Here is a 140,619-nt window from a genome sequence, read left to right on the forward strand (position 1 = left end):
GTGGGTAAATCGTTTAAAAGTATTAACAACCTGATGCCAGATCCTAGGAAAGATTGATTCTGGGAGCAAAACCTAGACAGCACTTCTTTGGTCTCAGCTTACATGTCCCTATTCATTGGTTCTTCAGCAATGGAGACTCATTTTCCAGAAAAAAATCAGCAAATCCATGGGTTTGCATCCAAAGCCTGCAAAATGAGAAGTGTGCCTCTGTAATCAATTAAGGAGAGCTTGTATTTTTCTTGACAACTTTCAAGCAAAAATTCTTTTTTGCTGTTTTCATTTGAAACAGAAACTGCAAGTGACAGGTAAGAAAGTCACTACTGATATGACCCACTTTCAAAGGGACATTTCCATGAGAAGCCCTGGAAATGAAGACAAGTAAGTCTTGCAGAGTGTTACAGATCTCTGAGCAAGGGTAAAATGATAACAAATTCAGTTAATACTGTTCTTCCTCTTTGAATCTACTATGACAGACAATACCTGCACAAGCTGAATGAAATGTCTCAAAATAAAAGTGAAATAAAAGTAAATTGAAATATCTCCTCTTCATTTCACAGAAATCATTACCTTAAAAAAAAAAGAAGAAAATGTCACTACCTATAACATTACTTCAGACATTTGTTACTTTTTTTCAAATAGGAAACACTACTAATCAAAGGACAACCAAAAAGCAGAATCAAACCAGTGCCTTTTTAAATGAATGATACTATTTTATTTTTAAGTGAGCCTTCATTTATTTTGCAGGTGGAACAAAGAAGCAACTCCCCAGTTACATTTCTAGGTGATTGGAAGGCCAGAATCAGCCATCAGCAGTAATGCCCAGGCTCAGGCACTTTACTTCATGCCTTATTTGCACGAGATGGCTGCAGCCACATTAATCCATGCTGTTCTAATAGCTGGGAAATCAGGAGGCATTATTTGCAGGTTTTCTCATGCTCCTGGCTGGAGGATGGTTTCACATGCCAATGGCAGGGTGCCAGCTTGTTGTCAGTGAGGCCTATTAGATCATTATCCAGCATTATAGCATATCACAGAGCCAAGCAGTGCTCCCAAAGTGATAAAATCCTGGTTCCCTGGTGAATTTTAGAGAAATGTTTATAGTGGCACTTGCTAAAATTAAATGTCTATTAATGACCTTACTAAGATCCCTCTATTTTGTGGAAAGCTTACTGTATTCTGTAATTTAAACTCTTTCTGGGAAGAAAGGTGGGGTGTGGGAAAAGCCTGAATATTTGTAATTATTGTTTTCTTTATTTCAAAATAAAATGCTTTGTATTTTTCTTCCCCCCCCCCCCCCCCCCCCCCCCCAAAAGAAATGGGCACAGGAAAAGCCACAAAGATTAGTTTTTAGTATGTGTTTTACATCCTTTTAAAAGTCCAGGTTTGGGAAAACATTTCCGTGCCCTGTAAACTAATGGATTTATTTATACAAAATCACAATAAATATACATGAATGACTGGGAAAGCAAGTCTTCCTTTGAGTGGAGGACGGATTCAAAAAGGTGTTGAAATACCCTGCCAGTGCCCATTGTATAGGAGGGGTTAGATGGAGGTAGAACATTGTTTCTGTTTTACCACTCACATATTTACTATTATTGGTACCTTTTAATGTGCAAGTTACGTGGAAACCAGCTACAGTTTGTCACTGAAACTGTTGGGCAAGAATTGCACTGTTCTTACTGGACTGGTTCAAGACTGAGGCTGAACTCTTCTTCGGAGAGCTGTAGGAAGCTGCTGCAAGGCTGATAGAAATTTCTGCCTCATATCCCATCTCAAACTGATGCAGAGGTTCCCTGGTGTGCATAGACCTGGAGATCTGCACTGAAGCCCCAGCATGGCAGAAGCTCATGGTCTGGCTGCAGCCGGGTATCCCTTGCCTGAGGTCCTGCTGATCCATCTCAATTTGCCAAGTGCCCTTGGACAGGGTGGTGGTGCCAGGCACAGGCAGGCTCCACACTCAGATCCCTTCCCCGTCATCCCCAAGGACTTTCTAACACCAGCATCAGGATCTTTTCCAGCTGTTGCCCCACCTCTATTTTTCTGTTACTAGATAAAAACGGGGGAGAGAGGAGGCTTACTCTGCAGAAACACCCAGTTGTCACAGGCTGCCTCTTAACCAAGATCACACACCTCAGTGGGGATTCCCTCCCGAGGAGCATATGCCTGCAGCAGCACAGGGTCTCTGCTGCCCTTTGTCTGCCATTGCTGCCCTTGCCTGCTAGAGGGCAGCTCACTGGAATTTCTGTACTCACAAAGTGCTGTGGGTGCAGATCCAATCTGTGGTCAGCTTCGCCCTTTTGGACTCTTTTCACCAGTCTGGAAGCACCAGCAGGACTGACTGGACACAGATGTAGCCTCTCTTCAGCGCCTGCTTGGTGGCTCAGTTTTACTGGGGTGGCCATTGGGCTTTTGCTCAAGCCTAAATCTTCCCTTTGTCCTCCCCAGGCAGGTGCTGAATCCTGCAAGAGAGCTGAGTTCCATTGGAGCCAGCCAGCACGGGACCTGGCCCTTAGGAGGGATCCTTGCTGCTCCAGCTCACCTTCAGGGCATGTATTTACTGCTGAGTCATGAATACTTGCAAAGCCAGGCTGCTGGCAGAGAGAAAAGCAGGACATTAGTCTGAGCAGTGTGAGCTGTGAGACAGCAGCCCCAGCTATACAAATAACCATTTGCAAAATGAGGCCCTGAAACCCAGAAGAAACAGAGACCAAACAGATTATTATTATTATCCTTATTACCTCACCCTCTGTCTGTGAGGACTGCCGTGTCTTATTCATTGGAAACATAGATGATTATGTTTCTGGTCTTGTCTCCATGTAAGCCTCCTCCCCAGCTTTTCTGAGCAGTGATCTCTTGCTAGGATCTGATACACTGGCTGGGTTTGCCAGCGTGGGAGCTGCTTCCCTTCTTCCCTTTGCAGGTTTTTTCAGCCAGCTCCTCTGCATTGCTGTGTCCCATTGTGAGGAAAGCAGCCAGGCAATTTGGGATTTGTCTTTTGTTGTTGCAGCCTGCTGAGAGGAAGTGTCAGGCCCCAGAGGTGAGGGTGGCAATGCTTTTTTACTGTTTTGAGGCATCAGATCTGAATTTTCCCTTCAAAAGCCCAAATCTGGAGAAACTCCACTGCTATCTGAAAGGCCCTGCAGGAATAATGCTCCTGGCAAGCTGGTAGCCTTTCAGGACTGTACTGTTCACTAAACAGGCCAAAGTATCTTGCACTAAATGCTGGACCAGACATTAAACCCAACAAAAGCATCATTTGCCCTTAGGACTGTGATATCCTAAAGCATTTGGTTTCAGTAAGGGATGATCAGTGTTGTTCCTCACAACAGGAAGAACCAGGGTGCACAATTTGTTGAGCTCCCTCCTACAGGCTGGCTCTATGACCTGCTGAAATCCATGTAATCTTCTCCTGTCTCTCAATCAGCTTTGCAGCTGATCCTCTGTGTTGCACTCTGCTAATCTGGCAGCAACTGAGTTTAATCCAGCTGAAGGTCTGTGGAAAGCAAATTTCAAAACCTGTGGTGGCATCCCTGTATGAAAGCAGTCTGAGTATCCCGGAAGAAGAAGAACCTGTGCCAGGTGTGACTGCTGCCACCTGGCCTGGGGACAGTGAATTATGAACAGCACTGCCCTTTGAGCTCTGGACAACTGCATCCAAGATACATAACACCAAAATTCAAGCCCTGTAAGCAGGGCAAGGGGAAGGCTTGCAGCAGTAATGGAAAGTAGGAGCAGTAAGAGCCCATAGCAGCAAGAGAGCATGGGATTTTGGAGCATCAGTCTCGGCCTCTCTGGAGCCATGGCAAGCAGAGTGAAGGGTCCATAATCACAACTTGTAGATACGACATACAGCAGATCCCTGCTCTTGCCCGAAGAAGGGGAGTCACCATGGCATGGCTTGTCCACTGTGATAGGCTCAGTGTGCTACTTGCCAGTTATTTCTTTCCTACTGTAAACAAGTTGGATATGCACCACTTTTGTCATCTTTGAAATGTTAAGTAGTTTATGTCCAGCAGAGCTGAGCTCTTAACTTTGGGGGATTCCACTTGGCTTGTGGCCAGTCTGGTAAATCCCTAGGGAAGACATTTAAAGGCTGTCTGAAAAAAAAACAGCTTTAATGACATAATAAATAAGTACACCCACCTCATGAGGAAACGGCACTGCTCTTGGAAAGGTGGCATCCATAAGGAGTTCACCAGCTGGATTAATTCCAAGGATGACCTCTTGTCAGGCTTCTACCAATTGCTGATGGTTTAAAACCACTTGAGGTATTAAATACTTTCTTTTAGTTTCTCTCCTCCCACTTCAAGGATGTGGTGACTATAATGTGGAAGAAAAAACCCCAAAGGCAAAAAGGAAAGGAAGAAAAGAAAGGCAACCAGCAAGAGAGTGCATAAAAGGCAATTTTTAAGATCTAAAAGCAAGACATTTTCATGTAGTCAAAATCAACTTCAAGAAAAGCCCAAGCACCTGGAAAGCAGCCCCCTAAAATGTGAATTCTGCAAGCAGCAGGGGGGTTCCTTACCATGAGTCTCCAGAACCATTTCTTCTGTAAGGCTGGTTGACCAAAGTGGGAGACGACCTTCACCTGAACCCAAGGCTTTCTAGCCCTGGTGTCAGGGAGGCTGTCAAAGAAAAGTGGACTTTGCATGTTACAGCTGATGTGATCTGCGTCTTTTCCCATCAATTCCCTCCCAAACATTTAAGGGAAGGAGTTATTCCTTTTCAGTGTTACCACCAGCCACAGAAAGGGATGTTCAGGGCCAACATCCTCAGCTGCAGAAACCAACAGTGAAACACTCAAACTGACAGTCTGTTTTTCACCATTGCTGGGTATTAAGCACATCACCTTTAACACATGCTACTACCCAGAGCCAAATTTTCCCCAAGTTTAGAAATAAAGTCAGATTTAACATTTTTACTTACATCACTTTAAGAGCTTCAGCTGAGAGGTGAAGTAGAAGAACCAGACCCACCACAATGACGTAGAACCCTAGTCCCCTAGATTTTGAATCCATGCCGTGGGGGCATGGATGCCTGAATCACTTCTGCAAATGGAGTAACAGGCCTCAGGCAGTGCACTTCTGCACCCTTTTACCTGGAAGAAGGAGAGCTGGAGCAATACAACCTTCCACACTGCACATGGAAGTCCAGTCATTCTCATGTTAAAGCACAGGTAAGGCCTCATTAGCCTCAGAGAGGCATTTTGTACACCCATTCCAGCTGTGTGCCAATTCCTGCAAGTGCATACAAATACCGTGGAGGACATTTTAGCTTCAGGCTCTGACTTTTTTAGATATCAGCTGCTCCTTTTTATTATTTATAGAGACAAGCTCTATTCTCAAGTGTTGTGGATTGGTTTCGCCTCTTACAAGCTTGCCAAATGCTTCCCATTCCAGGAACCTGATTTGAGGTATTTATCAGCATTCCCAACACTTCACCTTGCGGGTTGAAAGTTTACATTCCTGGGAATTGCCCCAGACTGAATTTTTGGTGAAACAGGTTAGCCATATCTGAGAAGGCTAGAGACTAATGGCTGTATTGACAAAATCTGATGGCATATACTTCTACAAGTCCAAGTGCTCTTCTGGTTTGAAGCAAGGACTTAAAAGCACTCAAAAAATGAGGAAGAAAAGCAGTGACTGCCTGCAAAACATTTGGACAGAGTAACGTGTTTAACATCTCCAAGGTGCTGAACAGGAAGGACTCCATTATCCAGGGCATCACTCAGTCACTCAGAACCATGACCTTGCTTCTCTTTGCTAGATCCCCTCCTGCCTCCATCCTTGCTTAACATGTTCAGTAACTTGGATTAAAAAACACTGGCTCAGGAGTTGTAAAGGGTAAAAGAGGTTCCAAGAGAATGTCACGCAAGCATTGCTGTTTGCCTAAGTTGGAAGAATGTTTTGTTTGGAGCAAAGCCAGCATAAGTCCTTCTTTCCTAGTCTTCACTCTCATCCTCACCCTTGTACCACCCCTCTAGGCTTCATGCAGAAGTGATCTGGGCTAGAAAAAGCCATTAGCTCCTGCTGAGGTACTTTTCATCCACCAGATCCTTCACCCCACTGGCCATCCAGCATCGTGCTCCCACAGCTGCAGAGTACACGGGGGGGACAAAGGCGGATACCTCCAACACATTCAGCCAGCCCTGTGTGACTACTTTGCCATGGGAGTGTGTGGTGCTGCCCTGTGTTTGACTCCTCATGGGAGCAGCAGGGAGTTACTGAGGACACCCAGAAAACGTGCCCCTGGGTTCTCCCACTCACAGCAAACAGGCTGCACAGAAACCACAGCAGCTGCTGAGGGAAGGATTTGCATTAAAGTACAGAGGCAATATAAATTCTATTGTTCCCTAACTTTCGAGTACTTGGCCCTTCAACTTTAATATCGTGTCTGGGTATAATTATAAGTTGGATGGTAATCCTGTGAGAGGCCCGCTCTGAGCACTGTTTAGACATTTAAAAAGGCAGTTCAAAGAGGTTAGAGGACAAACAGAGAACACAGACAGAAAACACAAGCCATGGGCTGTAGAAGGCAGACCACTGGTTACATCTCCTAGTGGCTGTGCACCCAGGACTAGGACTCATGGCCCTGCTGAGTTCAGGCTGTCTTGCTCAGAGCAGGGTCTGTGGGGACCCTGTTGGACTTTTGTGGCAGGAAGTTTTCCCCTGTGTGTTTGGGGATATCCCTGCACCCTGGAAGGCTCCATGCAACCCAAGAGACTCAAGGAAGGTTCTCAGGAACCCAGACATCCTTCCACCCTTAGCTTCATAAAGGAGCCACCTGTGCACAGTACTGACTTCTGCACTTTGTAGAGGAACTGTGTTAGGTTTAGTGAAGTGAGGCCATGAGAGAGTGGGGGAAAGCTCACAGATGGGTTGCTGCCTGGTTTCACTGTGACAAATGTCTACAGGACACAAGGACAGCATTTTTTCATAAAGCAAACCCCACCAGTGGCTCTTTCCATATTGGGTTTGCTGTTTTGCTCCCTGTTGTTTGTTGCAGAGCTGTGAGGAAATCTGAAAGTGGTGCCCCTGTTGTTGTTGGCTTCTCGCAGCTAAGGAAGCTCCTACTGGCTTGTTCACACAGGTTTCTTCTGCTCTGGTTTTCTTATGGAAAAGAAAATACAAAAGAGTGTATTTGAATGCTTGTTTTGAGAACAAACACAAAGAGTTACACAGGCTTTGCAAGTGGAGCTGACAGAACAGGTAGGTCCTGAGATCAAAGCCTGTAAGCCACAGTGGCATTCGCTGGAGCAGGCTTTTATTTGGCCCAGAAACAAACCCAGCACGTCTCCTCAGTGCCCAAGTGAGGACAAAGGTCTCAACATGAAGCAGACTGAGAGCCCAGGCTGCCACCCACTGCAGCAGCTGTATTATTAACGAAGGCAATGTAAGAGAAGGCTGCACCTCCAGCTCACGGACCTCAGTGCAGATCCCTTGGCATCAACAGAGTGAGGGTGGTGCTGGCTGCTGAGGGCCCATCTTGCTGTGGCCTGAGGGTCACTGTGGATGGCTCCATCCATGCAGTGCGTGTGGTGCTGATCCACTTGCACCAGCCATCCTTCCGCTCGGCTGCCTCCTTTCCCTGCCCACACGCTGCTATTGCCATTAAAGAGAGAGCCGCTGTCTCAGCTGGATGTAAGTCATGAGGCACCCCAGTGAACCCACCATCATTTCAGATTGATTGGAGATGGTCCTTTGGGGGCAGGGGGTTTGCAAGTAACGCTGTCTGCTAAGCACTCCGCTCTAGCTCAGCAATGCGTGGTATACAGGCATGCACATGTACAAGAGACAGCTTTATTGATGGATCAGGACATGTATCCCTTGCTTCCTTCTCATTCCCAGCTGCTTTCTGTTGATCTTTTTTTTTTCTGGGTAACAGCTAACAACTCATCTGAATAATACAGCTTATCCCAATGACTGCATGGCCGTGTCAAAAGGTTGCCCTACCTCTGATGTGAAGTTTGAATTTACAGCATCCTCCTTGGAAAGGAAAATGGGGTTTTACAGCAGAGGAATTATAAGAGTACAAAAACTGATGCAGTTTCAGGTTAGATTCACCCAGCTCAGTGTGCCATTTCTGCCAATGGGCAGCAGCAGGTACCTCGAAAAATAAAAGCAAAGATTAAGGAAGAAGAATCCTCCCCTCAGCCTGACTATTTGATTTCAGGCTTGAATCCATAGAATCTCAGTAAGTCTGGGCTGGGGCTCTGATCTTGGGGACCATCTGGTCTATGTAAAGCAGAGCCTAGGTCTGAGCTATCCAGGGCCCTGTCAAATTCAGTCATGAATATTTCCAGAAAAGGAGAGTCCAATTCTTCATGCTTCCCTAGCTGGCCCAACCTTCCAGCCTGCCCAGGGCTCTCTGTGTACTGATTCTTCCTTATGACCATCTGTCCTATCCTCTTTAACCACTGCTCATGAGCCAGTCTTTCTCAACTTCAGATGATATTTTTTGCTGAGCCTGCTTAAGCATTTCCCTTTGCAGCTTTGTCTGGCAGTGAGTTTCATGGTTTAAACGAAATGTTGGGCAAAAGAAGTACCTCATTTACTTCAAATCCTGGTACCCAATCTTTTCATCAGGGAACAATTTGAGAACTCCTTTGTGCTAGGTTTTAACAACGGTTCCATTGCCAGCATATAATCCAGTATAAAGATTTACCAATTTACTATAGCAGCCCAAAGACTGAATGTCTCCATAACTCAACCTGCTATCTCAGTAGACTTGAGGTCTGCAATACCTCTGCATTTTCATTCTTGAAGCTCATATTCAATACATTTGAGACTTCATATGCTTGCTGCCAGTATTCTTGTCTGCGAGCAGTTAGAGGAGTGCAAAGTAATGCAAGAAAAAGCAAGAAAGATTAGTAGGGATAAGGAAAAGGGGCTATGCAGTTCAAATGTGGAATGTCCTGTTAGGCATGAAAAACATCCTCAAATCCACAAGCTCTTCAGTGCAGGATGGAGAAAGAGCAGATCTGTTTGGTTTTATAAGGAAGTAGATGGCAGCTGGGATCCTATTTCTAGCAGTGCCTCCCTGTTATCTGGTGGGGTTTGTTTCTTATTTTAATCATGCTTTTCCAGACATTGCTTAATGATAGGAAAATAGTAATGGCACATAAGTAAAACCAAAGCAAAGGAATTCACAAAGAGTCTATTGAATTATGAATTCTTAGATGATTTTGCCAAGACAGCAGCACTTGCTTACTATTTCTTTCATCCTGTTTTTCCTGCTTAACCAGCTCATCCTCGACGAAATCATCAGATGGCTTACTGAAGACCTCAGCTCTAGCAGCTGAGGTGACCCCTTGTGTCCTTCTTCCTCCTCCCAGCACGTAAGAAAAGGCATTTCCACTGGAGCATGATGGATAAGATCCCACTCCCACCATTTGACATGAGTCACAGCACTGCTTTCTGCAGGCAAGAGCAAGCCTGTGAGATTAGTATCTTTGAAGGTGAGCACAGCTGAGTGCTGTACCTTTTCTTCAAACCACCTCCAGCTTAGCTAGCCATGTCTGTCTCACTGTGTGACGATGAACCTCCATCCTGGAGCATGGTGACCTTTATTCATTCAGCCCTGAGCTAAGGCTGCAGCCTGGGCTTTTTCCAGAGCTCTGTCAGAGGGCTAAACAAAGATGTAGAAGGCAAACATGAAGCTTGCCTTTGCTGGGTTGTAGGCTGGTTTTGATCCCCATTGGTGATGAATATGAAAAGGAGGTGGTGATTTTGCAAGGAAAAGGGGAACCTGGTCATAAAAGCATAGCTGAGTGCTTTGTGTCGGATGAAAGTCTTAAAATGAGAAAGAGATTGGGATGCATAAATCCTATTGATTTTGAGAAGAGGCATATGTCTAGCTCTTTTCATTTTTAAACCGAATTTCCTCCTTTGGAGGATATGAATTGTATTTGGCATTCTCCCCCGAGCAGCAGAAAATTCAGGCTACATATGGAGTACACAGAGGAAAAACTCCTCCTTAACTTTTCTTTTTTCTAGACAAGGGTTTTGTCTTACTATGGACAGCAGTATCTTTACCCCGTGTGGCCCTTTCTGCCCCACCCGTGGTCAGCAGCTCTGCTGTGAGAAGATTTGCAAGCATCACTGCACATTTCCCTCAGGCTCATAGTTGTCAGCCTCTCACTGGGCTTCGGACAGATGTTTCAGCAGAAAGTGTGACCACAAAATCCCAGCTCAAATCCCACGTATCTCCATGTGCTGCCTAACATTAGCTTTGAGCATCAAAGCCAGTCTCTGTTCATGCAGTCACTAAAAATGGTCGTTTCGCAGGTATCAGCTCCGTGGTGTGGTAGACAGCAGCAGACCCAGACACAGTATAAAAGCTCTGGAGAAAATCATTGGTCCTATTAGCTTAGATTCCTTCCCTGAGTTTCTAAGCACAGAAGACCAACATGGATCAACAGGGATGTTTGCTTCGGTCCTGTTTATTCTCAACACGGCACAGGCGCTCAGAATGCTAAGCTCCGAAGTCCCTTAGGTTTTACCCAGTCACCAGAGCAAACAGCAGCAAAGGTGACCAAAATATGCATGGCATTTCCACTGGACAAAAGTGTGAGTTCATCCTGGGAGATGTCGTTGTGCATATCACAGGGTATGGAGCTTCACACAGCTGCCTCAGCACTGAACCCAATAAACAGGGTGTGATCACCCAGCTCAGCCCAACAGTCAGGATTCCCATGCTCCTCATCCCTCCATCCTCCTACTCTCCAGCATAGTAGGACTCCATTACCACCCCCCCACAGATGGACCCCAGATGAGCAAGCACAACAGTGTGATTGTGAGGGGGAGTGATGACATTTCAGCGTGCATATTGCATCCATGCCGACGAGCATGGGTAGGAAGGGAAAAGTTAAATTAGCCATGTGGGGTGGGGGAGGAAAGCCACATCAGAGGAGCAGGGTCTTACCACAGAAAGAAATTATTTGCCCAAGAAAAGAGTGGAGGCTCCACTGCTTGAGCTTTCTGAGAGGAAATTAGATGGGACGTGTAGACACATACATCTAAAGGGCTCCTGCCTGATTGCAAAGCAGCAAGAGTTAGATGGGTCTTTTTGTTCAGAGGTTGTTTTTAAGAATTTTACTGCTACTGTAGTTAAGCAGGTGAACATCTGTCGTCCACCTGACCCACTATAAAACTGCAACTATCAGGAGCAGGAGGGACTGCGCTGTGATCAAGGGACAAAGTTTGCTTATTCTGAAGCCTGCAGACTTTCATTTGCATCTCTCTATCCCGTTAACAAGCAGCTGAGCATCTGTTAAGAACAGACTCACCCCAACCAAACAGCATGTGAGTGCCTGCCAGAACAACTGCCATTGATTCTTGGACATATATGGGATAAATTATACTTTTTGTTATTATTAAGTAGCCTCACTGAGTTCTCACTGAGGGGCGTGGATATGACACAGCTTTTGGTAGGTTTGTAAGTAGTCCCAATGACAAGGGAAATATGAAGAATTGGACTCTCCTTTGCCATCTAACTGTGGGCAAGGCATGTTTCTTCATTGCCCTTAAGCTTTTTCATCCCTTAAATGGCAATAACAATGCTCCTCTTTCTTTGTAAAGAGCTCTGAGCACCACAGGGAAAAAGCAATCCATTACTATAACTAAAGAACATTAATACAGAGTAGCACTGCATATTTTGGCTCTCCTGATCTTGAGTTAATTATCAGACATCAGTTGGGAGCTTCTCTACAGGATACAGGACTGCTCTTTAAGGTATAAACAATTAAGAAACCAGGACGTGATGTTGTTTACGACAGTGTGAGCCAGAGGAACCATTCAAGGCTGACTCCGCTTTAACAGGAAGAAGTAGCAGGTGATAATAAAAGGAGTACTGTGATCCCATCTAGTGATACTCATGATGAAGCATGGCTCCACCATGGTGCTATTAGCATTTAGTATTTGTTGCAATGCTGCCAAAAAAACTGTTGACCTAGGCAGGGCTTGCTGTGCCGGGCATTGCACAAATGTGTAGCAAATGGTTGCTGTTTCCCCAAAGAGCATCCCATAGCAAAGTGGTAATGCTCTGGTGAAAGGGGTAAAAAAAAAAGCAGAGTGGGGGAAGAGGATACAAGGAGCAGGGTGTTGCATTTCTTAGCATGCCCTGAAAGGAAACATGGCATGGAAGAGAGAGTGTCCTGGACTGTTCAAAGGGAGGCCAGGGATGTCATGTCACCGTTGGATAAAGATTGGTGGCAGCTTCCGAGCTGTAACTTACTGCTGAGTGCTGGATCACTGAGGACTGAGCACACAATGGAAAATAAAATTCCCCCACTGCTTCCAATTAACAAGCAGCTTCAGTCAATTTCCTGAAGACAGGCATCCCTAGTTAAAAGCATAAATCCATGCATGTGAAGCAATCTTGGCTCTGGTAGTATACAGCCTAGCAAGGACTCTTTCTCCCACTCACCAGGGCTTGCTAGGAGTGCTGGTGGGCAGCATCTGCCTCATGTCCATGAGACCTGGGTGAGGTTTGTTCACTGATGGCTCCTGAGATTATACTCCCTAGGGAGGGTTCCTGGCTGAGCCCCATGCAGAACCTTCCCTCTTTCCATGTGGTTTTCAGGCAGATGCCAAAATCTGAGGCAAAAGCTCATAACATGCCAATTACCCTGGCCTCAAAACCACAAATGATTGTATACAGCTGTTGGCAAATGAAACCTTGTTCCAAACATTTAGTACCTAATTGAATAAACTTGCAGAGCCCTGCTCTGGGTTCGCCTGTTCTCCTGCCCTTGTGTCATCATTCCAGCCCACTGCCAGACCCTGCATTACAGCGAGAGGGGTGAGAGGCTTACCTCATGGCCTCCCATCATTTATAAAAAAAAAAAAAGAGAAGATTCCACCACAGCATAAGTTTCAGATCTATCAGTTTTCTGTTGGAGCACTAAGAGGGTTAATTATAAAGCCCGTTTCCCCTGTCTTCCCTGAACCAGTTTTCAGTTAATGGAGAAATAAACCTATTCATAGTGGCTTTTGGTTCTCCAGTAAAGATGCAACAAGCACTTCATTTAGATGTGGTGAATGGTAATCATATTTGATGGGAAAAGTGGGCAATTTTTCCTTTCTTTGTCTAATGCCTTGGATAAATTGTTTTTGTGACGTTATCTAGAGCACAAAGGTCTAGTCACCACTTAAAATTATAAGGTAATTCATGAAATACACTCCTGGATCAGACAAAGTGTCCAAACATGACCTTGCCAACAATAACTTACACTGCAGAGAAAGGTCGAGAAAGGTTAACATTGTCTTTTTTAGAATAACAATATCTTAAATTAAAGGTACCATGTTTAATTTTAAAAAATCCAGAAATTATATGGTTTACTTCTAAAGAAACAGTATAGTTCTGAAACATGTGTAATGTTTCAAAGGTTATGAGAAACATATGCCACTACCCCATCCTTTTTGAATGACATCTGAAGTTATATGCAATTTTCTCCAAATTGCCTTTTAACATCTGATTGCCTCAAACCCAACTAACTGAGTTGCACTGTGCAATATACAAATGAGAAGCCTACAGCCTCAATCAACATCTCCCAGGGAGGGAAATATTCCTGATCCAGCAAATCATTTTGACCCATTGGTAACGAACTGTGCTGCAAGGAGATGTTGCTCTTTTCTTCAAAATCTGTGCGAAGTCTGCTCTAGGTTCCTAGTGTTACTAAAACAACTTTAAAGGATTCTTCTGGCTTTGGGGAGAAAAAGGGGCTGTGTTAAGTGTCCCAAAGGGAATTTATTTTTTCAGTGCTAGTCTGATCTTTCTAGTCCACAAAGTCAGTACTCTCACAGAAAGTAATTCAGATTATAATCCAAATAACAGATCCCAAGAGACACTTTCACTCTTTAGTGAAGATATGAAGAGAAAAAAGAAGTACTGCTTTTTATCACCATCCAGACTCACTTTCTCCTTCTCCAGTGGAATTGTTGCCTAACAGACAGCTCTGCTAACACTCTATATATAAACTCTATTGGAAAACATTAAAGATTTTCTGCTCAATGTAAAAATCTACAATTCAAATAGTGATGCTGATTCTTGGACTAATTGAAAAGAATTCATTATCCACACAAAAAAAAAAAAAAAAAGAAAAGAGCCATCCTATTCCTTCAATGCCTTCGCATACAGGGTGCTGCAACGTTCGGGGGGTTGCCTGGGTGTAGCAAGCAGCAGGATTTTGGTGGGCTTCTGCCCTGCAATGTGAGGAATTCATCCAAAGACCTGCTCAGCAAGGCTTGATGTGCAGCATATCAACCTCCCAAACCCACCAAATCCTCAGTAAACTGTAACTCATTTGTTCCCTTTCCCCCCTTGTGTGGCTGCCCCGGGACAGAGCAGAGTGGGTTCACTTGGCCACGCAGCCGGGTCGTGGCTCCTAACCTCGGGGTGTGTGGCACCTTGAAGGGGCCTATTGTCAGTGTACTCAGGCAACTGGGCTGCACAAAAGCCCTTTACACAATCAGCTCGGGGTGGAGACCAGCCAAGAGCCACAAATGCCCTCAGCCCAGCAGCCCCGGGGCAGCCAGCGCTGCCAGCCCCATGTGCCGGGCAGGGGCATGAAGCAAAGCCAGGCTCCCCCTCTCCAGCACAGGGAAGGGTGAAGGTGGCAGGTCAGACTGGCTACAGAGGGGTGTCTGCTAGGGCAGGTGCCCAGGTTTGTGTGCAGGTGAGGACATGGGCCTGAACACAACAGCAGAGGCTGGGACAAAGTTAGTTTGGGAATGAAAAGGAATTAATGCCTGAGGTTCTGTTCTGGGCAGGCAAAAAACCCCTCTGGTTCTTAACACTCCAGTAACTCCATTGATTTTAGCAGGACTGCTCACATGTTAAAGAAATGCACATCTTTAAGTACTTAGCCTGAATTAAAGGTTTAACTTAGTGCTGTCGAGAAGGAAAGGGACAGCATGGACCTCTACTGTTCAGGTAACTACATAGAGCAGGATGGAGAGGTTGTACCTTGGAAGGGAATCAAGAATGATCTGGGAAGGGCTCTTCATCCTGAGAAACCCTAAAGATCTCCTAGGGAGTAAAATGGGGGATATGGGCAAAATCAGAAGGTGGGATGCAGATGAAGGGGAGGAGAGGAAACAAAAAAGAGCACAACTGTGGAAGTGGGGAGTGAAAAGATGATGGAAAGTTTGAAAGGGAAAGCTGAAGAAACACTTTGCAATCCTCCCCTCTAGGGGTTATAGTCAGTGATGTGGGCTTTTTATAAGCCTATGTTAGGAAAACTCTCTTTTTTCTTGTTGTTTATTCCCCTTTTTAAGATCTATACCGTGTTTGCATTTCTCCCCCTCCTCTCCCTTGCCGTGGCTGTTCAAATCTAATTACCAGAGGCTCACTATATTCATCAGCTTCATTCCCTCAAAACCCTGGGCTGTATATCATCTGGATCTGATTATGTATGGTGCATTTCATTTTCCCAGCTATTCCCCTACCTGCTTTTAATCAGCATGAGACTTTTCATTTAAATGTCATTAGACTTTTGAATAAATACGTAAAGAACATGACAAATAAATATAAAAGCTTCATGCAAGTCAGGAACGAGGAAAGCCATGCCCAAGACCACCCACTGCAGTGTTTTTCTCTGAGAAGGGTATACCAGCTATGCCCAGAGGTGCTAACACAGCCTTCCCCGTTCTGTTAGAAGAGCACTTTGGTAAGGTGCAGACTTTTAGTAGCACCTTGAACACTCCTCTGAGGTTGGATATGAGATGTGTGAAGCTCAGCACGCGGCAATGCACTTGTGCCTTTCATTTCTGTGCAAGTTCAGCGACATGGTCACAAGTGATTTGCCCCGTGGCCTGCAAGGCAGCTACCGAGGCACACTCACCTGATGATGTCTGTCAGCTCCTGCCCTTCAGCGCCTTCCCATGCAAGCAGGGATTGATTATGCATGACGGGGGGATCTCATTAACAGAAATAATTGAGTTATACTCATTGTAGGGAAGTTAAGCATTGTTACATGCCTAATTCTCCATCCTTGACTTGTTCAGCTCTGCTTACCTTGCTCAATAAGGTTAAGTACTAGCCAAATCCTCCTCAGACTGAAGGTTTCACCATAGGAGTCTAATGGACCAGAAGTACAAGTAAAACACACATAGCCTTTGGGATGGGTTAAAAAGAGGATTCAACACCTCTGAAAGAGCATACTCAGACACAGGTTTGATGAAGTCTCCGTACTTGTACTTCCTGGCCCTTCAAACAAGCAGCTCGCTGCTTCAGTCACATTTTATTCTCCTGAAATTTCTTTCTTCAATATTTCTTCTAGTGCTTTGGTTTTCTCAGTATCTGTAAAGCCTGATCTTATTTTCCTTAAGTCTTTTTTTTTGTCTTCAACAGGGCGCCTGGTATTTCCAGTTGCTTCTCTGAACAATTACAGCACACCGTTACTTTGCCATTAGACCTCACTTTGAGGCTAGCATCTCTCAACTTAATTTGCCCTTCTCTGTTTCGCCCTGAAGTATCTCTTTTCCCCAACAAGGGTATCTAACCTTTCATGCCTGAAGTCCTCATGGAGTAACCCCTGCTTGGATTTGGCTACTCCTTCTCTTTGTACTGCAGTAGAGCTGAAGGAAGGCACACGTTTCAGTGAACAGTTAAGCAAGCTTGACTGCTTATTGTATTGACACACACTACACTGGTCTTGGCAATTCCCTAGAAAGATGCAGCGTACCAGACAGAGCTTGTAGCTTTCTCCTTTCCCATGTGGCACTGAGGCTATGCCTATATTTAGAGGTAGATCTAACTTTAGAGCTCATTTGTGGTACTCGACTGTAAATATGCTACAGTTAACCTAATTACTAGTGGAGTTAAAAATACATCTAAAAAGTGCATTTTAGGCAACTGTTTAAGAAGCATTTTTTTTACAAAAAGGTTGCATCTCTGCTAAAATGGGTTCAGACATCACTTCTGTGGTATTACACTCACTGGATTAAGGAACAGCAATGCACAATCGGAGTTACATATTGCTTTGTGTGTCATTTAATTTCAGTGACTTATTTTGAATATGGGTTTTGTTTGGCTACTCAAATTATTTAGCAAGCCATCTCAGGTAGCCAATTCATTTTTAAAAGATTGCAATCTGCTTGGGGAAAGTTTATGATGTAAAATGAATAGAGCATAAACAGGAAGAATGCTTGTCTTGCTTGGCCTGTTGACTCTCATCCACACGTACTTTCACTCTCCAACCCCTTTGTGGTATCATGCACTCCCAGAACTGTCTTATATGGACCCAGTTCAAGAAAGCTGTGGTCAACATTACAGACCCACCTATCTTCCCAAACTCTTTAGGTTTTTTCCTCCCTCTGTATCATCTGATCTGGAATAATTCAACTTTTTATCTTTTTTAATTACGCAATAAAATGGTCCTATCTGGAATAAAAGAATGATTTTGGTTTAGGATTGAGGAACATCATACCCAGCAGATGTATGGGTAATTAAAGTCTCCAGGAGCTCAGGAGCTCCTGTATAAATGGTTCAGTAATGTTTCCTTCTTCCTTTTTCTGAGATGGGTAACAGATGCCCTAGCAGTGATCCTTTCATCTTTCATGTCATGACTCCTTACCAAAGCATCTGTCTGCTGGCTTCCTGACAGTCAAACTCTGTTAGCAGCTGTTTTTCACAGGTAGGAAGCTTCACTCAGAAATGCAGAGCCATTATCCACTGACTTCTACATAGGGACTGATTCCCCAGGAAGAGGATGTGGGAAATCAGATCAATGGCACAACAGCATTAATTCTTGGCTTGTGAATAGGTTAGGTACCTCTCAGTCTCTCTCTTTTTTTTTTTCTTTTTTGGGGGGTGGGCATGAGGTGGGGATTAAGACGTGAGCAAAACTGGGTTTTACTTGTGAAAATTCAATCCAGTATATCCTTAAATGCTTGCTGAATCAGAAACACAGGCAAACAGTTTGAAAGAGCCATTATAAAGCTTATAAGCAAAGAGAATATATTCCTAGAGCATCTGTGTTTGCAGTTGCTTTGTAAAAGAGAAACAAATTTGGTAGGGAGTAATCAGTTGTGAGTCTTCAGTCAGTGAAGTATTTACCAGCCAGGTGTTCAGGAATCTTACATCATCCCAGAGTCTTTGTGTTTAAAAATAAAATCCCTTGAGATGAATGCCACCTTCTCTTCTACTTGATTTGTGTTCAGTTCCTCCACATTTCACAACTTCCTCCTTGAGATTGATCTGTCATGACAGAACCCCATCTAGGTCTAAATCCTGACTTTCTGACAGAAAATTCAAGACTCAGATCCAAACCCAGACCCAAACTGGTGTAACACATGTGTATCCTCAGTGCTTCACATCAAAGCAGAAAGATAAGGACTGCCCTGACCTTACCATGACACAATGCAGGACCATCAGTGTCAACGGTCACCGGCCATCCAGGCCTGCTTTTAATCTCTATTGCACTGACATATGTTGGGAACCAGCCCATGCAGTCGGTGAAAACCATGTCCACATGGTTTCGTGAAATATCTTTGATTTTACTACAAGTAGATGACTGACGAGAAAATCCAGCCTGCTATTTTCAGAAGGAAGGAAGCTGCAAAAATGAAAGCACTCATCTCCACAGAAAATCATGAAGTGATGGAGAAGCCAAATCATGTGGGTTTACTGTGCTACTGTTCTGAAAAGAAAAAAAATAGAGAGAGACTGAGAGATACCTAACCTACTTGCAAGCCAAGAATTAATGCTGTTGTGCCATTGATCTGATTTCCCACATCCTCTGTATAGCCCATGAAGTGGAAATGGAGAGGAAGGAGTTACTGATTTTGAGAATTATACCCTGGGATAGAGGAGTATAGTAGAGAATTTAACCCCTGGGAGGAACCAGGAGGGTCAGACCCAGAGGTGAGGGCTTCAGACCCAGGTTCCTTGTACTGTCTCCTCTGGTTGTAAAGATGCAGGATGAATTAGCAAGGGGCCTCCTTTGTGGAGGAAAGGCAGCAAAACACTTTGCAAGGAAAGCTGAAACTGAAGCTGACACCTTCTCCTTGTAATAAAAAGCTATAATTCAAAGCAAGGTTTCCAAGGCACAGATATGTGTGTGCGCTCATGAAGATTCACTGCAGTAAAGAGGAAAATTGGAGCACAAAAAAATTATTTTCCTTGCTTTAATGAGGTTAATGGCCCTTTACTCTCCATGGACTGCTGAAAGATGCCACCATTAACTTTTTATTTGCAATTTGTATGCACCTTGCTGCATTTGTTTTCTTTATAGCAGCAATCTCAGTGCAATATCTAGGATAGAAGGAAAAGCAGCATGGAGAGAGAATTTCTGTGGTGGGAAGTGATGAACTACCTGGCCTAGCTGCCAAGCTACCCCCTGACAAGCCGCAGAAGTCACGTGCCATTGTCAGGCAGCTTGGGCACTTGATGAGTGTCAGTAGTGCACACTTTGGATGGAAATACATGAGGTGAGCCCTCAGTTCCTGCTAGAAATGCCCTTGCAACCAAGGGCTAGGCAGCATATCTTGGCAGTAGTGCAAGGAGCACCCCTTTTGCCTGAGCTGCTTCTCTTAGAGAAGCTGTAGCAGATGATACTGAGAGGAAGGAAAAGAAAATGTAGGGAAAAAAGGAGGCAGCACATCCTGTTCCTGCAAGGAAGGAAAACTATAAAAGGAGCATAAATATACATTTCAGCATGTGCAGAAAACATATGGCTCTGTCTAATATAACCGAGGCTTTGCAGTGAGTGAGAAGACATTAATTACTATCAAGGTACCCTGTGTGTACACAAGTACAGATATATATATATATATATACACACATGTGTGGGATGGCAGGGAGTGTCAAACAAATGTTTGTCTCCTTGGGCACTGTTGGGTTTTCTTTTCTTTGGTGGTAGATCTCAACACAATGACCACTCTTCTGACAGATCCACTTCTGGAAGTCAGTAACAGCTGGGGGATAGTTTAATTGGGGACTGGGGGTCATGCAGCGTGCAGAGGTCCATGTTGCTTTTGAAAGAATGAAAAAGCTCTTCGGAGTGTGGTGTGAGAAGGATACACTCAGCCCAGACTCAGCTGGGGAACTCCAGCCTGCACTAAACTCAGCTGTAGGGGGAATTGTTGTTTGCCTAGATGTCTCTTGTTAATGGGGCTGTTGATGATGGTAATAGCTGGAAAATCAGTTACAGCCATTATAGAAGCAGGGAAACACAGAGACTCTGCTCCGGATGCAGTGCTGGAAGCGGCCCTCGGGTTCGAGACAGCTGGGAAGGAAGGATGAGACCACTAGTGATACTCAGGGGTGGGGTGTGGAAGACCTGAATCCTCATCCCAGATGCACCACAGTTTCCAGAGGGAGCTTGTCTGCCAGCAGCCACAGATTTCCTTTTCTGTGACCCTAGGCAGATCACACTTGCCACCTGCCAAGGATAATCCACTAGGCTCTGGAGGACACCCTGAGATGCTTAATTCAAATGCAGTAACGAAGTTTGGACCCAGCCAATGATTGAATTTTTCCAGGAGCTAAAGGGAAAACCAAAACACAGAGAAGATCCTACCGATCCCAGAATAACATTTTTTTGGGGGGGGATCAAAAAAAGTAAAAAAAATTGTGTTATGCTTGAACAAAATATTTCATGTTGGGTCTCTGGCCGCAAGGAAACAAGAAAACAAAGGGCACCCCATGCTCTCTCTTAAGCTGAGAGCCTGACCTTCTGATAGGCGGCATAGAGCACCGCAGCTCTGGTGGCACCACTGCGCGGATGACCTGGCACAACACACTGAGCACTCAAGAAGAATGTAAGCACGTAAGCTCTGGTCTCGTCCGATCCAGAGGGGTAGGTCTGCGTGCGGAGAGGTTGAGGACTTCTGATAGGTTGAGGACTCACTCTGCATGGCTTATACACAAACATCTGGAAGTATGATAGAGAGGGAAACAGAATGAAATTTTCCTGGGTCTTCAGTCTCTCTGCCAAAAGGCTTGCCAGACATCATCTCCTGATTTTCCTCTGGTGTTTTCTTGAAGTGTCTTGCATATCTCCCTGTTCAATCTTGAGCTACTTATAGCACAGCAACAAGCAGGGAGGAGAGTATAGCTAAGGCTACAGGCCCACTGGCATTTGTCACTAAACCAATGTCCCGTGGCTCTTGCAGGAACAGTGTGGTCATACACACACGCAAAAAAAGGATTTCATGCAATATATCTTGACTCCTTCCTCCCTAAAACAGCCTCATCAATTTTAATGCTAAATGAATAAATAATAACAAGACACTTAAGGTGTTAATGGAGCATTAATTATTCCTGAGGTTTCCGTGGAAGGGCATGTGACATCCACATTAATACTGAATGACTTTCTTTATGACTAACAGAATTACAGAGAATATTAAATGAAGCAAAAAGTGATGGGGCTCTTAGCAGTAATTGTCACAATTGTTCATACAGAACCCAATTTCCGATACTGTATTTACTTAAATTGGCTAGGAAAAGCACAGGAGGCATGTAAAGCACAATGAATCACTCCAGTTCACATCTCTAGCTTGAGAAACTACTTCCTCATTGCCCACAGGAGAATAACAAGCACAGCCATCAGGGTCTGGTTTAAACCTGAGACTATGGCAAAACACATCAGAAAAACAAAGTGCTGACTTCCATTTATGTTTGGAGAGTTGATTTTTCTTTTCTTATCAGAAGTAATATCAAACATGATTTTATGAATAAAAGTGAGGAGGGGAACTTAAGTTCACCTGGCCATTCACACATGGCTGTGAAGTCAGTTTTATAGCCAGGGAGGTCTCTGGGGAAGCTTTGGGTCTTTGCTTACATGTGTGTGGAAAGTGAGGGCTTGAGCATGTAAAAAGCCATGTCATGGCTCTTGAAGCACTTGGAATATATTGGGAATTAAGCGCTTTTGTCTGAGAAAAGTGTCTGGCCCTGAAGACAACTCCAGTGTCCACCAGAGCTGACAGAAAGGGTACACTTGTGTTTACCTTTGAGGCTTGAAAGAGTTTTAATTCCTAGGAAAACACACAGTGCTCAGCCCTGAGTGAGAGGGCTGCAGACGTGGGGCTCCCCTGCGCCATCTCCTTGACAAAGGAGGGCTGGCAGCCCTGGAAGCAGAGGGGTCCCAGGTCAGTAGAACCCAGATTGTAGAAATGCCCCAAGTAGGGTTGCAGCTCTGGGGCTTTGAATTGAATGCAGGTGGGAGGCTGGGGGAGACACAAGCTCTGGCAGCCATGCAGAGCTCCTGGGGTATTTTCCAGGGTGTGCCCTATTGTACAGTCCCTCAGCCCCACACTGGGTTTAATTATCCGAGGCAAAAAATTGACCTGGGAGCATGAAGGCAGAGTAAAGAGGCTTACTGCTACCTGTGAGAAAATATCCCCACTTGTGAACTTTGAATTTACTTGAAACTGAAACTTGAGCCTGGATTTCAGCATCAGGATTGACTTCTGAGTGTTCTGAGTATCCTTTGATGAGCTGCTGTGCAGAGCTCGCTGGCTTTTCTGCATGGCTGATCTCCTAACTCCCATGGCATTACTTCAAGTGCATGACTGACTGCCTCAGAAACTGGCCCCCCTCTGCCCAAAGTGACTTGAGCTAACTTGCCAACACGGTTTGACTTTTGGATTAAACAAGTTCTAGATGTGCCTGAAATGTTCCCACACATAGAAATCCCTTTGTGAAAGGGCATGTGAAAGGTGAGTGAGATGTGAGAGAAGCTTGTATGTCATTCATACTTTCTTCTCTAATTAGAAATGTGAGTCGGTTGTTGTGTGCCTTTATTCGACTTCTTTAGGCTCTTTGGAAGTCCTATTGTATCTGTGTGCCTGTTAATTTCCTCAGCAGACTAATTCAGCTTGCTCTGCTGACATGTAGTTAATTATGTTTCAGTTAACTCGTTTTCCTGGATGATGCTCAGCTGCTGTCTGTAAATTAAATGGCTGCCTGGATAATCAAAAGTTTCTGAAGTTTCTCTCTACCCTGAGCTGGGCTGGCACTCTGCTCGAGATCCTGGTTGCAGCTTGGGGAGAAGGACATGCCTGAGTGAAATGTAAGGAGGAAGAAAGTAAATGGATCCTGAACCTTCTGAAACTTCAAACTCTCTCTGCAAATAAACTAATTAAGTGCCTATGCCTGGGAAGATTTGATCAGAAATTATTACCCTATGGCAGCTGGATGAGCTCTTAGAGGAGCAGAGGCACTAGCAGGAGATGCTCTCTGTTCCTGGTCATGTCCTTTTTTCAGCTGCCCATTTGGGTCAAAGCCAGCCCAAATAAGTGCCTGCATCTCACGGAAATGTCCCCCTTTTCCTTGAGTGAATCTGGTCAAATATTTGAGCTTGTTCAGTGTGTTGGGCCTGCTTTCACATTGGCTATATACAGGGAAAGATTTTAGTGTCACAGCAGCCTCTTCTCCATGAGCCCACAGAGCTGAGCTCTTCCCAAAGGAGACTACAGCAGGAGACATTACCACCTGATTAATTGTGAATTCACATGGAAAGAAAGCTTAGAATTAATCAAACTGCAAGAAATTGTTTATAACTGACCATTTTCATGGAAATATGGGGCCAGACTTTGATTTAGATCCATTTGATTGATAGGTATGGAGTTGTATCCAAGATACAAATTTGCTTTGGATGTTACAACGGGCATGCAATTCCTTTTGGGATGACATGACTGGACTGCAGCCCACTGCTGGGCAGTGACATTTCAGGTGAAATTTCAGAGCCCTCTGACCCTTCTCCAAAAGTATGACAATTCCCCATGGAAAATAATTCTGCTATCATTAAGTGGATTTCATGAATAAATCAGAGGCAATACTGTGAGCCATGCCTGCCAGGAATGTCTGAGGTGAGGTGCCTGGGAGGCAACAGCTTACATGAAGAGCAGCTAATAAAAATAAATTCACTTTTATGCAGAACTTCAGAGTTATTTCACAATATCCCACGCTTCCCTTTATTTGCTTGTCTGGGACACATATAAAGGAAATTTGTTTCAGGAAGCTTGGGTCTTTATTTTTAGTGGGGGAACTCAAGTAGACACCTGGCTTCTCCTAGAACTCACTGGCACCTGGGCATTTAGCTCTGATTCCTTCATATTAATTTTTGGCAACTGATCTATACTTCGGCTTACAGAAAGGCATAGTTACAGACCCTTTTCTTTCTTCTTCCTGCTCTGAAATGCTTACTTTTCCTAGTCAAATCTAGCATGAAAATCAGTTCCATCTAAAGGCAATTGTAAGAGGCCAAGTATCTAGACTGAACTGGAAAAAGTACATTTTCTCTGCTTAAAAAAAATAATTTTTTTCTGTATCTTAAAGCAGGGAGGGAAGAACATCATCAGGACTGGATTTCTTCAGCACCACTTCACTGTTGACCATATCTGAGTGAATGGTGGTTTGGGTTGTCAGAGATGTCTGGCAATCTCCGAGATCTCACATCCTGTCTGATTTGCAGTACGCAATATCCAGTGAAGTCTTGCTGTACTGGTCATGCACAAAAAACAAAGTTATTGACAGAAATAGCTGGTAGAAAGTACATAAAGGCAGTGGATAAAAATTAATTTTTTTGGTTTCTACTCTCCAAAACTACCAAGAGTGCTTTACAGGTTGCTCAGATATTTTCTAGTGCTTCTTGGAATCTTATGTCTGAAGAACACTTTCCCCATGGACATTACTGGGAGCACAGATCTGGTCTCTATCTACGTCTGTCACATCATAATCTTGTCTTTATCAGAACTAGATCTTCTCCCAACATTATGTCAAGATCCAATCTATAAGCATTGATACTTCAGTAGTGCTGATTCTGGCATTCTAGTCAGTCTGCTGAGTTCACCACCACGCATGAGGTACTTTCTGGTTTTGCTATACTTTTGCCTGAAGACCTCATAGTGTTTTAAAGCTTCTTTGTTTTGTCTCTGGATTTTGTACACCACTTCTGTCTCCTTTAAGTGAGCTTTTGCCATTGCTTTCAGCATTCTAGCTCAGGGCTCCTCCACTGATCCCCAGAAAGCTCCTCAGAACAGGCAGCACTTATCCTTGGAGCATGGTTGCAAGGGAAGGTATTTTACTACTCTTACTACTAGCAGGAGTAATGAGCAGATCCGGATGAAATAACTGCCATCGTTGAAATCTCTGTCAAATATTCCACTGGTTTCAGTGGGGATGAGTCAATTTTACTTTCAAGACTTCAACATGTCATCAACATAACAGTTCCAAACACAGATTTTTGGGGAAAAAAAATAGTGTAGTGAGGACAAGAGATATAAATAAAAAGAAAGTACAAGATAAACTATGCATAAAGCACAATGTACTTAACAATGAAACATAGCAAGATGGATTTTTCAGTAAATGAATGCGTTAGCTCATGCTTGACAGCATCTGTGCAAGCAAAGTCCTGCTGTATGCAAATTGGATGCCTAACAACTTGTGTGGCTAGGCAAATAAGCCATATGTATGCTTACAATGTGAATTTGTAATTAATTCATGCTCCTGGGTAAAACTGAGTCCTTCATGAAATCCAGCACCTGTATAAGTCTCCTCTCCATTCTGAAAAATCTTAACAGTAGAATCAGAAGTCTGAAATTATAAATGTAATTAATATTAAATGAAATCTAGCATACAATTTTATTCAAGAAATTAGCTAACAATTAGCACTCATTGACTGGCATTTGAAGACTGGAGGGGGGCAAATGTAGCTGTAATCATATGTAAAAGGGATGAAGAGTGTGGAGAAATCTGGAGAATGGCAGCTCTTACATCTGTGCCAGGCAGATTAGCCCAGACTGTGGTATAAGATAATGTTAGTGCACATCTGGACGAAACCAGGCAAGTGATAAAGGCTTCTGAGTGGAAAGTTCTGCCCAACAAGCCGCTCGGGGCATTTTGGTGAGATCAGTTCATATGTGATGCCAGTGATATTGTGTCTTTGGTTTTCCTACGGTCTTCTCAGAAAGATTTTTTGGAAACTAGTAACCAGGGGACAAGAGCTAGGGTCTTCATAACCCAAATGGTTGGCTAATGATAGAAAATGACAAATGGAAGTAAATGGTCATTTTCTTCAGTGGACAAAAGTCATCAGTGGAGCTGTGCAGGTCTTTTACCTGTGCTAGTAATCTGTGCCAAGTCTGGGTTCTTTGATGTGTTCATAAATGATCTGGAGAGGGAAGGGAGCCTTGAGTTATCATTTGTTGGCAGTACCAAGTTGTTCAGGGTATTGAAATGAAGGCAGACAGTTAGGAATTGCAAGAGGATCTAATGAAAGTGACTGGGAATAAGAAAGCAAATAAATTCTTGCAGATAAATTATCTAGATTGTGAATCAAACTGCTTATGTCACTGTGTGAGGTGGTGCATATGGAGAGGAGGACAACCCCCTATTTGTGTGTATGATGGTAGGCTCTGAGCAGAGAGGTCCTTGGAAAGAGCACCTCCATCCACAGAGACAATCAAAGGCCAGTTAAATACTGAGACTTACTGGGAAATTAAGAGAGCATGAAACAGGAACCCAAATGCTGCTGCCAGAGATGGGGGTCCCAGCTCACCTCTGCGCAGCTCTGGGTTCCTCTCTGCAAACAGCACAACCGAAGGTATTCTTACAAGGAATTACTGGGTTGGTTACAACTGCTAAGCCTCAAAAAGGTAGCATTTAAGAGGGTGTAAGAAAGATTTAGAAAGCTGTGAGTGTCATGGGCGTGATGGCTAGGAATCAACAGCTCGCTGCAAGCCCTAGGGCCATTCAACCACTGTTGAGTGGAGCCAGCATGACAAAGGCAAGAGTGATCACTTCTCTTTGTCTTCTCCTAACTCACATGCAAATATATTGGCTGTCGAGACTCAGTTGCTCAAGAGGACTCTTGACAGTGTTGCCTATCTGGGTTAAAATACAGCTGTACCGTCTAGCTTTGGGCTTGCCTGTGGCAGCAGGGCAGAGTTCCAGGGCTGCCCCAGTTCCATGCTGCCTGCAGAGTGAAAACAGGAGTGCTTTTTATTAACAGCCTGCTGAAATGTCTGCCCAGTGGCAAATAAAGGACCAGACTCAAAAGTGAGCTGCTCAGACACCATTAGTTCCTGTCATAGTGGTGCCAAGAGAAAAAAACGGGAAGAGGGAATGTGTTTTTCCCCGCCAATTTAGCAATCTCCAACAACCATTAAAATGTTTTAATCATGTAATTATTGCAATCTTTTTACCACAGAGAAGGTTTAAGTATGGTTTGCAAGGCAAAGCTTTATTTTTTCCCTTAACAAGTATGAATCTCACAGTAACTCCAAGTCTTCTTAGTGTGGAGTGCTAAACAGGTGATGTTACTGTAGTGATTTTACTCTTAAGCAAGAGGTATGACGTATACTTTGAGTTTTCCCATTTTCGAGATAAGAGAGCCATATAGATTTTGGCACCTTCCTGTTTAAGATAGTTAAGCAAAAGTGAGGGAGGTACATCCCAGGTGTCTGATCTACAGGTTCATTTATTGTGGTGGCTGCTGAGCTTGCACATGGTCCTGGAATGACAACCTTCCTGTTTAGAGCAGGAACACTATCTGGAGGGCTACACCTTCAGGACCCTCATGCCCACGTGCATCATCCGTGATGAGCAGAAGCTGAATTCTGCAAGGGGCAGAGGATCAGCTGAGCTGTGCACAAGCCTGGCTCATGCGGCCGAGGGTGGATGGCAGCCTGGGCTCGCAATGTAGCAGCTGAACTGCCAGCAGCAACCTCCCACCAAGGCAGCCGGCAACATTTCAGTGCTCATCGCTGTGAGCATCCGCTCCCTGCTGACTTTGGAGGCGGGGGGACGCAGCTCTGTGCCTCTCTCCTGACTGCTATAGCCCTGCTGACTGCTCTCCTGCAGAGGATGCTCATGCCAGTGCTGCCACTCTCCTAGGGTGCTCGACAGATTCGCTTTTTGTTCTCTTTTTTTCCCCCCCACGCATAAATCTTGTCGGCTTCAACCTAATTGCATCTTTTTCCGACAGACTGTCTCAGGAGCAATGCAAATGAGCTTTGAAATGTGGAGATCTGGTTTATATTTGTCAGTTAATTGCCTGAGTGGCACAGACATCTAGAGCTGGCACCTGCCTCCTTGTGTTAAGATCCATCTTTGATTTCAGATGCGATGCTGCATGTAGAAGCTGAGCTTCTGATAGAGGAGGATGTGCTCTTTGGACAGTATCTTGCTCCAGGTGAGAGTGATCTGAACTGCTTGGACTGGGTCTGTTTTATGCTGCAAACACTGATCACAGAGGCTGTGCCCAGTGCAATGCAGCATGGATCTGTTCACCTCTAGATGAGCTGACCCCGTCTTTACCCAGTGAAGCCCCAGCCCCCCTGCCCATCTGTCTGTCCCTGCTGTGTGACCATATGCATCCGTAGTGCACGTCCATGGACTCGTTTCTCCCTGAGATTTGACTCTGGGGTGCTTATGGGCATGAACAGGGCAGGGAAAGACAGCACCTTCCTGAGTTTATTGTCTGACTGCACACAGATGCTGGAAAAAATAGGACATTTTGTTCTTTTTTGACATCTTTATTTTAAAAAAATCCCTCACACTTAAACATTAGGTCTTGAAATTCAGCCTATATTTCTTTTGCACTTCATTTCATCCCCTTGTCCAAATTTCTTCATTCAAATCCATGTCAGCTTTACCCAAACTCCCAGCAGCACACAGATGAAGTTAGTCAAGTACAGAGCTAGCTCTCATACCAAATGTCTGATATCAACCCTGTTTTCTTTCCCACACACTTCTGTCTTTTTTTTTTTTTTTTTTTTTTTTGCACCCTCTCTCTCCAAGATGGCAATCAGCTAAACAACAACACATTTTCTGAGAAACCCAGCCTATTGGGCTGTGTAAGAGCTGACTTCCCTTCAGATAAGCTTTACTGCTCCTGCTGCCTCTCTGCCAGGGACTCCTGCAGCAACGCGCCAAATTAACAGAGTACCCTGCAAAATGCCCCACTACAAGCAACACATACTTGAAACTACACCACGGCCCTAGTCCTAGCTCTGATGTTTGCTGGCTCATCCCAATGCAGAACACAACAGAGACACATTGGAAAGGTTTGATGTCTCCCACTGACACAAATGTCATGGTATCTCCATGCTGCATGGCAGATGCATTAGAAATTCATAGACCGATTTATCTGTGCTACAGAAGGAATTTGGGGTGGATGACTTCAAGGCTTGAAGCATCTGCCAGCACAGGTCTGCACAGCATAAGCTTCACTCGCACTCTGGGTAAATTATCCAAACATTGAAGAAACTGTGAAGATGTACTGGTTCAAAGCAGCTCTGAGGCTTTGTCCCAGGTGGTTCATCATCTTTTTCATGGAAGCAACAGACATGGGTTGTTAGGACCGAGCAGAAAGATCAGGCAGTCAAATGCATGTACATGTGTGGGATCAAGAACTTAAATCTCCATGAAACCTGGAGGAGGGATAAAACTGGCATCTTGCATCCGTTGCTAGGGAGCTTAAGGCAGGAACCATAGCAGTTTGTGTAAGGAGAAAGCACTAGAAGTGAAGTGCTTTCACAAAGGATTTGCTTTCCTTTAACCTCTATAAAAGACTGTGAAAAGCAAAGACAAGTCTTATTTGGAGAAATTAAACCACAAATGCACATAGAGGAGGGGAAAGTGTATTCAGGGGAATATCACCACACTTGCCCCCTTCTCATATTCCTAGTTGGCCACCTGAGTTCCTATTCTTGTTTTGCAGGTGGGGAAACGTAGCCAGACAGTGTTAAGGCTGGAAACCACCCTACAGCTGGATATGAAGCTGTGTGGGTCAGCCAGTTGTTGGGAATGGTTTGCACTCACATGGAAGAAACAGAGCATTACGAACTCCTGTGCTGCAGGCTGGTATCTGCTCTTCTCCCAGGAGCAGTACACTGATCTTTGCTCTTGACGGGCACCTCTGTCTACCCCTATTGAGACAAACTTATCCCAGCTGTATCTGCACCAGAAAGAGCTGAATAACACTAGGGACGAATGTAGGTCTTGCAGATTTTCACACTGTTGCCCTTGGCAGCACTGCAGTATGCAAACACGGCTGAGATTCAGTATTGGCAGTTCTTCACACTTTATTTCTTGCAGAGGATAAATGCATGTTGTGAGGGGTCTTTATTTTGCCTATATTCAAGCTCATCTTTTCGTGTAGCATGTAATTAACAAAATGCTCCAATTAATCAGAAAGAGGAATTTTTAAAATCAGCCTTCTGATTCTGCACTTCCACTGCTTTCTAACAAACCAACACATGCTGCCCCAGGGTATTTACCATAGAATAACAACCAGATGGGTTATTTTGCTTCAAGCTGTTAACCTGAGCTGATTACTAAAGCCCTGGAAAAGGCTTATATACTTTAGCCCTTTATTGATGTCAGAAAGTCCTACAGAATATATTTCTCATATTCCCCCGATCACTTTTCCAGAAGTACAAGGTTGATCAGCATCTCTTGATAAGGAAACAATTTATAAACATTTATTCATACATATTTAAAGTGTTTGCTAATCTGTGTTTTCTATTTTCAGTGCCTAAATAGAGACTTTTGGGGACTCATTTCCATTGAGGCTGATCATTTGCAGTGCTCAGTATTGAGTTGTGGCATCCCACTTTGCATCCTGTTTCTGTCCATGCTAAGAACCTAATTTGAGGCTGGAGATTATGCCCTGGGAATAGACATTGAAACTTCAGCATTGTAAAGCTGGAGATGGTGACATCTAAGGTTCTTTTTGGATCAGTTCCCAGGAAACTACCCACATAAATTTGTGTTGGTCAGCCTTGTAACATGGAACAACTACTTCCTTTGCATTTCCTGCTACATTGCTGTCTGTTGTGTGAGTTACCCCAAGCACATTAAGAAAAAAATCGGAGTCTGCCTTTCACTCTAATAATCCTCACGTCAGTTTTATTTGTTGCAACAGAGGAGTGGCTATAATAAACATAAAACAAAGAAATGAGGAAATCGTCATTACAGAGTGCTTTTACTAGTATCTTGTACTAATAAACACAGTTGTCTCTTTGGAAAGATGCCTCCAATCTGTTGATTTATTTTATATTAGCAGTGCTGTGAATGCTGGCTTCTCTGCTTTTATAAGACGAGCAGTGGAAAAAGGGTTGCCTCACAGGAGAGTTATGGAAAATTAGCTTGGCCTTTTCTGTAAATACTGTTTTATGCCCATCAGCTGGAAGATTATTTCTGAGCAATTGAGAGGGTTCATTGTCCCAGCCTTTCTGTTTGCTTCTGTCACGCCAAATTCTGTTCCTGCTTGAATCGGTTGCATTGCTCTTGCTGACTTCAGTAACACAAGAGCTTGGCCAAAAGACTTCAGTTGAGGAGTTGTGATGCGTCACTGACAACCTCATGGTCACTGTGGACAAAATGTGTCCATAAATGCAGGCTTCCTGCTGCAGTCAACCAGGCAAGCTCCAAGGAAGGTCCACAGCCTGCTCCTGTCCTGGTGGGAGGGGAAAACCCGGCCAGCTGCAGTTGTATTCTCCATACGGTAACACTCAAACCCAAGGGTTTGCTCACCCGCACATGGAAAACCTGAATGTTTTCAATTTTACTGATTGTTTTTTAAATCTAATCAGATTTCACTCCTGAAATGAGATAATGAGGCATCTCTGGAAATCACTGGGTGTGAGGAACAGGGCAGGGCTGCTTGCTGAGTGCTGCTGTGCACCACTGAGTGCCTGTCCCCTTCATCAGGCAGCTCCAAGACCCCCTTCCTCTTAGATGGTGGAGACCTCACTTCAGTTACAACACTGTTCAAAGCTTTCTCTTCCTCACAGCTCTTGGCCATCTCCCATGGCCTGCTTTCGAGGTATTTTTATACCTCATTTAGAGCATGTTTGTGCTGGTGCTGTGGGATGTAAGCAGCAGCATCCCAGGAAAGGCAACTGCCCAGTGAGGACAGAGACTGCTCGAGATGATTCTCTCAAGCTGCGGTAGCTCATACCAAGAAGGACCATGCACTTTTGCTGTCTCATACAGCAATGAGGAAAAATGCTGGTTTTCCATAAGAACTATCCCTAGATGTTAGGTCATCACTTTATCATGTTTATCACAGTTCACACCTGCAGAGAAAAACAAAGATACAGTGTCTCTTGAACTTCAGACAGCAGTTGGTAAGGAAAAGATCCAACAAATATGGTCACATGACGAAATAAAAGGACAAGTGTTTGTTTGGGAGATGCATGCTTCCCTGGCTGAGGATTGTCTTGATTTGCACTGCTGTGTGGCTTGAGCACAGAGGGCATGAGGAGTCGGGGCTTGTCCTGCAGCTTCAGCAGAGTTTATGCAGGCTTCTGTTTGGTGATGCCTCTAGTTGGGCTGCTCCGAGGATGCCATCACAGCTTCTCTCAGAGACTCTCAGTGAGCTCTGAGACCCTGTTAGTAAGAACTAAAACTGTCTTGGTGAGCCCTGAGACTGTGCTACAGAGCGTTCACACTGTGGGGGGGGAAGCCCAGCTGGATGCGGGGTGCCCTGTCTCTTCTATTCACCCATTAAGTCTCCCTCACAAAGCAAGAATAAGAAGCATTATTTCCAGTCTCTATAAATTCTTCTGGTACTTGGACCTGACAAATGTTATTTTTACCTGGAACTGGAGATTAACTTAGGAGATTGACCAGGTCTGTTTAGGCCATTACCCACTGTGTGCTACATACACGGAGCAGCAGACCAGGGATGGGACTCACGGTTATAGCCCCCCTAAAACCTTCTTTCATTATCCTAAATTTTTGTTCAAAAAACCTAAAAACATGTAGGGAGCACAGATCTCCCTGCACAATATACCTAATCTCAGGTTTTTCCATCTGAAGCTTGTGTAAGGATTCCTCTGGTGCCACCAACACTGCAGACCCACTCTTGCATCCCAGTCCTCAGCCACGAGGTTCTGCAGTCCCTAATGCCCAGAGGCAGATAACAAATCAGAACCTTTCTACACTTTGATCATATTCTAATATTTATATCATTTATTTGTTCTACCATGACAAATTTGCAGGAAGTTTACAAGGCCAGCCTTAAGCATTTGCAACACTTTTTCCAAATTTATTTTACAAGTGTGAATGCAGCACTTAGGCCCAGAGAGGGACTGAAAATCTGAGGATCCAATGGAGCATCCATACCACAGCAGTGCCAGATTGCAAAGATGCCTCTTGTTGCGTGTACAATGCAAAGACCTTGGGAAGGACAACGTCAGCCTGGATGATCACATGGTTTATGTTTTGGGTAGCTACAGTACAGCAGGTAGAAAAGGGCAGCAAGGAGGGAAAGTAACACAGTTTTCATGTGGTCACTGGCAACACCAGAGATGGACCTACATGTCCTGCTGTCCTTGTAGTATCACTGCCCAGGAGAACTCAGGACCCCAGATTTGTCATGATATCTGCTTCCCCATCAAAGCTCCCCACTGTTCTGCCCAGGCTTCCTGGGGAAAAAAGTTGCAATTAGAGAGCTCCCTTGCCCTGCTCCAAGGGGCATTCAGTAGCAGCAGCTGCACCCCTTCCCCAGATGGGTGCCGCAGCAATATGGGGGTATTGGGTAGAGGAGCTTTGGGAACCAGATGTCCTCACTTTGCAGGAGCAAGGGAGACAGTGTGAAGTTCAGGTGCCAGTATACAACCCGTTGGCTGTTCTGGAGCGGATTCCATTGAACCCTGGCCTGTGCTGCCATTCTCCCCAGGCTGTGATGTTAGTTGTTTGCTGACTCCTGGTTTTGTAACACAAAAACTGCTCTACTTTAAGCCTTGCTTCTGCTAACCTCACAATTAATTTCAGCAGAGTTAACCCTGGTTTTAACTTTATTGCAGCCTGAAAGACTTCTGAGATAGGAAACACAGGGCAGTGGGTGGGGTTGTTTAAAGGCATGTTAAATACAATTTTTCATACCTGGGCAATCCCAGAAAGACATACAGCAGGTGATAACCTTGGGTGCCAAACATTCTGCTCCACTGATGAAAGCTCCCAGTACATCTGGGTGCCACACACACTCCTCTCCTCCCCGACAACTGATCTACAGAGAAAGAAGGGAAAGAATGAGCACAGTCGTATCCTCAGCCATTTATTTAAGCTGTGGTTATTGACTATAGTGACCTTGTATTTCTGCACATTACACAGCAGGTGATGTTTCTGTTTTGGATAGCATGTATCACTGAGGGAAGGGATAGAATATTTTGTAGAGCTCCAGCACAAGAGAAAGAAAGCACTGTGTAAGGATTCAATACCATTATTTAATAAGGAATTTAACGTAGCGTATTTAAGCTCATACACTTATACAGCTCTTTTTTCTGTCAGTTACAAGCAGGAGTGTAAAGTACATCTCCCTTGGGATGGTTGTCTGTGCATCACTAATGATTACTGCTGTAAGAAGTGACCTCGTTAAATGTTCAAGTTAGAGAAAGATTTTACAAAGCTGGGCTATGAGGTATGAGGAGTTATTTCAAATAAACAACCCAAGCACATCTGTTTCGCTCTAAATGTTATCTTAAACTTTAGTGTTGGGTTTTCTGGCAGAGAAATCAAACTTCAGGCAGACTTTGAACACCCAGATATTATTTTCTTTTTTGTTTGCTGAGCATGACCTTTTCCTATGGCGGCCTCAAAGAGCTGGAGGGGCTGGATTTTCCTCCATTATACCGAAGTAACTCTTTTGATTGCCGCAAGGTGAATGCTGACTTCTCTGTTACCTCACCTGCTTGCACGGAGGTAGTGATCTGCCCAAGTGGTCTGTCAGCCACTTCCAGTAACATGGTCTTGAACACAGTGTTCCTGGTCCTGCAATTCACCATCATGCAAACAGCTGGAACAAATTGAAACCAAGCAGGAGACAGTATTGTTACCATATGTATTCCTTATCTTGATTTATGCTCATTGAGTAAGTTTTTTAAGAGTTTTTAAGAACTCAAATGCTATCAAGGATTCTGGAAACTTCCAGAAAAAACAAAGACTACAGGTAGGAAGTTATATTTTAGAACAACATGTTTCAAATGCTGTTTGTTTTCCCCACAGGCATTCAAACATGATATATTTTTTCCTGTATTTTTATCCCCACTCTGAAAGCCAGGACAAAGTGCTACAAGCAAAACTGAAAAGGAATAGAAAGAGTATTCAGGAAAACTTATCTAAAAGCTTTTTTATTTTGCAGACTGCTGCTTTTAGGACTGAGAGATAATGAAGGCTTGTGGGAAAAAAATTGTTTAGTGATATACTGTCTGATGTGCCCCGTGTCCAAAAATTAACATAACTTGAGTGCAAATGCAAATTTAGAGATACTCAGTGGAAATTAGTTGAATACCTTTAAGATCTCTTACATAGGCCTGGATCTATGGGTCTGACCAAGAAAATATCCTTGAAGAAGAAGAGAATCAGATTACATGAAAGACACTTCCAGCTAAGAGGGAGGTAGCACACTACTCCAGAGTACCTATCTAACTGGAAAAATGGGAAAATCTCTGTCCTTCTGCTGAACAAACAACATGACTCTACTGACCTTGAAGACAAGCACCAATTTTGAATTCATAGGATTTCACTTTATTGACCCATTCAACAACTTCAGAGGCATCAAGCCTGACCCACCCTAGTTTTAGGGAGAGCAGGGCTAGCAGAATACCTCCATGAGGTGGTAATTTGGGCACAAGTTTCCTCTGGCTGTGGCTTTCTGTGCCATCAGATGCTTGTTCATGAAGCCTCTTTTAACTCCCACTGCCAGTGCACATCAACAGGGACAATTCCTGGAGCTTGACACAGGGACAGTGATACATACAAAGAGTTGTCTGCAGTGCCTAGGGAAGAGTTTAGACACTTCAAATCCAGTTTCCTTTGAGATAACCCTGAGTTTTGGAGCTGATGGAGCCAGGACCTCAGCTTTCCTCTGCCCTTCACCCCTCATCACCTCTAGGCATTACAGTGCACTGGCTACCAAAGGATTTCACTGAGGGCTACTCACTGCTTTGCCTGCAATGAGCAGGCTATGGTTTAACAAGAGGTGGCTGGAGGCTGTCCTATCCTTCTAAGTTTAGGACTGAAATTACTTGAGATGTTACCGTTCAATTGTTCAGCAAATTCAATTACTGTTGCTGAACAATATGTGCTGGGCTCTTGGGGATCTGCTGCTCATGGGCTGTCTCCTAAACTTCTTCTGACCTGTTGGACCTTGAGCAGATCCCACTGGCACTTGGCCCATGGGGCCAGCATTGACACTTTGCCCACTGGTAGGACTCAATGTTCCCAACGGGGAAGAGGCCTAGTCTTGCTGCAGGTACACACTAAGGATGATGCTGTGCAAGCCTGCAGCATCAAGGATAGATGGGAAGCTCTGTGAGGAGCAGCTGAGGTCACTTGTTCTGTTCAGCCTGGAAGAGACTGAGGGGAGGCCTCATTGCAGTTACAGCTTCCTCGTGAGGGGAAGAGGAGGGGCAGGCACTGATCTTTTCTCTGGGGTGACCAGGGACAGGACCCGAGGGAATGGCCTGAAGCTGTGTCAGGGGAGGTTTAGTTTGGATATTAGGAAAAGGTTCTTCACCCAGAGGGTGTTTGGGCACTGGAACAGGCTCCCCAGGGAAGTGGTCACAGCACCAGCCTGACAGAGTTCAAGAAGGGTTTGGACAGTGCTCTCAGGTACATGGAGTGGTTCTTGGGAACTGTCCTGTGTAGGGCCCAGAGCTGGACTCAATGTTCCTTGAGGGTCCTTTCCAATTCAGCTTGTCCTGTGATTCTATTCTGTGATTCTGTGATTAGGAAAAGCCCCTTTGTGTCCTCAAACAGGATGCTTCAGCCCTGCTTCCAGGTCTTCCCATAGCACTTTTCAGGGAAATACTTTTGGCCCAATGATTAAGGCAGTGGTTTGGATGGGAATGTTCTTACTGCCTGGCTGCAGGAGGTGCTGCTTGCTCAGACCCTCTACACAGGTTCGATGGGCAAACTCACCCCTGTGCCAGACCCTCCAAGTGAAGTCAGCAGCACTTCCAGAGGTTGTCTGCCTGCAGCTCATACAGTAAGGTGATTTACCATCCCATTTTTAGGCTGTTCTGAAGAGGTACATAGATCAAAGCAGGACACCACCCATTCTCATTGTCTTCCTGCAAATCTGATCTCAGTGGCACACTTCCACTGGCTTCAACATAAATATCTTTAGGTCCACTATAAATAGAAATTATGTCAATTTTAGAAACAGTCAGAAATGCTTCCTTCCATCCTCTGCCAACCTTTGTCTCCTATTTTTAAGCTCTTTTTCCATTCCAGTCACTGTTTTATCTTCCCTTTAATGTCTTTGTACAAAAGCCATTAATCTACTGCATGCAAAACAGTCAAATGCTTCTGGAAAATCAAAATATTCTGCTACCCACTAAATTACCCTTATCTGTCATGGCAGTGGTATCTTCAAAGGGTTCCTGGAGAGTAGTTAAGCATGACACGATCCTCCTGTGCCTCAGTCTATGCTGGCTTCCTCTAATCTAGGGGGGTTTGGTCACCCTTCTCTCACTATATCCCTTGAAATGGCTCCCAAGCATTTTCCCCAGAACAAATGTCCAACTCACTGGCCATATTGCTTCCCAGATTGTCCTTAGTCTATTTTATTTTATTTTCTTAAACAAAAGTTGTCTTTGCCAATTCCCAGTTCTCACATAGCATTTTCCCTCCTTGGACCTTTTACAAATATGACTGCTTCCTTCCCCGATTCCTGTGCATACTCCCTCAGACACCATAGGGTCTGCAGTGTGGGATCATAGTGGATTTCTGCCACTTGGTAAGTCCTGGGTGCACTTCTAGACAGAGCTTTCTCTTTTACAGCTGGAAATCTGATCTCAGACCTGAGCAGGCTCTTTTCTCCAACAGAGTTTAAAGTTTGCATTTTCCTGACATCCGTTACCTATTCTGTTAATAATTTTGTGCAACAGCTAAAAAACAGTTTGTTTTTTAAAAAGAGAATATGTCTTAGGAAACTAAAGCCAACTTAAACCAGCTGCCTTGAACAGAGTTTCAATACTTCTACTTGGAACCAGAGGATTGTCTCAGGGACAGGGAGCAGGAATTGTTGTCCCATTCCCAGGTAACAGGCTGCAGCAGGGAGGTGGAGACAATAGGTAATTCTGCATCAGCCAGAGACATTTCTTTAGCTAGATTGTCTTGCTGCAAAAGACCATGCAGGTTCCTAGGTGCCCAAGGTCAGGCTTTAACACAGTCACAGTGTTTAAGTACCGTCTCAGAAAGTCCATTTGGGCATACTGAGGGGAAAAAGGCATCAGCAGAGAGCACTAACTCTGTCTGTGCTCCTTAAAAGTGGGTTTTTTCTAGATTATTAGCTCCAGGCTCCAAATACTGTTCAGTACTGACTAGGTTCAGGTGTGATCTTCTCCTCCCACACACACATATTGCTAACATCTGTTAATATTCTTCTGGTTCAGTTTCTCAGCCCAGGAAGTGCTAACCTTGACACGCATATTTAATTTCAAGTGCAGCAAGACTGTTGATGGTAAAGCACTTACTGAGCCTGCTTGGACGAATACATAAGTTAATAGCTTTCTGTTGGACTCATGTATATGCATGATGTTAATGACAGCTTTTACGTGGATTCCTGCAGGGAAACAGTGCACACTCTATATTAATATCCTGTCTCCATTTGACTCTGCAATTTCACATATTAATTGATTAACAGCAGCCAGGAGGAATGAACAACAAGAACGCCAGGCCAATTTTGTAAGGCCTGGCCAGCACATAAAGGGCTTAATGGATCTCTGTCTGCAATGGACCCAGCCTTGACCTTACTGAAAGTAATGGCAGTACTGTGCTTGTTTCAACTGCAATTAATAGAGATTCAATGGTTATACCTCAGGAGAGGAGATCCAAAGAATGTGAATACCACGATGTCTCTGCTTCATAACTAAAAATACTGATTTCTATGCATAGAATTCCTTGGCCAAAGCTCATTCAGAAGTATGAAACTACCAGCTGATAGTCATAAATGAAAAAAAAAAATCGAGCTAAAAAGCAAGACGGGAGCTTCCTTCTTTCTAAAACTAGCCTGACCTCTTCCCATCCTCTCAGTACACTGCTTTTGAAATCAGAAATCACTTCTTGGCACTTAGACTGATCTGTAAGCAGTTTTAGATCATTTTAGTTTATATACATGTAGTTGTGTACATGTATGCATACTCCACAGAAGTTTCCATGTAGGGTCATTTTTATAGCTGTGAGAAATCTGTCCTCTTCAGTACTCCTTTCTCTAAGCAGATTTGGGAAGTGCAATTTTCCTGGTTAAAATGAGTCATCTGGACTCTGCAGGTATGTGCAGGGATGCCCCAGGCTGGCCTGGACTTGCTGTTTCAGGGAGCAGGAAGACCACAAGGATCACTGGTGTCCTGACACTCCCTCATTGCCCATTTTCCTAACACCACACCCTGTTGGAACTCCCAGATCTTTTCAGTAATCCCTGAGGGTCGTCTTTCATAGAAAGAATCTCCTTCTGGCTTGTGAGGATGAATTATAACCACTTTCTCCACCAAAATGTAAGGACAAAGTCTTCCGTGTCAGTGAATGAGGTGCAGAGCTTCCATGGGCCTGCAGGCCACTCTCCCTGGCATTGGTGAGGGCACCTTCCTCCACCTGAGCAAGTCAGAGCATCTTTCCTCTCCACTGGCAGCTTGAGGGCCATCAACAGCAGGAAAAAGAGTGTCTTCTCCTGCCTTTGTTCAGCGTGCCTTTAGTGACCTTTCACTAGGGAACTAAAATAAAGATGTTGAAAGGTTTTTAACTGAGTCAACCTCTCACTTCCCTGCAGCCAAAACCACTTCACAACTCAGATGCTTCTACCAGCACTGCACAAACAATGATTGTTTTCTGGAAGAAAGGTTATATATATAAGGATTGTGTTATAAATCATCTTTTTCATCACATGTCTAATAAGCATGAACAAATGTCAGGCAGAAAAGTTCTTAGAACTTTAAAGTGGTCTGTAGACTATTAATGGGTTATTCAGGGCTTGGGATTGGGGTTTTCAGTGAGATGCACTCTTTGTTTCATCTCTTCATTCCCAGAAAAAAGTCATATCAGAAGATTTAAAGTATTTTCTTCTGAGGTTGGTGAGTTGCTAGCATAAGCCAACTCTTTCTTAAATGCATAAACCCATCTAAGTGGTCTAGACATTTCTCCATTTTTTTCAATTGGTTAATTTACTTCTTGCTTACAAAATTTGCATTTAGTGTTGGGTAGGTTTCATTTGGCATAGGTCTTCTTACTCATGGTTTTCAGTGAACTGCAACCTGAGGTCAAACACTGGGCTATCAGTGGGCAGGGAGTAAGGTTGTTCTGCTATGCATTTCCTCTTTGACCTGGTTAAATCAGGTTGAAACAGCCTGTCTGTGCTTGCAATGCTTGTTCACTGAGAGAGGATGAGGATTTGACATGCAGTAGCATTCCTGAAGAACCTCATAGTGACTGTCCTGGTGGTAGAGGAAGAGCCTGTGTCTGGCACAAGCTAAGGAGCTGGCTGGAAGACCTATGGTTGCTGAAAAACAAAGACACACACGAAGTAAATCAGGAACACATCTAAGTTCCTCTGCTTCTTCAGTCCTCTTGGCCAATAAATACAATAATAAGGAGCCCTTAGCCCTTTTTCTCCCATTCATTGTGTGTCTTGTCAATATACTCTGCAAATTCTTCTGGGGCAGTGACTGGCCTTGCAAGGAAGCTTTGAACTCCAGAGACATGTTGGTCCCTAGGGCCGGAGGCACAGTGCTCACCTTCAAGCTACTTCTTTGTTTGATACTGTTTTAATTTTGGTTTGACACTTTAACTTTTTTAAGGAAATGCTATGTTATGTACTGCTAGCCGCTCTGTGGTCCCCTCAGTGACAGGGCAGAAGTGCTCATCACACATACAGCACTGCATGGGACTTCCAGACCAGCCTGTACCCAACTCCAGTGTGGGTCACTCCCTGATTTTACCAAGCCAATCCCTTCATGCTCATCTCCAGCATCTGAAAGGCCCAGCTAAAAGATTTCTTCCACCAATCAGTTTTCCGACACTGGTTCTCTTGAATCGCCTTCTCTGATGAGCCGACACAGCTGTGCTCAAAGTCTCTCTGCTTTTGCAGTGGCTGAGAGCTAAGTAGTTGCAAGCCAGTCCACAAGCCTTGGCTGAGGTATCACCTTGGTAGCTGCCCAGTGACCTTCAGGCTTTTTAGGTTACACATGGAATATACATGTGCAATGTCCCTGGCACCAAGGCAGGGGACGTGAACACTGCCTGCACTGGGGTTTTACAGGGACGGGAAGGGCTGTGCCTAGGTCCCATCAGGGTTGGCTCATTTCACACCATCTCTGAATCCTCCAGTTTGTTTAAGCAGAGCAAAGGAGGAAGTGGAGGCTCTTTTTGCCAAAGTAACCAAAGACAGAGGGAAACAAGGAAAGGAAACCCAAAACGCTGATTAAAAAGCCTGTTTCCAGGCTCTGCTGTAAGGTGATATCAAGTGACAGGGAACACACACACACATCTCACCACTTCCTCTATCTTGGAAGATGACAGGAAGGATGAGGCCATTTTGCTTTGAGGATGAGCTTTAAGTTAAGCCCTTAAAATGAAACAAAGACAATTTGTAGACCCCTGATAAAAACCCTGCGTGTGGCATAGAAAGTTTCCACTGCTGTTCAATGGCTTTGTTATAATCTTATCGCCTGCTGCTGACTTATACAAACAGCTGCCTCCTACCTACTTATCTCTGTAGAGGAGTGGGGAAAATCACAGCATATAACAAAGAGCTGTGGACCACACATGCACACATTCAGAAAGTCCCATGCACACAGGACTCTGAATTTTGAAGAGCAGAAAGTCTTCCATTACGAAATGCAGTATTTACCTTCATCTTGTTCCTGTTCCTGCTGCTATCAGTTATACTGCAAATGGTGTTTACTCTCCACCAAGATTTGACCCAAGCAAAAGAATAACTCTTACAGCTTCTCATGTCACAGTTCTCACTCTTACAGCTCCTTGGGAGCAAGTTTCTCCATAGTAAGTTCTTCCCAGTGGAAGCATGTTTGAAATGGTGCTCCCTGTCCTTCTGATGAAGTGGAGCTCACCTGAATGTCAAAGACACAGCTCTGGCTCCTTCATGCGTAGAAGGAAATTAAATAATTGCCTCCATCTGGAAAACTTCAAGTCTGGAAAATGGTGAATTAGGGTAGCAGCTTCTAGCCATGCTGCTGTGCTGAAACATGGATGCTTTGGCATGAAAGCTCCCTCCAGTGAGTCATCTGCTTTGGCCTTGCTTGAAGTACATGGTGATCTCTTACTTGCAAAACTTGTCCAAGGATAAGGTGTGTACAGGGTGCATGAAAGGCAGGAAGCCTATTTTGTATCACTGATGTACAGGTTGCCCAGGGAGATAGCAAAGTCTCCATACTTGGAAATATTCAAAAGCATTTTAGACATGGTCCTGGGCAACCTGTTGTAGAACATTAAGAATTCACGTTCCCTGTCCTCTTTGAGGAACAACACTGTCTTTCTGCCATATATTATCTAACAAGCCCAGTCCTGGTTTTCTGCCTTCTCTGACTTCTCTCCCGTTCTTACTCCTGTGGTCCCTCTGGCATGGAAGGACTTGAATCCACTGCTCTGACAAACAGAGTAAAATAGTTCTCATATTTGAGACCTCATATTTTAAAGCCACAAATCAGTTTCCAAACTCAGCTGTAAGTCTATAAGCCCAGTGTGATTTCCCTTAGACCCTCAGGACTTACATGCACTAGGCAGAGGTCAGAGAGGGAGCCCATAGGACTCTCTCGTGGAAAGGAAGATTTTCAAGAATGCAGATATGGTCCAGCAAGGTCCAGAGCATCCCAAGATGCTGCTCTTGATGCTGAGTGTCCAGTCTCCCAGCAGCCTACACAAGGTGCATCCATCTCCATGGAAGCAGAAGTTAGCCCAGAGCATTGGTTTTGCTGGGACAGCTGTACATAGCTCAGAGATTTTCAGCTCATTATTCCCCTTAACTTCCAAATTGAATTTTGCCCAGGCCAAATAAAAATCACTGCTCAGAATCTGGCAGTCAAAGTATTCTTTCCTGAGAAAGGCACTTCACTGTCCTCCCTTTTTTTTAGCCCTTTCCTCTGAATCATCACAAGAAGTTGGCAATAAGGAGAACACTGGACCCTTTTGGTCCTTTTTCACACAGGTCAGTTGTTTGCACAAGCACAATTTGCTTTATGAGAGACGCAGACGTCACAAAGTGCTGGTTAAGCTTCAGTATTTATTGTGTATCTCTGGTGTTTAAACTGACAGAAATTCCATGCTTTTATTTTGTTTTTGCTAATTTGGGATCTGCTCCAGGGTCAATTTAATCCAAAAGCAAGAGTCTTCCTAAACACAGTGAAAACATTGGACCGAATAGCCGTAGCAGTTTCTTAGTAAGCAATATGTTTATTTGAAATACAAACTGTAAAGTATAACAAGGCTTCTACTAATTTGTACTGTGAATGGGTGAAAAACAAAGCTCAGTGGAGTCAGAAGCTCATTTGGTCGTCTGGAGGCACAGATGCCAATTCTTGAGTTATTTTCTGAAAGAGCTGTGGTGTTTCTACTGTTCTCCTGGGAAATTGGCTGTACAGCTCCATGAGGGCTTGAAGATCTCAGCTTTCTCACTCCTGTGCATTGGGAAGGGAAAGGTTGTAAATATGGAACCTGAAGGTTCAAATAGAAGAGGGCATATAAACTGGACCTGAAATCTTGTTATCTTAAAATCTCCTGATTATCAGCCCTGACCCACTTGCAATAAGCAACACTGCAAAGGCTGATTTAAAATCTGAACTCAGACTAATCCATTGAAGATATTTGCTCTCTTAGGAGATGCAGCAGGAGAGCCAGACCCCCCTCAGCCAGAAAAGCAATAATGAACCTGACAAGGAAGCCCTTTCTGGCTTCATTTCTGCATTCAGATTTAAGGGAGGAATACAGATGTTTTTTGAACCATCTGAAAATGAAGATGCTCTTTGAAATCTTTTGCTAGTATTGCGTTAAGGTGTTTTTGAGAAACTTCCATGCCTATAAAATGAGGTGGATTAAAAAAAAAAAAAAGCAGAAGTTTTCAAACAGATCACCACAATTTAATAGGTTTAAGAGTAAGAGATTTGAAACCTCTCTGAAAATCTGCAAAATATGCTGGAATGGATCTTCCTGGCAGGTGTTTTAGCCATGCTGGACAATTCTGTGAAATAAAGATAACTCCTGGCTGTACAAGAGGCAGTTTTCAAAAATAATTATTTTTCACTAACTGTTAGTAGGACTATTTCATAAAGCCAGCCTTGCTCTACTTAAAGGCTCTCAGGTCAACACCTTTTTTTCTTGACCAAACCCAGCATTTTCCTGACCACCACCTTTCTAGTGAAGCTCTACAAAAGGGTTGTGATGAAACGCAAATCCTTCTGAAGCCTGCCTGGTTTTGGATTTCCTTACGAGCCTGAAACTCGACCCATGTTCGTCCAAAAGTTCAGTAAGGGTTCATGAACTTTTCTAGCCCAACTGGATTGATTTATGATTTTGTGTCACAGCTACACGAATCACGTGGCTGCGGCATAAGGCACAGCTCAGCAAGCCTGAGCGCCAAGCCAAGCAAATCAGAACCGTGGCCTCTCCCCTTCCACCCTCTCCTTTTCCCAAAAAGGGTGGATGCTGACTGTACATCCCCAGTGGCTTTCTGGGCCATCATCAAGTAAAAGAACCAGTCTTTAGAAAGCTTTAAGGCATCTAGTTGTGCTGACCCATCAGGAAAACAGTCCAATCTCACAGGGACTCAGCCAAAATTTAAAAAAAGAACAAAGCAAGAAAACAGATGCTCAGAATTAAGTATCTTAATTTTTATTTTGTTGACCAAATAGCTGGGCTGATGTCCACACGCGGCTGAGTGTACAACAGCTCCTGGTTTTAATCAGAGCCATTTTTTAGATGACCAAGTACAAAGAGGAAGAAACCTCATACTGGTGCTCCTTGGAAAAATCTGTCCTTCCGCTGCAGGCAGTGCTGCTGGCTGCCTTCCCATGGAGGAGACTTCCTCAGGCTTTAGGCAACCCTTGGTGGCACATGGGGACACACAGTGACAGATGAGGAACTTAGGAAAGTATAAAGGCAATTCGGTACCTTCCCCACCTGCCACCTTCCTGCCTCCCAGCCTGGGTATCAAAGGATCTGTTCCAGCCAAGACATGCCGAAGACTGTGTCTGCATGGTCCCAGCTGACATGGAGTGGTTCTCCAGCCCTCATGATGCTCTGCAACTTGCTCAGTGTCTCAGGAGTACCTGATATGTGTCTGATGGCACTGTAGTGACTGAATGCTGTCACTCCCCTGCTCTGTCCTTTTGCACATGGATTTGGATTTTCTGATCTGGAAGTTGGGCACGGAAACCTTGTTCCACTCCAGCTGCTTAGGATTGAGTGTTGTGCTGTTAGGATGTGGTGACAGTCCTGTCAGGCAGTGCAGAGCTGCAGGAGGCAGTGGCACAAGGCCACAGCCCCAGCTGCACTCCGGCTCAGCCACTCTGCCACTGATTGCACAGCTTTGAATCTAGAAGCAGCACCAGGTGATCCCTGCAGTAATGTAAACACAAACAGGTCTGCATTTCTTTTAGTGGGTAGCCTGTGCCTCTCTCCCAGAGCATCTAACGCTGTCCTTACAGTGGGAGGTCCAGGCCAGATGCAGTTGCAAGTGCCTGGTGGGTGCTGGTCCTGAGTGTCTGCTTTGTCTTTGTCAGGAGCCTGTCAGCCTCACCCACAGGAGCAAAGGCAGGTGCTGGCCAGGGTGTGGTGGGGAGGCTGCACTGTGGTGCTGAGCTGGAGGAGCCAGTTTCCCATGTTGAGAGCTGAGAGCAGAAAGCTTAGTGAAGGCTGGTGCTGCAAAAACAGATGTTTCAAGGATAATGAACGTCACAGCACCCGGTAAAACCAGCAGTAAAAATGCTATCAGCTTCAGAGTCTTGTCAGATTCAGCCTGGGTGTAAAAAACTGAGAAGGAGCACTACTTTCATGCTCCTCCAGAAACGTACCAACTTGCATGTAAAGAATCTGCTGGTCTCGCTGCAGCGCCTAGGCACTCCCAAGAAGAACCACTGAAGACTTCTGCGGCATCTGCAGAGACACTGCTGCCCAGTCACATGTAAGGACAGAGCAGCTCCTTGCTCACTGGTGCCTCTGAGCAGGAGAGGAGCTCCCTGTGTCAGCTCAGCAAGCGAGCAGAGGGCTTCAGCCCCCTAGCTCCTGGGCCAGGACTTTCCCTTCCACAGAGAGCTTTGAATCCCCTCTCCCAAATCAGATTAATGAGTAGAAAGGAATTTTTAAAGTATGTTCCTAGGTCACTTCTGGTTTATCCTCTGGGTTTCCTCTCCTGATGGTACCACAATGCGGCATCTGCCACGTTGCCAAATGTGGAGGAGAGAAGGCTCCAGCATGCACAAACAGAGCGTGGTGTCTTTGGCAGCTGGTAGAGCAACTATCTCAGGTTTCCTTTCATTTTAATGGTTCACATACCTCTCTCCACGTCTGTGTCTGATTTTCAGGGCACGACCTTGATTTTACATCAAACATTCCCTTTGTCTCTCCTCATCCCACTGCTGTCTGTCTAGATTACCAACATTAGAGCTGATCTTTCTATTAAAATGCTCAGGTTTTATTATTTTTCTAACCTAAAGCCCATCTAAAATGCAAAGCCTTGTTCATCCTTTCCTCAAGGGCTCCTGCACTTTGATTCCTCCTCCTGTCCTCTGCTGACAGAAAGCTATGAAGTGAGGTGCATCTTCAGGGACAGAAGCTGGAGGCAGCCATCATCCTCTGTATGCTTACACATAGCATAGATAGCCACTGTGATCCTACTCCTGTTCATAAATCAGCTCATAAACACCCCACATCTGGAGCAGTTCCTGCGTCACTGGCAGCTGTTGCAAAATTAATACTGCTAAAGTAGTCCTACCAGCAGCTCAGGTACACCCCTGTTCCTCAGCACCTGAGTGCTGCTTATGAACAGGACTGAGGAATTGCCCAGTGCTTTTTTATAATTGAACATTTGGCACTTGGTAAAGATGAGGTTCAGATAATTAAGCATAGATAGTAACTGTGGATAATTTTGTTTCTGATGTAGTTTTCAACCTGATCCCCACTTTAGAGGGTTAGGTCTTTTCATACTACACCTAGCACCCCAGCATCCTTCAGGAGCCAGTAGGGATGTGTTCTTTTTCCCCTTTTCAGCTTGGAAAATGACTGGGGATTTCACATAGTAATTTTGGAAAGCAGCGCTGCTTGACAGCTCTGTCTCACCCCTTAAACCAAGGTCACCTTCCCTCTCATTAGTTCTCATTTGGGGCTTTACAAACTAAGCCTATCTCTGCTTCTGTGTAGCTGCTGCCGAGCTCTGTAAGAGCAGGAGGAGTTGTGCCCAGCTGCCCACTGCAACCGCACACCCTTCTCCTGAGCAGTGCCCTGGGCCACTCTTTGCCTCTCCACAGCAGCAGTGTACACGTGTGAGTTGTGAAATGCTCCAGGACCCTCTCAGGGGAAAGGCCCTGGGTGCTATCTCTGTGGGAAACTTCCCCCTGGTTAGTTTACCCAGTGAGTAATCCAGCATGGAGGCTGTAAGTAATGAATAGAAGTCACCTCTCAAGCCTTCCATGTGAGCAACACTCAGAGAAAGTTTGGACTGTCTTTGCATTGTAATGACAGCTGATCCAAAGATCCAAGATTTAGAGAAAAATTGTACTTAGAGTCAAGTATCAGGGCTATTCCCCCAATAGCACTGGGGTCCAAGACAGGGTCCTGAACTCATAGCCTGCAGGGACTCTAAACTTGTTTTTGAGACTTTTTGAAAAAGGTGAGATACACTACAAGGGGTAAAACCTTCCCAGGTGATAGAGAGCATGGCTAAAGAGAAGCCAAGCTTAAAAATCTTGTGAGGGGACGTTTACAAAACAGCAGCCAGCAAAGACAGAAACATTAAAAAGCTAGGAATAGAAATGTCCCTCGATTCCCATTTCCTAACTACACGTGAAGGTGTGCAGGTAGATGCATAGTGGAGCTGACAGCCTGTGACATGACTGCCTGTATGAGCCCTGCTCAAAGAAGGCTCTGCCACCAAAACCCCACCATGAACTCGCTGTGCTCTAACCCACGGGGTGACCTCAGTGAAGTTCAGCCCGGTGCAGGCAAGATGTTCTGGGAAGATTCCCCACCCTGCCCCTCAGGGCTCTCGCCTGCTGTCACAGGCCCTTACTAATTGGATACATCTGACCTACCAGTGTCTTTGAAAGTCCTCCAAGGATCTGTTTCAAGAAACACATTTGGTTTCATACTGAATTTACAGAGTGAAAGTTTTACCAGCTGGAGCAGTCCGAACCAAAGCTGGTCTCTCCACAAAGAACAAATCACATATTGGATACAGATCCCTCCTCGTTTCAGCTTTCCTCTCCACCTACTCCTCTCACTTGCCAGGAGAAGAGACTGGAAATTGTGAAGGTCTAAACCCCACTCTCTGGGGACAGAGTTTATTAAAAGATCAACAAGTATAGATTCTGTTTTCTTGCCCTGAAGTCCTAGCTTTGCATTGAACAGCTTTTCCAGAAATTTCAAGCCAAAAGTAAATCACAATGAAATGCAATGCTCCAAATGTGAATGGCCAGGTGAATGGCAACCAAGGAGAACAAAACAAGCACTAATCCTGTCCGTTCAATACCTTTCTAAAGCTCCCCAAAGTCAGAAGGCTTCTCTCAGGGAAGATCTGCTCCTCCATGGACTCCGAGCACTTCCCAGAGGAGATGAAATAGCACTGAGTCCCAGTTACTGGGATGGACTGGTGAGTGATTTGCATGAGGAAACTTAGTAACAGAGGCAGCAACAAAATCTATGTCTCCTGAAACTGAGGATTATCTCTCCAATCAGGCTGCATCGCCTTTCTGTAGGCAGCATTGCTGTGTGGGCATAGCTATTTTATATTTCAATTAACTTGGACTTAGTAAAAGTGAAAAGAGCAGCATCTTTTGTGCCTTAGACCTCATCTAGGCGAGATTAATGACCCAGACAAGAAAACGCTTTCATTTGTGTGGCTGAGCAACATCCTGAATTATTTATGTTTTGCAAATTATATATTTGAATGATGTATCTAAAAGACAGTGTTGATTATACATACTCAAAAGTCATGAAACATTCAGACAATTGTCATGTAGATAAATAAATTCAACAATTCCCATAAAGATATCCATTAAGAAATGAAAAATGAGTCATTACAACAATATTAGCTCATTTCTAGATGGAGCTGGTGAAACAGCTAATGATAATGCAGAATAGTTTGATTAATATTTTTGTTCTGTACTTGAAAAGAAATAGATGACATGTTGAGATGACATAAGCATGATAAAGTGCTCTCCAGTGCATCACTGAGAAGAATGACAGACAACAGCTGTTAGGGATAAACAATTTTAAATTGCAAAATACGGATATCTTATACCCTGAAGTCCTTAAAGGACTGTCTGGGAGATGTTTAGCTTGTAGGCATTCATTTTTAATAACCCCAGGGGTCCCAGAAAATTTCCAGTGGACTGGAAAAGGTCTAAGTGTATGCTAATGTTTGGAAAAAGACAAGGTGGAAACATCTGACATGAACCCCAGACCAAACAACAGAGAATATGACACGGGATTCAAGTACAACAAAAATAAAAGAGAGAGAGCATCAGTGCCAGCTAACACTGTTTCATGGAAAACAGATCTCATTGAATTTTCTGTTGATTTTATAAAAAGTGATTGATACATGTAGCTGCCTGGAGGCAAACCCTGGGTGAGGCACCACTAGGCCACACACAGCACTTTTGGGGGAGAATGACAATATTGCAACAGTTCCAGACAGTGTATAAAAGAGTTGAGGGGCTGCATGGCTGACAGGCACAAATGGAGGTGGCACACATGGGAGCACTTCTGGTGGTGCTCCCTGGTGACCTTTTCTAGACCTGACACTTAGCAGCATCTTCCTCCAGTGATCTGGAAGGAGCAACTATTGCTACTGATAGAATTAGCAGGTGGGACAGGCAGGAAGCTGAGGGGGGGTTGATGATCCCAGACAATGAAGACAATTAGGAAGCTAAAGTCATTCAGACAAAATTCTCTTCAGTAAAATTAAAGAAGCATGTTGTGGAAGAAGCAAGGAAGACAGCTGTACCTACTGTGTATGGACCTGTAGCCTGAATTCCTATAGCCTGAATTTTGGCCTCCTCACGGAAAAGCAGAACAGCTTGAACCTGTGAGATGATGATACCAGAAAAGGGCTAATGGGCCCTTGGTGAGAGTGATGAAGGGGCAGATGTGGTTGTGTCAGGACAACCAAAAACTAATAAACCCCTGCAGGAAACTGCTGGAGGAAGATGGCACTCTCCATGCTGGAAAGTGCTTCCCTGAAAGCTTCATCAGTGCTGAGGTGAAAAGGAAGGAGCCTTTCTCCTTCTGGCAGCATTTCCCAAGGTGGAGTTGCAATGGTAAAGTCACTCAATGCCACTGCAGCCTGCAAGGTGTGTACCACAGCCACAGCCCCTGGCACTGCCTCGCTTTGACATGATCCCTCCAAAAACCCATGTGTGAGTTTTGCCTGGATTCTCTACCCTCAGCTGCAAAAGTAGCTGCTGTGGTCTGTCTTCATTCCTACCATCCAGGACAGTGCTTGTGTCTTGAAGTGAAATGAACAAGGCGAGCCAGAAGGGGCAGTTGCTCTTCTTACCAAAAACTTGGTTTCAGGCTCAAACATTCTGATTTTCTGCTGTAACCATCCTATGGAACAGCTGGAGGCTGCTCCTGGGCACATACTTTCTTTCCAAGTTTTGACCAACTTGTAAGGAAGGGATGGAGAAGGAACATATGAGGCCACACCATGTGGCAATGGAAAACTTTGTCACTACAGTTAAACAAACCTCATCCAAATTTTTTCCAGTTGTACCCAGCTGGATTCTCCTTGTACTTTTTTCCCCATGAAGCCAGCTGAAACAAGAAATAGGTGGATCACATTAATACCACACAAAGGCCCTCACAGTGCAAGTCTCACGGGTGGGGAAGCAGAGAGCACAGCAGCCCCTTTCCTGCAAAATGCAGCAGTGGGATCCCACACAGCTCCTGGGATGCAGCAGGCAGTGCCATAGGGAAACACAGACTGTGCCTCACCTTGCACCCACTGACAAGGAGCACTTTGTAGCAGGCTTTGCACCACAAACTGCAGCCTGGTTGCCTTGCTGCTCCCTGAGGTAGGATCACTTTCTTACTTGCATTCCCTCACAAAGACCACATTGCTGACCCACTGGGGCTATTTTTGGGTACTGTGTGGTGTGCAGTTAAGCTCCTTCATCCCATCAACCCCAGCACAAAGAGATGTTGCTGGTAGCCATGGGCTGCGTCATCCATGGGCTGAGGTTAATATTTGTTTTCATTTAAAAGGAAACAAAAAGCCACTGGCTTGGGAAGCTGGAGTGGTGAGGACACCAGGTCCAACCTGCCAGATGGCAGCTCTGCATGGCAGTGAAGACGCTTGCTCTCCAGGGCCCCAAGCCAGATTTTCACCAGGGTTTGCACTGCACGTGCTCACAGCCAAGCTGTTCATCATCCCAGTCTAATGGCACACACAGAAATCGTGCAGTTCTGGCAAAGCTCGGAGCACCAGCATCTGGAGGAGCTCGGATGGGGGCATCCCTGCCTGGTCCAAGTCCTGCTTGCAGATGATGAAGTATCCTGGCGGAAACCAGACAGAATTCACAGCATCAGGCAGTAGGTGATTAATAGGCCATTACCAAAAAGTTGTGATGTCACAGACTCAAGCTGGAAGGGCAGGAGGGAGCTTGCCTGGTGCAGGTCAAATAGACTGATTTTGGGAAATAAACATTCCCGCGTGGTTACTTTTGAATATCCCCCTCTGCAGTGCTGGCAACACAGACATACCACCACACAGAGGGCCTAGAGGAATCAAAGAGCCACAGCAAAAGGCTCCTGGTCCATGAACGAGAAAAGGCTGAGATAAAACTGACTGCTCATTTTTGCCTGAGCTGAGTGCCCTGTAAACCACCAGTGCATTCCTCTTCATAGACAAGCAGTCCTTTCAGTGACAGCACAGGCTAATGTCAGCTTCCTTGTCCCTTACACTGATCTAATTTTGCTACATCAGAGAGAAGCTTATGAACCCACCTGCAGTTGGAGTGTGCCAGTGCAAATAACCTAGTGAACTCTTTTGCTACTTAGCTTAGATAATAGAAAGCCCTTTTTTTAATTTCAGAAGAAAACTCCCTTTCATTCCATCTATGAACATACCGTGTTAGTGTTCCTGGGAGCAATGGGAGGATTCTGTCTGGTGCATTACTGAAATGCTGTCATGTTTATTAATATTTTCAAATCAGCCCAAGTCCCACGCACATCATTACACAGGCAAACAATAAACAAACATGCATTTAGTAAATTTCACATCCACCACGAAGGACTGGTTATTGTATCACAGGATTAGCTACACATGCTGCCTCTTGCTGCATTCACAGCTCAGCAATATCAAACCCCTACAAAAGCCTTGGAGACTCCCTGGGTGCTGCTCTATTACCCTGCCTGGCAGATAAATGTGTGCAGGGGAGATCAGTGTAAAGCATTGTGCAAACATGAAAGGAAAGGGGGAAATGAACTGCTTGTCATGTCCCAAAATAGGAAGGATCCAAGTAATCAGTGTATCCCATCTGCCCTTACATCCCAAGGTGCTCATTGAGATGCAGAGGGAAGTGCAGCAGGGTGATGCTGGCCAAGGGCACCCTGGCTTGGAGATGGGCAGCTCTGAGCCAGCACCTGTTTCCCTCGGGGTCAGATCCAGCCAGCACCCGTCACTGCCACCATGAAGACAGAAAAGCCCCTTCATGACACCAGAGGATGTCATCTCTGGGAGAAGAAGGGAACATTCAAGCACAGGGCTCTACAGCAGCAACAGACCAAATAAAAAACCTGCCCAAAGCAAAGTCTGGGATTTTAGCATGCCACCCCCACCTCTTTCCATCCTTGAGCTGCAGACAGGCATGAAGAGAAGGGGAGGAATTGCTGCCCACACTTTTCAGGGGGAGGTCCTTGAGAGCAGAACAAGCAAAGGCCAAAAACAAAGGCCCCTTCTGCTAAGTGGCCTTGCTTCTGCTTGCATATTGCAATGTAATGGGGTATTCCTGATCCCTGGTTGCATGAGTTGAAACCCAGGATGAATGGATCAATGCCACTGCCACAATTTCCCATGCCACAGCCCAAACACTGATCCTCAGGAGAAAAGCCATCACGGTACCCCATGAACAACGTCTTCATGCTGTCCCCACACTGCCCAGTGAGCCCACAGTGTGATGAGCCATTCTGGGGAGCAGTTTGTTCCTTACCACTCTGCTGGCACAAGGCGTGGAGGGGCTGTTAAATCCGAGGCTGGCATCATTCATCATCACTAGTGTTCCTGTGACTCTTAAATTACATCTCTGTTATGCACATCGTAAAAACTCTACCAGTGGGAAAATACATATTTGGAATCAAGCAAGTGAACTAGATCCTTGGGAACACCTCTTTGGAGTGGCTTTCTGCTTATTATCATTTAACATCTTTGGTAAAGACCAGCAATTTCATTCAGATTTTTGCTGTCTGCATCACCCTTCACATTTCCTGTGAGGTGTGCAGAAACCAGCTTGAGAGTCCTGGAAAGCAACCTATTCCTCAAGCAACTAAAGCAGGAGTTTGTTACAAATTTTCACCAAGTTAGCAAGGATTGCACCCTGACTTGGCTGCTTCTAGGGGGAAGCCAAGACTCTGCAGGCTGTGGAGGAGAGGGAGTTAAGGCACGCCTGGAGTCAGACACAGGAAAAATGGGTAGACTTGGCACAACTCAGATACCAAACCTGGCTTCCAAATGCTGAATCTCTGGAGCCATGAAGCTGTACCACCCTGACATCTCAGACTAAGGAAATAATCCCAGTGAATTCTTAAGGAGATGCCCTTAGACCAGCTTTGAGAGACATTTGAGAGGGTGACAGAACATTGGTTAACTCTTTCAAACCTTTCTGCTGTTTCCCTGTATGATCTCTAGCAAGTCATTTGCTACTCTCCTCGTTCCTCTCAAGCACTCTGTGGCTGTGAGAGCACTTGGTGCTCCCCTCTGGAAGCTGTGATTCTTCATTTGATAGAGGTTACAATCTGCAGTTTCCCTTTCTGCGGGCAAATATCACTTACCTGCACGGGAAAGGGTGGAAGGGACCAGGCCTGATTAGCAAAATGCTTTGCACTAATGTTTCAGAGGTGCTTTGAGATAGTCTAGGGTATGCAAATGACCATTAGCCAATAATCAGGTTTTGTGCTCATGGACTCATCTCTCAGGGCAAAAATTTGCATGAGAATAAGATTGTTCTCTCCTTGTTTGTTCATTTCATGGCTAGCTTTTAATCGAAGGATGCTTAGCTGGTCTATCTGTGCTCTTTGTTAAACAGGGACTTTTATCATTTTTTCCTTCCCTGCCTTTTTCTAAACAAAGGTATTGATTGTGCACAGTGCCAATTAACAAAAAGATCTGAGTTAGCACGGCTGAGTAGCAAGGCTGGGGTACGATTTAGATGCTCTTTTCTGCTCCCTTCTCTAGCAAATCCTGGAGGCCAATCCCTGGAGACCAGGCAGTTGTTTAGGAAACAAAAGGTCAGGGGTGACAAAATCAGTCCATAACTCTGACCCTAGTGGTTGGCATTCACACCACTGGCTGGGGAGAGAGCCAAGCATATAAGATATTTCAAGGAACCTCAATAATAATATTTCTGGGCCTGACAGTGCATTAATAGTGCATTAACTCACCTAAACTCAGGTGAGTTGCCAACTTTACTTTGGTTGCTCATCACTCAACTCTTTCCCCACACCCATCATTGTAGCGCTTGAGTACAGCCAGAGCTGTGAGCCAAAAGGTGCCTTTCTCATCCAGAAACTTGATTTGCAGAATATCCAGACTCTTGGAAGTTGTAAACACTGGACAGCCAAGCAGAAAGCCCTGTCATGTGATGAACAGCCTACAAGAAACCTGGAGAGGAATTTTTTATAAGGGCAGGTGGGGATAGAACAAGTGGAAATGGTTTTAAGCTAAAAGAGGAAAGATTTAGATTAGATAGTAGGAAGAAATTCTTTATTCAGAGGATGGTGAGGTACTGGAACAGGTTGCCTGGAGAAGTGACACATGACCCACCCCTGGAAGTGTTCAAGTTTGGATGGGGCCCTGAGCAACCTGGTCTAGTGGGAGGTGTCCCTGGCCATGGGAGCAAGGGTTGGTTGTAGATGATCTGTGAGGTCCTTTCCAAACCAAACCAAACCACACCAAACCATTCTATGATTCTATGATTTCTTGACCAAGAGTTTTGAACAGCTTTGAATAAAGACCAAAGACAATGTCTTGGCCCCCCTACCTCAGCCTTGGAGTATAGAGAGGTTTCAACCCCAAACTCTTTGCACAGCCTCCTGGAAGTCACCTATCCCTGATGCAAACTCTTGAAACCTTTGCAGAATATACGCTTTGACAAATCCACTAGTGCAGCTGGGAATGTGCTAGCACCTGATGCATTGTCCAGAAGCTCACTCTTAGCTAAATGGAAGGCTAGACACTTCCTCAGTTTATCTAGTTTTAACGCAGCACAGCCCCTGAGCTTAAACAGGATGGGGTTTGTTCAAGACAGCCATTGTGTGTATGAAAATAAATGAGCGGCCTGACCACTTAATCCATTTGTGGTATTTTGTCTTGCCAGTGCTGGACACAAAATTTCCACTGAGGATCCACAGACGCATTGATGCAGGAGAGATCCTTTCCTATAGTGAGAAAGCCTTGACTCGGGTGCCACTGTGTGCTCACACCAGCAGTGCTTCAGCATCCCTGGCTCCCATGGTGCTGGCATTCTCCCTTGGGCCCACGCCTCTGTGCTGAATCCTGCAGCAAGTGCTCCATCAACTCCACAGCATGGCCAGGAGGATCGGCCTGTCCTAGGCATCTGGCCCCAGTTACCAGGTGAGACTGGGTTTCAGGGCTTTGTTAACATCATCATGTTATGATGTTAGTGTGTTATCTGCCTTCAGATTCATAGTTGTCCATTCCTTGTCCCTTTGTGCTTCAAGCTCCTCTTCTTCCCCACTTCTACTGCAGTAAACCCAAATCCTGGCTGCAGGCGGCTATCAAAATCCAGTCCCGCCCATGAATGACCCTTGCACTTCATTTTTGGAGGGCGAAAGGCAAAATTTCACCCATATTTTTAGACACATGCCATGCAAAGTATTTATAAATGCATTTTGGAGAACATGAGCAGTTTTCTGCGGGTTACAGTGTCACAGCATAAGCCCTGTGCATCAACCCTCAACCACAGTAGCTTTCTCCAGGGCCAGGTTTCCCCTGGAGAAAACACACATAGGACTCATTCTGACTTCAGACCCTAAAGAACTTAAAAATGTGTTTCATCTTTACAGATGAGGGCCACAGTCCTATACAAGACTGGCAGCTGTGCCAAGAACTGATCTGACATCTTCAAAAGCTTTAGCCTGGTCATGCTTTTCCTCTGCAGCTGCCTTCTTCCCTTGCTTTCCGCCCACCCTAGCCCTGCCTTCTAACTTTAAAGTGCAACAATCTCATCCAGATTTTGTTAAGGAGCTGTTGTCACTAAATACCAGAGGACTTTGTTTCTTTTGTTTTACTAAGTTCTGTAGTTATTACAGCAACAGAAAACAAGACTAGTCTCTTCTTTCCATTTTGGTTGGGTTTTTTTTTAATTTTGTTTGTTTTTTAAAAAGTGTGCCGGATTTTGTATACCAAGTTCCAGTGAAGAGCAAATGCTTACAGGGGTTGTAGAGCCAGCTTGTTTCCCAAACAGCCTTTGCCATTGGTGCAGTCCTACAGCTGCACGGAAAGCAGTCTGAGCACCATTGCCTTGCCTGCTTGTCCAGCAATGTGCCAATACTCTGCCTGGCTGTGCAGCCCATTGCACCTCATTGCTGGGTTTGACACCGACTTAAAATCACTGTAACAGAATCACTCTTGATTTGCTACCTTTTTCTTTCTTCTTAAGAAAGTAAATTAAATTGAAAAGTGCTCATGAGAAGTTTGGTTCCAAGGGTGAGGAAGGTGAGGTAATAAAGATTTCTTTAAAAGCTCATATCCATCATACTCCGAAAGTTGTGGTGTGTATGGTAGCTGTGCCCTTTGCTCTGGCAGAGTTAAGGCAGAGCACTCATTCATCACTCCCTGAGAGCAATTTCATGCTGGGAAATAGCCAGGGGAGTGGTGAATCAGCCAGAACACCAGAGTGTCACCCAGGCAACAAAGAGGGGGAAAAAAAAAAGACAGGTTTGAAAAATGAGGGAGGTTTTACATGTCACAGGTTTATGGTCATCCAAGTCTTCCAGGAAAAACCAGGAATAAAATTGCTTCATGCACATTTTCAAATGGGCAATATTATGTCTGAACTTGACTTTGGGAACCCCTTCAGAGTGAGGAGAAAGAAGAAGACACCACTAAAGTGCAATTCACTCACCTAATGTTAGAGGTGTGTCCCAGTTTGGGGTAACCCATACACAGAAATGCCTGTTTCTCTCCCCTGACTCTAGCTCAGCTGTTGAATACCTACATCATCTGTATCTAAAGGCCAGTGAATAAATTGCACCAGCTGTTTCTAAAGAACACCAGCTACCAAGTCACGTAAGCTCTGTGCAGGTGTTACTTGGTGGTATCCTGTTGCCCTTGATAAAAGCAGTGGTACCATCTCCTTCCTTTGAAACATGGGATAATGTATATTTATTTGTGTAGCAAATATATTTTTTAAAAATTCATTTTGAGAATTGTACCACCATATCTCTCATGAACCAATAAGCCGCTGCTTTCTGTTGAGTCAAGCCTGCACACAAGAAGAGGTGCTGGTGTGTTTGTCTCAGCAGTATGCAAACACTCACTGGTTCAAGCTTCTTGTGTAACGAGGAGGCAGAAATACGTTCCCCTGGCTTGTGCCAGCAGTCACGAGCAAATAACACAACTTATCATTTAATAGGGAGATTACAGACACCTTGCCTGTATGTTTGTCCTTGTGTCCTTCCCGGCAGCATCCCCACACCACAGCCCCCACCCACCTCCCACCAAAGGCAGATTTTGTCCCTGTCCAGAGTGGGATCGAGCTCAGGCCCTGAGCAACCTGTGTTACTGCAAATGCTCGGTGGATTTATTTATGCCTGTGGCATAAATAGTTCCTTCTCTCCGCAGGACACGTAACGCCTCTGGAATTCAGCGAGAGGAGACGCAGGCGCAGGCACAGGCACAGGCAGCCTCCGGCACAGCCAGGCACTCGTGTGCAGGTACACACGTGCTTGGCCACCCCTGCACAGCTCTGCTGAGGGCAGCACCCCTCCACCAGCGGGCTCTGCCACACTCCACAGCTGCCAGCCCTGCCCACTGCAGACCACCCGAGGGGCTCTGCTGCTGCAGCATCACTGCCGGCAAAATAAAAGGTGATTTGGTTAGAAATAAAAAAAGAATGCTATAGACAGCCGGGTTGTGAATCTGCATGCTATCAACATAAATAGGGAGCAAGTTTGTCATTCCACATGGGGAAAAGACACTTCTGCAAGAAGGATGTCATGGGAGAAGCGGGAAGTCACTTTGCCCAAATTGCGTTACACTTAATTTTTGTGTCTGTGCCTTCACTGTTGTGCTTCACAGACCTAGCCCCTACGGCCACTGAATCCATGGGAAAAAGACCATCCAAAAGAAAGCAGCAACAGGAAAAATAGACACCAAAAGCATGAGTGTCCCAGAGAAAAATGGATGATAGGGATACACCATTGCCCTGGATAGAAATAAATACCCTTTAAAGAGAGGAATGACATGAAGGCTGTGTTGTCTGAGTGTAAGCAAGCTGACTTAGAGGGTACCTGCCCTGGTATGGAGAAAGTGTAAACCCTGCCTCTCAACTTCTGCACAGCTCAGGGCTCTCAGAGCTCCTACACCAGGAACATACACTGGACAGAGAGGCAAAAGGGTTCCATGAATTTCATGTAGGCAAAGTAAACCTCCTTGGGAGCTGATGTGCCAAGTGGTTGCCCTCAGAGTGGTCAGAATAGGCACAGGGGTGGGGTTTTTGTGCTCTTCCTGCTCGGTGTATCTGATTCTGCTGAGATCCTGCTCTGGATCAATTCAGGAGGAGCAGCAAGGTGGTGCACACCCTGCCAGGCATGCCAGTGCTGAGCTGTGTGGACCTGGCCCCCCAGTCCTGCTGCCCAGGCAGCCAGTGGGAGCCCTGCCTCCAACCCACCTTGGGTCTGCTGGGAAGGCTGAGCCTCTTGGCAAGCCACCTTGCACGCCTAGCTGAAAATAGCGCTGTTTTTGCCAAAACATACACTCAGGGCTTGGATTCAACAATGCTGCATCAGCAGCTGGTAATCAAGTTGACACGGGCTGATTGTTTGTTGAAAGAGAAGGGGGAAATCGTGATTTGACCGGATTCAGTAAAAACCAAATAAGCCAGAGGAGAGGAGCTGGGTTTATTTGCACATGACAGGAAATCTTTTCAGTGGACTTGTGACAACTCAGACCTTGACCTGCTGTCTCTTCTGCATGCAGTCAGGATGGTGGGGTGGTCTGTGAACTTGGGAAGGACTGGCGTGAAGTCTGAGCAGGATGTGAGGGAGGAGCAGAGCACTTATTTGTGCAGCGCAAGGCGTGTGTATGAGCTGTCAGCAGAGAAATGGGGAGAAAGAAAATATGGAGGAAGGAGAAAAGGAATGCTATAGAATGTAATATGTAAACTGCCAATCATGGCTGTGGCAGTTTGGGCTTGCGATATATGGCTTTCATCTTTGCTCTTTATTTTATACTCATTTCTTTCCTTTTGGCTCAAGCAAAGTCAATTCCCCCAGGGTAGAATATATTGGCTTTCCAGCCTCCTCTGTTTACTGTCCTGGGTTCCTGGCTGAAGCCAAAGCAATGGTTTTTTATTTGCTTGTTTTCTTTTAGTTTGATTCTTGAGATCTGAACTTCTGCCTCCCAGACTGCCTGATATATGGCTGCCTTTTCATTCCCTTGCCCACAGCAGGATCTTCTGCATGGGTCCCTCCTCTCCTGAAGGGCCAATGCCAGCATTGGTGGTATGGGGACTTGTTTTCCAGGGCAGTTGAGCTATCAACCCTTCTCCTGAGCACCATGACTCTGCAAAGCTCGTGGCCCGTGACATCTGAAGGTGACACAAGGGAAGGGCTGCTGCCCTCAAGCTTTCCAACCATAAGAATGCCCTGCTGTAGATGGGACCTCCTGGAGAAGAGCAGCACCTACTCTGATAACCAGTGGAAAGAGGCATCGGGTAATCATCATGGAAGAAGGGTGAAAGAGGGGAATTACATGCAGACTATCGCCCAAACCAGGAACCAGGGCAGGCAAGCTGGCCTTCAGGGCAAGACTGGGAGGCATTCACACCCTTCCCCAGAGCCAGGGTGCCTCAGCCTGTGGCAGTGGTTTCTTCAGCAGTCCCCAGCACGGTCCTGGGTTTTTCTGTGCTTTCTACAGCTGTCTGCTCCTAACATAAATACCAGGTTGCTCCAAGGCAGGAAAACGGCAGAGTCCAGACCCTGGGGGTGGCTGTACTTTATCTCACTTGCACCATTTCCAGCATGCAGCTCTGTGACATCAAGCCGAAGGTGGCTGAGGGCTTTCCATTTACCATTTAGTGGAATGCATTCCTCACCTTATCGACTCAGCCTCGGGGGGCTCCTCCTCTACCATGATTAGCTTAATAACACATGCTGGCAGCTGCATCCCGAAGTGCCTCCCGCATGATGTCACCCATCACAGGTTTAGCTTTGAGCCGGGATGGACCCTGCCCGCTGCTAGCATGATAGAGTCTGACCTACCCAGAATGACAACATCATGTGCAAGCAATCCCCCAGCTCCCGTTTGAGACTGGGGCACAGGGGCTGTCATTGCTTCTCACTCCACAAGTGCATTGAGAAGCGACTAGTGGTGATTCACAGACTGGAGCATTTCTGCGCCGGTGGCTCTCAGCTCCTCTCGTCTCACAGAAAACGGGATTTTTTGTACCTGGTTTCAGCCAGGGAGGCTATGTCAGACCCCCAGGGAAGGAACATTGCATGGGGAGCTCTCAAGTCATCTTTCAGCCTGTGGCTGTCCTCATGAGGGCAGAGGAAGGAGCCTGCACAGGACTTGCCTTCAGCAGGCAAGGCTGCCTTGAAGGTGACCTCAAGCACCCTTGTGCCCTGCCACAATGTTGATATAAATCAAGCCAGTGGGTGTTTCTAGAGCCAAGATCAGTGTGGATCAAAGATTATTCCTCTCACTGCCATGGCAATATAAATTAAGTAATGTAGCAGAGGGCTAAGACAACTTTCATGCTAAGCTAGTACCTACCTGACAGACACCACTGAGCTGCAGGAACGAGGTCACAGTCAGACGTGCCACAAGCTCTCAGTGGCAGTGGAGAGGCAATGGTCCACCCCAGCATCGATGCCAAGAGCTGTGGCTCAGCACCTGCAGTCTGAGGTGCCAGTGGATTTTGCTCAGGTATGAATATCAAGGAGCCTGGGCAGCCACCCTATGGAGGTGATAAACTGCTCCCAAAATGGCAACATCCAGTGTAAGTTTCAAACTTGCTGCTCTAAAGTTCACCCTCGTTTTCCTCGGCTTAGTTAAAACATTGGAAAAGCTCAAAACAGTTTGCAAACTTGGGGAGCAGCAGAGTGCTGGTGCTGAGCTCCGGACAGTGCTTTTCAATTTGCGCTTAATAGAACCTCTCCTCATTAAATTCATGGAAAATATCACTGAAAATGAAGTAGCTTCATTTTTATCACATAATCTTGGGAGGGAAAACAACTTCTTAGGTGCTGGTGACATTCGACACTACTTGTTCTATACAGCTACCAAAACACTGCAAAACAACCTTTCCCAAGGACATCACCTGACACAAGTCTTCAAGGCCTTGGCATCTGGATCTCAGTTCTGAAATTGGACTCCCCTCTGTGTTTTTTTGGTAAACCTCTGCCACTGTCTTCCAGATGCCAGCTATAACCTGCAGGCTACAAAGGAGATGAACCTTTCTGGGACTTTGTCCAATTCTCTCATCTTAGTCACTGCTGGATCTACCATCTTCTGCCAGTGAGAAATATGCCTGTGTCTGGTAGGACCAACCCAAACCCAATGATGCAGGCAGGCAGCACAAAGAAATCAAATAAAAGAGTGCTTTGCACCTATAAAAGAGGATCAGATGTTTTAAGGTGTGATACCTAACCAAAGAGCCAACTTTTGGAAGAGTTAAGTCATCCAAAGCCCAAGTTAAACAGGACGCAATCAAAGCTGAGTGACTGCCCAGGGACAGGCTGGGTTTATGAATGACACTGGAGGTGGAGCCTCCCTGAGTCACCAGCTTGTCTTGTTTAACTTGGCCATGTCTATGGATAACCCCTTGTATCTTGGCTCTCTTCAGCAGTTTCACACCTTTAAATAACTGCCTTTCTTTCGTTAACTCGTTCTCTTAACTTTGCTCCAGATTAAATGGTTTTGGCCTGCTACATTTTCTTTTCTTTCAATTTCAGGCAAACCCATAAAGTGGCAAGACTTTACTCACCGGCTTTCTACCTTGTGATGATTAAAGCCAGTAAAGCATCCTGGCACAATGCAAGTAGGAAAAATGTTTGCACTGAGAGCAGACACCTCATCCACTATTGTACCTTTGGTTTACAGCACACATACCAGAACTTGCAGACATCTGGAAACCTGCGTTTTCCCAAATCAATTGCCAATAGGCCTCAACACACCACAGGCATGTCTATACCCTGTATTTTCATCTGCACCACTTGTGAGTAAGTGAAATCTCACACATCCCTCGGAATGGCAGAGCACACCACTCGTCTTCCCCTTCACAGCATGTGCAGTAGGGATCGCCACCACAGCCCTGGATATGACGCATAAATGTTCCTCAGTAGTGAGCCCAGGCTTTCAAGCAAGGCTTAGGGACTTTCATCTGATCTCAGGCCATATTTTAAAGCAGTTTCTCAAGGTTGGCTTTCCCCTACATCGCTGTTACCTCACCACACGACATCTCCACGGGCTGTGACAACAGCCTGAGTGCCTGCTCTGGTTTCCCAGCTCCAGGACCAAGTGTAAAAGGAGCATGACAGATTTTTAACACACTGTTAGCTCCTGGCTCCACTTCCCCACCATGCCATTAAGGGCCTGCATGTCTTCTGTGTGACTCCCAGTTCCTGCTTGTCCATGGCCTTTTTCCAGTGTGATGACCCTAACAGCAAGGTGCAGCTACCAGGGTAATGGGAGCATGGGGTGTCCCTATCCACATCCCTCTTCATCTTTGCAGACTCGGGAAGGGGGAGGAAATGAGATGCTCCCCATCACCACTCGTGTTGTTGTCACAAGGCTGTGCGATCATGGCTATATTATCCTGCCTGCTTGAGTAGAACTTGACTTCTGTTGGGAAGTGGGCAGTGAAGTTGGCTCCTGAGGCAGAATAGCCAGGTAGCTGCCATGCATGGTAAGGCACAAAAAGCCTTGGCATTTCAGATGGGTAGCCCGCAGATTTCACTATGCAACTGCTTTGTGTGCTTTGAAACTTGTAAAGAACTTACTCCTTTCGTTAGAATGTGATCATAAAATTTTGTTAGCAAGCTGCCCCTTTAATATCACAGCAGGTAGTATGCTGTATTTGGAGGTGTTTGGGGGTGTCTGTATATACTTATGCCATACTGCACACAGAAGTCATAATCAAAGCTGACGAATTTTGACCTTCAAAAGTCTCTTTGCCAGTGGTGCTGCTCTGGATTTGAACACTGGCCTAATCAAGACAAAATTTAAGTCAGAAGTGTAGGATGAATAATCATTTCTGGGGGACCAGATCTGCAGCAGCACACAGAAAGAAAGCACATTCCTTACCTCTGCTGCTCCTGGCCACACAGCCACAACAGGAGCAGCCAGGTTGGCTAGACCACCTCTCACCACAGGCACCTGGCTGAAACTCATCAGCTAGACAGCTGCTCCACACCTTGCCCACCTCCCAGCCCAGACTTTCAGGGCACTGGACACTTGGAGCACCCTCCTGTAGGATGTTTCTGCTACATGGTCAGGATGTAGCCCTCAAAAGCCTTTGGATGTAAGACGTTTCAGGAAAATGAATAAATATGGCAAAGAATATTTATTTGCTTGGTAGCCCTTCTGAGAATATCTGAGAGGACCAAGACCCTGCTGTGCTAGGTGATGCACTTGAACAGCAAACCAACAATTTCCATTTTGTCCTTTCCCAAGAATGACAGTTAGAGCAGTCCTTCCACAGTAATTTCCCTGACTCGTTTGAAATACAGATACTCTGGCTTCTCTTTGGACTTAGCTTGGAAAATACTGTTTGTGTCTTTATTTCAATGATGATTTTGTCCATTTATGCCTCTACTTGCCATTCAATATAGAAAGAGAAAAAATCAATCAGTCTTTCTACCTATCTGACTGACTGCACTAAGATAAAATGTTGCACAAGTAAAGATATTAAAAAGTAATTGAACTTACTACAGGAAAATAATTGCAGAATTCAGCTGAGATTAATAGAACAAAATAAGTTTATCTGGCATTTCTTTTGCATTTTGTAGGAAAAGCAAATTATTATTTATGATGTACGTGCTGTGATCTCAATGATCCTTTTTTCTATGTATGGAGTCCCATTTTTTTCAGCTAAGCAGTGTGTTGCTTGCCATACTTGGCCAAAAAATATTTCAGACATGATTTGGAGAGAGAAGGGATGGAATGGCCTTTTTGTACAGTTTGATGGATGTCTTTGACATTTCAATCTGAACAGTAAATACCATAAATCACGTCAGCAACCCAGCCAGGACCCAAACCCCAAATGCACTGAAGCCCTAGGCCCAAATATTAGCCACCCATTGAGAGTACTTCTGCGAACTTATTTTGCTCTAAAGGACAGTGGCTTAGAAGAAGTAATGGATGGTGGGCATGGCCCAAACATCAGAAGATTCAAAACACTCTAATATTTTTTACTGACAAAGCCTCAGAAATAAAGCTGTTGCACTCAATATTTAATGCAATTGATGGCAAAGCTCAGTATTTTCTGTCCATCTGTATTTCTGCCTGAATCACGGAACCCACATGCATACTTGAGCCCAGCTAGTCCCAGGTCATAGAGTTCTTAGTTTCCTATGGATTTTGTAGAAACAAGTGACTGGATGGAAAGGATTCAAAGTGCTGCCTGGCTAGAGAGTAAAGGTTGCAGCCTGAGGTGGACACTGATTTGCTATTTGCAGCTGAGAGATTCAAAGGGTCACTCCTTACCCTTGAGAAGAGGAATTTAGGTGGAAAGAGTAGAACCTGTTAAACCACTGTATTCTTAAATTGTCTGCCATATGGAAGGTGCAGAGCGACAACATGCCTTCCTGCAGCACAAGCACTGGAGACAGCAGTACTGAGATAGTCTTGTTATTCTATACTGCTCCTGTCAGATGCATTAACCCAGTATTTATGTGTAAGCACTGATTTGCACAGCAGAGTCACTACAGCGCCTTTGCTGAAGCTGCTCCTCTGCTGCACCAAGCTAGGCACACTCTCACTCCAGGACATACCAAAAGGTTTCTCAAATACCTTCCAGTCCCACCCCAGACACATGTACAGTCACACTCCAGAGCATATGAGCCGTATCTGCAGGACTTTCAGTCCAAAATTTATGTTTCCTTTTACTAAGTGATAGAAGCAATATTAAAAAAACACTGAATGGCCTAATGAAATGGAGGCCTGAGTCTTCAAGAGGACACTAGAGCTATCACAACCTTAATTATAATTACATTAATAGCAACTGGATGCTTTAACCTGCTGTAGTTCACTAATTGCAAACCTTGTTTCCTCTTTAAAAAAAGTTGGGGGATTTTAAGGCTTCCCGAAGGGCTGTCAGTTCAACTCAACATCTGCATTTCTTTCCTTAATTCCAAAGAAGCAAGTTGACTTTATTAATATCTCAGCTGAGGGAGCAGGTCGTTTGCTCAGTGATGGGGGATGTGGACTGTCTCAAATCTGTCTGAATCTCAGGAAGAGGCAGAACAGGCAGAATGAGACGCAATGTTGTCTCCTCCTTTGTCTTCTTCTTCCTTCTTCTTTCTCACTTGGTTAATCCCTCCTGAAGCTGACTGGCTCTCACAGGGTTGCTGGGATTCCCTCTGCATTCATATAGAAATATTCATATGTATGTTTTTGTACCTGTGTGTGTATATGTGTGTGTGTGTGTGCACGTGCAGATACCTCTTCTTGCCATGGTCCTGCTGCTGCACTAGAACCAGAGTGTCAAAATCCCCCTTATTCCGAGGTGAGAGAAGTTCACTGAAAAACAATGGACATTGCACCAGAAATTTTTGTCTGCATGTTAAAAAATAGTTTTGTGCCCAAAGTTGTACCCTCCTACCATCATCACCTATGACATGTCAATATCTGCAACTCCCTTATTCCCCCCCACCCTGCAACAAATCACATGGAATGACACTTCTGAAAGTGAAATTCTTCTTCCTTTCAGCCTGGGCTATACCAACCATCTTCCTTCAAGAACCTCTCCCTAGAACTGTCTCTTTTTAGGGGGCCCAGACATACATTTCTGAGGTTTGCAGAAGAATTGCCCTCTACTATAGCAACACAGATAAAAGGGAATAGTGGTGTGATACAGATCTTCCTTATTGAAGACAGATCCAGTCTTCAGATTCTTTAATGCATTTCAGCATTATTTACTCTGACATGACACAACCTGCCAAGGTAAGATATTTTCAGCGAGCTGAGATATGCATTACCTCCAGAGGACTTTGCACCTCCCTGGAATTTGCCTTTTCTGACATTTTAAAGCATCCAGGTAACATTATTTTCAACATACCTTCACTTTTTGAGCTCTGGTTGGGCTAGAACTACAAATCTGAAATGCATCAGAAAAATTCGGTCACTGGGTTTATATGAGATTCACAGTCCAAATTTTCAGACCAAAGGAGGGCAAGTATTTTTGCTACATTGTTTTCATGAAGAAAATTAAATATCCATAGGGAGTCACAATCAGTTTTGAGAGCAAAAATAAAAAAACCCAAAATATTAAGAAGTAGACAATAAGTCTCCGTGGGAGCTCAGGATCCACTTCTTTTCTGAAGCCTTCTGTACTAACTTCATAAAGCGGCAGCTGTCCGGCAGCCAAGTCAATCACCTTGAAAATTTGTAGGTTCAGTGCATAAGGATTGAACAGTTGTATTTGCTGTCAGCTCTCATAAACAACTGATGGTTTTCAGAAGGTCTCCTAACAATGGGCCTGATGGTCATCTGATTAAAATTAAGTTCTGGGCAGTGAATCCTAGTCATTGTATAACATCTGAGGGTCTAGCTCACTGCACTCATGCCAGTTACTGCATAAATGTGCCTTCAGGTAAATAGAAAGTTTTGTTAAAAATGTAACTGAAGAGATAGAAATAAATGGGCAATATTTTTAAGCTAATTTAATATTTTCTTTCAGTAAATACTGATGGAGGAAATGAGGCTGCATTTGCTGAGATGGCTGTCTTTGTATAATACTTTGCTCTATTGCGTCAGTAACATTGAACATTTCTTTGTAATCTTGGAATCAAACAGTTTGATTAATAGTGAACCAATTGCTTCACTCAAAACATATGATCTAGACAAGGGTCTCACCAGTTCTTGCAGGAGCACTACTGCTCAGTTGTCAGCCTCCACTCATCCTGTACTTGAAAACCAATCCTACTGGCTAAATTATCTCCTCTTTATTGTCCAGACACAGAGTTTAAAAATGACCCCTTTGATTTCCTACGGCTTCTTCTGATGTTTTCTTAAAGGCTTTTTTCTTTGTTTGAGAGGGAAGGAGGAAGAAAAAGGAATAGAGAATAAAAAGCTGGAGGAATGCAGACATGTAATAATGCAACCCTTTCCTCGCTAGGAGAGTTTTTTAAATCTCCCTGACTCCTCCAAATGAGCAATTCATCTCTACTCCTATTGGGAAGACCAGCTGAATTTCAGTTTCAGAAAAGCCAGGCATCACCTGTGCAAGCTGTTACTTCCCTGGCTCAATATAAGAGGCACCAGCACTCTCGTGCCCACAGAGGCAGCCAGGCTGTCCCTGCCACCAGGTGCCACCTGCCAGGCAACAGCTCTCTGTCCCCCTGCAGCCATCTCACTGGGTGGGCTCAGAGCACACATGCAAGGTTTCAATTTATGGATTTCTGGGCTAGAGGCAGAAAGTGCTGCCTAGTGAGCCACTTCAAGCACCAGAGAGAGATTGAATTAAAAAAATTTTAAAAAAAGAAAACAGAATAAAGAAATACACATTACATTCCTGCTTACTTGCAATCTCACCCCACACTGTGCCGCTTTTGAATTAAGCACCTCTCTGAGAGGCAACTGTCCTATTTGCATAATGTACAGCATTAAAACATGGGGCTCTTCCCAGGGAATGCTTTATTGTGTGCATGCTTCATTTTTAATATTCATGGCCAGCTCTGTTTAGAACATCCTTTTGACAGAGGAGAGGCGCCGAGATAAGCCATTGGGATAGCGGTTGTCCTGGAAACAGCAAGATCCACTTATTTTTAGCACTGAAGTCATCCAGTTAAACAAACTACATTAAAGGAACATTGTGATTATGACACAACAATGAAAAGATGCGTGGTGTATTTACAGTCCCTGCGACGATGTGACGCCTCGCCTTCGGCTGCCGGTCCTGGCTGCCAGCAGCCTGGCCCCTGTGCTGGCAGAACATATCATGTCCTTTCCTTCTGGGCGATCACAGAAGCACAGGAATGGCCCAAGCGGGGTGGAGGGGAAAGCACAGCGTGTGTCTCCTGTCTGCCAGGCTGCAGATGCCGCTCTCAATAAATAAGGAGGACCCTCCTCAAGAGTATAGCACAAAACAAACAAAGGGATACTTTTTCAGGGAGGTATGCCACCGGGAATGTACAGATCAGACGGAGATAGGCCATGAAATACGGGCAAACCAGGGCAGAAACAGGGAGCTGAAGATTACCTCTTCATCCTCGCTTCCTAGTGCTGATGGTCTCCAGTTGCTGGTGTGCACCACCCTAGCAACCCCAGAAAGTCTGTGAGCTCCACCCAGAAAGTCACGCCCAAGCCCAAAGGCTAAACCACAGGCACAAGAACTGCACCAAAAAATGTGTTTCTCCCAAAAAGTTTCTTTCCCACCTTTGTTGGGGCAGGCCTAAATTGGAAGAAGCAGCATCCTGCTGCTGATAGTTTGATCCTTATCCTTGGGGATGCACAGCAAAGCCGCAGGTGTATGAAACCAGAAAAAGCACTGAAAGTTAACAGTAGCTTTTCCAAAGCTAATTAGGAAAAAATCTCTGGGCCACAACAAAGCTTCAGTTTAAAAGCAGTTCTTGCTTTATCTAAGCCGTTTTGCTAGTTCCCATTCCTTAGAGCACATGACAAGAAGGCCTGATGTGAGATGAGAGCTCCTAGCTTCAGCAAAAGCAGTGGGATTTTTACTACCATGAAGGTCTGCTTGTCAGAGTTCACAAAATATTATGCTCAGTTAGGCAGTACTGTTTGGGTATTAAAGCACAGCTTTGACTCATTTTGACACACTGCTTCCAAAGTTTCAGGGGCTGTTCTACTTTCCCCTCCCTGCACAGGTTTTGGTGACATTTAGCAAAGCCCAGAGGATGTAACAGAAGCATGAGAGCAAACGGGCACAGACACCTCCAAAGCTATCAGGTGATGGTGGCCCATACCTCCCAGACAATACCCAACAAATCAAGCGTTGCCTGAAACTTTGTGTCCCTGAAAGAGAAAGAAAAGAGGAGTGATAGAAAGGAATAAAAAGTAAGGCTCAAAAAAACGAAGGGAAGTAAAGGAAATCGGGGTGCACCTTAAGACAGGTTTCTCCTTGACATGGAGAAAATGGTAACTTTGAGCTGAAGGAAGCACATGGGGAAAGGCATAAAGGCAGGAGAAGATCTGGAGCTCCAGAGTACATCTGTATGGAGAATTTCTAGTCAGAAAAAGGGATTGCAAGAAGGCTTTGATATATGCAGCAAACCTGGCCATTCGACTCTGTGGCATCTACAGTTCTGTAGGTTCAACTCCTTGAAGCTGTCCAATGCCCCTACCCCTTGTCAATGACAAGGCTTTTCCTTAGACCAGAGTGGAATTTGGGTGTGCAGGTGTTGAGAGACAGAAAACCCAGTGCTCTTCCAGATAACATCTTAACTTTTTCTTTGCAGAATACAGAAAGTTTCAAGTAAAACCACCCAAGAAAGATGGATATAGCCACTCCCTGTGGGTAAAACTGGAGGGATTCAAGACTTTGCTGTGGTTGTTAGATCATAAAAAACAAAGCACATACCTGAAGTTCATCCTGACCTATTCAAGGCTGTGGAAAAATGACTCACTGGAAGTTCGGTGTCTTCCTGGCACCAGTTAAAGTGGCTATTATAAATTCATCCAGGCAGAGTTACTGTTCTTGGAGCAGCTATTCTAACACGAGCTTCTCTCTCTGCTTCCAAGTAACAGCTCGCTCCCAAAATAATTTTGAAGAAAAATCTTTGCTTCTTTCTTCAGCATGTGCCTGCCATTGTACTGTTGGTCCTCCGCTGGTGGGAAATGAGATGGCCTCCTGTAAGCAGAGACAGCTGGTGAGGAGGGGGAAAGAGACACAAGGTTTTCTGATCACTGCATACAATTCCTGAGGGACTCTGACAACACCTCTTGACACATAGCACTGTTGTCTTCGGTATTGATGATGCCAGCAGGGATTAGATTTCACATTCATCATAGTTTCAATGCTGTAGAAAATGAGATCCTAATGCTTCAATTTATTTGGCTCTAGCTTTTGTAAAACGTTTTTGCTATAGTAATGAACTGGCCATTGTATATAGCTCTGCTATCAGCAGGATGGGCTGCCAATGGCTCGGTAGCATGCTGAGACAGTGAGACTTAGCCGTGGCTCTCCTTGGGCTGAAGGAGGTTATCTGTCATTCTGCCCGGAGGAGGTCACCAAATCCTCTCCATCCTCCAAGTGGATGCAGGCATTTAGCACTGCTTGGTTACCTCCCAGGAGAGGGGTCACAGACCTACCCCATCATTCATGTGCATATGTTGCCTGAAAATCAGGGCTTATATGATGACACTGCATTAAGAACAGCATCCCACGAGTTCCTGCAGTCTTGCTGAGTGTATGTCTGAAGCCCTTGGTGCAGGTATGAAGGACTCAGTGTTCCAAACTTCATGTTAATCCAGCAACTATCTCCCCACCAGCTCTGACTTCCTCAGGTACCTTCATATGCCTCTGGGCCAAGAATTCCTCCTTGTCACCCCCAGGAATGTGCTTCTGGGCATAAAAGTCCTTAAGCAAAGCCAAACCGCAGTTCTGCTATCTCGTTTTGTGGCTACAACTATTTGTTTTAAGTGGGATTTTTCTTTCTTTCTTTTTTTTTCTCTCCCATTAAAAATGGTGCTTATTTTAAAACAACAATTTCTGGGTAAATCCTCTCTCCCTGGTTTTTAGGTACTTTTTCCCATTAAAAAATTCTTATTTTGCATTCCGTGTGCCTTCTTTTTCTCCTTGTGTCACTTACCTATTTTTCCACTCTGCCAGACAGAGCTGGGGGAATTAAAAAGAAGGAAATAAACACAAAAGTGAGGGGGAAAAGAAAGCACCCTTTCCAGTAGTTTTATTGATTTGAACTCACCCTCTAGTTATTTATTTATTTATTTATTTAAATCAACCCCCTGATAAGATGTATTAAAAGCTCTTTCATTTTTTAAAGCTATTTCTCATATGCTCCTCTCTTCCTATTTTCACTGCTTTAGCTCAAACAACTGACTGCCCTGGCGTAGACCTTTGCTGGGCTCTGGCTGCTCAGTTGTGGGCAGCAGCACTGAGGCTGGCAGTCTGCCCTGTGTTCAACACCAAGCCCAGGTGTTGCCATGCTCAGCAGGGCTTTTTCAGCTCCCAAAAGCCATGTCAGAGGGTGGTCACTGTCAGCCATGAGTAGCCACAGCTGGAAGTTCAATGCCTGACCTATAAGTCACTGGTCAATCCATTAAGCCGTGCTTTCTTCCTACAATAATTTTTTTTAATATCTCAGCTTTTGAGTCAAGATGACTGTGTTAGCTCTAACACATAAATAGAAGGATGAGCAAAGAGCTAAATTTACCTTTTTCATGCACTTGGGCAAGGGGAGGGGACACTGTTGAGCACAGTGGCCTCCGTTACCAGGCCAACCCTAACCCTAACCTAACCCCATCTACATAGAAACGAATAAGCAAATAGCACATGGAAAGAAGGAAGGATTCTTTCCAATGGTATCTTTCCTTTTCATGTGGTGAGTCAGAGATAAAATCATCTGGAGGGGAGCACACAAGCTCTTTCAAATCTCCCTTTTGAGGAGCTGTCTCCAGAAGCCTTGGTTTTATTCTGGGATTTCCAACAGGAGTGCACAGTACTGTCATGTCCTGCTTGCTTTGGTAACTGGAGGTGAGGTGAGAAAGGTAAACCACGTGCCCGTAATTGGCCCTTTGATGGCTGGGATATTGCCACATTACCTGGGGAGGGCAGCCTCCTTGCTGATGAAAATCTGCCCTGCTTCAAAGGACCTCTGCTGTTTTCCATCACCCCAGAGCACAGGCCAGCCAGATTAGGGTGAGGAGAAAAAACCTGATATCCGCTACACCAAGGGCATCCCACCCAGGCACACACACATTGCCAACCCAAGGGCACAAGAGCCCTGTGGGAAGTGAGGATGCCAGCCTTGCAAGCAGCCACTCGGATGCCCTTTCACTCTATGGTTTAGGTGGCAACAGGAGAGTTGCTGGCACCAGCCACACGCTCCAGGCCCTAAGTGACGGTGATGCGGTGAGCTGCCTTCAGGTGCTGGGCAATCTGCCATCCCACAAGAAAACAAACACAAAGAATGTGAGCCACCACTTCAGCAGCCCTCGCACAATGGAGTAACCCCAACCATATGGAAGAAATTACTTTTTCCTGCCAAGAGCAGTCCAAAAGACATGGATCTTTCAAGGGATCTCAATGCAAACTTTCGTCTGATTTTTGTTATATTTTAATAATAGACTTCAAAAAATGCAAGGCACTTCCCTCCTTGCTAACGTTTCCTTTACATTTAAGTAGAACTAAAGACTGCTGGTGCTAAGTGTATGTAGGAAGCAAAATGCATCCTCCCTTCCCCAAAAACCGCTCCTATTCATTCTGTAGGCCAAAAACTCTACTCTGAGAAACTCAGGTTAACTTCCCTTAATCATCACATTCCAGAGTGAGTTAACAATTAGAGTAGGATGGGGGTAAAACAAATAAAAAAGCAAGCTAAAAGCAATCAAATACATACGTGTTCATATGTGAGGGTGTGTTTATAGCTATATAAATCTCTGTAAAAGATACCATTTTTCAGATTACCCAGAAACTGGTCAAGTGCCTGGAAAATATTCTTTCCAAGTTTTCTGACTGGCCTCTGAAGCTGCACAAACAAATTTTGTCCCATTGGAGTTCGTGGAATAATTTGTGTTTGGCTTGGAATCAGTCTGCTGTATACACATGAACTCATACGTGCAGATACTTGTCTGAGTCTGTGAGCCAGGTAGATATCTGTGTAAATTTCTTATTTGCGTGCAGTCTTGTCCAGCTGGCCCACAGCATTTGTGTAGGCTGTACAAGCAGACATAATTGCTGTATGTGCTCTTGCCTTTCCTGCCTCATTTAGCCAAAAATTCTCTCTTTCAGGCATACTGGACTCTACTTCTCTCACGAGATTAGTGCACGCAGTCACATCATCTGAATTCATCACGGGAAGGAGACAGTAGCCAAGTGTTTGCCCCTAAGGGCCAAGTCCTACTCCAAATTTTGTTTGAGGCTGGGACAAGCTCTCAGGGATGAGCTCTCAAGGCAATTGCACAGGGCCTTAGGACTTGCAGGGTCTCATCAGAATAAGGCAGGGAGCAGGCCACACCAGTCACAATGACGGCTAAGACAGGACTAGCCCATGGCTTGGACACTGCCCACAGTCACCCAAGACACTGTTTTCACCTTGTTACTCCCTATTAATTGCCCCAAGGTCAAACAGCCCACAATATCAGGCAGTGATTTAGGGAAGAACTTGTTCTATAAATGGGTCTGGGGTTTTTTAGCCCACTAAAGCTCAGTCATGCACCAATACATCTCAGGAGGCTCACTGTGTGACCCAGAGCATCTCCAAGGGCACTGGCACGCCAGAGCTTCTTCAGGAGTGCTGCTGTTCTAACTGCATGTTAAACAGGTTGGAAATGGGAGGGTTTGCAGGGAAGAAAGAGATAATACAATGTACAAGCACAAGCAAAGCCCTCTCGGGGAAAACTGCGAGGACCAATCTGCTAATGGGATAAAAGAGGAGGGAACAGCAGGCAAAGATTATCACATACTAGGCAGGAGAGGGTATAAAGGAAGCAAATCCTGTAAAATTATAACACACTCAAAAGAGACATTTGTTTGACTTCCTTTTTAAGTGGCTAAATTTTACCTGCTGTCTCTTTCTGGCTTCTTGTTAACTCCTGTGCCACCAATTGATGGAGACACAGAAGATTAACTTGGAGACAACGCATTGCAAACTTCAGCCTCTCTGTAACCATTTAAGCAGATAACTGGTTTTATGTAGGGCAACTGGTGGGGAAAATGTGTCAACATTTTCTTTCCTGCTTCCTTTGAGTGGTAAGATGAGAAGCAAGAACACTTCAGACCCTGAGAGTTCAGCTTCCCTTCCCCCTGCACCGGGGTGTCCTGGGTCACCCCCACAAATGCCAAAAGCTCTTGCCAGGCAGCAGCAGGAAACCAGAGGCATCTCCCAGAGTCACAAAAGCTGATTCTTACCTGCCTCAGGGCAAACAGGGAAGAGAATTGAAGCAATTTGATCCCCTCTGCTGTCCAAAACAGGCAGCTGAGTGCTTTATGTGGCAGCTAGTTCCTTGGATTTATATAGTGTGCATAGTGAGAAAATATGTTAGTCCCATTTGCTTTACCAGGCTTTGCCATGCCATGAGTGTGGCTATCAACAAGTAGATCTCCCCAGATCCCATGCAAAATGAAACATAATCTCTGGGATACAGTCTGGAGCATGTTTGGACAGCAAGGCAAAGATCGATGTTCTTAAATGATCTAAAATGCCACTCAGCAACCTAGAAAGCTTTTTCCTGTGTCATCAGGAGCAAACTTGCTCCCTTTAGACTCCTGAAGAAAGCAGCAGATTGTCTTGATGCCTTTTCCTGGTCTTAAAATCAAGAGTCAAACACAGTTAGAAGGGAAAAAGGGATTTTACCTTGGTATTTATTTTAAGGATCCTTAGGTGCACATGTCTAGGTCAAATGCACCTCAATGCCCACCGCAATCCACCCCAAAAGATCAGGTACAACATTATAGGTTTTACTGATTAGCATATCTATCAAAAATTCCCCAATGAGAGGCTGGAATGAGCCCCCCCTCCCCAAGGAACCTTCCCCTGGATGGTTCTATCTTCGTTTACAGAATGTGTTCTGGAGAGAACCTTGGGGTCTGGGACACACTAACTCCTACTTATGAAGCTCCTGAAATGTTTAGTCTCTCAGCTTGACAAACAAGTCCAAGAATGTAGGCAAAAAGCACTAAGAATACAGAAGCTGTAAAAAGGTGTAACGGGTATAAAAGAAAAGGCAAAAAATCTTCATGGCAGCAGTCTTAACACAGATTTTGTCAGGAACCTGGCTGTGCCACCACGGCACGGCAGCCAACAGACCTTGGTGCCCTACACGTGCAGGAGGACAGCAAGGTGGTGGGACATCCTTTCTGGCCAGATCAGAGCTCTGCAGCAGAGCTTCCAGGCATGCCAGCACTGAGGAGGGTCAGGGCAGGTCGGGTACACAGCAAAACTGCCTTGGGAGAAAAGCTGGGGATGCAGAAACCGACAATAGCTCTTGGGCTGCTCCAGCCTGGTCATTCCCAAAATCTCCAGTGTTACAGCAACCAAAGGAGTCGAAAGAGTCCCCTCAGAATCGCTTGGTCAGGAGGAGGTGTCGGTTTCCCACACCCCACATAGTGGCCAGAGCAGTTGTCACTAACCCTGCTTGTGTTCCCTGCTCGAGGGAGCAGGGTGAGAAGGTGTAAAGGTCCAGTCGAACAGATATAAGAAGCCAGACTGGAAAGGCAGCAAAAACTGCAACAAAAGGGGGTCAAAAAACAGATTTGAACCATCTCCACAGTCCTTTTTACATTTAAAGCAAGAGAACGGAGCAACTTCAGCCTCCAGGTGTCCAGCCTGCTGCCATGTTGGCTCATGGTTGGCAAGTCTGGTGACTCTGTAATCTGTTTGCCATGAATTTTTTTAACCAGGAACATAATTTAATTCCCTTTAAGGAGATCAAAACCAGGAAACATTTAAGTAGGACTTCCTGCTCAGTGTGAAATACAAATTCTTTTCATCATGGAAAGCAAACTGAGCTTAAACAATAGTAAATGAAACTGGTTATGCAAGGAAGTTGTAGGGAGATCAAAGCTGATTTTGGCTTTTAATTAAGATAACAAGGTACCTGGATTAAGGAAGCCAGTGGTAACCCACCTCCTAGATATTTGAAGGAACACAAACATTTCCCCATTAACTCGGTGTGTACACACAAGAAAGAGAAGCAGCAGAAGAATTTGCCTGTACTTACAGTCAGGAATTAAAACTGGGGAAAATCCTATTTGCATTTATCTACATCAGATACCATTTCTTCAAGAAGAAAGAGGATCTCATGAATTCTACGAAATATTACCCCTGCTGCCATCTGTGTCTTCTGCTCACTTCTGCCACATATCCCTTAAATACATGTCTTTAATGTATTGCTAGGTTGTCTGCAAAACCCTGCTGTTCCTTTTCCACTCACGGGGCTGTCTAAAATCCACAAGCTTGTAGGTAGTTCCAGTCAGGAAGAAAAGTCAGTGCAGGGCTTAGGTAGTTTTTTGCAAGCAGCTTTGTTTATTTACAAAGGAGAGACAAAGTCCTGTGTTACACAGCAGGAGTCAAGTCACAGGAGAGGGTTTCTCTGTTCCCAACTTCCCCTGCTGTTTTGGCCAAGCCCCCCACCCAAAAGCCCCCTCTCTCTGGGCTCTTCCCAGGGCCACACACTGTGTTTGCTCAGACATCTGCCTTTGTCTGGTCGTGCACCCACTCCACACTTCTCCTCCTGAGCTGCCTGGCTTCACAACCACATTCACCTCTTCCCAAAACAGCTCTGTGCCAAAGTTCCCCTTCCCAGAGCCTTCAGGTTTTTGAGGAAAACAAATGAGCCCATGGTTTGGGCAGAGACCTCTGTGCAGTGTGGAGGTTTTGAGATAGCCATTATTTTGCTGCTTGCTTTCCCAAGCTGATTGTGGGGGCTTTTTAAAGGAAAATCTGAGAATGGGAGTTAATCTGGAGTCTGCCTTATTAGTAAAGCCATAAAGCCTTTCAGGAAAACCTACAGAACAGGCTGGGGCTGAAGCCAGTAGGTTTCTGTAGAGGCTCAGAATATTTATAGGAACATGTCAGGAGTATTGCTGTGTGGTTGTCGGAGATGGAACATAGTTTAGCTTGGCTAGCACCACAGGAGTGTTGGAGGGTTTTATCTCTTCTGCAAGGTTGCATGCACCATCCATATATTTCAGTAGTGGGTGTACTGCTCCTAAGAGCCTTGAAGTGATGGTTCATTAAGCTGGCAGGAATGTTATTGTTTTCCATAAAATTTGATAGGATTTTTCAGAATCCTATGTGATCCTTCAGTGTAAGGCATTCTTGGCTATGGACAGCCATCTTGGCCCCACGAGCATGCTCTGCAGAAACTATAGAAAGGTTTTTAACATGCATTTTTATTTATGGCAATGTCAAGTTCCTCCCACAGTGTGCTTGGGGTGGGGATTCAGAACATATTTCTGGGCTTCATTCAATTTCCATGCTCCTTTTCCCAGTTGCTTTTGCAATCATATTGTTTACTCAGTCTTAAGTGTCATTTAGCCCATACTTATACTACCACATGACACAGACTCATGGGGAGGGGACTGTTATCAGAGAAAAACTGCTTCAGAGCCTGAATGCATACGTCTTCTCTTTGATTAATTAAGCTACATTATTTGTTGAAAAGTAAGGCTTGTCCCTCTTAAACCAACTTACAGCTATTTAATGGAAAGACAGGATTGTCACGTCCCTACAGCTTGGTCTGCAACAATACTCTAACCTCTGTCCTTGCAAAAAGGTACTCCTGTGTGTTTGCCTTCCCCATCCTTGGTGCAAATGCTGAACCTTTTAAGTGCAGGACTTCTCTGTGAAGGAAACCAGGCCGTCTGTTTCTGCCCTGTCCTGGGAAGAGCTCTTATCTCCCATCTCTCAGATTCCATTCAGTCTGTTTAAGCAAGCATGGTGCTTATTCACAGCCTGATTGGTAGTCTGCCTAAGTTAGTGGGAGCCTTGCAGTGAGCTTGGGATCTGGTATTTATGGACCCAGCAGCAGCAACTGGTGACTGAAGTCTCCTGTTTAATCCCAGAGAGTTGGCAGAGGCAGGCCAACCTTCCCTATGCTTCATTGTTCATCTGTGAACACCTCCTTTCATCTTGAGAGGACACATCACTCTATAAACTTTCTGGGACTTTAGCCCTTGTGCCGAGCCTCAGTAAAAAGTGGGTGCAGTGCTGGTTTAGTAGGGATTCTTACCATCTCAAGTTAAGTATGGAGACTTCCTGTAATACCATTCTCAACCCTGCCTATCTCAAGATGCAGACTTTTTCCTCACAACCTGAAAGGAGTCTTTGGGAAGCGAATCAGTGTCATAGCTTAGAAACAGTTGCAGAATAAGCAGTTTGATGCCTTTTCACTGAAAAGAACATTTCTCCCTCTCCATTTTTTTGAGCCTGGCACTGTACCCATTTCCAGCACTATCAACAGGCAGGTCCTCTCCGGCCTCAGCATTGGCTCATATGATATAATCACCTGAACTCAAACAGGGGATGTGTCTTTTACCTCATAACCTGCAGGCACTGACTTTGAACCACTGGCCCAAGGATCTCTATCTCACTCTCATTTCTCTGAATCATCTAAACATGCTTATTCTGTCCCTTACCAATGAAGTTTTGCATTTTATTACTACAAAGCATTCGTACTGGGGAAAAAAATCCTCAAAAAAAAGAGATCCAAGCTGAAAACATCACAGCCAAACAAGAGAGATGTTTTTAAACATCACCAAAGCAACATCTTTGTGTTGGAGAGTAACAGGACTTCCAGCAACGAGGGTGTCTTTGTGCAGAGCCTCATGAATAACCAAATCACAGATCAATACAGGCCACAGTGTGCCTTACTCATTAGTATGCTGGGAGCTGGGATCTCAGAGATGATATCAAACACCAGCCCCCACATCCCCTGAACAGAGCCTACTGATAGGGCAGTGTGTGCTGCCAACAGTGAGTCATTCATCACTCGGTCCTGGTTTCACAACAGCATGATTCAGTGTTTGTAAAGGAAAGTCCTGACTGCAAACATTACCCTCATTCATCCCCTGTTAGCTTCCTTGCAACATACAGCATAGATTGTGCTCTGCTCGATATTTGCCAAGACAGTAAATCAGTGGAGGCTGAGCATCCTCTGGTAATCCTGAGATATGTGGAAAACAAGAGCAATCTGGAGGGGGATCGTGCAGTAAAACGATTGCCCTTGGTCTGTTGGACACTCATCCCCCCCATGCTGCCTCCAAGTCAGCCACAGTGGAGAACTACACTTGAGTGCTGTTCTTGCTGAAGTCTAGCATGAAGCTGAAGCAAAAATTTTAAGCCAAAAGATGAATTTTCTAATTGCCGATTCTACAGGTTCAGCCTATGGATAGGGAAGAAATTAAGCAATGCTATACCTTTCCTGTCTTCAGTTTCCATCAGCTGCCATGCTGTGACTGCAGACTGACAGTTTTGCTGATAAGGCAGAAAACAGAGTGAACTCACCTTCCTTTTCCCTAACCATATTAGCTTCCTCTTGCCAGCAAGACTGAAAAACTACTTTTTGTCAGTCAATGCAATGTGCTCAGAGTGTCTCAGAATACAGACATGCTGATCAAAGAGAGACCTCTGTAAGAGAGGAAGGTCAGCTCTACAGGGTCAGCACAGTTGGTGTGGTTAGGCTGTGCTTAAACTGACATGAGACGCGGGAAGCCAGAAAGGGACAGGGAGATGCAGGCAGTCTCTCCCCTGTGCATGGTTCATTAGGCTGAGGGGAGATTTAGCCCCTAATCAGTTTTCTGATCCTCCTTAAGACTATCTACTGCTCTGCTTGCTGTTTCTGTAATTTTCCTGTTGGCTTTCCTACAGACACGTGTCAGGCAGCAAAGCAGTTAAGGTAAGCGTGGCATCATCTCATCCAGTCTTCTCCTCATCCAGGCTATGTCCAAATCCTAGACTTGATTCGAACAGTAATTTGAAAACCTGAGGAAAATGTTTTCTAGTAAGTAAGTAATTAATAAAGGTACTTTCCATTTTTCTTATTTTCCCTTTTTTTTTTCCCGAGCAAGATAGAGTAATGAATGGCCTTCTGGTTCAGAGATATGTCCAAAGCATGTATAAATCAGCAGAATCCCACTGACATCTACACAAGCTGCAGACAAAGCCTTTAATGTTTCCATAAAGCAGAGTCATCAGGCTCCTTGTGGGCTCGTATGAGTTAACAGAGTGAGCTTTCTAGCAAAGTCATCCATCACTTGGCTATCTACAATCACCAGAGTGCAGGTAAATCACCAGGGTTCTGCTACCAGATGTTAAAAAGTCAGTTGACCTTCTTGTATATTCCACACATGAAAAGAGCTCAGTAAATTATTTGACTTTTAAACAACAATATTCAACAATTTACTACACAGCCCACTAACTGAATGAGGTGTTAACCTGGATATCCTGACCAAATTCCAGCTGGGTTAATTACACGTTGCTTGAATGTTCCCCTCTGTTTCAATTGTGACACTATTTGATGTTACTTTTTGTTTTTCCCCTAAAGATTTCACTGGAAGCCTGCTGTTGCTGTGTTGCACACCAGAAGTGCACGCGCAACAATTTTAGATGAAGGAAACTCTGTGTGCTGAGTTTTAAAAGCACTCGTAAATGAATTCTTTATGAGCATAGGAGGTCTAATGCATGGATATGATTTGTTTTATTGCTTTTATTGATGTTATTGTTCCTGCTTTTTTCAGATACTGTTTACTACTACTACTGCTTTTTTTCTTGTCAAGTCCTGAAATACAGATTTGGACTAGCATTAAAATTAAAATCAAAATCTGCATTTAAGCAGAGTAATGTGGCATTCAGATTTTGTGCTCCAGTTCAGATCCATTTCAAGGCAGGACCATCAATGGCAAATCCATATTGAGATTACAGTGTGAACTTCCCCAAAACTTGTGGGCAGGAATTGCTGCCAGAGCTGTGAATAAGGCTTACTTCCAGTCATGATTAGATCACAAGCAAATCAAAACAAAAAGGGGGAAAGAAAAACAGACTAACAACTACTGTACTGGAAAATCTTAGTAATACTGCTTGGGGACTTGTAATGTAAGATGTAATCAATAAGGTATTGACTACTAATTCTACATAATTGGTTGTCTTGGCTGCCAACTTTTATGTATAGTTTTATGTAGAGTACCTCCCTCATTTCTGTGTGTACCAGAGAGTTCATATTCTTGGCTCACAGTAAGAAGCATCAAAAAGCAGAAGCAAAATGAGGAGCAAAGTTCCCTTTGCTAACAGCACATGCTGTGGCTGCAAGGTTGGGCTGTGGGTGAGACCTGTGAGGGAAGGAAATTCCAGCTCTGGTGAATTATCAAGTAAGCAAACTGTCTTGCCAAGGAGAAATGCCTGTGATCTGTCAATCATATGGCTCGGCTGATTCAAGGGATTAAAACTGTTGAAGACTTTTTACCCATTTTAAAGCACATTCTGTATGTTTCAATGAAAAGACAGTGCATTTGAGAGAAGAAGAAGAGCTGAAGTTTTTATCAAAATCAGTAGTCTATGGTAAGTTTGCAAGAAGGAATAATAAGGAGCACAGGGCAAAGTTCTGCCTTGCAGAGTGAAGTACAGACATCTTGAGAATACTCTGCTGGTATTTACCAGGACTATCCTACTTATCAATACAACCCGGTCAGGGTTGATTTTAACCTCAGAGCATCTACCCAACAAATGAAATGCATATAACTTGGCTAATTATACATAGGTACCCAAACACTGCCTGTCAACATGGACAGTTAGCCAAAAATTGGCCTTACTTTATTAACTAATCCCTGCTTCTAGACCTAGTCTGATCCACAGAGGGACCAAGTGGTGCTAGCTGACTACTAAAGCCTGTTAGGTCTTTGCCAAACCTATGAGCTACTGCAATCCCAGTAGGTGGAGGGGCCAGCAGGACAATTTGCTCCAGATTTTTCCTCTGAGAGGAGACACAGGGCTTTGGCTCCTTATGATATACTTAATTTGCCATAGGACTAAATTCTGCCTTGGGATTTTTTGTAAATAAGTTTTAAGTCAGGGGCAGGAGAGCTGAATGCCAGATACCTGTCCCACTCCAAGGGGATGCAAGTCATCATTTTTTCTACATAACCACATCCAGCTATCAGCTTGAAGCATCCCTCGAGGTGTGTGGGATTAAACAAGAATATTTGTTGGCAAAGAATCCATGGTTTGTTTTTCTTGCACAGCACCAGAAAGCCCTGTTCCCATAGCCCTAACAATAATTCAGACCGCTAGAGTCATATTAGTGATGTGGCTAGTACCAACCATATAACCATCAATCACCATTCTTTCTCCTCTCTCCAGCTCAGTTTATTTCCTGAGCTCTAATAAAAGGGCAGCTGTTTCAGTGTATGGCACATACCTGGCAGGAAAGGATCTACATTCTTCTGCTTGTGCACCACGAAAAAAGCTGGTAGCTCTGAAGACAAATTTTTGGATGCTGTTCACTCCTGGCCATGATATTGAATGTGTCCTTTGCTACAGTGAAAGTAAGTTTGTATTCAGCTGGTAGTGCTGTTGTACCTTTGCTTTTATTTAATTATATCCTATAAAGTGAGTTATTTGCCACATATTTGCATAATCTCCCCGCTTCTCTCTCTTCCTCTATGTACATCGGCCTCAGCTGCTCTGTCATTTGGCCACAGAGGCACCAGTTTGCTAATCTAGTTTCATGGTCTGATAGACCTGGACAGTGATCAGTTTCCTTCCAAGGCATTTGTGTAAGAGGAAAGAGAGCTTTGATCCCTATTGGCAATTCAAGGTAATAGGATTGCTCTTCTTAAATCTCAACTAGATTGTCACAGTATCCTCATGTGATAGTCTGCAGTAAATCTCATTCCCAGAAATTTAAGCCTGTGGCCTGTAGATCCAAGCCATTAACTTTGTGACAATTAATGGGTTCACAACACAGTCCCCATCCATGCGAAATTCAAAACAAAAGCAGGATGGCAAGAAATAACCTCTCTCCACGGCTAATGGACCCTTTATGTAAATACCCTGAACTGTCTGAGCTGTGAGGAGATGGAACATTTGAAAGACCTGCTGCAAAGAGACAAATTTGGGGCGTTTTATCTAAATGCTGTGTCCTTGATCCACAGGATATGAGATGAGGGGGCACTGAGAGAAAAGGGGAGGATGGAGTGGGGCAAGACCATAATTTAAAGGCCCCCCATTTCAAAATTTTCTTTCTTGCCTGAAGGGAACAAGTTTCCTGAAGAGGCCAGCTCCACCACTCCCTTGATGGCCTGAAGGAGGTCTCCTCTGATGCCTTTTCCTGGTCTTAAAATCAAGAGTCAAACACGGTTAGAGGGGAAAAAGGGATTTTACCTTTGCATTTATTTTAAGGATCCTTATGTGCACATGTCCAGGTCAAATGCACTGCAATTCCCACCTACAAAAGATCTGGTATATCACTATAGGTCTTACTAATTAGCACATCTATCAAAAATTCTCCAATGAGAGGCTGGAATGAGCCCCTGTCCTCAAGGAACCTTCCCCTGGATGGTTCTATCTTGTGTTCTGGAGAGAACCTTGGGGTCTGGGACACACTAACTCCTACTTATGAAGCTCCTGAAATGTTTAGTCTCTCAGCTTGACAAACAAGTCTAAGAATGTAGGCAAAAAGCACTGGGAATACGGAAGTTGTAAGAAGGTATAACAGGGGTATAACAGAAAAGGCAAAAAATCTTCATGGTATCACCTCTGCAAGCTCCATGTCTGTCCTGGCAGCAACCTCCCCTTCTCCTGTCCCACTTGCTTCTTTCACTCTGTGCTCTACTAACAGTGAGGGTGGCTGCACAATGAATTGCCAGGCCCTTTGGAGGTCATGTGAAGGAAAAGACACAGAACATCTCATTGCTCAGCAGCACTAAACCGCTCAAAACAAAGACTGTTGGATGGGACATAATGGACGCAGGCTGGGAGGGAACATTATGCAAAGGGACATCAGTATTTTAAAAGATTTTAAAAGCCGTGTATTCCGAGCCCTGGACATCTTTGCCAGGCATCTCCAGGTGGACATCACAGTCCCTTGGGAAGTTGTGGCACCCAAAATACAGATGAGAACTTTGTCTACACCACCTTCTTTGTCTGGGTCCTGACAGTCTTCCATCCTGCGTCTTCGGCTGTTGTCAAAGATTGGCCTTCCTAAGCCACACAAAAGAAAGTGTGTTTTCATGTCAGCCTGTTCCTCTAAACATTCAATTACCCTGTCAAATACCAAGCACCTCTTCCTTATGGGAAATTCCTGTTGCCAAGTGCTCTTTGCTTTGTCCTTTTAAAGGGCAGTTAAAGGCAACAGTTTCTGCCCTTACTTGTTCGTGAAGGAAATTATGACCTCCTTCTGTGAGTAATTACCCATTTCTATCTGGTTTCTACAAAAAAATAGATTTTATGCAGTTACAGGCTACCTGGCAAATCTCATGGTGCTGGGATGCACAGCAGAGCACTCAACATGAGCCATATTTAAGGCATTTAAGTGCTGTGTGTGTATTACTTTTGTTGTCTCTCAGACCAGTGGTATGATCCACAGCGTGCAGCAATAGCTTACAGTCTCGAAGGGCTGGCTTCCTCCTCCCCTCCCTCCCTCACACACTCTCAGGAAGGTGACACCACGTCCCTCAGCAGGTGGTGTGGCTGTATCACTGCAGACCTGCACCTGGACCAAAAGAGTCCTGTTGCAAAGCAAGGAGTAACAAACTGGGAGACCCCTGGGGCACACCGGTCACAGGGCCCTGACTGCTGTACTGACCATGCTGTGCACATGGACTAACTAGCCTTTCTCTGAGCCCTGCTGTGTTACGTGACAGTGGCACATCCAAAATCCATCTCAGTTCTCCCTTTTCAGGCAAGAAATAACTTCCTAAAAGAAATATAAAGTATTCATATGTAGATTTTGCAGTGAGAGAAACAACTGAAGTATCCTTTCTCTGAGCTCAACGTCTTTGTAATTTCCAAGAAGCTGCAGAGTCCTAGCGAGCTGTGACTCCTCAAGTACCTGCCTACCAAGACCGCCAAGTTGCTCGTGCACTTAACTCTGTTATGCACATGTCCCAGTGAGATAATGGTCCTGAAGCACTTCTGGAAATACCCACTGCGCCCTTACCCAAGAGAGCAGCATATAATTTGGTGACTGAGTTCCAGCAAATAGCTGATACAAGGTTTTGGACACTCAATGCACGTTTCTTGTTCTTGGTATAGTGCTGTGTGATGCCTCCTGTAAAATAGCAATTATGTATTTATTAAAGGTGTCAGATCTGATTCTGACTTCTGCTTGCCATGACTTGTTACTTGCATCTACCTATGGTCATCACAAAATGTTCCCTACTCAGAAAGTTAATGCCTCCTGCCTACTTAGTGTGTAGGAAACAACGACTGACTTAAGGCAAGAGTCCCCAGACTCAGTGGAATTTTTACATGGTTCCTACTGAGATGAGTTTAAAGTAAATGGTCTAAATACTGTGCCTGAGTCCCTGGTGTAACACAGGGATAATTTTACTGAAATCAATGCATTACATAGATGGGAAGCAACTTTAAAATCAGAATTAAACTGTATGACAAAATGGCACTCGAACAGGTGAAGTAACAGCAACTCAGATTACCAGTGAGCTGAAATGGTGTCCCATTCATTCCACACATCTGCCATCTATATCAGGTCTTTGTGATTAAATATAACACTGCAAAGGACAAAGATTATGGCACTCACACAAATTTCCCTTTGGTATCAAGAGCTGTGTATGTTAGGAAACAAACCCCTCTGCAGAGGAAACATTTTTGAGAGTTGTGCTATCCAGAAAACAAAGCAAGTCACTCTGAGCAGTGACGTAATCCAGTTTCCTACACGTTAATGCCTGTGGCCATACTTTTTCATTGCAGTAAGCCTCCATCAAGCTCCCTTTGATCTCTCCAACCTCCAAAATGCTTCAATTCCCCCTCCACACTCACACACCTGAGCTCAAGCCCCTGTGCAGCATCTTGCATGTACACTAACCCCTGAGAGGCCCCGGGGATCCCATGCTGCATGTGGGCCAGATGGACCCTGACCACATCCAGTCATCAGGCAGAACTGCACAGATAGCATTAAAATCACACTGCAGTTTTGTCTTTACCAAAAGCACTGATTGTAAGCATGCCATAGGACACTCACTGCCTTCTGAATAATTGCTTTCCACAAAAACGATGGGAATGTAATTGATCTCTACCCTTTGTAAACTTTGGCTACATTAGTCAATGGGCTCAAAGTTTCTTGTGGGAAGGGGACAAGTTTGAGAGACAAATGCATGGAAAGAAATGCAATCACATAAGCCTTGCTTTGCTATTTAGATATTTAGTTGCATATTTAGCTGATACAACCTAAACTATGAGGACATTCATTGTCAGAGGGTTTGACCCCGTAGGATTAGTTGCATGTGTGATGGAAACCTCTATCAGAACATAAAGAGGATCAGAAATTGGCCCAGGTTCTCTTTTTGGCTCTGGAAACCAAAACTCTCCAGGTTTTGAGCGGATACATTGTCCAAAACTATAAAATTTTGCAGTGCCTCCCATTCCCAGAGATTTCCTGAATACTTAGGGAAAGACAACCTCCCAAATTACCCTCTGGTCACTCAGTGCTATGCTTGAAAGGCAATTCCTCCCTCTCTCCTGCTGGGTCTTGCTTTCCTCTCTGGCCTTTTGTTACTGACTGTTGCATTTGTTGTGCTACTGTCCTTGAAAAAACATCTATCTGCAAGAGCCTCCCGCAGCCCTGAATTCCGAGGGTTACAATGACAGTGCTGCCTGAAGCAGTATTTCCTTTTCCACATTCTGCACTTGCCAGCTGTTAACTTCATCAAGATCCTGTATTGTGGGAGTTTTAAAAAAGGGGGCAGCTCTCTTTTCTCCATAGCCTTTGTGTGAAGGCTGCCAGGCCAGATTCAACCCTGAAAACCAATTAATTCAATGGGGTGCCATGACATGGCAGGCAGGGCAGAGAAAAATTCAGCTGTAATTTTGAAAAAACTGCTCCCAGCTGAGGAAAAATTCCCAGTTGCCTCTGGCTTTTTAATGTCAGCCCTCCTGATAAATGGAAGGGGTAGGTATCACCTCCTTTTTTCTGAAATAATAATCATTTGTCTTAAATATCAACAGCACTGGAAAAGCTGCATCAAGCCTGAGGTTGCTGGCCTGTATTTCGCTGCCCTCCGGAGACAAAAGGGGATCTATAGGACACCCTGCGCCTGTGGGATGACTCAACTCACAACTATCCCTCCTACTCGGTCACAAAAGTGATAGCTTTGACCTTTTGCTCATGGAAGAAATGACAGGGAAGGAAGGTACTCCACATCTTTAGTACAAACTGGAGTGTCATTTTACCAGGGGATAGCAAGGCTCTGGAACAATTTGGGATAGGAAGTGAGGAGGGCCTGTGCATTGACTGAGATGGCAGGTGACATTTCAAAAAGGCAGGACAGGATTAAGCAAGCTGGAAGAGGGACAGGATGGAGACATGAAGAGATCTTTAATGTCATACACACCCTAGAACATTTTGTATGATGCTCTTAAAGCACATCTTAAAACTGGAGCATCCCTCCTATGTCCCCTTCCTGGAGCAGTGGCTATCTGGGGAACAGCCCAAGTCCTCTGCTGTTTCCTAGGGTTCTCCTGTCTGGATGTGCCCCAAAACTGATTTTGCTTCATGTAGGGAAGCAGACAGAGCCTGTGCAGCTGCAGATATTCCATGAGCTGCATTGGAATCCAAGATCCGCTGCATTTTCCCATCATACCTGCTAAAGGGTTTCAGAATGAAGGTAAGTTCTCTAAAGGCTTTGCTCTGCTTGAAAGTGCCGGTACAACACCTGACTACCCTTGGTGAGAGCACAGTTAGGAGAAGGCTGAGCAGTTTTGAAAATCTTGCCCCTAAAGAATGAAAGCATCTTAATTTAATTAGTAAGTCTAGTGTCATTTTGTTGCAGCTAATCCTTCTACTGGGAGCACAGCCAGCGCACAGCAATTCCTCAGAGCTATCAGGGTCCCCAAGCTACCTCTGTTATGCAGTCTCCTGAAGTGAGGGATCCGCAACTACTAATTCCAGGACTGTGCCTTCCCAGCTCTCCTGGATTTGGTGTGGATCACATGTGAGGATATACAGGAATGTTTTTGTTGAATTAACCAGAGGACACATCCAGTGTTTATGTCTATGTGCACTGTGGGCTGCTATCAAGGGTTTATTGCCTACCATTCTGCCTCCCACTCCCTTTCCCAGTGGTTGCTTTGTGGGAATCCTGTGGGCAGCTCCCCAAAGAGAGCAACTCTCTGTTTTTCAGCATCTGCAACCACTCCAGAAAGAAAATCAGCAAAAGTATGGTGTGGCACGAGGATGTCATTTTCACTCTGGCAACACAAGGGGTACATGCCTCCATGTATCTCCATTTTTTGGAGGGCTTTTGCCAGTCTATGACCCTATGAGAGGCAATGCAGATGCCTACAACAGGAATGAGGACCATGGTTTCCTGATTACCAGAGGCCACACACACGGAGACAGAGCCCAGGTGGAACCAGAGGCAGCAGGTACATTGGCCACAAGGCTAGCTGTCCTTTCTGCTGACATGGGTGTGAGGGTGTAAGGTCCACGAAGCACCCACATCCCTGTAAGAGCAATGCAGAACTGGCAGGGAATCATCTCCAAAGTGTCTTCTCCAACACTTTTTCAGTATCTGGTCTAGAAAGTTCCAAGAGCCGTTGCTCTCCACAAACCTTGCCTGACCAAAGCTGTGTACACGAGCCAGAGTGCTCTTGATTCTCAGGCTGTGTCAGTAGCACTGATACCTCTAACTCTGACAGAGATGACAGAAACCACTATGAGAAAGAGGAAATCAGATCACCACACCTCCAGCACCTTTCCTGAAAGGACCAATAGTGAAATTATCTGTTCTCAAAAAAGCAGATACGTGGAGTAACACACTGACTCCCAAAAACTCTAGGGTTTATTTGGAACAGAACTTGATTCTGCAGAATAAGGCCTCATCTTTAAGTCTATGTAAGTACTGATCTATTTTCAACTATCTGGGATTTTTATTGTTTAACTGGACAATGGCAAGCTTTTACCAGGCTTTATTTAGGCTATTTCAGACAATGTTTAATGATCCAAGTTTTTCTCATAAAAACACACCTAACAATCACACAAGACAATTGGAGTCACACAAAGACATCTGAAGGGTCAAACGTGTAAAAAAAACAAAAAAAGGAAGAAGTGTTCAGCTTTTCTCTTCCTCATCTATTCTTTCTCTCAATTCTTACCTATCCTCTGTTCACACAACAGTGGCCAAATCTTCCTATCCTCTCGTTCAGTCTACTATTTTATACTAACATTACTCAGCTGTTTTTGATCCTTGGGTTCAGTGAAGCCTCATCCAACAACAAGGGCTTTTGCCTTCACCTTACCCCAGGTACCCGGGCATGTAGGAGTCCGTCCTGGCTGCAGTCTTAGCTGTCTCTCCAACAAAATGGGCAGCCCTTAACTCTCAGCCCATATAATGGGTTTGGAGCCAGGCTTCTGGGCAAGACTGTCAGCTGGTGTAACTGTGCTGGATGGTAGCTGAAGGTATGGCTCACGGCTGGTCTGAGAATGATTCCTGATTTTCAAGAGCAGCCCCAGTCTGTAGTTTTACCTCTCAGTGGCAGTGCTCAGCTGATATTCAAACATATGAAATGAAAAGGCGTCTCTGAAAATAGCAGGTTCCAGCTAATGTTGCAACACCTTCTAGGGAGAGTTAAAATCAGAGCTGCAGATGCCTATTTCTGAATTCTCCTGCATTTTGTTGTTGCCAGTTCCTGTCTGAGCACCACAGAGTGCTGCTCCTCTTCACTTCTGCTGCCCACAGGGGAAAGCCCTCAGAGGGCAGATGTCAGATCCTGTCAATACATGAGAGAGGGATGCAGGGATGAACTGTGTGGGATGGCAGCCTGCATAACCTCCCTGTCTTCACAGCGATCAGGAACTGAAGAGCAGAGGAGGAAGAAAGGCTAGGGCGAGTAAAGTGAAGCATTAAATAGCACTTGCTGGATCTCTGCTTGGCAGGGATTCACATATCCCTGTTTCTAAGTCTTCTTTTCCTAGGGAAGGCTAGATATGAGGAGGCTGGAGGAAGTACAGATGAACTGGCGGGTGCAAAATAGACAACACCTACCACAGGTTCCTGTGCCCCATGCAGAAGTGAGGGACTCTACAGAACTCCCAGCAGGAAGGAAAACTGGGTCTCAGCACCTGGCCTGCCAAGTTCCTAGAAGACATGCATGCAGTGATGGCATAAATATCCTGTCCAGGATCCCACGTACAACATTTGGGATCAGCTGTATTGAACAGCCCCACCAATCCCTTGCAATCCTTAGCACAGGGCAGCCCTCTCCCCTTGCCCAAGAGGGGTTTGCTTCTACCTTGCTTTCCTCCCTCCTGGGAGAAAGGCTGATCACCATGACCCTGCACTTCTCATCTTCTTAATGAATAAAGGAAGAAGCAAAAATTCATGGTGCAAGAGAGCACTCACTTGAAGTCCTTATGCCAGGGCTCTCTAGGATTGTTGCTAGAGCAGAGAGTAATTCCTTCTGGTGGGAATTACTGGCTGAAATGTTGTGGTCTGCTTTATACCAGGAGCCATGCCAGACAGCAAAGTTGGAATTAGAAAGGTCCCAGGACAAGCTCAGTCTACCACAACCACAGCAAGATGGTTAGTTCTGACTGGTCTCCAGAGCATCCACCACACAGCCCATGGCCGCAAAATGCTCTCCAGGGCCCTGTAACAAGCCTGAGACCAACAGCAGAGAACAAAAGCCACAGCTTTTGTGTGCCACAGGAAGAGAGCAGTAGCAACCACAGGCAGCCCCAGTGTCCTCAGTGCCTCCTGTAAAACTCCTAGATGAGATTTGGAAATTGGCCATGCCTCGCATTACAAAGGCTAAAGGGAAAAATCCAGTGTCCAGTGGTACCTCCCCATTTGACCTAAAGGGGCAATTGCAGAGGTCAGCTTGACCCAGGAGCATGAGCAAGACACACAAGACAGGACAATGTAAAGACCATCCTGCCACTAAAACAATCTTCTCATTCACTTTAGACGCTATTCTGAGCTTCTACTGATGAGGAAAGGAGACCTGGGAGACAAATTGTCCTGTAAGTTGGGGAAAAAAAAATCTTTAGCAGCTTTTTCTTTGCCTTTCTCTCTGGGATTAGAAAGAATACATGTCTGATGGAGGCCTGTTTATTTGCCAGGGAATTAGGGCATTTTGTGCCTCCCTTTATTCGTATGAAAAGATAATGACCTTCTGGTGGGAAGATCCAAGCATTGCCAAGAAATATGTTTTGGAATCTTTTCAGAGTCAGTGAGTTAGGGACAAACAAATTCCCTGGAGAATAAAAGGGCAGAAAGAGATATATGACCCTGGACTTCAGTTTAGGCTTGACAAATTCTTTGGATCTGTGAATCTGTGCTGTAATCAAGGGCGTTTGCCTTCTCTTTGACCCAAGAGAAGACATTAGCAGCATGGGCACCACAGCACCCAGCCATGCAGTGGGGTGTGTCTGAAAAGCATCACTGTATTTTGTACACACATCCTCATCTGGAGTGAAATTAGGTAGTTCAGGCACTCCCATACCTGGCAACATGGCTCCAAGACAGCTGCAAAACCCATGCAGAAGCTCTTTGGTGCTTGACTGTCACTGAACTCTGACTTGCTGTGACTCCCAGGTAGTTCATACACAGCTTCCACAAGTCTGCATGAGCTGTGGACACACCCTTCCACTGTAGCACGGGCACAGCTTGCCAACACCATTCACAGCCCCACAGTCATCCTGGCCTGGGGGAGTTCACAGAGTGTCTAACCCTGAGACTGGCTGGGCTTTCTGCTGCTCCTTGCCATCCTCAGGAAGTCCTGCTCAGATCCTAGTTCAGGGTCCATCTCTGGATGCAAGGGTTGCCCAGAGATTCATGTGCTGTTCTCCCATAGGGACCGTGAACTTACATTTAAATTACAAGAGGCATCTGTTTCCCCATCAGCACTCACAGTTGACATTTTCACTCCTGCAGGTTTCCAAAGTGCAGCTGAGAGTGTAGGTAATCACAATGGACAATGGTTCTGTCTTTAACAGACCATGGCCTGGGCTGCTTCCTGGAGAAGCATATGGCTCAGCACACTTTTGCTTCCAGGGATCCCCAGAGATCTCAGGGACCTGCTGGAAATGTCAGTCATTCCCTGAAATTCAGCCTGCAGGCTCACCACAGGAAGTGAAGTTATTTTGTTCAGCATCCTTATCCAGCATTTGCACATGGAAGTAGAGGACAGTTCATGATGGACTTGCCCCCTGCCTTTGGTCAAAGAACAAAGGCCAAGCAAGTAATACCAGGTTATTGCAGTGAGTGAGTGACACATAATCAACTGTAAAGAGGTGTAAGGATTATATCCTGGGAGACCTGGGCTGCCTCAGTTCCTCACCAATTGCTTTCACTCACAGCCCATTTTAAAAGCTTTACAAGCTCTCAGCAGTCACAGATCAGTTAGCTAAACTCTCTTTTCTGAACTTTTTCCTGTTATCTTTGGACACCTGTGTCTGTGAAATTGCCTATTAGCAGTTTGCAGAGCGATTTAGGTAATCTCAGAAGAGTACATGTGAATCTAATGGCCAGATATAATGCCTTGACAGATCAATAAGGCACACTGCAACTCCACAGAGTCTAGACTTCCTGGGGCTGGGTGGAGGGATTTTTATAGTCACCAAAAAGTTATGTCTGTGTTTGTGCAAGAGGGAAAGAAGAGAAGCAGAGAAAGGGTGATGTACTCAGATACAAAATATTTTGAAGAGCCTGAAGAAGTTTTGGATTGGATCGAGACATCCTAGAGGGCCATTGTAGTTGCTTCTTCTCTCTCATTTCAGAGGAACTATATTTCTGGGAAGCTGAAAGGCTTTCTAGATCCAGGCTGAGTGGGTATAGGAATCTGGACGTACATGTGCATAAGGCTGTGTTGCAAGCACCTAGGCATGCATGCCGCACTGATGTCCCTGGGACAAAGGGGGTTTGTAGATGTGTGATTCGGACCACAGCATGCAGAGGTACCTGACGATTCAGAGGTGACTGATGAATACCTGCACCACCTGTGTGTACTTCAGCAGAGAAGAGAGCCCATAACACACTAACAGGCACATCTTTTGTCTCTCTGCTGCCTATCCCAGCAAAAGATCATGCCCATTTCTGTAAATAAACTCTGATAAGGGCCTAGCCCACAGCTGGTGTAATAGAAGACCATGCAGCGGTGCTAATTTGCAGCAGCTGAGAATTCGCCTCAGTGTCTCCCAGCCCAAAACAAAACTCTATAAAAAGAGTATATATATCTATAAAAAGATGGTTTCTCAAGTTCAACTGTAGTGCAAAAAGCCCTGTTCCTATAAGAGGTGACTAACAGGGTGACTTGCAGCAGCAATGCTCCTGCAAATGCTCCCCAGAGATGGTATCAGGCCTACACTCCAGTCTTCTCCCCCCTCTCCTCTCCTGCAGTCCAGGTGCAGCTGACCATGACATGCTGATGGTAATTCTGGCAGCATTTTGACCCAATGGATTTGCTCTGGCCAGCCCTAGAAAAATGAGTCTGAGAAATTCTCTGCACACGCAGAAAACTGTCCCTGCAGACATCTGAAAGTTGTGTCTTTCTTGTAATATTTTCTGTTTTCCTCGCCTCCCTCGCTTGTTCCCATCATATTTTCCCAGTAGCTCCCAACCAGAGGTTTGCCACAATGTACATCAGAAGATGATATGCCTCTTTGTGGCGGAAAATCCTGGCAGCTCTACTGTCTATAGAAAGCTTGGTTTGGTCTATCTCTGCCTTGGCACAAATCACTTATTTGCTCTGCTTCTGCAGACCCTACAAAGCTTCATGCTTTACCCTCCAAGTCACTCAGTGTACACTTAGCACCAGGGATGAAAGAGGCTTCAGGAAATAGCATGCTGAGAAGTGAGGCCTCCCAGGACTCCAATCAACCCCCCTGAAGGGGAGAAGCCTAGGGCTAGAGAACAAATTCTAATTATAACAGACCTGCAGTCATTCCCAATTATGTCAAGCTCTTCAATGAGGAATTAAACAAGTTATAAAATGGGTGCACTGTCTTATTCTTCCCTCTAGCATTAACAGTGGGATGTTGTAAAAAAATGGCCATATCTAAACAATGTGTGAAGGGAACATTAACGTGGCATGTGACTGACAGAAGAAAACAATACTAGTGTAATAGACACATCCTTTCTTGCTCCAGGGGCATGATTTACTACTGAATTACAGTAGGTTTAGGCAACAATAACACCTCAGACTGAAGTGGGGATAATTCTTATGTGAAGCCAACAAAAGCCTAAGAAAATCTGGTTGCCGGAATCTGGAAAACTGCAAAGATCCCAATGTGAAGTAAAAGAAGAATTTGTGCTTAAGATCACGGGTCACTGATTATGTTACCAGCAAGTAAGTTGGTCAGTTTGTACCTTTGGATCAAGGCTGAGGAACTTTCTAGGATGCAGAACTTGAAAGTGTACCTCAAACATAATTTTCATGCTCAGAATCAAAACTGCTGGGAAAAAAAATATCGTGGTTAAATTATAATAAAATCATAGTTGTCCACTGCAGGCTGAGAATTCATTAAACCAGTAAAAAATTAGCACCACAGAGGTGAAATGGGACAGGTCATAATTGCATGAGCACAGATTGAGTCCTGCAGTCTCAACAACTGTTTCTCCAGAAGTCTTCGCTAGCACTTTGACATCTGCACATTTCGGTGTGAAGGTCTTTGGGTTAACCGTACATGGATGATACCTCCCTCCCTGTAGCCTGATTCCTTCACTGCCTTCTCCATTAAATGCAGTAATTTCCACCCATGCAAAGTGGGTGGCATTTTACACTTACTTCGATTTCTCTTCACTCAGGTGTAAATGGCTGCAAGAGGTGCAAAACAGAGTAGAGCTAGGGAAAGAATAAGAAATATAGACTTTGAGATGGTTATTTCTCTCCATAAAATCTGCATCTCGCCTCTAGCATTGTAGCTGGAATATGACTGAGAAAGTGAATTGTTGCAGTGGGGATCCTGCAACACGCATATATCAAACCAGGAGTCCCGTGGAAAGGAAATATATACGGACAGACAGTTTCTTGCTAGCTGTTTCAGAGAGATGTTTATTTCTCCAGCCGCATGGCCGGGGCTCTGCCCAGGAACTGTCCCAGTCACGGGACCAAGGGTCCTTCTGCCCGCGCAGGGAACACAAACCAACCAATGGGAACGAGGCTGAGCAGGGACAGCGAAACCCCGTGTCTGTGCCCTCAGGGCCCCTCTCCCAGGGCTACACGGCAGGGGAGGGACCCCAACAGTGAATATTTCTAGAATTCTGTAAGAATATTCCTAGTAGTTCAATGTGGTTTTGTGCAGTATTTAGCACAGTAGAATGATAATAAACAATATTTGTAACACTGTGCCCAAAAGAACTTCTGAATGTGATTTGCGAAGTGATACTGAAGAGATTCAAAAAGGCAAAGAATCCAGGCCGAGGAAAATGTCTCACATGTGAGCAAAAAACAGAGCACGGGATTACAATGGAAAAAATTGTAGTACTTTAACTGCAGTAGCAACAGCAAACTGCAAAGGATGGAGCACTTTGCTTTACATACATCAAACCTTTTTGCAGTTAACCTCTTCTACCAACTGTCAATTAGAGGGATTACTCACCTCTGCTCACATATGGATTTCACATAGTCTTCCCTCTCAGGCACCTTTTACCGTGTGAAGTATTTCACAGAGCTGTGCAACTGACAACATACAAGTTTGCAGTGAAACTTTTTCTTTTTTGACAGTGAAGAATGTCTCAAAAGGCTATTAAAGCTTTTCTTTTTAGTCTCTTAAGTGGGAGCAGACAAACCTTGACAACACACTATGTGTTGTAACAACAGGGCACTGAGCATTACCCTACCCGCACACCTGAGTGACTCTGATATCCAGGGGGCTGCATTGACATACTGCGCCTTCTGCAGCTCCCTTCCAGACCACAAAATGCCTGGGTCAGAATGTGGCCCACTGGGTCTGCACTGTCCTGCACCATCATGTGCTCTCCCCCTGCCCGGTACCGGGTGCATGCATGGGAGTCATTGTTCCTTCTACTTCCACTATTTCTACTGTCAAAGGAAATGTCTAATGGATGTCCACAGGAATCAAAGTGTTTGAGATGCTTTGGACTTGATATTGGGGCAAATTCTTTTGCTGCAGTGCAACTTTTAGGGTGTCTTTAAAACATTTCTTATCCAGACAAGAGGTTGCAATGAATAAGAAGTTACTTGGGGGAGAAAGGGTCTGCTATGACAGCTTAATCAAACTGAAACCTGTCCCTAGCTGCCCTTCCTTCCCAGGCGACTCACAGGGATTATGGGGTGGATTCAATATTTTGTCCATAAATTGCTCCCTGGAGACAGCTTAGGGCAGCTTATGTGCGGAGTCAGGCATCCTGTGCCTGCAAGGGCTCGACCCTCCTGCATGTGGGCAGTGTGTGATGGGTCACAACTGAGCAAGGTGCCTCGGCACACAGCTTCCTGCCTCCAGCGGGTCACCCAGCTGGCTGGGAACACTGCACACACCTGCTGCCTTCATTTGCACAGAAATATTAAGGTATTTATCTATAAAACCTATATAGGACCAGATTTATCTTTCAGGTTTGCATGGCCTACTAATTAAGGCCAGAAGGGACTATCAGACAGACTGTTGGTCTGGCACCTTGTGTATATATCACAGGTCATTTAATTTTAACCGCTTTTCCCTGCACTGAACCCAAGAGCTTGTGTATTTAAAAGACAGTTCAGCCTTGATCTGGAGCCATAAAAACATGGAGAATCCATCACATTCATCAGTCATCCTCTCTGTTAAAGAGGTGAGCCTTCTGTCAGGTGGATTGCTCTGGCTTTGATTCCTAGCCATTGTTTCTCATTTTGTCTTGCATTGCCAGGATAAGTAAGCCTTTAGGGTCTGCCATTTTAGTCCTGTAAATTTACTTATAAATTTTAATTCAGGCACTATTCCATCTCTTTTCTGACAAGTTAACCTCTGAGTCTCTTCCTGCAAAGCATTTCCTCCCGTCTGTGAAACATTTTCTAGCTGCTTTCTCCACACTCTAATTTTTAAAACATTAATTTTAAAACTTGGGCAGTAAAAGTATACACTTTTCTGTTTGGGTTTCCCACATGTTAAGAGGTATGAATTATACTCCCCCACTTCCTCTGTTCTAATCACCTGAATCACATATCAGCTTTTCCATTCTTTCACTTCAGCCAAATGTCAGGCTAAGCAGCACTGAGAAGCACAACTCATCCACTCCTCTTTTTGGGGCTACTGGCATAAAAGTAGCCTTTGCCCTGTTTCACAGGGGAATTCCAGACACTGGAAATTGCTCAGCATTGATACTGGTGGGCCTGTGACCCCTGCAGCCAGGTCCTTTACAGTCCTGGTCTGTAACTTCCCTGAAGGTGTGGATATAAAAATTTTTCTCTCTCTTAAATGTTTTTCAACAGTCACTCTGCTTACTAATGGAAATATTTTCTCATTTAAAAAGAGGTTATAAATTATTTGTTTCCAACCGCAAGACAGAAATATTTATCCAGCGCATCCGTCTTTTCCCATCACTGATGACTTCCTCATCCCACCTAATCACATATCCCATCACCAGAGGTTCTCTTCTTTCCCTAGGAGCAAACTGTTTTGGTTTTAATGATCTTTTCTTTCCTGATATCTTTCATTACCCTAAGTAATTTCCTGCATTTCATGCCTCTCAGTTACTATTTTTTGAAGTCTCTCTCCTTGTTTTTCCTCTTGTTATACACCAGAGAGAAGAGAATACTTCTACATATGGCTTTCACCTCACCTCTGATCCAGCATTTGAGGTCTTTTATCATCTTCTGGGGTTTAAAATGTTCAGACACAGGGAATCATGACTAAAAATAATAATATTCTGTTCAGAGGACTACAAAGGATGCGAATCATAATCAGACTGACTACTTATATTCAATTATTTCTATTATTGCAATATTGCTTACTGTTTTTAATCATTTGATGTTGAATAATTTTAATTTTCAGTATTTTCATTTTTCTCCTCAGTACTTTCATTTTTCTCAGCTGAACCTTGACTTTCTGAAATAGTTAATTCTAGCTCAAAATGCCACTCTGTCATTTTTGGTCACACCCCCTGCTAACACCCAATTACCCATGGGCTAGAACAAACTTGCCACCCTTGTTTAAGGGAATAAAACCTCCTCAATCAGTGAAATAAGGCTGTCAGTGCCACATGTGTGCAACGAGGCGATACTCAAATGTGGGGTGTTTTCCTCTTAGGGCTCTGAGGATGCTGTGAAGCCAGGGGAGCACCCCACGGATGTCCATTAGGAGACAGCCTGGCAGACAGGCCATGGACAGGAGCAGGCCAGCCAGACACACTGGGGCAGCCCTGGCCACTGGCATGGGGCACCTCCCAGGGCCTGTGGCCAGGCAGAGCAGGGCTGTGGGGAACTGGAGCCCAGTGTTGCTGACAGCATTGCTGGGGCTGACAGCCCTGGGGGCTGACACAGCTTCCTGGGATATGGCAAGGTGGGGCACATAGCCTGCCCAGAACACAATTTTATTCTTTTATAACAACAGTTGATTACAGTAATTAACAGAGCATTGCTTCCCGATGGGCTGGATCGCGGAGCGGCGAATCACACTACAACAGCAGTGATGCCACGGCAAGCTGCACTAGCCCGGGCTGTGAGAGCATCACAGAGCCTCCTTGGCAACATCCAAACATCAAGTTGCTTAATTTTCACTGGAGTGAGTTAAAAATGGTTCGGTAGACTCCTGGTAGACGAGAGTGTTTATTTTTGGCTTGGATGACCAAGCCTCAATGGTCAAGATGCCTTAGCCAATCTTTCCGAAATAGTGGGGAATTCCAGGCTTGAGGGGTTTGCTTAGAGTCATCTCTGGTGCTCCCTGTTTTTAGAAATTTCTGCTCAATCAGTCCTGTGAGGAAAGGCTGGCGCAGCCAAGTGCTTTTTCAGGAATAAACCAGCCATTACCACAACACATGCCATGCAAGCCCTGAGGCCACAGGGCTTTGTTTTGAAATCAGAAATGAAATAGGCACATTTTAGATTAAATTAAAAACCAAAACAAAACACGTGTACAAACCCCAAATTTCCACATCAGCAAATGATTCATTCCTTGTTTATAAAAGAAGCATTTCTGAAGACTCATGGAGGTGATTCTGTTTCAGCATAATTTTGTTTAATCAGGTTTTGAATTAATTAACATAATTAGTCACTATGGGGGGATAACTCAGACTGATTTTATGGAACCTTTTGTTGTGCTGGTTCAGGTCTTACAGCTTGATTTAAACATGACTGGAGGGGCTTATTAACACGAGTGATTAATGCTGCATAAAATTGATTGCAAACTAATTTTAGCTGCAAAACCACATTTCTACAAACTTTCATCATGAGTAACTACTGTGACTTTGGACTAAAACTGGTTTGGCTTAGGTTGAACAGCAGCAGTGGCACTGGTGGACTGCAGGCCTCACCACCAGGAATGGCAGAATCCACGCTGGCTCACACTGCTAAAAAGCCTTGAGCCAAATGGCATCACTGTGAAGGAACAACATCTTCCCTGCAGAAAAATCCAGCAAAACCTTTTCAGCAACTGAGAAATCAGTGTGTAGTTTTTATCATGGAATCATAGAACGGCTAGGGTTGAAATGGACCTTAAAGGTCATCTGGTTCCCATCCCCACTGCCATGGGGACATGGACACCTCCCACTAGACCAGGTTGCTCAGAGATCCATCCAACCTGGCCTTGAACACTTCCACATACGGAGGATCCACAGCTTCTCTGGACAACCTGTTTTATTAGTTGACTTCTCTACTTAAGTTTTTTTTTCACTGCTCACATTCCCTCTTCTACAACACTAAACACAGAAAAGGCCTAGCCTTGAAAATTTCCACTCTTAACTTTCCTTATAAATAAAGGCAAAATAATTTCAAAAGTTGGCAGGCTGCTAAGCTGTCATGTGAATGAAAGTGTATGCAGAATGCATTTATAAATGTGTGCAATGCTTGGAAAGAATGTGACAGATCCTAACAGGGGAAGCCACAATAAGTAGTACCTGAGCCTACAAAGGGTCCCTGCCAATGGACCTATTTCAGAAATAAGTAACTATGGAAAGTGTCTGGCACTCTGCATTGATCTCTTTATTCATTTATATTTTTCTATTAATAATAGTACCATCAAAATACAATAAAAATCTAATTTGAATAGCGTAGCCCTGGGTGCTGTTAAGTAAAGCAGATGTGAAGTTTCTAAACAAGACATCCTTGAGGTTTGGCTTTGAAAAGAAGGAAGACATTTCACACAGCCAATGACATCTAATTTTTTCAAAGGCTTAGCTCGACATTTCCAAGAAAAACAGTTCTTACAGATGAAAGGCTGCACAAGAAGAAATGTCATGTGGAAAGGAAGGGTTTGGATTTGGGGGTTTATTTTCATAAAAAGGAAAAAGCGAGGATGGTGGAAGGAAACAAAAACATCAGACTTAAAAATTAGGAAATATGTAGCATGTCTCCATAATGTCTGGCATAAAATTATCACAAAAATGTATTCATTCATGTCCCTGAAATCTGCTCCTCCAGCAGAAAAGATACTCCTCCTTTTCCAATAAATTATTTGTAAACCTCCCTGTCTAGTAAATGAAGGTGGGTTGTTGGTTTTTTTCTTTTTTTCCCTTTTATGCTAGTTCAAGACAATGGGCCTTGCTGCCACATAAATCAAGGGCAAAGTAGCAGGAAAAGTGCTGGCACTCTGTGCTGGTAGAGCTTCTGCCCAGACACCCAAAACTACACACAAGAAAGTCAGTGAGGAGAGCGCAAGCTTGCGAGCCAACAGGCTCACTTGGGCAGCCCACCTCCAGGTGCCAAGGCCTGGATATCTTCCTCTGGCTGTGGGAATGTGTATGCATGTGTGGGGTGCCCAGCTGGGTCACTCACAACAGTACCAACAGGAAACTCCGTACATTTATTTGCACTGGGAGAGAAGGAGGAAGAGCTGAAAGGATCAGCTCCCTAAGCACTTGCCAAGCCATCCATGAGTGCCATGTGCTGTCTGCCTTTCGCATTAGATCAATTAAAACCAGGGCTGGATGAATATTATTTGCCAAATACATTATTTAGCAAATGCTGATCTTCCTTACTGAATATGCTATTTGACTGATAATTTCTGCAGTAGCCTACGAGCTCTAGCACCATTCAAATACTATTAGCTGAATAATTTATGAGATGAACAAGGACAAAATGCACTGAATGATGTATTCAAAGAAAAAGTGCTTTCATTATTTGGTTAGGTCTAATTAGATCCTCTTTTTGGCTAGATTACACACATATATGCACTTGCTTAGGCAGACATACACACAGGCACATGCTCACATACGCAGAGAGCCAGATTCGGGAGGCAGAGCAGATTAGCACCACTTTACCTCAATGATTTTTCGCTTGAGGCCCACTGGCACTTTCCAGTTCAGAAGAAAGCTTCATAAATAGACTGAAACAGTGAGTCCAAGTCAGACATTTTGAATGTGAAGCTGGATTCTCCCTGCAAAATGCAGGGTGACATGCAATGGGTCAGGAAAAAAGGAGCTGATGATTCATCTAGCTGTTGATTTTAGGAAAATTTGAGAAGAAGCAGGAACATAAAAGATACTGCCTCAAGTGGATCACAAGTCTCCCATCTTTGACAGAATGCATGTAAAGAAAGAGACTGTTGAATGTGTTGATTTGCAACCATGAACTTTCTTATTCCATGGTTAAGTGTGTGCAGAGAGGGTAATCAGAAGGGAAAGATGGCAGATATTTTGTGGCAACAGGAAAAAAGACCCCTGCACCATGATTTCAGGACCACTTCACCAGCAGGCAGGTTAGTCCCTAACCAACAAAAGAACCAGACCATGTTCATATGCTGCAGAATGGCTTTTTCCCCCCACCTTCCTGAAGTACTTCCAGATACTCCCTTGTAACTGCAATTATTCTTATCTTTAGGACACGTTACGCATGAAGTACCAGGGCAAGGAGAAGCTTCACTGACCACAGTGAGCTGTTAGATAAAGACATAGTGGCATCTTCTATTGGTCACCTGATTTTTTACAGCTAATTTGGGGGCAGGTATTTCAGGTAAAGTGTCAGCTTTAATTCACAGCCCCTTCAAAGCAACTCTCATATGAAGCCATGTAACCTCTCAGAGTCTGGTACCTCCAGGTCAGGGCTGAGGGCAGCAGAAAGATTTTACTGGGAGTGCAGCTGTTTGCACCATAACTAACCACATGGATAAACAAAGGGCTATAATTTAACTAAGATAACCTTTGCGATAACCTTACAAATGCTGACATAAACCATATGCACTGCCCAAACCCAGACAGGCAAAGACAAACCTTACATAAACTCACAAACTTCATAAAATTTACACGGTGGCGTATCCAGGAGCATTTATAACAGGGAAGGATCCCACATTCAGTCCTAGATTTTAAACCCCCTGTAGCACAGGGAATAGAAGGTCATCTCCAATAACATGAGACTTGTATCAAATGAGAAAAGTAGCCAAAGCAGACTTGAAGGCATTGTGTACCTCAAAGAAAAAAGCTTTCCTGTTTGTTGTCTGCATCTGCTGTTTAGATAGCTGGACAAGATAAATGCAAGCAAATCAAAATGCAAAGATAAAACGGAAACCTCTAATTGGTCATCTTGAAGGACAAAGCTGCATTTTCCATCGTTAATTTGCTCCCAATTATTTTTTTCTCATGGTTCTATTTTTGTAGAGCTCCCAGAGCGGCTCTAATGGTAGAGAAAGAGTAACAGAGATAATTGGGAACATCCTGAATAACCTAATTCCAGAGTCCTTACGGTATGACAAGACACCTAAGGGATGTCTCCAGGACAATGTCAGCCAGCATGAAAGGCTGTGGCAAAGGCATTAGAGTGAGGTGACTCTGTTTAAAAGCTTGTTGGCACTTCCAGTTAATAAAAGTCACTTGGGAAGTATTTTCTTTTATGTCTGACAGGTTTCTCTTTTTGCCCTTTATATATGATGTGTTACCATGAGTGCAGTTCATCCACTGATTAATCATCCTGTCTGTTCTGTTCGTAGTGCATGGATAGCATCGTTTTGTGCGTAGGACTTAAAGACCTGGGTTTCAGAGAATATCAGTGTCCAGAGGCAGGGCTCAGGAGTGGAAAGATGACACCATAGTTAGGCATCTTGCTTAGGAGTTGGCATAGGAGGTTTCTGCTCCTCCTCCAGCACGGGTAACCACACAGGTATGTGAACACAGCAGGAGCATACAATCAAGTGCAGTCATAGCCCAGGGATGCCAGCCAGAGCATCTCACATCAAAGAGCATTGACAGTGGTGTGGTCAGACGCAGGGAACAGGGTTGTGGGCATCCCATAGTTGTCATCTGTTATGCGTCCAGTACCACTTCATCCCAATGCCTCCTTGGGAGAGGAACAAGATTTCGTTTTGCTGGGTGCTTTCTGAAAATACACACTGACACAGCTGTGAAGTGCCTGGATCCACTTCAATGGGGGAACATGCCAGTTAATAAGAGCAATCTGGGATGACAAATGGTTGGTCCAGGCTGTCCTCAAAACATGGTCCTAACTGTCCCATCAGGGTGCTCAGTTCTGAAAACTAGCACCAATAAATTAAAGGAAATAGTATTAATTTTAAATTCCCTGACCTGAAAAGCAAATACTAAAGTCACAGGCTGCTATTACCATCAGTACCTGCAGGAACTGGCCATAACAAACATGTTCAGCAAAGGTAGGGGCGGGAAAGACTATTTCTTCCAGTATTTACTGCGCCTTCTGGCCAGCGTCCTCTTGCAGCACTGAGCGAGGACGATGCTATGTCAGCTCCAGGGCGAGATACTCCCTTCTGTCACAGTTCCCGGACCATGTTAGGGTACAGCACATTGCCTGGACCCCTTCTTTAATAAATGTTTTCAATTTTACAGATGAGAACGTGTACTTTAGTGCATCACTATGTGGAGTGCCAAGTCAGGTCAGAGCTTGATGCTTGATTATTTTGTCATAAAGCAAAAGCACTAAAAACTTTAGGCTTGGATAACTAATCACAGCCCTTTTTTAAAGGAATTTATTTAAATGAGCATCAAAATGAAAGTGACAGCAGTGGCAGCAAGTAAATTACCACTGCCTAATTGGACCCAAAGAGAGTTTGGGGCCTGAAATGTCCTTTCAAGTAGATTGGCAGAGAAACGAAAAGTGTACTAGACACATGAACATTGACTTTACGAGTCCTTAAATTTCTTGGTTGTTAGCTAGTCCCTGAAGCACAAAAAGTATTATATTTTTCCCTGCTTCTGTTCCCATGTTCATAAGATTTGCCGTTGGAGACCTTTATTTATCATTAAATTGGAAAACAAACTTGATAGAAACTCTTTGTTGAGCTTGTTGAGTTCCTGTTCTGTCCCCCTCCCAGGAACATGGAGCCAGCCCAGTAATTCTGCTGCTCTGTCTCCCAGGCAATCCTGTTCAATGCTGACCAACTCCTTGTTAAAAGAGCTGCAAAAATGCCAAGTACCAGCTGCTGCACTTACAAGTATACCTTGTTCCTTCACACTGAGAGCCAAAAATTTCACAGGGGATCTTGTATAACCTTGCAGAACTGGCCTTCAACTGTACAGTACAGCCAGTACAGCCCTTTGATAACATGCTTTTGGCATCAAAATCAACAAAATGAAAAGCCTTTAATTATTTCACTAGAAGAAAAACTGTCTTCAGCTGGGAGGTAGGGTGAGGTTCACTAGAAAATTGTTTGATTTGGGCTACTAAAAAAATCGAAATTTCCATGGCTTTGAGAATGGGATCCATAACATTTTAAATCACTGTAATCGAATAACTGCTTGAGAATAAACTTCCTTAAGTTAAAGATTGAGGGTTCTGTATGTCTTAAAGGAATTGGTTCTAATTTCAGTTCCTTTGTGGTTTTTAAGAGATAAGTGGAGATAATTCCCCAAAACCCCTCAATGTATGAAGGTCTGGGGCTATCCCATAAGCAGTGTGTGCGCTCAGGAATTAGAAGGGAGGAGCAGCAGGCTGACTGCAATGGCCCAGCCAGATCAGCCCCAGGCAGGGGTCAGAGCCTCATGGGCAGGGACCCTCAGTGTGGCAGGCCTTAGCATCACTGTGTTGCCAAAGTGAACAAGAGCACTCACATGAATGTCCCCCACCCTCCTTATCAATTCTTGCTTAAAGAAAGGTATCTAATTTTCACAAAAACCACTTCACAATAAAAGGTGTGCATTAAAAATGTGAGAAAGGAAAAATATAAATCCAGCCTCTATATTGGATAAGAAAATGAGTCCAAAAAGTTTGAGGATATTGTGGCAGTAAAATTTATCGTACACGATTCAAAACCAAGAAAGTACATGTAAGGCTCTGATGTTTAAAAAAGCCCTGTGACTGAATTACATGAAAAAAAGGTCCAATCGCAGCAGAAAGTTGAGTTAGTTTAACAGAGAAGCTGTCACTTTTAAAGATGTAGAGAGTTCCAAGATCAGATTTGTCATCAGAAGCCAGACTGGTGAAATTTACCTTACTCACTAGCAAAATAGAATATTAAGCATCATGCAAAAGAGAAGCTTTAGAGAAATGCATAATCCTCTTTATATGGAATTTTATTCCAGAAGAGGGTAATTCCGCACATAATTTATTTTTTCCTGTGAATAAATTCGTTAAGCCTGAGAAGGTTTAGTCCCATATGGTGCCATAGTCAGACAGCATGATGTGCAGCTGTGAGGTGTACTAATACGCAGTGGAGATACATCACAATTACATCGAGTCTTCTCAGAAGGCTTGCAAATCCAGTAAGAATGGTAAACTTCAGTCTTTTAACTTCAGTTAACTTAGCTTTGGTTACGGATTTCTCTGGCATTTTAAACTGAAAGGAAGAACCAGAACCAATGTGTGATAAAAAGCTCATTCATTGAAAACTGAATTTAACCCCAAAATCCTATTATGTTGGTGAGTTTGCAGTACAGCTCAAATGTAGGAAATTCCCCACACCCACAAAATCAGGCTTTGGGGTGAAGAGCGTAGAGCTGAAAAAAGCAAGATAATACATGTACTTACTCACTGGAACCTATGAGCAAGCATAACAGCTACAATATTTGGGCTGTTTTTCGCTACAAGTTTTGCAGGGTACAGGGACTCCTGTGTCTGTTTAAACAGAAATCTGTGACCTGTACCTGACCTACCCTCACACTACCCCCAGCATGCGTGGAGAGCAAGTGACCTTCTCTGCTGCTCCAGTGCAAATTGTTAAAGATTGTTGTTGTCTCTCGGGAAGTCTTCAGGCATGCTTTGCTATTCCTAGTGAAATACGCTGTGGCTTTACCATTGATCACCAGAGGGCAAAAAGGAAAATTTCATCCCTCTGGAAAAAACTGCTCTCCTGCAATTTTCTTTTTTATTTATAGGTGTGTGTTCTTTCATCTGATTTACTGAAATAATTCTGGTTTTCTTTGTGAAATGCTTTTATTCAATAAAATTTAGTCCTCTTTCAGCCTCTTTTCTGTTTGCTTGGCCTTGATTTTATTGCTCTGCTGGCTGGCAGCAAGGTCTGAACTCCCTGTGCAGTCTCTCCCTGTGCAGTGAAACACTCAAACATATACTTTGAGGTATTATGGCATAATGCTGCTTGAGCTTGACAAGGACGTCCTGTGCCAAGCTGAGGGGCTGCATCAGGTATCTGTTGGATTTAGCAAGGTTACTTCACCGAAAGCATTACAGGCAAAGGAGGCTTCTTCTAGCTGGGCTAAGCATGGAGAGTAAATATGCTCTGAAGATCATGAAAATGGTTTTACACACCAGCTTGCACCCTGCAGGGCAGAGAAGTCCTGGGCCAAGGCAGAGGCACAGCCAGCCCCATATCCTGGCCATGAGCTGTCCAGGTGCAGGCACTTTGGGGAGACATGAAGGATGCACACAATCCACGCAGGCAACGTGTCCAGGCTACAGCCACAGTGACTGCGGGATCTACTGAGCTGGTGGTTGTATCCAAGTCATTGAGCATCCAGGCCAGCCATTGCATCCAGGCCAGCATTCTGCTGGAGAAACTGGATGCTCATGGCTTGAAAGGGTGCACACGTTGCTGGGTAGAAAATCAGCTGAATGGCTGGGCCCAGAGAGTGGTGGTGAATTTAAATCCAGCTGGGGGCTGGTCACTGGTGCTGTCCCCAGGGCTCAATGTTGGGGTCAGGCCTGTTTACCTTCATCAGTAACCTGGTCTAGGGGATCAAGTACACCCTCAGCAAATTCACAGATGACACCAAGCAGGATGGGAGTGTTGATCTACTGGAGGGTAGGAAAGCTCTGCAGAGGGATCTGGACAGGCTGGATCCATGGGCTGAGGCCAACTGCGTGAGGTTCAACGAGGTGAAGTGCTGTGTCTTACCCTTGGGTCACAACAACCCCATGCAATGCTGTGGGCTGGGGGCAGAGTGGCTGGAAAGCTGCCCAGTGGGAAAGTACCTGGGGCAGCTGGTCAACAGCAGCTGAATGTGAGCCAGCAGTGTGCCCATGTGGCCAGGAAGGACAATGGCATCCTGGCCTGTATTAACAATAACGTGGCCAGCAGGACCAGGGAAGTGATTGTTCCCCTGTACTTGGCACTGGTGAGGTCACACCTCGACTCCTGTATTCAGTTTTGGGCCCCTCACTGCAAAAAGGACATTGAAGTGCTGGAGTTTGTCAAGAGAAGGGCAACAGAGCTGGTGAAGGGTCTGGAAAGTAAGTCGTATGAGGAGCAGTTTAGGGAGCTGTAGGTGTTTAGCCTGGAGAAAAGGCTCATAGTGGACCTTAATACTCCCTGTAATTCCTGAAAGGAGGGTATAGCCAGGTGGGGGTTGGTCCCTTCTCCAAAGTCACAAATGGTAGGGCAAGAGGAAATAGCCTCAAGTTGCATCAGGGAGGTTTAGACTGGGTATTAGGAAAAATTTCTTCACTGAAAGCACGGTCAAGAATTGGAACAGATTGCTCAGGGAAGCGGTGGAATCACCATCCCTGAAAGTGCTCAAAAGGTGTGTGGATCTGGTTTAGTGGTGAACATGTTTAATGGCTGGGCCAGATGATCTTGAATATCTATTCCAGTCTAAAAAATTGTACGATTCTCTGCTTATTAAGCACAGTCTGAACATTAATCATGTTGCCCTGTTTCAGTCAGGGTGCTACATGTGGCCCTCTCATAGTTAATCTTCTTGTGCTGCTATAGGAAAGGGAACACGTGCTTGACACCAACAGCGCAGCCCTTGGGTACAATTAAACATCAGGAACTACTCAAACATTTGTAAGGTTTCCTTTTTATGCACATCTGTTTGTTGACCTTTGGGAGTGAGACCCTTTCGTGGCCAGTTTTCAGTGATAAGAAGCTGCTATCACAAAAAGCCACTGTCACAGCTGGCGCAACACCACAGACAGAGCAGGGAGACCGAATTGTTGCTGGAAGGGTTTTGTCCCAGCCTGCATGGGGCAGTGCAGGGAAGTTTGCTTTCCTGTCACCCTTGTTTTATCTGTTCAGTGGGTAAATAAAGGGCTTCAATCTCTGCAGCTGCAAGCTCAGCAGCTTTCTCTACCACGCATCATTCACTCAAAGATAAAAACAATTGTGGAGAGTCCCAGATCTCTGGTGCAAGCTGTTATTTGATTTATTTATTGGCACTAGGTTCTAAAACACGGTAGGTGCTTTTCTGCAGATAGGAGACACAATTCCCAGGCTTTGAAGGGCTCACAGAAAAGATGCAGCATCCATAAAGAACACTAATACAGAAACAGAGAGACAGAAAGAAAACTTGCAACATTAGATTAAGTAACTGTTTATGGTTGTTACACAAGTTTTGGTTGTTTAGACCCAGAGTTGCATAGACACACACATGTATTCCTCACACATGTACCCATTTACTGAATATCTCATACATATAAACAATGGAATCAAGACTCACAGACTTATTCAAAGGGAGTTAGGAAAAATCAGGCATCTCCTGGCCAAGGTACCGTATGTAATCACATCTCTAAACAATTACAGTGCTCAAAATAGTATAAATGCCTGCAATACAGTCTCTGCAGAAAGTAATTGAGGTGCAAGGGACTGAACAAGCACTGCTCTAAATAACAAACATGTCTTCCATTGCCCCATGAGCAGAGTCTGCATGTGGAAGAGCAGATCACTGCTCAGAGAGCAGACTCGTGTGTGGGGAAGGTGTGCAAAGCACCAGCCAACTGCAGCCACTGCTTGCTGAGTTACTTCTGATGAAGCTTCTGCTCTGCAGACAGTCCCATTTTGTAACAGTGACTTTACCATGACTGGCTCACCTGCATTATCTCAACCAGCTCCTCTACTAAGTCTGGTTATGACTCAGTGCATTGGCTGCCTGATTTTAATCCCTGCCCAGCACTGCAACAGCAAAGGGTGCCCTCCTGCCTCTCTCCCTGGAAGGAGTTGCCATGGTGGATGTGAACTTTTCCTAATGCCAAAGCATTTTGGCAAGGGTTTCTTCTGGCCTTTACTTTGTGTTGTTGCATTTTCAAGAATCCAGAAGAGAGTAGGTGCTCTTTAATTAAAAAAAAAAAGGCAAGAAATTAATAATATTATAGGAAGTGATGTAAAAAATTAAATGGGTGTCCAGTTTCTCATCTAAGTGGACAAGTGGTGTCAAAGAGGTGTTTGAGGTTATTTCTCAAGGGTCATGACACTAGCTGCAATCACTGAGAAGGCAGTCTGAGTTACAGGCTATTGTTTAAGACTTTGGACCATGTAATTGTTTCCTTTCTTCCTGAGATTAAAGATAGAAAAGCAATACTGTCTTTTTAGACAAGAGTAATCAACATTCAAAGCCTTTTCTGCCACTTGGACAGAAAGGCCAGACTTTTAATGACTAGATCCTGTAAGTGGATGAGAAGACATGCTGCTCTGCCCTGTCAAAATGCCAGAGTCATGGCACTGCTGACCATTTCCAGCCTATGGACCAAGTGACTGAACACGAGGTAAGGATGTCAAATCCTAAGGTAAGAGTGCAGCCATACAAATTTTTCTGAGCCATTTTTGTGGTTCGCTCAAGTGAAAGCCTTAGAGGCGTCTCTGAGGTTTGTGGCTTTTGCCTGAGAGCAAATGCACATTCGTCACTTCGACTTAATATTCAGGCTGCGTTTGCTCTTGCTCCCCCACTGCCCCCCCTTTCCTGGAGGCTGAGGTCACACAGCAAGCAGTGACTCCCGGCGCCTGACACCAGTGAGCACCTTGCACTGACTCAGCCAGGAGCAGCTCCAACTGGAACTCCAGGGCAGAGGGGAAAACAGCAGGGAGGGTGAGAGACACTCCTCCAGCACTATTCAGCACTACCATCTTTCATCAGCCAAGCACTTCACTTCCTCCCCCTTGAAGTGAGCTCAGTGTCAGTGAAGTCAGAGGGAGCTGTGCCTTTGGCCTCAGTGGGGAGCAGGATTTGGCCTGAAGCTGCAAAACTGCCACCTGAAATTTTAACCAAAGGTAAATATACCAAGCCCTCCAGTATCTTAGTTTCACACTGACTTCTGACATCTTCTTGCTGAAACTGGATGACACCCATCCTGGCCACCACTGGACCCCTGAATCTCCTCCTCATCACCTTCCCTCCTCATCCTTTTACATCCCTCCTGCAAACAGCAGAGCCTGCACTGCCCGCCAGACCCACAGCTCGGGGCCTGCTGTGGGGCTCAGCCCTTGTGATAGCACACATGCCCATTTTCCAGACCATTTCAAGGATTTAACCTTTCCTTTCTTCTCTTATTCCCAGATTTTTCTCCAGGACTTTGTCATTTGGAGTCTGGATTACCTCTGCACCCTGGTTCCCAGCAGCTGTAGCCTTTTCTGCTGCAAGTTCTCCTAGAAGGTTCTTGTCCTGCCTTGCCGATGGGAATGCCTTACCCCACTTTGAATGTCCCACCACTGTACCACCAAAGGTTGGTAGTGACACGGCTGTGCGTTGGTGCTCTGTATGACTGACCTCCCTCTTTGTTGTGCAAATGACAAAGTTTTCTTCTAAGTAGCTTCTTCTAAATAGCTCACATTTCGTCATTTTATTTCCTTTCTGGTCTCTTTATCAGAGCAGGAGAAATTAAGACAGAGGAGTGTCCATAACAAGGTGCCCTTGCTCTTCTGCAGCTCTCCCTGTACTGGAACTCCTGCCTGCTGGATATGGGAAGGCACGAGGTGAGCTCAGTGTTGCCCCACTCCATCTTTACACATGCAAGCGTCTGTGTGACCTCTCTTTACAGCACATCCCAGTGTGGCTTGGCAGGAACTGCAGTTTCTTTCCCACTCCACATTCATCACACCCTGTAGAATGCACACTGTGTACCTCGTGTTACTGGGGCAGCTATACAGCAGCACAGCCCCCTTTCCCTTAACTACACTGGCTGCTGTACCCACCTCTGGACCTGGCACAGTATTCACAGAGACTCTCAATCACTTATGACTCTTCTCAGCACCATTTCTCGCACAACAGAGTCACTAGCTCTGCAAAAAAATCATGACAATGCGTTACCACCATGCAGTTGGTTTCCCTCTGCAGGCAAATGCACCCAGGTGCCCAAGGAGCACGGTTCTCCTGAACTTCTCATTTCCCTCTTGCATTTTACCTTGCTGCCGCATGTTCTCTTTATCCATCATCCATTTCTGCCCTTTGCCCTTATTACCTCAGCTCCTTCAGCCCTCTCCATCTACCCTGATCGTGTAATGGCTGTAAAATAACATTACTGAAGGGTTAGTTTCCTTCTGCAGATAACCTGTCCGTAGTTCAGCTGAGTCAAATTTTGGCCTGACAGTGAGGACTTGAGTGAAAGCCTGGAGAAAAAGACCTGCAGGAAGAACAGGTCATGATCAGCAATCTACTGTCAGTCTTCAGACATTTCTATGAGCTTCAATGGAAGTTAAAGGCCCGTTGCAGATACGCCTTTCTGAAGATGTTTCCTACAGTACAATACTTTTAAATTTTAAAAGAAAAATACTGCTCTGCAGAAAATAACCCTTCATGTGGCACAAAACACAATTCTGAGCAACAACCAGATCTGCAGATGTTTGATTCTTTTGCACAATATCTTACATCACCTTCCTCAGTTCTCTAGAAAATGCACAATGAAATACAAGCAAGTATATAATTTTATTTTTGTTGTGAAGCAATTCTTCTCATGAAAGATAGGAACTCCGGAGAGTACTTCAGACTGTCTTTTATAGTTTCTGTAACTATAACTAAAACAGGTTTTCAACATAAATCAGAGTGATATGACTATTTACAAATCTTATACAGTGCGTTTTTGTTCTTTCTGTGCAAAATTCTTACAGGATCCAATAGGAAATTAGTCTTTTACATTCAGCTTCAAAGACAACATTCTCATTTATAGCAAACATTCTCATTTCTTGAAAAAAAAAAGAAAAATATGAGAGCAGGTGATGGTGAAGGAAGCTGGGAGACTTGGGGTATTTGGGAGTTTTCCCTCTGTGCAACACACACACTGTGGTGAGGCTGTGAAACCATTTCATTATGAGGTGCCAACAGAAGTGCATGTTCCAGATTTACCCAGCTGGGTCACTGGAAGCCAGGGAGCAAATCCCCAGGTTATGCTGCATAGACTTTTACATGTGGCTGGTGTAGCCTGGCTTCCATCACTCTGATGGGAGAAAGGGTTGGCGACTCAGATATTGCAGAGAGGGAGAAGCACACATCATTAAAGGGTCTCTCAGATCAGCTTTGCTGCACTGTCCCACCCAGGGGCCCTGTGCTCTCTAGGTGAGTGATAAGGCAGGCATGTTTTGAAAAAGGTGGCTGTGATGGTACAAACATCCTCTGGCTGCTCCTCCCCTGCAGGGGTGAAGTCTCACTGCAGGCATGCATAGCCACCATGAGAAAGGGGAATGTGGGGGCCACACAGCCTGGGCTTGGGTGGAGGAGCTGCCCAGCTGGTTCCTGCAACAGGGACTGAGAGAGAGCCTGTCTCACAAAGCTGAAGCACAACACTTTCTGGAAATGCATGACCACAAGATGAACTGGGAAGAGCTGTCAGCAGCAAGAAAGGCAAGAGGAGGTGGGGCTGTTTGACTTGGCTCTGGAATACTGGCAAACAGAAGGAAATGTCAGCAAATGTAAAAATGTCACTCTTAAAACAGTAATGGACATTGCTGCTCCCTCTTTCATCAGAAATCCCAAGCACTTGGAGGAATGATAAGAAGAACATTGTTTAATCCACCAGAAGCAGGCAGACAAATGCGAACCACAGCATGGGCAATCTGGACACAGAAACACCTCAGATATCAGTGCAGAGACCACAAGAAAACACTATAAACACCAGTCTGACCTTCATTTTCAACAACCAGCAGCAAGAGAATTTGAGACATGCAAAAAAGTAGAATGCAATTTTTGGGTCTAGCCCAAAAGAGTCTCTTCAGAGAGAAGGATCAGGAATTTTATTATTGGTTTCTGTGGGGCAGTAAGACATAACGTTCTCCAAGCTATCCACATTTAATGTGGAAAAGTATTTTGCTGTCACTGGTTGATGGAATTGCACTTCAGCAGAACAACAATCAGCTGTCCTAAAGGTTTTGTTTTCTTGCTTTTTAGACCATATTGATCCTCTTCCCAAAATCATACTCTCAGGCTTGACTGCTGCACGTGGTGAAAGCTACAGCATGGAAATGTCAAAAGTGTCTCTGTGAAAGACCTGCTCTGAAACTGTGCCCAGGCACCACTTTACCAGCAAGTGCCATTCCCGCCCATCCAGTTGCCAGGATACCTGGGGGTGCTGAGAACCTGCTGCTCCTTCTGGAGCTCGCTCAAAGGGGCTCTGGGGCAGTGACAGTACCACTGACAGGACAGCGTGCCATGGCACAGCTGCTCCCTGTCCCCTGGCCTGCAGCACACAGCACATACTGCATTTGGCTGCCACCTGTGTGGAAGCAAAAAACTTTTGAGCACCCTCAGTTTGCTGTACCCAGAAGGGAAGTCTCCCTGCATTGTGGATGCTCAGCTGTTCTGAAAAACAAATGCACAGCCAGGAAAGCACATACATTCTTTTTCATGTGTTTTTTCCTTCAGACAGGGCCTATGGATGTTTCAGATCCAGTAGATGTGACATTTTGTGACAGGACCAGAATTGAGACATACAGCTAGCATGCACTTGTTAGAGATAGCCGTACTCCTGGCCATGTGAAAGAGCTAATATTCAGAGCTATTATTCTGGCAGGGAGCACAGAGGCAGCTTGCACCTCTGAGAGATATTCTTAGAGAGCAAGGAGTTTATATGCTGTTTACACTTGAAAGGATTTTCTTTGCAGCCTCCACAAATACAAGCCTGCATAAGTATGAAGGGTTGAGAAGTAGCTGTATGAATCTTCAATGATGAAAGATGCTAGGCTGGCATCCTCTGAAGTTTGCCAGCCAGACTCATTCAGGCCTTTTCCTTGCTTTGTTCCTGCTCCCCATATATCTTGCACTGCATGATTTATTTATTAAGAATATTATGTTTCATTCAGTATATACACAGAGAGTGCTGAAAAAGGGGAAGGCTGCTCCCCGCTGTTGTGTCTGCAGCTTGCTGTTAGGACAAATGCACGTAAGCAGAAAAGCTATGTGAGCAAAGTGTCAGACAATAAAGTTCTATTAGAGAAAAAGCAATGCCATTGTGCACATTGAAATCAATGCTAATAGCTTCCTTGGAAAGAGCTTGCAAGGTAAATGCTCCTGAGAAGTGCCTAGCAGACATCCTGGCTCACAGGAGCGGGCTATATTCTTTAGGGCTCCCAGGAACTTACTGATAATACTTGGATGACACAAGCAGAGGTTTCTTGTTTACTGAGCTAGAGAAGAATATCTGTTCCAAAGTTTTCAGTGCTCATAATTTAGTTATGAATCTTATAATATTCTTTTTTTTCCTTCCCTCAAAGTCCATTCAGTTGAATTCCTGTGAATTCTGGTATCAGAGTCAGGGCTTTCCTTTCTTGGAAGGAGGAAGTGTGCATTTCTCATGTTTTGTGGGGGAAATCTTTAAAGGATGACCCATAAGCTAAAAAAACCCAACCAAAAAAACCCCAAACAAGTGCACAAAACAAATCAAGTAAAATCCAATAATCACCTTCATCTGACAAGACTGAAGCAATATACACACACCATTTAGTCTGTATGAAGCAACTGATGGAGCTCTAATCTGCACATCACAATCACTCTGGTTCAGAATAGCAAAAACTATTTGAAATTATTGAAAAGATTACTCCAAACCTTTGTTTTGCTTCAGCTCATTTTCCCATTGAACATCTAGGTGCAACTTGAGGTTTTGTCTCCTGCACCTACCCTCCAACCTGCTGAGGTTTCCGTGGTGCTGGCCTGTGGCAGCCTGGTTCTCCCCCTTGCCATTCCGGTCCTGCTCCCGCTGCTGCCTCCCAGCTGGAAGTACTGGCAGCCGTGCCAAGGGATGGTCCTCTCCAAGAGAGGGAAAGCTGAAATAGGAGTGCCAAGCCTGGCAGAGCAACAAACAAGGACAAAATGCCAAGGGGCCCAAATTCATTCCTCTCAGGGGTAGAACACTAGTGCTCTGATTGGCATCTTTAAAAATGTCATGCACTATTGAACTCCTGGTAACCAAAGCATCTGATGGAGGGACATGAAAGATGTCACCACCGTGTGCCTTTTAACTTCTTCAAGGTTCCCTAAAACATGATATAAATGTCCCTTTAAGTGCAGCAGAAAAGTTTTCTTTGGTCGTTCTGCAGGGCTGGAGGGACTCCAGATTTCACAAGTTTATTATCTTACTTTCATGCACTATTAATTTTCTGTAGAATAGAGGTGCTGGAAAAAAAGCACAAAAGCACTATTACATATTCTGAAAAGATGGTTTTGTATGCTGGGAATGGGCTTAGTACAACAAAACAGTCTCTGGTGCCCTGCGACCATGGCTCCTGGTGCTCTGGAAATTTGGATAGACTAAAAAATGGGGATTTTGACACACTGGTCTGCACAGTCTCATCAAAAAACTTGTCCTCTACCTAGATCTTTCATGTCAAGGGAGGCTGTGTTTTCCTCAGGGTCCATAAGAGTGGGCCCAGCTCTGTCTCCTAGTCCTTTGGGCAGGGTTCATGACAGCTTCCCTGGGTAATCATCAAGAATATTTAATTATTATTCCCTGGTGGCATCATATCCTACTGCTTGGAAAATGATTATTTCTGATGGATTAAGGCAGTTAGACATCTAATAGCAGAGAACTGTGCTCTCTCACTTTGCAGCACCAGCAGAATTTTGCCTTGTGAGTTAGAACTATGTCTGCACTCAAGGACTAAGGAATTGTCTCAAGGACAATACAGGAATACCTGAAAAATTCTGGAGTCTGCACATAATGCAGGTCCCAGAGGCCTTAGCCTCCTCAGCAGAGTGAGGTTTGCCAAAACACATCATCTGCTGCTGGTGGATAGACAGCAATGGCAAAAAGCAGTGGAGTCCCATTCCGGCTGTTCGACTAGACAGTTTGGGAGCAGGAATTGTAGTAACATGATTTAGCCTTCAGCCACCACCTCTTGAACTGCTGGCTGATGCCCATGACTGTCATCCAGAAAAAAACATAGCAGTGCATTACTCAGTTAGTGTTGATGAGCCTTGAGTAATCAAAATTTTCAAGACAATTAGGTTGTCTCCATTTCTGGGCTTGTACCACAGCATCCTGCCTCTACAGAAATGAACCACAGTCTTTTCCTGTGTTATCCATGGCCTTTCCAGCTTATTCTGTAAAGACATCAACAGTGTGGCAGGCAAAAACACTCTCTGACTCCCGTTTAGATAGTGCTGTGTTCCTAAATTATAGTCTTCAGGTCTGTATCCAGATTAGTAAGCAGAGAGATCAAGGACTGCTCTCTGGCACTGAGGACAAGGTCCCAATGCAGCCCACGCTTGCCTGGGCAAACTCCCCTTTCTAGGATAGCAAACTGCCTGTTGGGAATGACCTGGGACATCCATATCCTAAGTCACACTTTGGGTGGATCCATTCCTCTAAGCGAGCTATTCACATGAGCACTTAATTATGCCTCCTTTTTTCTAACAAACCTCTTGGATCTAAATCCCCTTTCATAATGCTGTAATCTGATACCATAGAGCATGAACACAGGAAATAATGAATAAAGCCTTGCTCTCCTGTGACACAAGCAAGTTTGTCTTTTTTAGGCATCTAGGAAAAAGATTCTTATTTCATTTTGATTTCTTCTCAATTTTTTATAGTTTTGCAACTCACAAAAATCATTAGTATTATTAAAATGCAATGCACAGAATGCTTTCAAATGAGTGATGACTGGTTGTATATGTATCCACCCCAACATCTTGGCCTTGCTTTCTGTTACATGACAACATAAATCAGCAAAATCACTATATAAAACCAGTGTGAGATCAGAATCGAGTCTATGTGTGGTGAACATTATTAAAGGGGGAAGAAAAAAAAGTGCTTCCTTCCCATCGTATCACACAGCATCATTTGCCAAACAACATGCCATGCTGCCTTCAGGCATATGATTAATGCCAATGCAGTTCCAATAAAGCTTACTAAGCGCACAGCCCGGGTCTCCCTGGAGAGTTAACAGCAACAACGAGCAAAGCCTAAATGATGCTGTTCTTCATTTTTCAGTCACCAGGGTCTTCCAGCCTTTTCTTCATTTCTGAGCATTAATCTTTATTTCTTTTCCAGAGTAATGACATTTCTCAGCAGTGAATAATTTTATCAGCTGGCTACATCCACAAGACACGGAGTGTTGATAGGAGCTGTCTTGTTGAAAGGATTTTGCCTTGGAGTGCCTCTTCTACTTCCCTTTTTTCAATTTGCTTATTCTCTTATTTGCATATTGGTTTACAATTTGTTGTTCTCTGGGTTTTCTCTGCTCCTTTGCTGGGGCTAAGGGCTTTCTTTCAAAGTTATCTAAGGTGTTCTGTGTGTCTTTCCTGCACAGCACTAGGTGTAAGTCCCTTTGTGACTGGGATAGTAACTAGTCAGGGTTAGAACCAGCTAGAACATTAGTTTTAAATACAGTGAGGAGCAACAGTGAACCTAAATATATATTGAAACATGGGTTAGATCCAAGTACTTTAACAGTGGCAGAACTCCCAGGGCCCAAATTCTCAGGGCAGTGGCTGGATGTGGATGTAACAGTAAGGTCTCTGAAGTCTGAAAGACAAGAAGGAAAAAAAATGTCTTTTCCCTTTGAATTTTCAGGGGGGTGTGTGAGGGCATTAATAGCATGCTTTCTCTGAGTCAATGAAATATGTTTCATTAGCCATTGACTAAGTCATGTGTGGCTATTCTTGTTTCTTACCCATTCTTCAACATGCTTATGAGAAAACTGTCACAACCTTGCAAGAAGTGATTTTTACAAAGGCTTCTAATAAAAATCTCCTAGCTGCTGTTTCCTGGGGAGCCCTGCATATGCACTGGAGACCAGTAGGGAATCAGTCACTTAAATCCTTGGTGGTACATCTCCATGGAAATAAATACAAATTCAGTATGTTTGGTACCGTCAGCAAGATCTGACTTGATGCAAGACACTAGAAGTGCAGTGAAGCTTAATATGTTAGGGCATTAATTGAGCCTGTGCAGGTGGTGAGACAAACAGGTAGCATTGTTTCACTGGATACATAAATTTTAAAGGAGCAAGTGAACGGCTGTTTTTTACAGCACTATCCACTGTCCACCCCTGGAGGCAGAAAACAAGATGTGATGAGCCAAAAGTCTGATCTGGGGTGACAGATCCATCTTTACCATGGGAAAAACAGACACTTCACTATGAAATGACATCATCTTTAATAGCGTGGGATCTGTCACCAGCAGTTGTAAACAGAAACTGATTTACAAGTCAAACAGCCTCCTTAGCCAGCAAGACTTGATTCAAATTTGCAATCCTAGACCATTTTAGAAGAGATCTTATAGTACCCTGATTTTTGCACCTCCTTTACTTAAGGTTACCTGGCAAAGAACTTTTGCAGAGTCAGCATATATGTCCATCTCACCAGGAGATTTCTACTTTAAAATAAGTTACTCAAGGAAATTTCCCTGATGCTGGGGTCTTTAAAATGAAGGATCACAAGATGGGGGGCAGCCCTTCAGCACCTAAGGCTCCTGCTCATTGCACACTATGCCATTCGTAGGACTCTAGCATGACCCTGTAACACATGGTGAAGAATTTTGAACCCTGAGCACAGGCTTGAGCTCCAGCACTTGAAGTCCATGCTGTGGACTCCAGCCTCATACCTCCCTGGGGCTGGGAACACAGCTTGCACATTCAGAGTTCCTGTGACACAGCCTGTCCCCTGCTGCAGGGCTCTGCTGTCAGGCTGTGCTGACGTGGTCTGCCAACCCTGGTGTCCCTCCTGGTGTGTGTGTATAGTCACAAAGAGGGAGAACAACAGAAGTGCTGCCTTGCAATTACAAGGGCTGCCCCATAAATTATCTTATGAGCCATCCTGGAAATCACCCTACAAGCCAGCCTGCCCCTAAGGGGCCACCAAGAGCCATTGGCCCTTTGCACCAGAGATGTCTGATGTATCCCCCACTGTGATGCCTCATACAGTGCTATCTCCCAGAGCACCGAGGGTAATGCTCAAGACAAATGTGCTACAGCATCTCTCTGAGAATGTGGTAGTGTGCAGATATGAGAAAATTGTCATCATAAGACAAGTTGCCGATTATATCAATGTTTTATTGCGCTGGAGCTTTCCAACTGAGCAAATGTAACACTGTAGGAGTGACTTTTTTTGTCTTAGCTAAAGTTCCTCTAAATTTGACATAAGAAAAAACAGCATAGCTCTCATATTAAAATAGCTTACATTACCAGATTGCCATAAATTTACACCTGAAATTATAGCAAATACATTTATATGCCAATATCTTACTTCCAAAAAACCAGTAGCATATAAAGGGAGACTCAAAATCAGCTCCTGACATTTTTAGAGACTATTCCCACAAAGAGGCTTATTAAATAAACCCTAAGGAAAGCCAGAAGGCAGATGACCCTCTACAGAAGATTGTTACTGATGATCTCTACCCGGTAGGAGGCTACGAGTGGAGAGCTTGAGCAGTGCTAGCGTTGCAGTTGAATTTTGAAATACTGCCACCTCATGTCAGTTTAGCAAGAAGGTACAACCTAGGCCAGCTTCCCAGTGCCTTTTCCTCTGCTGTTTGCCTGGCAGCATATGGCAAAGCCTCACTCCCAGAGGCACTGTTGTCCACATCATTGTTGTTATTTTTCAATTGAAAATTAACTTTATGTTCTTAACACTAGAGGCAACGTCAGTTTATGCTCACTTTAGGAGGTATAATTCTCTCTTCACCTTGAGTAGTCACCTCCTTGATTCACTCTTCAGGCTTTCTGAGACAGCCTGGCACCTGCAGAGCCTGCAAACGTGACGTGCAAGGAGCAAACTGAGCCTTGAAGTGCTCCTCTGGCTCCTGTGAGCAGTCGGTGAGGACAATTCCCTTTGCTGGCTGGCTTGTTCCCTGTCCTGGGGACTGCAGCCATGCCCAAGTGCCAGCCGGTTGTGAGTGAGCAGAAGTGGCTTGTGGGATACAGGAACAGAGAAATGCATCCGAAGAGAAATGGGCTAAGGGTCGGTAAATAGAACCTGCAGGAGCCATGAGATGGCTCTGGGGAACTGCACAGCACACAGAAAAGCCGGCAGATTAGGATGTAATTCAAAAAAACAACCTCAGGCTCTGTCCCAGACCTAGCAGCCCCAGCTAAGCAACAAACCCTGACTAAAAGTGTACATAAACAGCCTTGGAAGTTTTGTCAACAGCCTGAAGGTGGGCATTAAGGAGAATGCAGCATCTTAACGCTGAATAGAGAGGTGTTTAAAATCTGCCTTAAATTAGGGAGATGATTACACAATTCCCAGAGCAGGTGTTGGACAGCCTTATCTCCTGGAAGGCTGCATTTTCCAGTCACCACACACTTTTCAGAGGGTCTGCATGGATGACACCCATGGTCCCTCACTCTCAGACTGATGGAGACTCCTGCATGGAACAGTAAGAGTATTTGAAGGCAGGAGCCTGTCACAACCCAGAGTTATGCCAGTTTAAAATGTCAGGGAACTACATATTCCAGCAGCAAATGTTTTAGAACTAGAGACAAGAATTTTTGCCATGGAAAACTGAAGAATAATCTGCCCATCTGGCCATGGGGAAAATGTTTTCCAAACTCTAATCTGTTAGTAGCTGCCTTAGGTCATGCAACACAGTGATTCATATTTCCCATTACCCTATCAAATATAACAGTTTTCATTATCTACCTAAATTGTTAATTTGTCTTGACATACAGCCTCTATTACTGGACAGATCCTGACATGTTGTAGCTGCTTTGGGCCATTCTGTTCATCTCCAGTACCCAGAAATCTGGATTACCCTGCTAGATGTGGAATTTCCAGGTGGAATAGAATGCAACTGCCCTTCCCTCCGTGCAAGGATTGTTTGTGCCCTCTGCAAGAAATAAACTTGTCTTAGGTGGTCATTCTCTTACAGGGTCTCTGCTGTCTTTTTGACAGTAGATAGTCAGAAAAAGCAGAATCAGGATGAAAACCTAACTTCCAGAATGATAGCTTGCAAATACCCATGTCTGAAATCATATGCAGGTGTTGTTAATACCTTTGCCTGGACAAACAGGCTTTCCTGCTGCAATGAGACAGACCTCCCATGCAGGTGTGCAGAAGTTCCTTTTGCACAGTGGAAACATCTGGTAGTAGCTGTATTAATTAAGCCAGAAAATGACCTGGGAGGAGAGGAAGGAGACAAGGATAGAAAGGAAGCAAAGCCAGCAATTATGCCCAGAGAGCTGTTACTGTGCAAGCTGAAGTGGGAGGAGAGGGAATGAAACTGTTTGGATTGCCACAAAGAAGAGAAAATAAAAGCCATGGCAGAGGGGGAAGGACAATACATATAGATGGGTTCAAGTAGTCTACGTACCAGTTTTGAGACTGAAAAAGCTCACATCAGACCGTAACTTCTCTATCAACTCATCACAGTGACATCCTATTTTCAAAGGCAGGAGAAGAGTGACAATCCCCCCCTCAAGGCGAGTCCTGGCACTCTGTAGGCTGTGTACACACAAGCAAACAACAAACACACACAGGCACACCTTGTGATGGGAAAATGTTTAAAATTGCATCGAGGATCTCAAGGAGCCAAGAGATTACAGACTGGACTGTGAAAATAAATCTGTCCAGCCTGCACTGGTGTTGAAAATCTATATCCACCAGTCACTGGGTAGCCACTGGTTCTTGCCACTGCATTCCAAGCAGGAGCTCTCTATATGTACCAGCTCAATTGCAATTCTGCTCATCTTAAGTTTGGGAAAGCAGCAAATGCCATCAGAATGAGAAGCTGAGAGCAACAATACTACAACAATATGCTGTGGGGGGAGGAAAAGGAGAGAAAGGGCATTTCCAAAAGATCAAGACACGATGTTGATGCTATCACACCACAGGGGGAGGACTGAAATCATACAACTTATTTCATTTAAAAACCTTACATTCATTCACATTTCCATACCCAAAGGTAAGCAGGCAATTTCCTTTCTCCATGAATAATTCAGCCTTGCTGTGTATTTATTATTTCATATATCCTCTCCACCTTAGTGTGTACTAGTTCATTTTGGGCAATATTTCTTAAACATTCTGTAAAATATCTTTCTCTTTCCTATTACAAAACATTTGCAAATTTCTTAAGTTTCTAGATCAAAGCTATTTGAGTGAATCCTGGAAAAGTGTGGCATTTTTTAGCCAGTGGCTGTATATCAGTCAGCAGGTTACCAAAGGTTTCTGAACGAAATGTTATCATTGCTTGAGAGGACATCCATAAGTTATTGAACATTTCAGCACAGGAAGAAAGAAGCAAAGAGTGACTCAAATAGAATCCAGGATTTCTTGGTTTTAGTAAGAGAGAACCAAATTTCTTCACAACTTTGCCAAAACCCCTGACTGAAGGCACATGGAAACACATGTCATAGCTTTAAGTAAGCTGTCCCTGAAGTCAATGAAGACATCCTCATAAGGTGTTTGTGGTCTTTGGCTTGGACACAAAACCCATATGAAGTACAAATCAGAAAAAAGACTGTGCAGAACTCAGTAGAGAAATGAAAACCTACCAGGGCAGGATAATAGGTTAAAGATCAAACCAAACTGCATGTAAATTTCTCCAAAGTGTAGGTTGAAGGGAAGTTTTTTATTCCTAGAGAAAAATGCTCTGAAAACTTTGGGGCCAGGTCCGACTTACCTCAACATTTGTGTTTAGGATTCTGTCTTACGTTCATCCTAAGTAGAAGTAAGGGGAGTACCAAGAGGAAGAGTCATTTCAGTAGCCTAGCCAAGCCAGTGGTACTGAGCACCAGCTGAAGCAAACTGGAAATTTGAACCAGATACCACACTTTGTGTTCAAGCTCGAAATTAAATTTCTCCCATGCTAAGTTTTAGCATCCAGCTCTCCCGAGTGTGAAATAAACTACGTTAACTGAGCCAAGAGATTCAAAAGAAGACACCCTTCTCATGCCAGGCTGGTACTGATGGTATGAGAAACTGGTTGCATAGGACAGGTGTGCTTATTACTCTCTGCAACTATTAAAATAAAGGCCTAGCTATACCAACATTTGAGGTAACAACAGAGGTAAAATTCCCAAAGCTGTAGTTGAAGGATGTCTTTCTCTTTTTATGCTAGGACTAAGTTAGCCTTATAGAAACCAAGCTGGAACTTGTTGGAAGCTCCATCTATTTCCCAGACCAAAACACTTTCCTCCCACCCAGTTCATAGAAGTTCAGATAAGGATCTGCTATTTCTGTCTTTAAGCCTAGAGCTGACTGCTGTCAGTCTCATTAAATGTGTAACATGCTTGAGAACTTGTTCAGGGCAGAATTTTGCCATAGGGCAAAATCTGGACAAGGGTATAAAAGCTCCAAACATACAGGGCAGAAGAAAGCAGGCCTTGTGGTGAGGCATCCCTGAAAGCAGTAATAAAAAGGTAATCTTCCTTCCTTCCTTCCTTCCCATAAAATAAAGCAACAAATGGTATCTGCAGTGCTGACAGAACTTGCTGTTTGCCAAGGCTGAGATATAGCCATTGGCTGTTTATCTAATGCAGATTAAATAAGCAGATACCGGAGTAAAGGTCAATGAAGTATTTGTCCTATCCCTAAATTACACAAGAATGTGTCCTCATGCAGATCAACGTAGTTACCCTGGCTTGTGTCTTAGCTCATTCCTTTCATCCCAGAAGTGAACATTCCTGCTTTCGACAGGGTAGTGATCAAAGTTCAAGTGGAACTGCACAAAAGGAGAGCTTCCTAACGTTGTCATGGGAAAAGGGCTGCTGGCCAAAACAATGGTGTCAGCAGCATGTGTACATATTCAAAAAGTACATTTTACAAATCCATATTCAGAGAATGTCAGAAACAGAACACAGAAAACCCCTCTATGTAGTTTACTCAAATATGCAGCCCAGCATAGTCCAGGAGGAGAGGGGGAACTGGGAGGGAGGAGATTTACGTGACTGAAGGAGCATTTTTTTCAGTGTGTGGCCATACTAAATACAAAAATCATGAGTAAGAGCCATGGGAGAATATGAAGAAATCCCTTTGGAGCAGTTAGAGGTCAAACCCTGTTTCCTTGGACATGAATCTAAATGCAGGGTGCATGCTAGTGAACTTGCACGTGGGTGTGGTCCACTGGCTCTGTATTGGCCAGGACCAACGTGGCTGGATGCAAATGCCAGTGTGTCACTCACACCTCCTGAGAGAGTCCTCCTGGGCTACTACAGTGCATTGTTTTATTTCTGCCTCACATACAGGGAAATTGCTACATTGAACAGGATATGGAAAAAAGTATTCTTACTTTTTATTTGACAAGTGCCACTGTGCCTGGAGGCCTGACTTGAAGCTGGAGCTGTGCCAGGCAAAGCATCACACCACGTGGAACAAATACCCATTCTGGCTTTTGGCATCACTCTCTACCTCTGAGGAAGAGTCCCTCTCAGACTCTCACACTCCCGCTGTTCAAGATGAGAGTCCTCAGGTGGGCTCAGGACTCCAGCACAAGCCCTGCTCCAGGACATGTGTTTGCAACCCCATACTCCAGCTTTGCCTCTTCTCTGTTCAGCATCTATGACTTCCCAGGCCCTCATCAAAAAAAGAAAAGTAGCTGCTTCTTACCTCCCTGACTTTATGCAGTGAATTTCCTCCTACAGCTGGCTCCGTTTCCTGTATTGCATCACTAGAAGATGGGATAATACAAGGACAGTCTATCTTCATACTGTATAAAGATGTTTGGAACAATAATGTTTTCCAAACCTCCTCCACTCATCTTTAGGAACTCCGAGCCTTGGAAAATCAGAGGGTCAGGCATATAATTCAGGCACAAGGCTGGTGCAGTGAATTAAAATCAGACTCTTACTACAATGAATGAGTGAAAACTGAAAACTGTGGCACAAACCCTCAAGCATTTGTGCTCTGATGTAACTGAAACCTCGCAGGAGATCCTGGGTCAAAATAGAAGAAATAGATCATTTATGACATTCCTAACGTGTCCATGTCCTCCCCCAGCACATACCTATCATTTACATTTGTTGTGGACTTTAGTCAGACGAATTATTTTTCTTGCAAGATACTATGATATTTTCTATTTCTTTGCATGAGAAACAAGAATACACACCAGAGGAATGTCACATAGGAGTGAATAGAAACAAAAATAAACTTCATTAAAAATGATTATGTACTCACACCAAGAAGTTATTATGGAAGATATCAATAACTTCAGCCAGCGTGAAAAATGGTAGAGCAGTTACATGGTGCCAGCTGAACAGATGTAGTTGTTCCAAGAACCAAAATCTGCAAGACAGACCAGAACTGTTAAAATAACACCTTCTAACAACCAACATTCTTCTTCCCTAAGAAAGAAGATAAGAAATCACTTGCCACTTTTTTCTGTAAAAGGTCCTGCTACAGAAACTTTTCAGAGGCATGCTGGTGACCTCACGCCAGCAGGATCTGCAGGAGTCAGGTGATGTCTGTGTGGTGGATGCACTAAGGTGCTGTGTTCTTCCAGTAGGTGGGATGCTCAGCATGTGCTGTGGTTAAGAAAATACTACTTCCACCAGGAAACAACTTTGTAAAATTAGAAGCTTGCCCTTTCTGCCTGTCTGACCCCCACCCAGACTTTGAAGCACTTATCTGTCAAAAGCCACAGCACTTCTTCCTCTTCTTCCCTGTAAATGATTCACCTTCTGCCCCAATTATCTGATTGGATTATTCAGATCACTTACAGTGCCCAAGAGTGCCTATCCCAAAGTTGGCCTCATGGTTCCCCTGCAATACCTCTTGCAGACTCATGTGAGAGCAAGTCATCACTCAGTCCCCAAAGAGGAAGGTTGTGCTCCTTGGCTGTCAGGAACACATCCCTCATACAGCAGAGTAGAAAATAACCCGCTAGAAAATCACAGCCTTTGGTTTTACCAATTAATGCTTCCCACTATAGCTGATCCAAGGCAATTGCTGAGTTACTTGTGGAAGGGTTTTTTTATCTCCTGCACTGTGGCAGCTGCCACTTCTTTTCTTTTTCAGAGTCTGGTTTCTGGTCACCATTCAGCAGATGGCCAGTCAAGGAGTCGGGAGAGCCTGGAGGAGCAGGTTTCTTGTGCTTCCCTACAGCCTCACTTCTGAGAAATTACTAACATTGACTAAATACAAACACTTTGTGGATTTCACAGATACATATGCTGTATATGCTTTCACAAAGGCTAGAAAAATTTACTCCTAGGACTTTCACAAGTTTCTCTTAATTAGTAAAATTGCATGAAAGAAGAGGTAGATTGTAGTTCAAGATTTTTCTCCATTTGCACATGAAGAAATTATTTATTAGGTACAATTAAAAAATATCTTTACATCTCTTAAATTTCCATAAACCTTTCAGAAAGCAAGACCCAGCAGATTTATGAAGGACGTTCTGTTTAAGACATTTATATTTAACAAGAGATTGAGGTAGCAGCATTTTTGTTCTTAATAAATGTAATGTCATTAGACATTTTTCAGTTTATTAGGATGCTAATGAGAGATTATTAGCTTGATAATACACTTATGATTTCTCTATTTGAAAATGAAGTTTTGTTAGAAGAGATGTACAATTATATGCATCCACACAGGGAGTTCAGTATGTTTTATGCGTAAGCAAGGCAAGCCTGGCTGCAGCTAAGGCATTGTTGGAACAAAGGTTTGGGAGCATTTTTAGGAGTATTTGAGGAACTTTTCTTTATGGGTGATCACAATTATTCCTGATTCCAACCATAGTGGCCAGGTGTCTGAAACCACTGGAAGCCCAGTGTAAATTATCTGTTTTCTATGAGCCTTACTTTTCTGAAGGATGGATCAAATTAATCATATTATTCGAACAACAGTGAGGAAACCGGTGACTGCAAGCACAGGGCATTGGTCCAGGGAGAGTAAGATAATTAACTGGAGTTGCTATAAGCTGACTTGGGCGCACCTGCTAAACCCAAGAAGCCAAACTAGTATTTATTTTGACACATTTTTGTGGAAGAATGCTTGGAAAGCTAAGGGTTTGTAACATTACCAGTTTATGTTGTCTGAAGTATGAAATGTCCACAAATGATTGAATTTCACTGAGTTGTTAATACATGAGACGTGCATGTACCCAATTGGGGGTATTAAAAGCAAGAGCATTTGGATACAGTTTCCAGTGTTAATTAATTGAAACAGTATCAGTTGGAGAATGCCCCTCTCAGAAGCTGCCTCAGCCAGCCCAGCCCCTATGCACTATGATTTATAGCCTCTTGGCCTGGAGGTGTGGAAATTTTGAAGAGCAAATTACTGCTGCAAGCTTATTCTTTAGCAGTGAAATTAGACCATAATTCTATACAATTTGTTAGGAATGAAATAAAGAAATATTTTTCTTTTAATAATGATGTTGGTTTATACTGCTGTAAGGAGTTGCAAGTTGAAGCCCAAAGGATTTCTGTGATGATTACTTGAAGCAACCAGTAGGTAGCCTAAGTTTATTTAATTTCATTGAATCGTAGAATAGCTTGGGTTGGAAGGGACCTTTGTATATCATCTAGTCCAACTCCCTGATTCAATGGTTGCTGTGAAGATCAAAGTCACCAAGGGGGGAAAAAAAGGATGTCGAATTTGGAATGTACATGTTCAGCATTAGCTGGGGCAAGGGAGAGGCTTCCTGCATTTTGCCAAATACAAAGAACATGTATTAAGAGCCTATACATTGTGAAATACTTGAAAGAGCCTGAAACAGGAAAAAGATGCTCATTACTGGAAAACCTGAGGGGCAAGTTTTCTTTAACCCTACAAAAGGTTTGAGGCAAAACCATGAAGACATCCAGTAGGTGTTCTTTGAACAAAATTCTCATTTTAGATCGGTTTTGAGTTATAGAATCTGCTTATTTTAAAGGATTTTTAGATAGGAGAACCTGTTGTATACATTTGTATTTAAGAAAAACCTTTCCTGAAATTTCTTAGGCAAAGTTTTATGTGTAAAATGCATCAGTCACAAAGGACAAACTTGTAATGGATTCAGTTTATAATATATCATCTGAATAAAGAAAGGGGATTAGGATAATTATTCAGCCAAATATAAATGGATAGGGAAATAAACCATTTACTTAGTTGATAATAGTTAAGATAACATACTAAAGTTTTACAGCTTAAGAATGAAAGACCACTTTCTAATTTTATTACTTATTTAAGTAATTTTAAATACAATTACATTCCCACGGTTTTATTATCTGCCATGCTGTTTCAGTACATAATTTAAGAATTATTTGCATTTTGGAAACCCTTCTACTTTATACAAAACAGTTCTTGCTGCTGGGACAAGAAGATCCTGTCTGTGTGTAACATTCTGGAGCTTCTACCTGTTCATGAGATGCTGACATTTATGCATAATCATCCATTTATGCTCATTTTGAAACCAGCACATTTAAGACCAAGGGCTAATTCAATGCCTCCCTTTTAAGTGAGTAGCGGGAAGATGCAAGCATTGCTCCCCACCAGCTTGAATTTTACATAAACGTACCTGGTTTAGAGGGGCAACTAAAGGGCAAGCTGTGCAAGCTAAGAGAAAAGCAATAATCAGAAAATATAATTAGAAAAGTTCTGCTCAGTGGTGTGCAATATATCCCCCCAAAAAAGCTGGCAAAGAAAAAGACCCAAGTAAAGGTACCATTGGCATATTTGTTTAAAATACAACAAAGCCAAACAGAAAGGTTCAGCAAGTACTGTAAGTTTTCACTGACATTTTTAGTAAGCCCTGAGCGTATTGTCACTGCAGAATTTATGTTTAAATTGGAATATTAACAACCAATTGAATAGAAATACTTTAATAACAGAAATTAATAGTGACATGAAAATCTGATTACTATTACAGGACCAAAGTTGTTACCAACAATATCGAACACTGAAGATGTCCTAAAATTAATTCCAAAGAAAAGCTGCCTATCAGTGTGTAATCTTATCGTCAGCCCAGCCAGGACTCTCCCAACACTGAAGGAATACTCTAATTTTTCAGAAATACAAGTTGGAATTATTTAGAGTTGAGATATTCACCTAATCTCAGTGAATATTAATGCAAAGTGTGCAAGTATGTTACTCAGAAAAGACAAAAGAAACCATTTCTCTGGCTAAGAAGAAAAATAAGTATGTGCTGGTCTTGTAAGTTTACTAGAATTCCTTTTGGTTAGTCACAAAGACAAGATAATATGAAAACATTGCCGTGATTTATATTTTGTGGAAACCATTTGTAGAGTGACAAGACATTAACCACCTTGACTGATGTTAATTTGAAAGGGGCAATATAAAATCAAGAAAGCAGGGCCTAAACAGCATATTTAGGAGCAGGGCTCTTTTAAACCCTCCTAATGATGACACTTCTGAACTGCCCAGTAGTGCCTGGCTGTGTTGGAGTAGCCCAAGCAAACATCCACTTTGCTGATAGCAATAAAGAATATAAAGAACTCAATATTTAAATTTTAATGAATCCTCGAAGTTTCTCTAATAATTTTTAATGATGAACCAGAAATGAAGATAGGAAAGGCAAGAGGTGTTAATTGGCTGGGTTTTTCAATCTGAGGATGATACAGTGCAATTTTTGCTAATGTCTCCAACAGAGAAAGCTTCAGTATCCTGGCTCTGGACTTCTGCCTGATTTGTGTCTGGAATTTTTAAAGTATCTACAAATTGTTTATTCAGATGCAGGACCTTTTCCTATCACTATGGACCATGAGCATCATTTGAGTTATCCTATTAGATCACAACTGGAAGTCCAGACTAAGATTTTAAATCTTGTTAGAAGCCTTTCAGTATAATTTTAGCGTTGACAGGCTATAGGCAAATCTCCCAAAATCTCCTTTTACAATATCAGATGGAATGGCATTTCAAGTACTACTAACAAAAACATTCCGAGCTCTTCTGTGAAAGAAAGGTACCCAACCATGCACAAGGTGCAGAAGCTGAAAGAAGAACACAGTATAAAGCACCCCAGCTGTGGAGCTCTCCCCCACGAGAAACAAGACCAGGCTTGTATTATGTACCCTTATCCCACGATGGAAACTATCTTTCTATATGTATGCAGCAGAAACCACCTAGGAGATCATCCAAAACAACTCTGCATTGGTCTCTGAAGGAGGGATTGAAATCAATCTCCTGTCTTAATCAGTGTGAATCTCCTTGATATACAAGGTGCTTAAACACTGCTGTAAAAGGCAAATTACAAAATATAGAGTCAGGCATGTTGGATCAATTGTAGCTTCTGCACAACTAACTCTGGTTGCTGCTTCAGGAAATAAATCCACTGGATTTATACTTTTATAGGATTTCCATTAAGTCCCACACTGTTTACATTAGCTTTACATTTAAGGACCTTATGCAGACCTAAATTTGATTTCTGGAACAGAGAGAGAGATTTTAAATCTCAGTAGCAGTAAAATTTAATCCTGAGCCAAAGCATTAGGCACAGACAGTGATATGTAGAGCATGAGCATCACCCCATTGTTACCGCAGGCCTGGGCCCTAGGGTATATCACCGTGTCCTGCAGCCATAGGTAGGAGGAGGAGAGAAGATCCAGCAGGCAGGAACTGTGCAGCAAGATTGATATATTTAATTATTTTACAAACTCTTTATAGACTTTTTTCTTCATAGTCTAATTGGACAAAGGATCAGCCACCCCTTGGGGTGATTGGCTAAAATCCTAAAACATCCATTGTCAAAATATTTTTCTACTGTACCATAAACAAGACTTTTCAAGGTTGCAGGTGGCTTGGTTGTTTACATAACTCTGCTACCTCTTCTGTGAGAGAGAAAAGTCTCTCACGGACTTGGAAAATAGCAAGAAAATCCTTGCTAGTGGCATTTTTGTATCTACACCTCATTACCAAAGTGATGTCAGAAAATTATCCTCTTTGGTCTCCCAGAAGAAGCTGACCTACCTGGCTTCTCTTACATAGAATTGTTTTGATTTTGTCCATCTAGACACTGCTGAAATCAACACACAGAGATTTCATGGCTTACTTGACAGAAGCCTGTAAACATGTATTTGTATAGCTTTAAAGGATGATGGTGGTCCTGTAGACAATCAATTGCAATTGTTATTTTCAGGTGTGACTAGAATTTTGTTCCATTCCATTTCTTTTTCACTTTCCAGCACAGAAAATCTCTACTGTTCTTTTGCTTATGGACAAGGACATCTATATTCTCAGGCAACACTTCATCCACTCAGCTATCAAAGAGTTCAATTTGTGCTTTGAACTCAGCATGATTTTCTCATTTTGTTTTTTAAAGTCACTGGTCTCCTATTGCTATGGACTGACAGTGGCATGACCTTCCTTGGAAAGGCCCAAGGCCTTTTCTGGCAAATGCTACCTCTCCCTTAAAAGCAGAAGGCTTGTGAGAGCTTTCAAGCTGCCTACTGCAAGGCAATGCATGTATCTGGCTAATGGCCCAAGCTCCTCAATGCAGGGGAAGTCAGGGAAAGTGTGTTCAGGAGTGAAAAGGCCTTGTTCAGATACGTATGTGGTAGCTGTTTGAGGAGTCACTTGCCCAGTTACGGAGGTCAGGCACCAGACACCATGTCTGGCACAGCAGCAGCGCCTGCAAAGAGGATCCAGCTGGTCTGGGCTCACTGCCATCCTGACAGATGGGCACATGTGCAAGTATCCAAGTAGATGTAGGCAGGTATCTGTTTTGAGATGCCTTAATGGAAATCTGTTCTGAATTTCTTTGGCCATGACTGAATGAAAGCACCATCCCTGATCCTACATGGGACACAGCTACAGAAAAGCTACAAGCTCAATTCTGGACTCTGAGTCTTCCACCTATACCTGCTTCCAGGATATTTACATTGCCAGAGTGATCCAAAGGGATATTAATACAAAAGAATCAAGCTTAAACACGTGGTTTTAAGCAGAAGGAGGGACTGCAGAATATACCTGCCCTCATGGCTGAGAAAGGTATTTGCTCTTGTCGTGGATTAATCCCAGCCAGCCACCAAGAGCCACACAGTTGCTCACTCACTCCCCAACCAGTGAGACTGGAGAGAGAACAGGAAAGGTAAAAGCTGGAAAATTCATGGGTTGAGATAAAGACAGTTTAATAGGGAAAGCAAAAGCACACAAGGAAAGCAAAACAAGGAATTAATTCCCCGTTCTCATGGGCAGGCAGGGGTTCAGCCATCTCCAGGAGAGCAGGGCCCCACCACACATAATGGTTACTTAGGAAGACAAACGCCATCAAACCAGACATCCTCCCACCTTCCTATTCTTCCCCCCAGTTCACATACTGAGCATGATGTCATATGTTCTGGAATATGTCTCCAGTCATTTGGGGTCACCTGTCCTGGATATGTCTCCTCCCAGCCTCTCGGGCACCCCCAACTCCCTTACCAGCATCGGAGTACAAAAAGTAGAAAACTTGGCTCTGTGTAAGCCCTGCTCAGGAATAACAAAAACATCCCTATATTATCAACCCTGTGTTCAGCACAAACCAAAAAACACAGCCCGATACCAGCCACCATGAAGAAAATCAACTCTACCCCAGTGAAAACCAGCACAGCCCTTCTGGGGCACTTGTAACAGCAAGAGTCATTTGCGAGGAGCTGGTGCCTCTGATGTACCGATTTATAGGCATTGCTGTACATAAAATGCACTTCAAAAACTACAGGGAACAAAAACATTGAGCTGGCTTTGAAAGAGACACACAGTGAGGGTCAAGTCTCAAGACAGACTTAAAAATTCTGTAACATCCGCTGAAAAATATATGTGTCCAACCTCTCCTCTAACTGGTGATAACAGATCTGTGTGGGTTTTGTGCGACAGCAACAACCTGGAAGCTAGATAAGATCATGAAACACATTTTATATAAGCCATCAATAACAATATTCAGCCACTAGCACTGTAGGCTGGTGGAAATCCATGCCCATTCATTTCAATGAACACATCAGAATTATTAAAAAAAATAATAATAATCAAGGATGTTTCTTCATAAGCCACAAGTATTTTCTAATGTTTATTTTCAAAAAATTACTATGGAAAAGAATAGCTACAGGGCAAAACTAGCTACAAAGTTGTCTACAAGTGAAAGCGAACCATGCAGAAACACAGTCATGAAAAATGCCATGCATGACCAGAGAGAGAGTTGCATTTTGGGAACTAAGACTCACTTCCTACACAGACATCATTACATTTAAGCACAAATTCTTCCTGAAGACACTCATGAACATGTCTGGTGGTCCTTTTTGTAGCATAAGGGAGTTTGCACACCTCATCCACAAGGAGCAGCTTGGTTACCTCTGTCCTAGCAAATGCGAGGTGAATACATTTATTTTATGCAAAAATTGTTGCGTATAAAAAATCCACTTTAGACCTCAGGTATTCTGAAATTTATGTCTGTCTAAAAAAGAAATAACCCAAAGTCTAATCCATTAAAATGTATCAGTTACAAAGAGATTTTCTTTTGTGGAATGCTTTATAAGTATATAATAGCAACTTGGAAAATTCTAACCTTGCAGTTTTTAAAACAGAAATATTCTGTGGCTTTGGAGAAATTTATCACGTATTTAGCAGTGAAAGGCTTAACACTGCACTGCAGACTAGTCTTCTCAAACCATCTTGGCACAGATCACATCTCCAGGCTCAGGCAAAACCACAGCAGGATTTTAGCCACAGGGACATCCCCTCACGTATGACTGCCTTGTCTTCTCCCAGCTTCTTCCAGCTGCTGAGCTCTCCTTACATCCATGACAGATGTGCAGTGTGACATTCTTTGGCCTCTTTACATAGAAGCTGGCCTCTTCCAGGCTGCATGGCTGCTTTCATGGCTGCATATCACTACATTCAGGAGGGGGAGCAGCGTCAGGAAAGCATTACATGCAGTTGCAACTTATTTTAACTTATTTTAACTACACTGAGGACGAAAACCACAGAAACTCATGACCAGAAAACTCTTTTACTGGTCAGAGACATCACTCCACTGAGCACAGCTTAGCACTGCCAGCCTGTGTCCCACCAGGTCTCCCTGTAATCACATCTGTGCACAAAACAAATGTATTCCAAGTTTCACAGTGTGTTTAGACTGTTTAATGAAAACCACTTTCAGAGGCAAGGATGCCACTACAGGCTGCATGTATCATGGAATGTAACAGTTTAGAGAGGAAGAGAAGCGTACTGAAATTTGGCTTTACTCACCAAACCTGAACAAAAGGTTGTCCATTTTAAATCCAATGGAAAGATGAACTGCCAGTAGCAAGCCTAAAAGCTGCAAAATAATGTAACATCAGCTTAGTTAACACACCCCTTGGCTGCTTCCAAAACCAGGGGCAACCAGAAGTTGCTGTGAGCATGCTGGCAGCAATAAGTCACTGGGGAGCCAGAAAGGCAGGGGACAGACAAAGGGCACTGGCTCAGGGAATTCTGTGGGGTTTCCCCACCAGTCTGGTGTCTCATCACTGTCCTTTCTCCATCAGCACAAGCAAGGCCTAGAGAAAGGAAGATGAAACCAAACCCCTCAGGGTAGGGTTTGATAGTTCCTACTTTTAGGTGTCTGTGCTGGTTTTTCAAAGCTTGCATTGGGCTCCCACTTAAAAGAGAGCCAGTGGAGAGACGGTGATCCACTCTGTCCTCAGACAGACAGTGGTGACCCATGGGCTGAAGATCCCTCTGGAGGTGCCTCCCATTCTGCACTGATACAGACGGTGCCCAGAAAGCCTGTGTGTGTTTAAGTTTTGGACAGGTCCCTGGTTCAGCTGGCTGGGAAACATGAAGTTTGGGAGCATGAGATGATGTGTCCACCATTTAGTCACCTGCAACATGGGATGAGACCAGATAAATTCCTCCTTGAGCATGCAGCTCACACACTGACCCAGACAGAGGCACTATTTGCTGAGCCATCCAGGCGAACCATGCAGGTTCGACACCTGTGTTCAAAGCCAGCCTTGACTGCTTCCTGGTGCTGCATTCCATGAAACCGAAGAGTCGGAATTTAATCGAGGCTAATATATTGTGTCTTCAAGGATATGCACTTGAGAAACAGGACCCAAATGAGGGACCTTTTCATTATATATGAGTTCCTCTGAACAGGGAGAACCGATTTGAGCATGAAAGGGAGAACATGAACAAGACCTTGTGTGTTCCTGAGAAATCTCTTGACACATCTTCTAGTTCAAGTGTATGGTATTAAAAATATCAACCCCCTCAGTCATTTCCTATTGCTAGAAGTGAACATATGCAGCTGATTACCTCCCGTTATCATCATTTCACCAACAGAGAAGTTAATTGGTGACACCATGAGGCTAACTTCATAAAACAGGGGTGTCAAATCAATCTGCCTGTATTCCAGACACTGCCAGTGACTTATGTACTCTAATAACATCCCAAATTTCTGTTGTTTTCATTTTTCTGTGCATCTCTTGACATGCTGAAATAAGTATTTAGGCGCCTTCACTCTATTTACAGGATTCCTGAAAAATTAAATCACTAATTGTTCTTAGAAGCTGCAGCCTATAGTCTGATTTGATTCAGGATTTTTTTCTGTTCTGTGCATTTCTTTTCTAAATACAGCATATCTATATAGCTTTATGTTAGTAAAAGTGACTCCCTTGACACAACACCTAAAGCAGGGTTCTGCAAGAAAAAAAAAGATGTCCAATCCAACACCGGGGCAAATTTGTATCTCTGTGCTATAGCATAAAGCTATCCTAAAATGAGCTTATCCCCTCTTCTGGTGATTCTTCACAGTACCAGGTTGTGCAGTGTGGCTCCTTCTCCCTACTACTGGTGAAGAGAGCATGATGAAAGCTTAAAGCAGGTATTTAGCATACAGCATGGCAGACTCTAGCCATCACCAGCTGCCAGTAGCATAGCTTGTGGTCTTCACATTTACTCTTGGAAATGTTCACCATAGGACAAGATAAAGGAGTTCAATTACAGCACCAATGTACCTTTGCAGTCTCCTTCATCAGCTCTCATCACTCTGGGCTAACAGCAGAGGGATGAGCCCATGACTTTAGAAGCATCCAACCCATAAATTTCCATACATAACTACAATTATATATCATCTTTCTCTGCCTGTGATATTTCCAGTGGTATAACATGGAGTACGTATGAGTTTTTAAAGACTGCCCTGGTAACCCCAGCAGGGCGATTCTCTGATACCACACTGGTTTGATAGTTCTCTTGTTCTGCCTTGGGATCACCATGAGCAGGTGACAGCCTTGGTACAACAGGAGGTCACCCTCTCCCTGCTGTGGTGCCAGTGTAAACGCCCATCCCCTCAGCACTGCTGTGGCAAGTGGGACTGAACCAGTTAACACCTCTTAGGCACTTGGTCCCTTGAGGATCCTCAGATTCTTCTTGGATCCCTGAGGATCAGGAATTCAGACTACCTGCACACCACATGAAGTGGGCTGAAGTCCTTCTAAAAGCAAGGTACTAATCTAACAGAAAGACTGCTACATTTCTTATTATTTAAAATATATGGATGTCACTTTCATACTTGAAAGAGAGTGATGTAATGTCCACCTAATGCTGATTTCAGTGCTAGTCGTTCTTAGCTGTGAGCTGCCCATGCACACATTGGCAAATGTGTTCATAGATTGAGGGCAGTTCCTGTGGAAGCTGAAGATGACAATGTTCAGATGATCCCAGTTGTTTTCAGATGAAGTCAGCTGGCCAATGGCACTGAGCACAAGGAGGTCACGGCAATCTCAGAGGTTCCTCAGAGCATGAATCATTTGCCTTCAGTTTTCATTTGGGTTGTTAGAGTCAGATTCATTGATGCTTCAGATCAAGCTGAAGCCAGCGGCTTCCGCATACGCTGGGTTGCTTTCCATATTCAGCATGCAAGGAACAGGGAAGAGCAGCAGAATACATCATTTCTCATTTTACCTGAACATCCCAGGTTGGACCGCGTGCCACACAGCCAAAACTAACAGAGAAAGCAGCAGCGTCCAGCTACTGTAGTGGCTTCCACATACAGCCCTGTAGTGCCATCTTCAGACCAGAGAGAGGCAACCCTACCACTCCCTCAAGGAAAAGCCCGTCCCACCTCTGGCTGCGCTCCAGTCCCGGACAGCAGCCTACGGTGAAAGTGAACCAAAAACACAGCCCAGCTTCAGTTACAAACTGAACTTTGTTCCCCTACAATAAAAAGGAAAGGAAAGGCAAGAGAAAACAGAAGGATCTCTCCACTTGCAGTGCTCGGTCATCAAAGGCTGTGTCCAAATCTGCAAAGTCCTGAGTCATGTTATTTTGGAAGAGATTTCACAGAATACCCCACTCTGAGTCTGGCTCCCATGAGATCTTGTGGGTCCTCTTCCATTTCTATTATGGTACACTGGTTAGTAAGAACTAGCAAAAAATGAGATCAGCACTTTTAGAGAAAACTTAACATGATCTTCTGAGCAGCAATTTTACAACCACAACCACTTATAGGCACAATAACTGTGGTAATTTGAGGGAGTCCCTGATATGGAGATCCAATTTGACATAATACATCACTTTTTACATGCTCCAAAATTTTCTAGCAGATGTAATCAACAGAAATCAAGTGAATTAAATGTTTGGCTTTGGGGTTTTTTTTTCACCTTTGTACTCAAGATGGACACTGACAAGGCTGATTCTAGCTACTTATTGTTTATTAGTCAGAAAGAATGATTTCATTAACATACAGGCCTGACATTCGCAAATTACTGAGGTATCAGCTATATATTTTCTTGCCTAGTGCAGTCTTTATTATTTCTGAATTTTACTCTTTGTTCTAATTTATTCTTCAAGGCAAAATTTCTAAAACACCAAATTCTGTTCCTGTCTCATGTTCTCCTGTCTTTGCTTTAACATTCTTCCAACCTCCACCTTCTTCTTTAGTATTAAACTAATAGCTTTTATGGAAACCTTTACAGTTTTGATGTACTTTATTGATAGGTGCATGTAAACTTATCAGGAGTGATTGGAAGCAAAGGAATGTGGTATCAACACGATGACATATTTATCAAATATAAACTCCATACAGGCAAGGTCATCTTGCAAGATACACAGAATAAAAAAAAAACAAGACTAATTTACCTCTTAACCTAAAGTTTATGCAGTGAAGGAGGTCTAAATCTCCTTGTTCTCTTACTCATAAAACATGACATATTTTTGGTAATCTAGTAAAATCTGTCTACTTAGTGTCTTTGGGGATTTTTTGATTAAGACATTTGGTTTGTTTTCTGGTTTGGTGGGTTTTTTTGATTGGTTAGTTTTGTTTTCTGGGGGTGGGGGCGGGGGGGGGGAGTTGAGCAAAAATAACCAACATCTATCAGGGATTTGGTGATATTAGAACAAACTTCTTTAAAGCCCAACCTGAGCCTCAGAATGCACCATTTTGGGAGACAGCTTTCAGACACAAAGCTCACATCTGTGACATACTGGGGTCCGTGCAGCTCATGTGAAGGCTCCTCAGCTTTCCACAGTATTTTGGAGAGCAGATGCCCCAGAGAAATGCCCACATGTGGCATTTTAGGCCTCCATATCCTCTGTGTATCAGGACTATGCTAAATCTGGGGATCTGTTTATACAATCTCTAATTACTGTAAACAGTGTGAACTCATTAAGAAGTTGGTTCTTTGAAAACTGTGGCAAGTTTCTTTGTCTGTATGTACCCACAACAAGAATAATCAGCAGATTCTCTGAGGGCTTCTTGGTGCTGGCTCAGTGCATGTTGTTCCACTGATTAGAGATGGGAACTTCAAAGCTGACCTCTGACCAGCAAAGGACTTGGCAAGTAGGTGGCTGGGACAGGCAGAGGCAGTTTTTCCTACAGCTTGGGAGATGAAGGAGAAGTGGAAAGGATGGGAAGCTATGAGCAATGAGATTTAAAAAGCCAGAAATAGCAGAAGAGGACATAAGAGGAATTTTTTTTTAAGAACTGGAAGAAAGGAGAATGTGGAGGACACACAGGAAGTATCATTTAGGAACGGAGTAGATGGAGAGGCTGTTGTGGTGGGAGCTGTATTGCCCTTTGCTCCCAGACTAACTAGGGTTGGCAGGGGAGTTAAGACAACCAATAAAGAATTATAGAGGCACTGTTGTCATCGGGCCCCTGAAGATTAGAATCAAACTTTGCAACTTCTTTTAGTTGTTATCAGTAGCTATAGCTGTACAGTTATGATTAAGCAATTCCATTGTGAGCATTGTATGCTCTAGGCTAATCTTTTAAGGAAAAGGGAAGACAATCCCAGGATGAATGGGCTGTCTGGATGACAGCCACCAGGAGTGAAGTCAGCAGGACTGAGCAGTACCTGGGGGAAAGGTAATTCCGGCAGTGGGTGATCACTACCACAGACTCAATGACCACTTACTCAAAACGGACCCCAGGCTCGAAAGGAGAGCAGAACTTAGCCTGTGGAATAATTACCATGAAAAGGAGAGGAATGACGAGCAAACAGGGGTTTGAGTACTAATTAATGGGAAAGGTATGTAA

The 140,619-nt window shown here is 44.2% G+C and overlaps 2 long non-coding RNA genes across 2 annotated transcripts; one reads left to right on the forward strand and one right to left on the reverse strand.

Annotated features, from left to right (window-relative positions):
- Positions 1-32,758: 32,758 nt before the first annotated feature.
- Positions 32,759-116,133, reverse strand: LOC125324239. The gene is made up of 5 exons (XR_007202885.1): positions 115,863-116,133; positions 70,347-70,616; positions 34,649-34,756; positions 33,847-33,970; positions 32,759-32,861 (listed from the first exon to the last, which is right to left on the reverse strand). It is a non-coding gene; the product is annotated as an uncharacterized LOC125324239 (long non-coding RNA).
- Positions 110,876-113,245, forward strand: LOC125324240. Its single transcript, XR_007202886.1, has 4 exons — positions 110,876-111,103; positions 111,390-111,555; positions 111,700-111,805; positions 112,376-113,245. It is a non-coding gene; the product is annotated as an uncharacterized LOC125324240 (long non-coding RNA).
- Positions 116,134-140,619: the final 24,486 nt, after the last annotated feature.

The sequence above is a fragment of the Corvus hawaiiensis genome, chromosome 3 (genome assembly GCF_020740725.1).
Source record: "Corvus hawaiiensis isolate bCorHaw1 chromosome 3, bCorHaw1.pri.cur, whole genome shotgun sequence".
Lineage (NCBI taxonomy): Eukaryota > Metazoa > Chordata > Aves > Passeriformes > Corvidae > Corvus > Corvus hawaiiensis.